At 39.8% G+C, this 112,878-nt stretch overlaps 1 protein-coding gene and 1 long non-coding RNA gene across 2 annotated transcripts; one reads left to right on the top strand and one right to left on the bottom strand.

The window, feature by feature from the left end:
• Nucleotides 1-25,800: 25,800 nt before the first annotated feature.
• On the bottom strand, nucleotides 25,801-82,379 carry si:dkey-106n21.1 (solute carrier family 23 member 2). The gene is made up of 12 exons (XM_031279916.2): nucleotides 82,115-82,379; nucleotides 70,638-70,790; nucleotides 60,883-61,040; nucleotides 59,357-59,522; nucleotides 56,681-56,862; nucleotides 53,554-53,671; nucleotides 50,871-51,027; nucleotides 38,824-39,077; nucleotides 33,787-33,951; nucleotides 30,290-30,398; nucleotides 26,626-26,721; nucleotides 25,801-26,524 (listed from the first exon to the last, which is right to left on the bottom strand). The coding sequence occupies exons 1-12, from the start codon at nucleotides 82,184-82,186 to the stop codon at nucleotides 26,343-26,345; spliced, it is 1,812 nt and encodes a 603-aa protein (XP_031135776.1). The 5' UTR covers nucleotides 82,187-82,379; the 3' UTR covers nucleotides 25,801-26,342.
• Nucleotides 82,380-90,201: 7,822 nt separating this feature from the next.
• LOC116036310 lies at nucleotides 90,202-103,697 on the top strand. The gene is made up of 3 exons (XR_004101566.2): nucleotides 90,202-90,212; nucleotides 102,827-102,841; nucleotides 103,482-103,697. It is a non-coding gene; the product is annotated as an uncharacterized LOC116036310 (long non-coding RNA).
• Nucleotides 103,698-112,878: the final 9,181 nt, after the last annotated feature.

Genomic DNA, 112,878 nt, shown 5'->3' with positions numbered 1-112,878 from the left:
CATTTGAGCCGGAACTGTGCCTGTCACATATAAAGCCATAAATCATGGGCTTCATCGAGTTTTTAGAAAACAGGCATATCCAACTTGCTTAACAGGATGGATCAGTACAAGGAAAAGGATTTTCAGTAACAGTTAACAATCTACTAAACATTGTGCTACATAGGAAACTTGAGAAGAAAATGGTGGAAGTGAACGTGACCTGATATTAATAATAGTTAGTTTTTGTTAAACATTCCTGAAACATTGAATACAAAATACAATGGCAGTCCATCTTGACCCCTTTCAAATAAGGCACACGGTTCATCCAGTGAACAAATTTAGTTACTAAATGATGATGTAATCCAGACTGTTTTACTAAAACGTACAAACTCATTATTTTTGAGGCGTCCTGATAACTATCACACACAAACCAAATTAACAAAAATACGGAACATATAGGACTAAAAAAACATTTCCTTCCGTTTTACCCCTTAATCTGGGTTCTGAGTAAAATACTGTAGAATTTAACAAAAAATAACTGATTTAACTTTTATTATAAATATTGATATGGTCAACCTTTAAGCTTCATTGAAATGTTGTTTTTATTGCCACTTGTTGGATGAAGTCCACAATAAGATGACAATCACATGCATATAATGATCTTATAAAGTTGGTATGGCACATGTTTGCAAACAATTGCCTCTTTATCTATCTAGCAGACATGGAGCAATGTTAAGATAATTTTGAGTAATTTTTCTGCAAACCTGATGAATCTAAGGCCAATATATTGACTCTCCTTATAGCTCTGTTTTCCTCTCCACCAACTCCTGAAAACCAATTGGACTCTTTAGCTGTTAAAGCCACAGAGAGTAGAATGCAAAAAATGCCAGAATTTGAGGTAGAGTGAATCCTCTTCCTGCAACTCTCCCTCTCCCTTCTTTGTCACATGGGCATTGAAAGCATAAGAACAGCCAATTGGAACGATTTCTCTCTCTCTCACCTGTAATTGACAAAAATCTCCCATGATGGCTAGATTTTCTGAATACAGAGCAAAGGGGAGGTGCAAATTCATGCCATTCCAATGGAATCGGCGCATACAGTGGATTTGCAAAGTAAATTTGCATGAACAAAATGCCAGGGGGAGGTAAACAGAAGAGTAGAGAGAAATTATTTAAAAGCTCTGGAAGCAACTGATTAGCAGCAGTAGCATAGTACTACTCATACAACTACGACTAATAATATTGTTATTATGATTTCTATTAATAATAGTGATCAATAACATTGGATAGACAAACGATTATGGCTTCTCACATTAGGCGATTCTGCTAACACAGTGAGAAATGTGAAAAGTTGTATTAAAAATAAATACAAACACTCCACAGATCACTCAACTGGTCCAAACAACAGAATAGATCACAGAGGAGGTGGTCAGTAATTTTAGTGTCCTTTGTGCCAGTAAGAAGCTGGTCATGACCGCTGTGCCACTGGTCGCGACCAGTGTCTTTAGCACACCTAGTGGTTGTGACCACTGGTCTAGGCCAGAGACCAGCTGGTCCTGACCACACGGATCTTCATAATCAGTAATAATAACAATAATAATCATAATATATCTGATATAGTGTATTTTATAGACAAAAGATTATGATCTATGACATTTATCCAGCTAACAGTGCTGCCAAAACGACAGGAAAGGGGAGAAAATACTAAAGCCGCTTCACAGACCATGGGGGCCACAGGGCAGACCACTGAGGAGCTGGTCGCGACCAGTGTCTCTAGCGCCCCTAGTGGCAGTAACCACTGGTCCCTGCCAGAGACCATGGTCCCGGGACAGACCACGGAATCAGCTACAACCCCTGCTGAGTCTCTGGCTCTTAACAATGTAGTTTTCTGGTTCTGGTCCAAATTCACACTGATATCAACTACATAACCATACTGTCAACAAAGATTTTTACATCACATGATAATGTGTTAGGAAGGTAATTTGGTGTGCGATGACATGTCTTATCCTTCATGATATCGTAATGACAAATCAGAATGGTACCACTTTACTTGAGGTCAAAATATTTATTAGTTACACTGTCATAATAGTGTCATGAAAGCAAGTCTTATCCATGACATCTTAATGACAAATAAAAATGGTACCACTTTACTTGAGGTCTAAGAATCTATCCATTACACGTCATAACAGTGTCATGACAGCCAGTTTTGTGAAATATCCTGTCACACATCTATCTGACCAAGTGCTGGAATTGGTCTCTAACCTTGCACATCTAATTATAATAATCATTATGTCAACATGTCATGAATACAAAAAGAGGTCGATTTTCTTTTATGTCAAGTTGTTATGACAAAGACATCCTCTGGTAATAACATCCTAGTTAACGAGCTCCCTGGTTACCAAACAGTCACAAGGATACACAGTACTGTTAGGCAGTAATAAAAAGCACTCATGCCACATAAATCAGGTGGCTTGCTGTATAACTACTTCACAATCATTTGGCCTTAGAACCATTATGTGATAGGTAAGAGGCCCAATGGGAACATGGCTTGCAAGGCCCTGATTTTTGGGGTTTTATGGGGGAGTTTTTTTTCATATCCGAATCAAGCGTCTAAGCACAGTGTGTTCCATGTGATTGTAGAGCGCCATGAGGCAAATTTGTGATTTGTAATATTGGGCTATATAAAATAAATTGAACTGACTTGACCTGACCTGACTTTTTGACATGCATAGACACCAATCAAAGTACAACACACACTGGACCCAACACAAATTTCAAGGGAGCTGGCAGTTCTAACATTGCTGCAAAAATAGACAATGGGTCTCTAAATTTAGGAGTGCTTCTTCTGATTAGTGCTGTAACTGGCTGTTCAAAGGTTCGCCTAACTAGGTTTTATACAAATTAATAAACGCACACGGAGCATCCAGTTAAACACCAGCCAAACACTTTTAAAATCCTCTACTGCCTCTTTCTCGCTTGTTTCTAAGGGCCCTCCCGGCCTTTCTACGGCAACCTGACAGATCAACAGGGACTAACATAAAATCTGTTTCACTGTGTTATTACAGAGCCTGGTTGAATAGCCTACTTGATACGGAGCATCCAGTTAAAAAATAGTGCTTGCCATCCATTGGTATTTTGCAAGGATTTCTGACCATTGATGATCTTGAGTAATAAAAAATGGTTTAATATTGCCCCAAACATATGTAACAGTTTGTAACATCAAGACCAGTCTTACTTTTACCATCAAATCTGAGAGTGATCTTTGGACCAAACATAGTGTCATGAATCCCGCTTCCTGAGTCTGTTTTCTGCCTGAGTTGCTTGTATTCTGTCCTGGAGTCTGTTTTCCTGAGTTTCTTCTGGTTGCCTGGTGACGAAGCAAGGCGGGAGATCTCTCAATTACCCACACCTGCATCTCATCAGCTATCTGCACACCTGGTCCTGATCATCACCTCTTCACTTCATAAGCTCTGACCTGACCTGTTAGCCATGAACAGTATGTTGTGCCTGTGTATCAGCCTCAATTTACTAAAAGTTAGTTTTGCTGTTCTGTTATTTTTGCTTGCTGTGAACTTACCTTCGTTTCCTCTGTCTGCAGTTACCCTCCCGGGATATTCACTCCACCTCTGCCTGGTCGTCTGTTGCATCAGAAACAACATTGGATCTGCTCAAGTCTCTAAATAAATACTCACCTTTAGGGGATCCAAGATGGCAGCGTAGAGGATAGACATAGTGAAACCAGCTCCCGTAAAGACTTCTGATTTTACCTTTATCCTGCACGAAATAAGCCAAGAATAAGACTCCAAGCTGAGTAAGTTAAGTGTTGCTAAACTGAAAATGCCTCAGAAAAAGAATGAAGCAGCCACGAAGGAAGATAGGAGCGGGAAAACTACCGCAAATCCCAGTGCTAACACGAGCACTAGCATTGTTAGCGCTAGCTTTCCAAGCACCGATGCGCCGCCACCATGGTTTCATAACGAAATGGACAAAGGTTTTGACCGTATACAGACATTACTGGATCAAAAGTTAAACTCACTGGCCGTCTTGGTGGAAGCACTTATTACTGCAAATCGCGTCCTGGGGCAGCGGGTCAAAGAGATTGAGAATAGGCAGTCGGGTCACACCGAAAGCCTCGACTTCTTGCATGAAGACATCAGAGAGCACAAAAAGAAGCTGGAAGCAGAAATCAGCGGTCTGAAAGACAAACTCGATGATCTGGAGAATCGAGCAAGAAGACAAAATCTGAGGTTGGTCGGTTTTCCAGAGGGAGTTGAGGGGAAAAACACCATAGCTTTCCTACAAGAGTGGCTCCCGAAAATACTGGGCCTGGAGACCGGGGAGTTGATCGAGATTGAGCGGGCTCACCACTCACTTCAGCGCCGACCTGATGAGGGCAGCCTCCCCCGGGCTCTGGTGGTCCGCTTTCTCCGCTTCACCGACGTGGTGAAAATCCTAGACGCGGCACGGAAGAAAAGATCACTGCAGTATGGCAACTCTACTATCAAGATCTTCAGGGATATGTCCACAACTCTCTACCGGAAAAGAAAAGCCTTCACGCTGCTCAAGAAGAAGCTGCACGAGAAAACCATCTCCTTTAGGCTGCTTCATCCAACCAACCTGGTCCTGGACCTCCCGGAGGGTAGACGTACCTTCACCTCCAAGGTGTCGGCTGAGCACTACCTGACCAAATTTCACCCGGATATGCTCACCTGAACTCAGCTCCCCGCCGTGACTTTTTTGAGTGGAATTAGGGTACGTTCACTTTTGCGCCATAGTTACAGTGTAAGTCAACCCACACGGTAGAGCAGATACTTGTTTTCTTTCCTCAAAAATACTTTAATCCTTTCCTTCACCCGACAGACCGCTTAATGACCGGTAATTAACCCCAGACCACTGTTTTGTTTGCTGCGGTAGCCGGTGTTTATGTAACCAAGGCTTGGCGTATATAAAGCCAGTTTATTTTTATTTATTTCTGTAATGCTTGAGACAGTGACTCTATATACTTGTGTACTTAAGGCTAAATGCCTCCTCCCTTTTTTCTCAGCTGTCCATGTTCCACTCCCCCCAATACCTCAATTTAAAAGTGATCTATGTATGGCTTTAATCATGAGCCCTTGACCATTTGAGTTTTAAAGGATTTAAGCCTAGACTTTAAAGGTGGGTACAAATAATCTCTTTAACCTAATGGAGGACATTTCAGAGGTGCATTTTATTGGTTTTGTTTCTACTCGTTTATTACACACTGCCTAGTTGCGGGTTGTCTGGTTTCGCTCGTTGGGAGTGGTGTATGTTACTACGTTTGCCAGCAAGAATAGGTAAATGGTTCTTCTTTTTGGGGGGTGGGGGGGGACTTCCAGTCAGGGCAGCAAATTTTTTGTATAACTTTCTTTACTGCAAAAGGTACCAAGTCTTTCTCATTCTAGTACAGAACATTATCCTGTATATCCTACTACCATATGATGTAAACCATGTCTATTACCATGTTGGTTTTGGACCCTGTTATGGACAGATCCTCTTCAACCTCTAAAGCTCTATCTTCCGCAGCTAAGGCTTTCAAAAACGAATTGGCTGACCTTAATTTAATAGATGTGTGGAGGGCGAGACACATATCACTGCGTGGATACTCTTTTTACTCACACGCACACAAAGTATACTCCCGTATTGACGTTTTCTATCTCCATGCAGGGAAGGAGCATCTGGTCAAATCTTGTGAATACCTGGCTAAACACACTCGGATCATGCCCCTCTTTTGCTCCACTTAGCCAAACAGGACCAAAACATAAAACCTAAACGATTTCCTGTCCACCTGGTTAATGACGAGGAATTTATCATGAAAGTTAACGAGCAAATTGATCTTTTTCTTATCACAAATGTAGGCTCCTTTTTGAAAAAATGTGCTAATAAGTTATTGGATTCTCTTATAGATATGTTCAACCATGCAATCAAGACCAACAGATTACCCCAAACTTTAGAACAGGCTCTAATTATAGTTCTGTTAAAACGAGGGAAGGACCCCAATTTTTGCGGCTCATACAGACCCATCTCCCTTTTGTCAAGCGAATATAAGGTGCTCACTAAAATCATAGCTATCCAGCTTGGTACAGTGGTCCCCACTCTGGTCCATCTGGACCAGACCGGATTTATTCAAAACCGTTCACTGATTGATAACATTAGGAGATTCCTCAACATAGCGCACTGCGCAAAATCCATCGATGATCCAGTATTGGCTATCTCACTGACGCGGAGAAGGCTTTTGATCGCCTTGAATGGCACTACCTCTTTGCAGTTCTGCGTAAAATGAATTTGGGCCCAAACCTGATACACATGATTGAACTATTGTACCTCCACCCCACAGCCATGGTCCAAACTAACTCGGACATCTCCACCCCTTTCCCCCTCTCACGTGGCACCCGTCAGGGATGCCCGCTCTCACCATTGCTCTTTGCGTTAGCAATTGAGCCCTTAGCTATTGCAATAAGATCCCACCTGTCCATCTCAGAGGTCAGGGTGGAGGATGTGGACCACACCATCTCGCTATATGCAGACAAAGTAATCCTGTTTTTAACACATTTGAACTCCTCCCTGCCAGCTGTTATCGACTTGCTCTCCACCTACAGCAGCATATCAGGATACAAAGTAATTCTGCAAAAAAAGCGTGGCTTTGCCTTTTAATCCTCCAGCGAGCAATTTCCACAAGTAAACTTTCCCTTTTAAATGGGACGCCCAGTGTATAACATACTTGGGTCTGATGATCCCCACTCAATTAGATAGAACCTTTTCGCTTAATTACTACCCCCTACTTTTAAAGGCGGAGAGGGATCTGGACAGATGGAGGCATCTACCTATATCTTTGATAGGCCGTGTTAACTGCATAAAGATGAATCTGCTACCTAGGTTCCTCTATCTGTTCCAAACTTTTCTTATACCGATCCCTAGTAAGTTCTTTAAAAAATCAGAAAGCATGATATCTATTTTTTTATGGAGGGGAAAACTGCCCAGAATTAAAATGAAAACTCTATACAACACTACCCAGCAAGCTGGTCTAAATCTCCCGAACTTTGAACTATTCTACTGGGCGGCCCAGCTAAGAGCCATTTGGATTTGGCAGACGGAATTGGATAACCCGCCTGCTTGGAAGCAGATTGAGCAGTTCCATGCAGTTGAGGTATCATTGGCTGGTATTCCCTTTATACGCTCATATTATGCTCTGAAAACTGGCACAAGTAATCCTTTTATAAACCACACCTCCAAATTGTTTTCCATTATACAATCCCGCCACAAAATGCTTAATGACCCTACATAGGAACACTTCATTCCATACCAATCCTGCTCTTCCACCGGCTCTTAGAGACGGGCTTAGAAGGATATGGTTTATGAACCGAGTCAAATCATTTGGCGACCTCAATGAAAACAACATACTTAAATCTTTCGAACAGCTAAAAAGTGCCTTTAACCTCCCCGGAACACACTTTTTAAAATACCTGCAGATCAGACACTTTATTAGTTCACAGAAGAATGAGCACTTAACGTCTTCTGCCTCTCCCCCAACTGACATCATCTTAAAAGACATCCAAAACCTAAGGGGCTTTGTGTCCCTAACCTACGGTAGAATGTTGGATCTTTTGGCAAATAATGTGTTAAAATCCCGGGTCACATGGGAACAGGATCTGGATCACACCTTTAGGGATAGTGACTGGGCGGCAATATGTGCAGAAGCCCAAAACTTCTCCTACAACAGCCGCCATAAGCTCTTACAGCTTAATCTTATCCATCGTATTTATTACACACCAGAAAGACTTCATAGAATGAACAGTGCTATCTAAGAAACCTGCCCTAGGTGCAAGACAGACACAGGCAACCTGATGCACATGTTTTGGAGCTGTACAAAACTAACAGACTATTGGGGCTCCATTTTGGATATACTTAAATAGGTCATAGGAGTCGAAATTCCTCATTCGCCAAGACTTGTTTTGTTAGGGGACACAACAGCTCTGCCAGCTGATAGGAGGAAAAATATACGCTTCATCAAACTAGCCTTGATCGCTGGAAACAAGTGCATTGCTATCATGTGGAAAAGCGAACTTCCCCCTCCTGTCTCCTTATGGTTGAAGGAGGTTACCTCTTATATGGCCTCAGAAAAAAATATGTTTAATCTCAAAAAGAAACCTCATCTATTTGTAAATTGCTGGAAGGACTTTAGGCAGTGCCTTAATAATACACTCCAGCCTGCTGGGCAGCCTCTTCCATTGGTGTTACAATAGGCAAGGAAGTAACTCACTTCACCCTGCTACTATTGGTGCCTTAGCTCCCTGACTTTGCTGTGCTCGACTGGAATTCCTAGGGGGTTTTTTTCCTCTCTCTTTTTTTTCCTCTCTTATTTTTATTTTTTTCTTTTGCCTTGTATCAGCATTATCATTGTTAGTAGTAATACTACTGTCATTACTTATAATTCTTACTATTTGTTTGGGTGTTGAGTTATAACTGTAATTGCCATTACTACTCTGTCTTTATTTCCTTTCCTGAGCAATGCAGGGTTGGGTTTGGGGGGTTAAAAAAATGTTAAAATGACATGGTCTTTTGTTACACCCCTATGTTATCACTTCTTTTATAAAAATGTCAATAAAGAAATTGTTAAATACAACTTGTCCTGGTCTGCTTTTGAGTTCCACTTTAGTGAATCGTGACAGATAGCGGCATACTTAACTAATCTCTGTAATCCAGTTATTGCATTATATCCTTTATACAGTGTTCTACCACATAAAACTTCTTGCAAGGCACTTTATCTAATCACTACTGGCTCCAGAGAACTGCATTTGAGTGTTTTACCTGCCAATTTCCTTTCACAATCACATGCTGATGTGTCTGGCAGACTGACTAGTAGACATCATAAATGGATCTGTTCCAGGACATATTTCTAAGGAATTATTTTGGATTCCTTGACAATCAGTCAGCATCTCGTCTCATTCTTTACTTACTGTCAGTGCATCTAACTGTTGTGATATCCACAAATAGCAAATTGGAAAACAGATATCGTAGCTCTTGAGTTTTGGTTTCTTAGTTTCCTTATATTTTGCTAAAAAAAAAAGTATGATTAAACTAGTTATTCTTTATGTTTTTATGGGACAGGACCATGTAATTTATTAACATGATAAAAAAAAATAATGATATAGTCAATAACCGTCAATGGCTATATATCTAGTGGTAAAAGACCGTGAAAATTAGTTGTAATGAATATAGTGTTTCAATGAATTACTAAACTTTAAATTAGTTTATGATCAAACTTGTATGTCAGAAAGCTTCTTACTGTACCTAGACTACAGTTTTAAATATTTTGAAAATGTCATATCAAATCCAATGACAATGATTCTGCTACAGCCATTACATAGATTTAAAATAATTTGTTTGAGTTCATTTTGTTTGAGATTTGTATCTCTTTATACAGTATGGTAGTCTGCATTGTCAGTGTCGAAGTCCACCACTTCCATGCTGGAGTCACATGGCATGCACATGCACAAGGAATTCACAGTAAATTTTCATTCATTAGACAAAATTCAGGAGACACGAGCTGGCGAAGGTGCACACTGCATATACAACGTTTTTGTCGTGGTGGTCAGCACGTTTTTTTTAAACTAATGTATTTCAATGGGAAGCATCTTTCATGATCACAGCACGACTACGGTAGTGAGTAGTATGAAATGCCGAATATCCGCGCAGGGAGGTTGGTTGGGGTGGTGGATGGGTCAAACAACACAGGATTTTCACCCCGGAGACCGGGGATCGTGTCGCGCATGTGACGTTTCATTTCCCCGTTGTTCTTTTCCTAAACCCAACCGTCCCGTTGTTGTCGCACGTCCCCCAGAGACCGCGGATTGTGGCCCGCGTGTGACGTTTCCTTTCCCCGTTCTTCTTTTCCTAAACACAACCGTCCCGTTGTTGTCCCGTGTCCCCCAGAGACCGCGGATTGTGTCCCGGCTTGTGACGTGTCTTTTCCCCGTTCTTCTTTTCCTAAACACAACCTCTGTATAGATGCTTCCCATTACGTGCTGACCACTACGGAAAAAATGACATAAACGTGTCCCTGTACACGAATCAATAGACTAAAAATAACGTGACCATTTAACGAACTGCCGTGAGACCGTGTTGGAATATAACATGTTACACGTTGACGCAAATGTCACTGTTGTCATTGTCACTCATCACCATCTTGTGAAACCAGGGGACACCCTGGACATCTATCCCATTCACAGCTGGTTCCAGGCGAGTTGCATTATTTATTTTTAAAGTTGATAGCTGATGGACAAAATACATGTAAACAGCTTTTACACATCTACAGGAAAGTAAAATCTCTGCTCTGAAGTGTGCCAAGAGTCTAATGAAATGACCTGAACTTCCTGCTTAGCTCCAGCCTTTAACTCCATTCAAACAAAGCTGTTTTATTTAGTTATCTTAACCTCCTTTCTTTAGTTTCATAAATGAATATTTCACTTTTTGTAATTTGCCAATTGAATCTCTGTCTCAGTTTTTAAAAAAGTCATGAGTTCAAAATGTTGCAGTTTGTCCTCTCATGATGTCTTTCATAATGTGTAACTGATATTATTACATGGTTCTCTTAGAAACTTAAAATGTAGGAAGTATTTATTAACACTGTTGAGCTCTCATGGCTGACATATTTTTTTATGTCATGTTGAGGTCGGGCCATTGCCTGTGGACAGGCAAACAAGGTTGGTGGTTCTTAACTTGAATCTACTAATTAGTGATAAAGTAAATAGTGACTTCACTGTATGCCCTGATCATATGAACAGAATGGTTATTGTATTTAAACAAAAACAGATTGAATGTGATGTGCAGACTGTGAAGCTTCAAGTTAGCCCCATAATAACTGAATTGCACTCTTGTCTTGACTTTTTTTTTTACACGCAACATATCAATCCTGTCATTATCAGCTGATAAAAAATCTTCGGGAGTGATAGGAGCACATTGTTTTTTCATGTGAAGTCGCAGAGTAACGCCAGTTTAGAAAAAAACCTGTGCAACTGTGTCCTCCATGGTGCCTTGCTCAGACAGATCATTCATTACCCCGCCCACAAAGCTCTGATTGGATCAATTGTTTTTCCTAAGTGGGAAAATAGCAATCAATAAGCACATCACCAGATGCTGATACATCAGATATTGCCAGTGTTTTAGAACCAGGCTGCAGCTTCGATGGACTTTAGTATTGCTTGACTTGCCCTCATCCACTGGAAGATGTTACAAATCCCTTATGAATTATCTGTTCATTTAACAGTTCAAACTTGGTTTCATCAGACCAGAAATTCTTGTTTCTCACAGAAAGAGTTGTTGCTTTTTTGAAAATCCAAGGAGACTTTCATGCGTCTTTCACTGAGGAGAGTCCCCAGAGGACGTTGTACTACACCGTTGAAAGCGTCGGAAGCGAGTAGAAAAAAAATATGGCGGAGAGGCTAGTGTCCAAACGTCCAATTCTCTAGGCTGAGAGGTATAAACAGAAAGGCTGTTGCGTGGAGAAAAGCTGCCCAGGATGTTGATAAGTCAGGTCGGTTAAATGTGATATAGCGGTATAATGTCAATAGTTTGATATCTGTTGCTAACCAATTTAGCCATAGCAGGTATCCTATGCATTGTTTCTGCACGGAATACTCATACTCCAAAATGAATCAATCTTTTACCCCTTTCTATAATTACACACTAATGTTTTTTTATTAAAAGTTAAGAATTCAGATTTGTTTATCAGTACCATAGCAATGCTAACTTCCGCTCGGATTGTCAGATAGGAATCGTCCGTTGCCTGTCGTACGAGTAAAAAATGTTATAACACATCAGGATGACCAACGGACCTGATTTTTTTTCGCACCGCACTCATTCGCATCGGTTCGGACCCATTCGCATGCGTTCTGCGAATCTCCATAGCAAAAGAATGACTTCCGGTCATTTCACAGCCGTATCTACTGTGCCAATGTGAAGGCGGCTTAAGAGAAATTTAGGTTTAACCATGTATCCAGAAAGTAGTACTGTAGGTGGCTATCTGTTGCACATTTTATGCAACTCAGCAAGACATGTTGGACCAGTAGTTAAAATAAGAGTTCTGTACGGTGGCCTTGAAGTGCAAATCACAAAAGCAAATAGAAAAATGCAACAGCAAATCATAAAACACAACGGCAAATAGGAAAACATTTCAACAAATCATAAAACAAAACGGCAAATAGGAAAACACGACAGCAAATATGAAAACACGACAGCAAATATGAAAACACGACAGCAAATATGAAAACACCTAATAAAGCACAACGGCATTACGTAACTTCTACCGGAAAAGGTAGGGCCTATCTAGCAGAGGACGGACCCTCCTGATTGGTCTGTCTGTTATTAGTAGGCGCTTTTCCGTGTTTTTCACCTCTCCTTCCTGTTAAAAGACAGACAGTCCGTCTGTCTAATGAGAAGGGTCTTCAGGGCCACCGCAGGTTCTGAGAGATTAAACAAAGGTCAGCCACACAATTTGTTTTTGTCAAAATAGCACCGCTGAATGGTTTGCACAGTTAATGTGACTATGCACTGACAATTGTTCAAATGTTTAGAAGTCATATGGGCTACATATTGTAATACTGTGGGGTGCCACTGTGCTTGTGATGGCCAGTAATGGTTTACTGAAAGACTATTGGTGAATACATGGGGACATTTTCTTAATACAGTTTTTCTCAATTGCTAAAACACAATTTATGAAACCTTTCTCCATTTTCTGAAAACATTAAACACAAAATCTCATCTTCAAGCACTATTTAAAAAACCTCTGACTCCTCTCCCAAAATGAAACTTTCGCCTCAAAACAGTTTTACCTGTGTTCAAAATCAAACACTGCTCTCAAATCATAAACAAAGTGATCAAAATGATATACACTATCAAGCAGTCAGTAAACAATACACTAAAAAATAGAAAACACATTGTTCAAAACATATAGTTCTCAGGGAGAAGTACATTTTTAATCTCAAAACAAATTTAACATTTTTCCGTCATTGTCTTTTGATGAACAAAAACATGTTCTATCATAGTAGCTCAAAATTGATCAGAAATTACTACTCTGCTTTGCTCTTTGCAATTTGTTTTGTTCTTACTCCTACTTATACCCCTATTTTTACAGTACTGTACCCTGCATCTCACAAACTTGTCCTTTGTTTCTGTGATAACTGTAATTCTTTTTCTTTGTTGATATGAACCTGCAACCAGTCAAAATCTATTGAGCAGTCAGTACTGTTACAGTAACAAATGGAAAACACAATGTTCAGGGCCATACAACTTGTTCATTGTACAGTATACAGCCTACAATGCGCTGTACTACAGTATATAATACTAAAAGGGACAAAAATCAAAGGAGTAAACATGTGATCAATGTGCTTCTTCTTGTCTTTGGACTGGGTTGTCCCTCCTGAGGCAACAGGGGAAGAAGCCTCTTGTGTGCTGTATCCAGCCCTGATATGATTCCTCACCTATATCACCACAGGCTATCCATTCTCAGACTTTCTCCTTCCCATCTTCAACATCCTGTTTGTTCTCTGAACTGTCTTATATTGGTTGTGTCACATCATTTGAAACAAGTGAAATCAATTTTGAGTGGTTGTGTTCAATCAATGACATGTGCTCTCTATTTGTATATAACTGTTGCCACTTGTGTTTACCAGTATGGTTGACATGTGCATTAGAGTGCAGAATGTGTTTTGAGAATGAGAATGTGTTTAGAGTTTTGCTGAAAAGCCTAAGTGAGATCTGCAAATTGTGTCTTACCATGTGAAATGGTTTAAGGTATTGACAACAGACTGCATAACTAGCTTTAGAACTTTGTTCAGCCAATGGGTTTTAGTGTTTTAGCAATTGAGAAAAACTGTAAAATATGAGAACACATTTCTCTTCAATATGCACCTTTCTATATCAGTTTTGGCTCATTTAATCTCTGTATGTGAATATCATGTATCATTTGACAAATATAACATATTTATGCAGTTTTGCCAAATACTACACATGAAAGGTAATACAAAGAAATAAGAATAAAATTAGACAATTAACAACTGACTATTAACATTAAAGTTAGCATCTGTTATGATGAAATATCAACTAACCACACAACCCGGCACACCTAGTCTGGCTATCAACCGGAGCCAAGCTCAATCTTTTAAGATTGAACATTAGTCTCTTAGCTCTGTATTTTCTCTGCACAAGAGGCATGATCAACGGGCATAGTTCAAATGACTCTGTACGCAATTGGATAGTCCTTCAACCAATCAGACCAACGATCCGGGTGACGTAGCAGTGACAGCGGCATCAGCGGATTGCTGCCATGGAGTGCTGTAACTCGTTGGCCGGCTTGTTGAATGTAAACAAAAAGCTGCTTGGTCGCTTCTCTATCATCATCGTGTTAAACCCGCCAATTGTGATTGGTTCCCGCAAATTTATAACAGAAGCAGGATAGATAAATGTACAGGTTTCCAGCCTGAGCTGCAGGGCGAAATCAAATCGCCGGCAGATCGGGCTGGGTTTACCCAGTCTATGGCATACCTAACATGACTGGAAACGCTATTGTGAAGTATTTTGATAATTTCGTTCAAAACCGAGCCAGGAACAGACGCATGTTTGTGTTTTCGTGCATCCACGGGAGGATGTTCATGGGATATGGGACCAGTAGCATCATCTGTAACTAAATTGTCATGCATCAACAACTTGCACAATATGTTGTGATCCATTTTCAAGGGAAAAGGAGTTTCCAGTAGGCAGGTTGATAGAACAAATAGTGAGCTTTAATAACAAAAAGCTGAATCCAAAAACAGGCAGGCAAAAAAAGAAAATCCAGAAACACTAGAAAGACAAAACACTGGAGGAAACTACAACCGGAAGATACACTGCGAGCCAGGAACAAACGTGATCTGACACTGAAACAAGAGACACCAGACTAATTAAAATACACAAAAGAAAATAAGAGTGGTAACGAGGAACAGGTGACATGAGGGCTGACGAGGAACAGGTGAAACACATCAGGGTGGGAAAAACAATCACAAAGGCGGGAAAACATGCAAGGCAAGTAAATATAAAAAGACCTGACATATGAGAAGAACCTAGAAAAAATAAAACAAAACCCAGGATAAAAAAAAAAACAACATGCGTTTTACTGGGCGGGATGCGTGGGATTTCCCCCTTTCTGGTCTACATGTCCCTACCTCTGCTGAATTGTTTTTTTATCCAAAATGTACCCCCCTCCCCCCCTTCAAAGTGATCAATGCTACTTATACTATACTTTTTTATTTAGTCAATTTATTGAATATTGTAGTGGCAATCTGACAACAAAAAATGCCACTGGAACGCTTGCGGGTGCAGATGATGAGTTCCGCCATCGTCTTGAGTTTAACACTTTATTTTATGAATGCATTTAAAGACACCTACAAAAAACTGACTGTGTCGACTGAAAGATTAAAAATGAGCAGACTAGATCTAAAATATCGCTCACACACAGCTAAGGTTGAAAAACTGTGCGGCTTCCCAGATCCCCCCTCACCTGTGATTCCCTTTGTAACATCTGATTGTGGTAATTAGCACACAAACACACAGGTCTGCAGTAGAACGTAGTGATCAAAACCATTCACACAAACCTACCACACACACACACACACACACTATACACACACACGCAGCACAAGTCTAAATTGGCTACAACAAACATGTAAAAAAAAAAAAAAAAAGAATACATACACAAAGTAAAACTTATGAAAAAAGAAAAATAAACGCGATCATCAGCAACAAATAAGCAACTCAAATAATTTTGTTCATGTTCAAAAGGGGTAGGAAGAAGTTGAGGACTTTTCTGGTCCTACCCCCTCTTAATTTATATTATTCATAATAGAAATTCAATTTGCATCCACCAGTGTCCACTTTTAACTCAGTCAGCTTAAACAAATCAACTCTTTTAGACAAGACACCCTAGACAGGCTCCAGTATGTCCAAAACTCCATATGGTCCTTATGGTCCTCATCCACACCAAGACCTGGCAGCACATCACCCCAACCCTCATCCACCTTCACTGGCTCCCAATTAAGTCCTGCATCACATATAAAATCCTCCTCCTCACCTACAAATCCCTCCATGCCCTGGCCCCACTGTACCTCTTCATGGTTAACTGCTCCTATTTGTCTAGACTATCTGTCCAATCTGAGTTTTCTGTTGCACGACTAAAACAACCTTTGAACGTACAAATATTCCACCAAAAAAAGATCCTTCCCGAGGCTATTTTGCAGAGGCACCATTGCTCCGTCTGGCGCCACCAGTGCTGCCGATGACGATTGTGATTGGTTTAAAGAAATGCCAATAAACTAGAGCACGTTTTCTTCCCCATGCAGTATCAGATTTGATGTGATGTAATAAAGTTATATATTTAAGTAAGCACAACCGAGTTCCTTTGTTGTTCCGGATGGTTCATCACCTGCAGTCTTTGGTAGAAATTAAAGTAACCTTTTAGAATATTACTTGAGTAAAAGTTATAAGGTATCTGATATTTCCTTTTATTAAGTATCACAAGTAATTTTGTGATATTAAATGTACGTAAGTATTAAAAGTAAAAGTAAAAAAAACTTTGATTATGAACTTTATTATGGCTTCCTTATATTAAATATAATATGCAGGGTTTCCACACCGTCTTAAACATCAATTTCAAAGTCTGACATTAACAAAGAGAAAAAAAGAATTATATTTGTTTTTATTGAGGAAGAATCTTTCACTCCAACGTACAAAACCATTTCGTGCAAACACGGCCACAGGTGTGTAACGTTATCTTCGTTCACCAGTGTCGTCAGGGGGGGTCATTGTCTGTTATGTTGGTAGCAGAGCCTGCAGCAGGTGTTTACGTGATGCTATCAGTTATTATGCTTTCTCCTCTTCTTCTTTAGTTTTGGCGCTTGGCAACAAACAAGCATTACATTACCAACTGGAATGGAGCGTGTATTAACTGGCAAAGTGAGGTAAAGTATAGATATGTGTGTCAATGCTATTCATGTGGATGCTTTATTTTATCATCCTGTTTGTGATGTATGTTTATGTTGTGTGTGATGTCTTTAAGCTACTGGGACCTTGAATTTCCACTTGGGGATCAATAAAGTATCTATCTATCTATCTATCTATCTATCTATATGTGAAAATTCTACATAATTCCAGTAACAAAGTATTTGATTCTTGTGTTACATTACAACAAAGATCTCCTGCCAGGTATTTTTTGAAAGTGCCTGCCTTTTTCCAAACAGTTTCCAATGATGGCTTCTCAGATGGTTCTGTGTTAACAAACCATCTGGCTGTCAGGTTAAATGACATGTATACAACAGACAAAAGCAAACTATACATATTATATATATACAGTATGTAACATACAGATACTCTTCTTTATATACAGTATCAAAAAGTACACGCAAGTAAAAAAAAAAATTATATTGAGGAAACTCCTAAATTATTCAAAGCCTGGTCATTTAAAATAACTGGTAATTTCAGACACACACACACACACACACACACACACACACACACACAGGTCAGAGCAGGGGTCAGAGAGTACATGTGAGTATCAGTGTTGGGGTTAAATGGATCGTTTCTCATGTGTTTGCGTTACTATTGAGTCTGTGTGTTAAAGATATGCAGTGAGATGATACGCTTAAACATGGACACACACACACACACACACACACACACACACGCACACACACACACACACACAGAGTAATATTTAAAGCCTGATGGTGCCCTGTCCATGGTGCTGAGTGTCAGTGTGCAGACAACAGTTCATTTTTAAACACTATAAAACTTAGTATGTTTAAATCTAGCACAACTGTAGATCGTATTTTATATACCCACTAAAAATAACTTTTACTTTGGTGGGAGAGAAGACAGTCAGCTCTAGAAGAATTGTAGTGAATCAGTGGAGCAAAGTGCATGAGAGCTGCAGGACAGTGAGCTTGAACACATTTCCAGTGTAAATCACATTTACCCCAAAGTTCTCCTAACCTTTCTGATAATAACCAATTTGGCGACTTTCCAGTATTATCATGTCCTTATCAAGACTAATAAATAGCAGCTTCCAGCCTTCTGGGCCCCATGGACTAATTCAATATGTTGTACCTTAGAGTAAAGCTGCATTAAGCTTATAGCACGAGTAAAAAACCCTGCACCATATTATGCTAGAATCCAAATTTCAAATTAATTTTTTTGTTGTTATTTTCACATATACAATAATACACAGAACAATGCGCAGTGAAGTGCCTTCCACTGCATTTGACCCATCCTAAATAATTAGGAGCAGTGGGCAGCCGTACTCCTGCAGCCGGGGACCAACTCCAGTTGTAATGTCAGTGCCTTTTTCACGGCAACGGCAGGAGTTACCTAGCATGCATGTCTTTATGGTGGGAGGAGCACCTGCAGGAAACCCACGCAAACGCGGGGAGAACATGCAAACTCCACACAGAAAAGCCCTGCCCCCTGTGTCTGTTGAACTGTGAACTGTTGTACGTTTCTAAATGTCTATGAGCAGATCCTTTATTTTTTTATTTTTTTTGTGAAGTTGGAGTTTTTGGGCACTATAACCAAATCAAAATCTATCTTTAGGTGAAAAAAAGTATGTACAGATGTACTTTTTATTCTATTTGGGGAGAATTTCTTAAATTGTTTTAAAAATATTTGGGTGTGGTTAGCATTAATACTATTGAATGGAAAAACAGAAACTCATTTTCTTCTTGATTAGATTCCAAGCGTATAGTTGGCAGGCTTAGTTTAGTATTTTCCACCTTTATCTTCTCCATCCAGGAATCCCAAACCTTCAGCTCAGAGGTGCCGCACATTCAAGACGGGTCCCGTTTTCCAGTAGATGATTGAACCCGGGGTAGGTAATGCCTTGAATACCTCAGTTCAGTACAGAACATTGTGGCTAATTTTGCCTCTTCACTTAATGAACACTCGCATCAGACGATACAACTCGATCCTGGTTAAGATTTAGTAATCCCGTTAGCTTTGTGCCAACAGAGTTGCAAGGTTTGACAAGCATCTTAAATGTATATCTGTGCAGTGGGCCTCCTCCTTGACCAGGTGATGGCCTTGGTAACAAACTTGGCTGTTGTCCCTACCACATGGCTTTCACATATGGCACTCACTGTATGTGACGAAAGCAACACGCACGAAAACTCACTGTGTGTGGAAAGCAACACACACAACACTTGCTTCGTCTCCTTTGCGGTGCAGAGAATTAATTCCCCCGAAGATCCATCTCAAAAAGAAAGGAAATTCCCGCCCACACTTTTCGATAAACCAAATGCAGAGGGTGAAAGGTGTGTGCAGGTATTTTCTTTCTTTTAACTCACTGTGTGTTACCCCATTTTTACCTGCTATGAAGCTGTTGGTAATGTGTAAAAAGTTGGTAAAGAGCCTTGATTCTTTGATTTACACATAAGGGAGCATAACCAGCTGGTGCACATGGTTGGCAGCAAACTTAATTATGTGTACTATAAAGCAACAAGTGACACTCCTTAACACAAGGACATTTTAAATTTTTGACTTTTCTTTTTGATGCAGCCTTTTTTAAAGTAATTGTGCATGTCTTACACTGCACTGTAACTTTTATTCTTTGTGTCAAAGCTGTCTTATTCTATTTTAGCTGTTTTTATATTCTCTTTAACAGATGCTTTTTTTTAAACTCATTTTTAACTGCTCTTTGCACACTTGAATTGTTGTTGCTGAAATGTGTTATACAAATAAAGCTGCCTGGCCTTGTCCTTGCCTTTCAACCACCCTGCCAGAACAAGCGCCACTAAGGGCGATTTAGTTTAAGGGGAATTCAAAAAGTTCAAATGGGAAAAGTATTAAGGGAAATGGCACAGTTTAAAGTGTTTTCACTGTTGATTTATTTAGCTGTTTCACTGTTTTTTAATTGGCGAGGAGAGGGTAGAGAGCCTGGATAACAGCTGGGCCAGCCTATAGCTCCTAAAGATAAAGGGTCTGGATATATCAATGTTTTGCATAGTTGTTCCTACCAAAGTGTGTCTTCATAATATAAAGGCACATGCAGATAGTCAGTAAATACCACAGGGGATTAAAACTGTGACCTCTGTTGTAAGATGATGTGCCTTATCAGAAGGCTAAAGACTGCAGAGATGTCTCTGTACTATATCAGTGAGGAATTAAGAGCAAGACAAAACATCAGTGAAACATGAACTTCAAAGCTTGTTTTTAAAAGACTAGAATTTGGAAATGCTAAAACATGTGGACACATACTTACTCATGCATTCATGTGCAAACCCACACATTTATAGGCACCAGGTTATAACCATTACTGTGAAGGTTTCTTAGCTGCATTACCTAAACCTCAATTCAATTAACCTTCACCACTAGCTAATCTTACCAAATGAACCTTCTCCTCAGCCATTATACGACCTGTAAATCAGAACAAGATGCTGTGCAGCAAGTAAGGGCTAATCGAAATATAACTTCTATGATGTGATACGGAGAACTCAACCACAGAACAATCCTCCAAAGTCTGTTTTCGATTAGAACATGATTTGCAATTATTGTTATTTAACATGCTAATACAAGTCCCCAGCGTTCACACAAGCAGCCCATAGGAGCCAAAGCAGATAATTGAGCAGACATAGCCTCAAGTATGTTTTGATATAATATCAACTTATAACAATCCACTTTTGATATAATTGATCCTAAATTGTACCAATTAAAAGCAACAAACCCCCAGACCTATTCACAGTAACTGATTCACATGATGCCTCCCACAGATAATATGCAAGTTGTTGGACTTCAGACAGTGACAATTTGGTACACCCTCAGGATAAAGTGCAATTACTTTGGTAATTTCCTAAATCTCCCCTTGTTTATGATTCAATATGAATGCCATTACTGTTAAAGGAACACGCCGACTTATTGGGACTTTAGCTTATTCACCGTAACCCCAGAGTTAGATAAGTCCATACATACCCTTCTCATCTCCGTGCGTGTTGTAACTCTGTCCGACGGTTCCACCGGTAGCTTAGCCTAGCACATATCCTGGAGGTAACTGGTTCCAACTAGCCTACTGCTCCGAATAAGTAAAAAAAAAAACATAACGCAAACATGTTCCTATTTATATGTTGTGATTTGTATAGTCAGTGTGTACAAATAACAAGGTCACATGAGACACAGCCATCTTCTAACCGTATAGAAACTGGGAACTATATTCTCAGAAAGGCAAAGGATTGCTGATCTGCTCAGGGCTTCTCAGGTGCTGCAAGCATATCACTCCGCCCAAGTAGCAGAAGTAGCACTGCTTCGCCTTTCTGAGAATATAGTTCCCAGTTTATATACGGTTAGAAGATGGCTGTGTCTCATGTGACCTTGTTATTTGTACACGCTGTGACTATACAAATCACAACATGTAAATAGGAACATATTGGCTTTATTTTGTCACTTATTCGGAGCAGTAGGCTAGTTAGAACGATTACCTTCAGGATCTGTGCTAGGCTAAGCTACCGGTGGAGCCGTCGGACGGAGTTACAACACGCACGGAGATGAGAAGGGTATGTATGGACTTATCTAACTCTGGGGGTTACGGTGAATAAGCTAAAGTCCCAATGAGTCTGTGTGTTCCTTAAAGAAAAAACTCAGGAGCAGCACAATTCATTTCACATACGTGAAGAAGTCAGGAGACCTTGATGAATTACACAAGCATTTAATGAACACACATTGAGGAGACAATTAAGCAGGCAGTACAGTACAACCACAATGTGTTATTGTGCAGTGCCGTCCTAACTCTCTGAAGTTCCTGTCCTCCTGAAGGTGTATTTATACTGGAGACGTTACGTTTAGATGAAACAAACAAAACTATTGCAGGCGCCGTTAACACATATACTAAATCGTGTGGCTGGCCCACCGACCTCCAAAAGGAGGCAGGCCTGAGACAAAATTGTCCCTTATCATGTAGCTGCCTACGTAGACTCTCTGAATTTGTAGATAGACAAACAGTTATACATGAAGAGGTTTGGTTGTTAGAGACTGGTCGAATATTCTCGTCCCCTGACTTGTGTCCTGATGTTGTCATGTAAGCTTTCCCTTAGTCTCATCATACCACAACATGGTGTTTCTGGAAATTCCACCAATCAGCCTCAGCTGTAGTTTGTCTTTAGTGCTAATTTAAGATAAGCCTTTATTGATCCCCAGAGGGGAAATAGGGTTTGGTGCAGCAGGATAGAAATAAGTATGAATAAATAGAGAAGTCGAAATAAAAAAAGAACATAAAAGGTAAGAACATAAGAGGTAAAAAAAAACAACTATACAAGCGCAATTAAAGACAAAGTTGTGAGATTGGGTGCCTTTGCGCACACTGTGGCGGTCACTTTGTCCCCTGGCCGGTGGGTTAATTTCCTATGCTAACCTTGGGTTTCATCAGTGCCTGTTTCTGTTCTGCTCTTTCTCTTTACCTCTTAATTTGCTTCCAGGATCCAGTTGGTGATGTGTGAGAAGTGTAGTGGGACAGTGCAGGTATTGTGGCGATGTCCTTGTGTTCACTATAGTTAACTGTTGCTGACTATTAAAGGTGCAATGTGTAATATCGACAGCTAGCATTTAAAATGGTTACTGCAGTCCAAATTCAAAATACTGGAGAGAGTCTTCTCCCCTGGTCCGAAGTTCACGGGGGTTGCCAGGTTGAGACCGCTGAACCCAATTTCCCACAATGTCAATGTTAGCTAGATGCTAGTCTCGCACTGCCAGACATTAATCTATTAATCTACAGCGTAGAGGAGTAGCTAGATGCTGGCTTTGTTGACAGTAATAAAAGCCTGTGCTCTCACTGTCATTGACATTTACTAAGCTTAAAATTACGGCAACAACCGCTCTAAACACTGCAACCTTGTGGTACCCAGGTCACAGTCAGTTTGTCGGCTACGGCCGCTGAACAGACTACACGGTTGTTTTGCCAAAGTTAAATTGCATGTTTCCATTGTGAGGAAATCAAACTTGCGATTTCTCTCATATGTCTGTCACCGTGGTTGTAAACAGCCGTGGCCCGTTAGCATGGCGTTAGCATGGCGGCAAGTGTTAGCATGGCGGCGTAAGCCAGCACCAGTTGGGATCACGTAAGCGGCTGTGTCAGAGTAGGGGTCAGGAAGTGTGAGTATCAGTGAGTGTTGGGGTTACATGGATTGTTCTCCATGGACCATGTGTTTGCATCACTATTGAGTGTGTGTTAGTGAGAAGACACTTAAACATGGACACACACGCAGAGAATCATATGGACACCTGTGAAAATAAATAACTTGCCAAAAACAAACCTTATCTAATACGTTTTAAAGTTGAAAACATGTTGAGAAACATGATGAAAGTCTATTTTCAGAATTTATTCAACGACAGTCACAGTTTAGTTTAGACTGATTGATGATGATATAAAACATAGTACAAACATTAGTAAAACTGCATTTATATTCTTAAATGTAAAAGCATCATATGTAAAAATTTAAAATGTCCTTTTAGACAGTGACAAAAAAAATTAATGTATAACGCAGTAAGCTTAATAATCAAATGTTAATAAAAAACAGACAATATTTTATAATAAAAATTAATGAAATTAATTCTGATTCTGTAAGTTACTGTTCTTGATGAGGTAGTAATGATCCTGCTAAAAACATATGGGTTACAACACATTTGTAACATGTGAACAGTGGCTTCTGTGCAGCATCAGGACGCTGAATTGGAACAGTGCATCAGTTTATTGAGCATATATCAATTTATTTAATATAATAGAGCCTTGATTCAGTGTACTTCGTTACATTTCATTGCAAATGCAAGGTTCCTCACTCATCATTGCATTCTTTATGATTTGGTGGGTTGGACATCATTGACCACTCACAGAAAGTGATACTAGGTACACTTCCAGCTTACCTCTGTACCCTTCTCTGTCTAAGTTCTGGTAGTTACCAGCTACGTTCCTTCCAGGTTGCTTTGTAATGTACCCCAGGTTTTGACAGATCTGGGATCAACTATAATATAAAGAATGGGGTGATGGAGACATGTGGTTGTTATTCTTGAGAGGCCACTGTGTAGCTGTTCTTCTGCTTCATTTGTGAATTTTTGTATATCATGTTGAATAATGTCGCTGTCGGGCAGAAACCTTGTATATCCGTATTTCGTCACTTACATTTTTTTTTTCATAAATCCATGCTATTTATCAACTTTTACGTCTGTCTGTGGGTTTTACAAATATTCAAACAGTTTAGAGCAGGGGTATTTAAAGTTTTTTAGGACAGGGACCCCTTAGCTGAATGAGAGACCGAGTAGGGACCCCCTACTGCATATACTGTATACAATTCAGTTGCATTTTAAACTGGGTCGAATGAATGAAAATAAACGGATGTTGTTTATACATCATGTTTAAACGTTAAACATCCATGTGGAAAGCACAGTAAATCCTTAAGCTTAACTGTATGGCTACCATAGTGGCTATCTTACCTATAGTAAGCCTATCTTCATGTGTACATTAAATGTTTTTTTTTTCCCACCAATAGGCAAATTTATCTTTGCTATTAACATGTTGGATTCATACTTTCAGACATATTTACATTTTTGAAAAAAATTAACTTTAAAAAGAATATTTTTTAAACATAATTTGGCGGCCCCCATGCACTAACTCTGAGGACCCCCTGTTGAAGATCTCTGGAGGCGATATCTTGTTTTTTTTTTTGTTTGTTTTTTATTATTTTTTTTAAATAGCCTTTCTTTCATTTCCTGAACAGCAACGGTTTTGGACATGCAAGGTTTTCAACCGACAGCAAGGATATGTTGTATTTTACTATGTTTTAAATAGTTTAGCACTCCTACCATGGCGAGAGGCCTGTACTACGAAGCAGGATTTGGCGTTAACGAGGTAACTTCAGGTTCAACCCAGGGTTTTCTGTATCACGACGGTGGATCACTTGTTACCGGGTTCAATCGCCGTGGTAACTTATGCTGAACACCTAACCTGCTCGGGAGCAGGTTATCAATATCATCAATACTCAATTGATAACGGCATCACCGTTCTTAGAAGATCAGGTGGAGCTCGGTGCGCAGAGAGAGAGAGAGAGAGAGAGAGAGAGAGAGAGAGAGACAGAGAGAGAGAGAGAGAGAGGGAGAGAGAACGAGAGAGACAGAGAGAGAGGAATTAGAGGGAATTACGTTGGTCTATAGGCTATTTGTCGGCTTCTTGAGCTGTGAGTTGCCAATGCCACACATTGGTTTGAATTTATATATTTTATTTGCTCCAACGATCACTTACCACTGCCAGGGTTGCAACTGATAATATAAAGCAATGACAGTTTATGGAAAACACAAGTGTAATCATGGTCAGATCTTGTGCCTGAGTGATGGGGAAGTGAAATTGATAAGTCTTGTAATTTACACATTTACAGTGTCGGCAATTTTTTTTTGCCAGCTTTTCTTCCTGTTTTAGGAAGCAGCGACTGTATTGCGTTTTGCCTGTAAAACCGTGTCTGTGTTCTTCATATTTATGTAGAATTATAGTTTGTTCTTCTTATATAAAATATGCGGCTCTGGTAGATGTTTGCATTTGGTCATGCTGTGCAAACACCGGCTCTTTTATGTGAACGCGTGCGCCGCTAGATTGGGAACCCCTGGGTTGATTGAACTAGTTGATAATCACCATCGTGACACAGGTTATGCGGGACCACGGTTGTTAGGGTTAGTGAAGCCGGGTAACTGAAAGAAATCCAGGACATGTTGATCTGGATTCGTAGTACAGGCCACTGGTCTCTTGTAAAAGAGATTTTTTTTTTTTTATGTCAATGAGACTTCCTGGTAAAATGAAGGTAAAATAAGGTAAGGTAAAAATTCTTAAGGTCATTTGTGTCTGTGTTTGAAACATGGGTAATGCAAAGATTTCGTGCATGCTAAAAGCCTCAAAAAGCTTTGCACACCCAAGAGACATTTTTCTTAAATAAACGAATGTTTCATCTTCAAAATGTGTCTAATTTATGTCTTTGCAAGCTCTTTGTGAGGACTGATGGTTCTTCCTAAGTGTATCATGCTGCTCTTTGCTTGTTCAGGCACTACAGATGTTTTATTAACCTGGACATGGAGGGGGTTTATTTTGTTGAATTCCAACTGTGAGGAGACACAGTACCTCAACTTTGTTGTCAAAATTCATTAAAACGTTTAAATCAATGTTTTACTCTATATAAGGACAAAAGTATTGAACTTGGAGTCCTTAAGAAGATATAATGTTTAGATAGAATGTATTTAATAAAACCTCAACTACTGATTGGCTATTAGTCCAGCAACAATGCTACCCTGCAAGTTAACACTTCATTACTAGGATGTCCCCTGTTGGGTGGTCTTGTAAGAAGGGAGGAAGGGCAGGTATTGGAAGCATCTAAACCGTTTCAAAACACCGTTGCAGAAAGGGATATCATAGCACGACTGGTCACAAAAGTTTCTGCCTTCCTGTTGCACCTTGTCCCTCCAGCTTTTGATGCCCCGCTCCTTGTCAGTGCCTGAAAAAGAAAAGACAAAGTTAGCTGATAGTGATGTTATGGTTTGTTTAACCATTTCTTATTATTAACACAAGTTTTTTTTTTTTTTTTTTTTGTCAAACCTGGAATGGTGTTGTCCAGTATAAACCCAAAGAATCCCCCGATGAACATGTGTGTGGTGAAGAGCACTACAATCACTTGGTCCAGCTCTTTTATTCCTTCACACAGAGAAGAGAGTAAAGAAATGACATTTGTTTACCAGTAATGAGTGTGTAACATGTTAAACAGCAATGTGACCACTATAAATCTCGCAGGCAGGTTCTCTTTGCTCTGACCTCTTTCACATGTCAGAGGTCAGGTTTAAGTTCAACCTACTAAAAGTGAAAGAAATAAAAGCACCTTCAAACCAACAGCAACTGGAGCCTGGCAGTAAATCCTGTAGGACTGGATAACAGCTAATCCACGCACAGTCCAGCTGGCTCTCATGTGTCAACTGCCTACTGCAGTTGTAAGAAATTCAATGAATTAAATCGAAAATTGCAAACTGCGCTGAGGTAGTTTGACCCTGAACAAACAAATACTTGTTCAAAGAACCCATCCAACACACACTGGCACACAAACACAGAAGGAGAGGAAGCAGTGAAAAGTTCAAAGGCACCCGCTAAGTTGGCCTTAAGTCCCACAGGCTGTGCATATAAAGGCATCTGGAAGTCTCACATAACGATATGAAAGGAAATTAAATGCGTTTATTATTATCATCAGGAGGTGAAACTGAGTGCCACCATACACAACGTTTAACTTTATTACAGACATACAGTAGATATATTGTATATAGCTAGTCATTGACATCAACAGTCAACGACAATGTTCATTATAACATTTCACTTTGGCATGTATTAATTAGTAATGCTTATCAAAATAAACAATGGATGTTTTGAGAGAACAAAGGGGATGTAATCACTATATCTGTAGTAACGTTATGTAGGCCTATATGTATAGTGTTACCGTTCTCTTAATACGCCCATGCTAGCTACCGCTGATGTTGCTACTATGATGCTACTAGCCGATAGCCCCGGCAGTTTGGGAAACGCTAATGACGTTACATCCACGTTACAGGCTTTACAGCATACATACATCCATACATTCCTCGGCTGTATCATAAGATAATACCATGGATGTATTAATAGAACACATGGTGAATTACAACCATTAGCTATATCCATTATTACAGCTACAGGACCTCAGGAGAACCGTCATATGAGCATGCGCAGTGCAGGGCGACATGGGCGGGAGCAGCAGTGTGTTTACAAAGAGTGTAGACAGGCTTCCTCTTGTGTGGCGCCTGGGGAAAAACTCAGAGGGAAAGACTTCTTTATCTGAGCTGTGACATGGGGGTTAGCCAAGAGGATTGGGAGGTAAGCAGCCTAGACCTGAGAGAACCAGACAAAGCCTCATGCCAAGTGTTGAACTCTGGATTACAGAGTTCAGAGGTATCTTTCTTGGGAGATGCTTGCATAACACGACTCATAGGATCAGGGTCTGATGTCTGCAGAGAAGGGTTGTTTAATCTTAAGGATTGCTCTTTTGATGGCGCTTCAGGGGAGGTGGCCACAAACACGCTCCCCAGCCGATCAATGTGTCATCAAAAGCAGGGGAATCATCCGCTGGTAGCCAGTGATTGATCTCTGATTGCTTCTAAGCTCTCTGATTGATCAGAATTGTATTTGTAAAAGCTCCATGTGGTCTTATTTCATCTGTTGAATTAATGTTTCATGGCTGGATAAAAGTAATTGGGTTATACCTGTTGCTTATATGTTTGTACGTGTGTGAGTGCATGTGCATATTATGTTTATTTAATGTAAAGTGATTTGGTTACTAAAGGACAATTCCGGCGCAAAATGAACCTAGGGGTTAATAACATGTGCACCGAGTCGAACGTTCTCTGTAATCTGTTTTCATGCTAATCGAATGTGTCTCTAGCTTGAAACAAGCTACCGCAAACCGGTGATTAGCTGCTAACGCTAGCTTTCGGGGCAGAGGCTTTAGCAAATCTAGTCATGACGGGAGACTTTGGCCAATCACCGCTCATTTCGGAGAAAGGGCGTTCCTATTAGCTGTTCTACAAAATGCAGATGTGTGTTCCGTTTTTCTCTCCATCTCTCAAACATTTTAAATGGCAGTATGAAAACAGAACGGTAATTCTCATAGAATTTTGCCACTATATAAGGGCATCGGGATCTCAATCACGATCGGGATAATTAAGCTGAATGACTAGTACTCGTACAGGTTAGGACAGAGAGAGGAGATCTGCAGGACGAGGGCTATTTTTAAATTAAATTTGTTTTGCCTTTTCAAAGTTCCTGTCTCCCCCAGCTCCATATGCGTTTGTCTTTTATTTAGATGACTTGATCTTGAAGAAGGCCTGAGGGCCGAAACTGAGGGCCAGTGTGCAACACAGTCTACTTCCAGTGATCAGCACTTCACTACGAGTCTTAGTGTACATTACATATCTGCATTATAACTTAAAGGTCCAATATGTAATATATTTACTTTACAGGTATTTTATGTCATTTCAACATTTGTATAGCTACTCACATTGAATTATATAGAGTACCCGAGTTGGTTACTCTCAAAAATAATTGAGACACAGCCAGTAAAGTGATCCCGACTAGTCCTGGCTAACGCTACCTAACTGCTAACGTTACAGGAGGACCAGGCAAGCGGGCTGTTTATAACGTGTAGCCTGTTCAGCGGCCGCAGCCGACAACGGTGAGTTATTTTAAGCCAAGAGAGGGAGGCTGTAAATTGGGAAGGGAGGACCGTGAGTTTGCAGTGTGTTTAGCCATGTTTGCCGTAATTCTAAGCCAATAAAGTGTGTTCAGTCAGGTGGCAAGGACGGCAAGGTAGCTAACGTTAGTGTTATTTTTAGCCGTTCTCACCGTAAATCTAAGCCGAGGAAGTGTGTCTGTTCGTCGGGTGGAGAGGACAGCGAGGTTGTTGTGTTTTTAGCGGTTCCTACAGTACAGTACAGTAATTCTAAGTGTGCCTGTCAGTTGGGTAATGTACAGAGTTCCGCGTGAGCATGGGCTTTTATGACTGTCATTATAGCCAGCATCTAATGTTAGCTACTCCAATGTGCTGTTAAGTAATGTCTGGCTATGTGAGAGAAGCGTATAGCAATATTGCACCTTCAAGCTACCCACCCAACTGGACCCATGTGGTTCGACTGTCTGACTAACTGAAATACAAACCGACAGACATTTCTATCCTTAAACTGCCTATTTAGGGTAAAAAAAAAACAAAAAAAAATGCGTGTGAGTTCAGGATCAGATTAGACAATCGTCTTTGCCACTACCATATGTAGGCTTAACAGTGAAGGTAACCAAGTGTTTGCCATCTGGGCCTGTGGGATTTGGGAACACCTTGCTTGACTTTATAAGCTTAGGCTGGCAGAACCGCTGCCATCTTTTCAAGGGTAATCTGTAAGTGGAGCAGTGGGAGCACACAGCCTCCCACTCATTGTCAGAGGACCATCGCTCCTCTGATAAGGATTTGCAGTTTGCATGTGTCTATTTCTGGCATTGTTTGCTGATTCAATCTTTGCTTTTTCCTGCACGAACAAGGCAGTGAGACCCAAGATGCATTTCTCAGCATCAAATAAAAAGGATTGTCACGAAATGTTTTGCACACAATAAAAAGCACACCATCACAAGGGCTGAGCCAGTAAGGATGTGTTTGTGTGTTTGTGTGTGTGTGTGTGTGTGTGTGTGTGTGCCTGAAAATCACCTGTGTCAATGATCCCGGGATTGGAGTGAAACCAGGTAGGTAAAACAAGGCCGCTGAAGGTAGAGAAGCCAAGGATGAGCAGGTTACGGGATGAGTTAAGATCCACATACTGGAGAAAGAGAGACACAGAGACAAAGTGAGCGAAAGGGAGAGAGAGGAAGAGAGAGAGGGAGACAGAGAGACTTTATTTTGCTGTCCAGCTTCAGCTGTTTGCTGTCTTTGTTTTGGAACTTCACTAAAATGTGATCCGAAATAATCTATACAAAACAGGCCTGATTTCTTTTCTCACATTTATGGTGGTTATGACAGGTCAACTCAGGACAGCCTAGGGGCAAATCCTGTCTATAAATGTGCTCTGACTGATTAATTCAAGTATAAAGAAGCAACATTTATCCACCCCCACTACACAAAATGACCGTAGTGCTGAGGGGGGTTGACACAGTTCTGAGTTAGCTTCTGTTCTACTAGCTTTCAGCTTGAATTTATTTTCCCAATGAAGAGTTCTTTCATTAGTCTTTCTAACTGAAATTTGAAACCAGGGTTTTCTGCCCTCACTCTAAGCTAAAACTGACCACCTTGTCGGTGCAAACGATTATTTTGTATATATTCTATACTGTAGCCCCCACGAGATGGTGACACCTATGACTAAGACTAAAGGGAGCTGTAGTTGTCCAATGCAGACAAAATAAGCATTTGAACTAGGACATAAAATCCTAGTATAAGGTTTCATCATTTTTCCAAAGTCTGATGGGAAAAAAAAAAACATTATGGGAAAAACACACTGTCTGGGTGGGACTTTGGCTCTCTATATTAATGATTCAGTGATAACATGGTTGAAAAGTACAACATAGTTCTGTATTTAGAGTTACAATTTCTGGTGAATACTCCCTCAAACACCCTGTATCAAGAGAACCCCTCCACCGAAATACTTACAAAAATGTCAACAAAATGGCCAACAGTTACATTCTGAAACCAGAAAACTCATAAAAGAGCTAAAATATTTTGTAGGATTGCATTGTAATATCTCTATTATGTTTTCTTCAAATGTTTCTGTCAGATTTCTGCTCCAAATACTTTGTGCGAGTAACGCAAGGCAAAAGTTTGCTTCACTCAACCTCCAGAGGGCCATTACCTGTCATGCTAAATATGCATGCAGAGAGAGCAATGTTATGGTATTTAATATCTGACATGTAACAGTAAATTATTTAATTCTTTTAAGAAACAGCTGAATAGTCACTCTTTTGATCGCAATTTTAACTAGTCAGTTTGATATTTATATTCCTGATTTTATATTAGCTTTAGTGATTTATAGTTCTGTTATGTTGGATTTTGATTTTTTTTTTGTCTGCAACCTGTTAATCTGTTTGGTTAGTTTTTAGCAATTTGAGCTACCCAAATAAAGTTTATTTTTATTAATTGACTCCCATAGAAATCTTCTTTTCTTGCTCAACACGTCCTCATACGTAAACAGACTTGGTCGTTGGCCAATGACTCACAACACGATATATATGACCATTGTATTCAACGTTGTGAAACAGTCACAGTTTTGAACGCATGATTAACACTTTAAAAATGGAACTACTTGGTTAAAGGGATATTCCACTGCTGGAAAGATGAATATATCTTTAAATTGGGTCACTTTTGTAGTAGAAATGTGAAAAAAAATTTCTTGGCCTAGCCATAAAATGTGTTTTTGGCTCATGTGGACGAAAGACACCAAATCCCAGAATACACTTGGTTCGCTTCACTACGAGGCCACCCCCAAGCCACGCCTACCACTTACAGAGAGGCAGTCAACTGAGTCAAGTCTATTGTGTTTTATTGTCATTGCAACCATATACACGAAACAACGTTTCACCGTGGCTCAAGTGGTGTTACACATTTAAAATATATAAATACGACATTATATAAAAACGACATATGAAACAGGCTACATTAAGTGCACACACATTATAGACTCCGTAAAGCTAACGCATTGTATTAGCGCTTGGTGTAAACACCGAGTATAAACACAGCCGTGAATTCGTGTGGAATGTAGCTAGAATGGTCGGCATTTAACAGTCACAAACTCCACCAGCGGTGAGCAGTTAGTTGGATACAAGCACCCCATTTCTGCACCAGTTCGTGTTAACACAGCCCTCCTCCACAAGTTTTATCCGGCGGCAGCATCTCTATCTGCTCGGAAGGCTAGCAGGCCTGGTAGCTGGATAGTCCGGTACACTATTGTTCAGCCATGTTTCCACAAAAAGAAAAACACAGCAGTCTCTGAACTCGCGTTGGGAGTTTCGTTGAAGTTGGATGTAGTCCAGTTTGTTGTCTAATGAGCGGACACTTGCAAGCAGGATGGATGGCACAGGTGGCCGGCTAGCGCTAGCTTTCCACCTAGCTGGAACTCTTGCCCTCGTCCCGCTTTTCCGCACACCGCTTTGAATGCCCCCTTACCCAGCTAGCGGCATCGAGCAACACCGCTGGCTGAGGTGCTGGTCTCCGTAGCAGGCAAAGCTCGCGTAGTGTGTCGAGTATTCCGTCTGTAATAAAGTGTCCTGCATATTCTCCAAGCTGTACCAATGTATCCCGGTGGTACACATGTGCGGTAGTTTGAATGCACATAATTGTTGTACAAGTTTTCTGCTGAAAAGACAGAGCCTGTTTAGCGAAGCTTCAAGATAGCTGACACTCAGCTCTGCTCGGCTAGCATCGGCCAGTGACAGTCCCACCCCCTATGGGCGGGTTGAAAACATGCAGAACTAGCTGGCTGTAGTTCATAGACTACATGACGATTTTTGCTTCATCAGAGGCTTTTTTCCAGACACACAATACAGAGCTTTATCGTCTCGGGGGACATGAGGGAGGGAAGCACGGTCATTCGAAAATACTACCGGGTTTCTACTGAAACAAAGCTTAATGCTAATCGGTGAAGTGTCCCTTTAAGTTTAGGCAACAGAACTACTGGTTTAGGTTTAGGAAATGATCATGGTTTGGGTAAAAATTTGTCTGCTAAGTCGGTGACATAGTTACGCTGCAATGTGTTTATGAGCAAACAAATTTAATATTGGTAAACTTAAAAAAAGTCAACTTTTCCCATGGGACAGCAGCAGTCTCCGGGGTGAAAGTCCTGTGTTTGTTCGCCGTTTTTTAGAATACTTTTTACTAAGCAACTCACTAAAATGATACTTCCTCTTTTTGCTCCCGCCATAATTACTACGGCCACTAGGGGTCGAAGCCTGACAACATGTAAATATTGGTCTTAATAAGCTGCTTGCACAATTGACCTATACAGCCGTTTTTTTTGGTGAGGACGGTCTGGTATTTCAGGTCACAGGGTCAGTGCCAGAGCAGCACCCCTGGAACCAGCTAGACTCAGTATCTTGTTCAAGGGCCCCTTAGCAGGGTGGAAGTTTTCTGTCTCTGGGTCATAATTTTCAAAGGAAGTGGGGCGAAATAAAATAAAATAATAACATACGATACAGACTGTTACAATATTGAAATGTGTTTACCTGAAGGTTGGATATCCCCACTGCTGCGATCATTCCAAACATAACGAGGAACATGCCTCCAATGACCGGGTCTGGGATGGTGATAAAAACTGCTCCAAATTTCCCAAAGATCCCCAGGACGATCATCAGAATGCCGGTCGTCTGGAGGACCAGTCTGCTGCCAACCTGGAATAAATTGAGCACAGGGACTTGTTATCCTGTGTTTACGAGAGGGGTTAATCCATCATTCTCACCATGCCAGCTTTATTTTTTGTACCAGGATGCTGTGTAGGGAAAACACCTTTGAGAAGCATGCAGAAGTCTAAACAAGGACGCTATCAATTTCATCTGCAATGATTTTAAGTTGGATGTAGACGTGAGAAAACAGAGAAAACGGCATCAGAAAAAGAGTTTCGGGTCAAGCCCACATAAGTCATAAAACATTCAGCTGTAGCAGGGGCTTTTATCTGTGCTATTTATCTGTGGCTCAGTGCTATATTTTTTTTTACATACCGTTCTAGTGAAATATGCCATAAAAAAATGAACTAAATACATGCCAAGTCTCTTACTTCAACATGAATGTCGTCAGTGTTTGCCAAGAGACTACAGGCATCTTTATGGATGTTCTTATCTGTGTGATGCTGATTGTTGCTCATGCAGTTTTATCCAAATGTAGTTTCTCACATTATTTAACATCATTGATTCTTCTGTACAGTTTTTCCTTCCCAATTTTGCCAGAATGTGAAGATGATTGTTTATTATTCAGCAATATATAATGGTAGTTTTGCAAATCATAACTCATTACAATCACAAACTGAACCAAATGTATTGGCATCCACATCAGCAACTCACTAAAATGGAACTTCATCTTCAGTCACATGCCAAAAAAAGGCACAAAAAAGCCCTGTAAAGAAGATGAAATTGAAGCAGTATCTCCTCCTCCAGTTACATTACCGTCATTTAAAGTGTCAGTCTGCTCAGCATCTCAGAAACTGAGACTCACAAACAACTGCAGTGTATAATCAATAAATCATCCCAAATAATAGGCTTCCCTATAATATCATACTCATAAGGTCAAGCTAAATCATATCTGACCCCTCTAACCCTGCTCACTATCTTTCCTCAGGAGGTGATACAGGCCCCTGTCCACCCAAAACACTGAGCTTTAAAGACCATTTCATTCATCCATGCTATACATGCAATTGTGCTAGTGTATATTTTCTTTATTTCTATTCATACTCTTATGACTTACAAATGCCTGGGTGATGCCGGCAGTGGATGTATTAAAGCTTTAGTACGTAATTAAGGAACAGGACTTTAAATTAGCTTTTTTGATCACCAGCCACTAGCCACGTTTGTTTTTTCCTAACTAACTTTAATTTCAGCTCCTCTGGTTTGTTTGGCGCCGCTCCGTTTGTCTTCTCTGTTTCAGCATAGCTGGTAATCGACGCGGACGCTAGGCACGTAACCAATGGTTGTACGACATGTCACGACATAAGTGTTCATAGGAAATGTAGGATTAGTACTACAAGCAGTGTTGCCAGGTAAAGATTATGTTTCCAAGCCAAACACACACAAAACCGCCCAAACGGTATCACGGAAGGTTTGTATCATGTGGATGCGCCAACAATTTAGTTGTCATTACTTACAATTCCTCGGGAGGGAGACAGAAACTACGCCATTACAGGAGAGTGCCACCTAGCTGGCAAAGCTCTCAGCCAGACAGACATTAATCACCTATAAATAAACATTATTTGTGAATTCAATAAGTCATTTAGTCTACCTTCCTTTACCTCCACAAGCTCTTGCAGTGTGAGTGTGGGTAAAGTCTGGTATTAACATGACAAACACAGTTGCCCACAAACAGGCCAAACAATTGAGAATAATTCATTCACTGCTATCAAAACCATTTACCTAAATTCAATAATTTGACCTTTCATTTTCCAAAGTGCAGAGGAACTGATAGAAGATCACAAAGCATTCTGAAGGGTTGAACTCACTAAAGTTCACTCAAGTTTTCATTGTAATGTACCGGAACTAAAGACAGCAGCGGGGATTCTTCCGAGGGAAAGGGCCGAGGGGCAGTTAACTATCACAACGCTCTGCGAGACTTAAAAGGCATGAAGTGACAAGCATTTGTATGTCAAGACACAGTAAATTGTTCCTGCTCTCAAAATAACCAAAAGCGGAATCCTACACTGGCAGCATTAGGCTTGGAGATATGTAAACAAGAGGCTTATAGCTGGTTTCCACTGTGTATATTAAAGTTACAGTGTGAAAATGTGCATGTGATTATACTAGCTTTGGAATTATTCTCATACCATAAGGTTTTGTTTGTAGAAACAATCTTTGTTTTGGTTTTAGTTCATTCATTTCAAATCTGTTTGCCACACAGTCAGTTTTATCTGCCAGCACCAGAGGGCTGTTTCACAAAACCAAGATAAGGGATTAAGCCGGGATTTCCCAGGTATCCTGGCTCAATTTAGCCTTGACTTGGTTTCACAAAAGCAAAGGGCACCTAAATTACCATGGAGATTTATTCTTTACAGCTAGCTTGCTCCTGACCAGGCTAACAGCCAGGATTTATTAATCCTGGAGCCTTTTCTGTTCACTCAGCAGTGGTTTTACCTTATTGTTATCAGCCTGCATTAAAATACAACATGTGCATATTGCTGTTCATTTAAGTACTGTTATTTAAAGTTGTGACCATTCTTTTTTTATAATTATTCATGTGACAGTCATCGTTACTGTTATATTGCTGTATGAAGACTGCTGTTCATATTGTTAGAAATTTGATGATTTTGGCAGTTGTTGAGATAATTAGAAAAGGCTGATAAAGATGCCAAATGTGTTTTAAATAATGTCAGTTCCTAAGGGCAATATATAAAGTGCTGTACATGTGTGTTTCTATAGTGGACCAATGCACCATAAATTATTTTAGTTGATACATTTTTTTGTATTCTTTAACAATAAAGGATTCAATAAATTGGCATTCTTAGCACACAATTTGTGTTGTCCTGTAAACTGGGACTATGATTTGGGAGGATTGTACAATTTTAAAAACCTATCCTAATTGTACAATCCTCCTTAATTATAGTCTTAGTTCACTGGACCAGTAACTATAAAGTGTACTACTGTACATTCATGTAACAACAGGGAGAGGACACCCCGATGGTTTCTGACCTTATATTTTGCCTGGGGGGAAATAACTGATAAATATACTCTGATACATTCATGTTTACAGTGCGCATTATATTTATCACTTAATTATTAGGGATGTTCAGATCCTATCACGTGATCGGAAATCGGGCCCGATCGCGTGGTTTCAGACTCGATCGGAATCGGACGTTACCTCCCGATCAGGACTCGGATATATATGTATATATTTTCTCATTATTTTTTAACACATCTATAGTTATGCGGTGGCACAGAGTTAGACCCTTTTGACTCCACACAGAAACAGCAACGCGTGCAGCATGACATCACTTTGTTGCAGAGACGCTATTGGTTAAATGCCGGCAAAGTAGAACACGGAAGCAGCTTGAAGCGGAAAGCGCGAGTATGTCTGCGGTCTGGAGGTATTATAAAATGATATATATTGGGACATCCCTATTAATTATCTTTATAGTTTCTAGATTTTAGAGTCCAATTTCTTCAGTGTCTTTCTTTTATATGTCCATATATATGAGGGAGCAAAGCATATAATATGTAAAGAAAAAAAACGTGAGAAAACGCGTGGCAGATAATAGCGCACCGACTGAATGATAGTCTAAAAATATACATTTACGAACTACTGCTCTTAACTGAAACCATTCAATGAGTTACTTGTCATTTGCAAAAACGGTTGTACACTTTGCAGTGGAAGTTAATATGACTTAGGACATTTATATTTTAGCCCATGAGAGAGAGGGAGAAACAGAGTGAAAGAAATATTTATGCATCATATTCTAGCGTAGTAGAAAATTGATCTTTATGGTGAATTTCCCGAGTAACCTTCTGCTTACTTTTAAGGCAAAGAGTACAACGGTTAATTTGTGCAAATGATCAGTAGCCTAATCCTTGAATGGTATGATTATGATGGTTTCAGTTCAGAGCAGTGGTCAGTTAATGTATATGTTTAGGCTACTTACGCATTCAGTCGGTCCGCGATCGTCTGCCACGCTTTCTCTCGCTGTTTCATTACAGCGCCCGTGTTTCTTTTTTACAAATAATGTGTTTCACATTATCACACTTCAACAAAAAGCTGCTGCTCACTCTGTATAAAGTATGAACAATGCATATTCTCCATTTTAGCATCAGTACATCTGTTATCGACCTCGCGGTCTGTCAAGTAAAGCCGTGAACGTGCATCTATCCAAATTACTTCAGCCTGGCTCGACCTAGTCGCTCCTCCTCAGCCTGGCTTGGCCTTTGTGAAACGCACCAAACCAGGATGCACAGATTAGACTAGGTCAAGCCTCGCTTTATCGGTTATCCTGGATTTATATATTCTGCTTTTGTGAAACAGCCCCCAGATGATGCAAACGTAAGGGATTTACAAATCCGACACAAAGTGATGTTTAAGCTGCACTTAATTAGATTTGTTTTTATGACTCAAATGACTGTGAGCAATGTAAAAAAGCTTCATTCAAAGGGACATGCCAATAGAGAATTATCACTAACTCTGCAGCTTTACAAAAATAAATAAATCTTTTAACCCATTATTTTGGATTTACATAACATTTGCTTAACGGTTCACACTCAGTGCTCTTCAGCCCCATTTCCAGCAGCAGCAGGAAGCTCTTTTAAGCAAACAAGATAAACCCAGTGTACTCTACTGTCCCAGCATCAGATTGTCCACAGACAAAGGAACTAACTGGTGATGAAAGTGGAATATTTAGAAATAGCTGGATATGTTCTTGGTGGAGACAAAAACAAAACTAAAAGGTCAACAGAAACATGACTTCAGATACATGCTTATGTAGCTTGTCTAGATGATATACAAATAATGCAATTGTTTGCTAAAATATTATATAGCAAGAGTCCTAAAACACTTCAGGAAACTATTACGTTGCGTACCTTGGTGATGCCCAGTGCAGCGATGTTCTGGCTGTAGGAGGTGGTTCCGTTTCCAGTTCCCCACAGTGCAGCCAGGATGCAGCCGATGCCCTCCACTGCAATACCTCGATTTATGGCATGAGTCGGTGGAGGAGGGGCGCCAGACAAGCGAGCACAAGCGTAGTAGTCACCGATGGATTCCATGGTTGATGCCAAGACACCTGCCATCATACCCAACACTGAAGACACACTCACTGTGGGCATACCCCATTGACCTGTGTGTTCACAATAGGCATACTTTAGTTTCCATACATACAGTTCCTAGGGCTGCTCATCATGGGAAAAAAATTATAATCACAATTATTTTGGTCAATATTTAAATCACGATTATTTACCCGATTACTCCATGGGGTACTTTCCATAAGATCATCTCTCAGTGCAAATCAAACCAGCTATTAGGCTAACTGAAATAAAACCATACCAATCTCTAGGTATGGTGAAGGGTATGTGATGATGTGGGGCTATTTTAATTCCAAAGGCCAAGGGAACTTTATCAGGATGCATAGTATCCTGGATCCATGAAATAACTGGCCTTTAAAAATAAAAATCTGCCTCTTTAACATAGGGGTGTACTTACTTATGCCCCCTGTATTTTAAGGAAGAACATTTATTTATTTACGATACATTGTTCATTCACAAACAAAATTGGTGTCCTTAAAGGTTGGATTTTTCCTCATTTTTCTAATTAAGGCATTAAGATCAATTTCCAAAAGATGATTTTTTTTATTCCTTTTTTTTTAGCATGGGTGTCCTAATTTTTTCACGACTGTAAGTGTTGTCTTTTCCTGGTTTTAAAGGCTGCATTACAGTAAAGTGATGTACTTTTCTGAACTTACCAGACTGTTCTAGCTGTTCTATTATTTGCCTTTTCCCCACTTAGACATTATGTCCACATTACTGATGATTATTTATCTAAAATCTAAGCGTGAAGATATTTTGTTAAAGCACCAAATGTCAACCCTAGAATATCACCGCAATATCGATATCGAGGTATTTGGTCAAGAATATCGTGATATCTGATTTTCTCCATATCGCCCAGCCCTGGTCCACTTTACTCAATCTGTTACATAAACATCTGGAGAAATCCAAATACCATGCAAAGATTTATTTTCGTACCATTTTGAAATTGAACCCATCCCAGCAAAAAACGTTCAGGATCATAGAATTCCGCACATAAATAACTCAACAGATGAATGTGAGCTACTGATCATTTGATCCATATGGATAATGCCCTCATAGGACCTTCAGCACAAACTCAAGAAATGCAAATTTTCAGTTTAGGAGACATTTTTTTATCTCCACATGCCATGGTTAACCTGTTGGGCTAGTTGAGGAGTCCAAATAGCTTTGCTTCTGGCTCAAATACAGTATATGGGTGGGATGCCAGTGAGGGGCCCTGTCCTTGTTGCTGCATGGGTGATTCCTGCTAGTGGTTTTAGGCATACAGTATGTCTTTTAGGTTATGGACCCCCCCACTGAAAAATGTACCCAACAAAGTTCATGCAATTTTTTTAGCCAGATTCCATTTCAAATGTTGACATAAAAGACATGACATGATTACATATTATTATATTTATTGAGCATCTGAGTTATTGAGTCATTTTGGCATTGAATTGTTAACTTTCCACTTAAAGATGCAGTAGGTAAGCCTTACAAAACTGTCATATTTGCTGAAACTGACCCTATGTTTGAGTAGTACTATATGAAGCAGGTCATTTAAAAAAAGAATCCGGCTCCTCTGGCACCACCTACAGCCTGTAGTGCGATTTGCAAAAATCCACCACTCCCTGTTCAGATGCACCAATCACGCCAGGGGAGTGCCATGGGGTGCAGTACCGCCTCTAACCTGAAAACACCACAAAAGGTGCAGGTACTATTACTACTCAGGACTTAGCCAAAAAATGTGAACATTGACAACTTCACAGTCCCTCCCCCCTTTCTGCTAAAGCCCCATACCGGTCTCCTAAGCCCCTCCCCCCAGAAGGGAGAGCTGTGCATGATAGAGCGTGAGTGAAGAGGGGGGAAGGGGAGGAAACCTATCTGCAGCTCATGCGGGTGGAGGGGAGGACGCTATGATATGCTTTGACGCTATGAGGCGTCAGTTTGGTTTGAAATGTGCTGGGGACAGCGACGCATTCGGAAGTACATTTCCAGAAGTGCTGGGTACAATGACACATTCATTTTTTTTTCTCTTTTGCGCAGGTCATGTTTTGAAAGACGCTGTCGTAGCTTACTAATAAATACAAACGTGGTTTAATGTACGTAAAAAATTATCAATGATTACCAAATTTCTCTCTCATATTGCTCCTCATAACCACTGAAAATTACGGTGGCCCTGAAGTGCAAAGCACAACAGCAATAAGAAAAACGCAACGGCAAATATGAAAACACGACAGCGAATATGAAAACACGACGGCAAATAGGAAAACACGACGGCAAATAGGAAAACACGACGGCAAATAGGAAAACACGACGGCAAATAGGAAAACACGACAGCAAATAGAAAAACACGACAGCAAATAGGAAAACACGACAGCAAATAGAAAAACACGACAGCAAATAGGAAAACACGACGGCAAATAGGAAAACACGACGGCAAATATGAAAACACGACGGCAAATAGGAAAACACGACGGCAAATATGAAAACACGACAGCAAATATGAAAACACGACAGCAAATAGAAAAACACGACAGCAAATAGAAAAACACGACAGCAAATATGAAAACACGACAGCAAATAGGAAAACATGACAGCAAATATGAAAACACGACAGCAAATATGAAAACACGACAGCAAATAGAAAAACACGACAGCAAATAGGAAAACACGACAGCAAATATGAAAACACGACAGCAAATATGAAAACACGACAGCAAATATGAAAACACGACAGCAAATATGAAAACACGACAGCAAATAGGAAAACACTTCAATAAATCACAAAACACAACGGCATTAACTTCTACTGGAAAAGGTAGGGCCTATCTAGCAGTGGACGGACCCTCCTGATTGGACAGACGCACTGTCTGTCTTTCGCGCTCCCAAATCACCCACAATCCTATGCGCGCGGCTTTGCCGGCTCGTTAAAAAAACAACAACAATGGCGGACCTAAGTGGGAGTTGGAGCGGCATCGCTGATGGCACAATTAACATTTAAATGTAAGTATATTTAGTGTTTGCCGTACATTTGTTATCACCGTTAATGTGTTACATCAATGTCAAGTGTTACGCATTAATGCTGGTACAAATTGCTATTATAATTAGGTAGATACACCCCGAGCTAACGTTAAGCTAACTGAACCTATCATTTAACATTAGGCTGTTAGCTAGCTAGCTGTGTTGCTGTCTTTTATGCCATTTGTGTTCGTAAAGTTTAATGTCCGGTGGCATTTTCATCTCTTTTTGTAAGCCGTTACTGTATATGCGTAATGTTAGCAGAGATTTAGAAATTGGTTTGTTTATCAGTTGTAGCTGCAGGATTGGAGGTAAAGCTGCACCTTGTTAACTTCACTAGCAACGTTAAATGAAAGCTAAAATGTATGAGTAGTTTCCCATGTAACAAGTATAACATTCCGTTACAGCATTTATAATGGTAAAGATCTTTTTCTTGTGTTTGCTGTCTTTTAACAGGGACTAAGGAACAAATGGAGGCTGCACTACAACGCTGAAGTTGGCATCCGATTCGCAGCTTCCGATTCGGCAGTTAAGGGGAAATTTAAGGGGAACTTAAAACTGTCCGATTCAGCAGGGAAACATAATTTACATTGCTAAGTGACTGATCCTCCGTTTTTTGAACCTCTTACTGTATTGAATGAGTGTTAGTCATTAAGGTAAATTATTAATTATGTCTAAAACACACTTTTAGATTTGTGAAAGCTTTATTGTCTTTATGAGAACACAATAAAGGGAGATTTCACCGTTTTTCTAAACTTGTCAAATCAGGACTAAATTATCCCAGAGAGTCTAAGGAGTCTTAAAAACACAGTTTGAGATTTGTGAAAGCTTTATTCTATTTGTGAAAATGCAATAAAGGGAGATTTTACTGTATTTTTCACATATAGACTACATTGGACCAGGTCCAGATCCAAAACCACAATACTTAAGACTTGTCAAATCAGGACTAAATTATCCCAGAGAGGCTAAATAAACTGTTTTATTTTATTGCCACAGCATGGCCTTTGCTAATTGACATTCAACGTACAAGTCCACGTCTCTCCATGTCATTTCTTATATCCATGAGCAGGTCTTCCTTCTCACTTCAAAAGAAAAGTAGAAAAAGTTATTTTTACCTTTTGGAAATCAATCCAAATATCGTCATAGATTTGCCAGTGGTTTAATTTACTCTTCAAATCCTTCTCCTTCAACATAAGTGTTGTTTTCTCACCTTTCCTCAGAAAAAGAAGCAGAGTATTTATTAAGATTTTTTTTAATTCATACTTCATAGGCCATTGTCTCAGGTGAGGAGCAACCCCACTTCTGGGGAACGCTGGGTCCCGAGCTTCTTTGATGATGAAACCCAGCTGGACAGGATTGTGAAATACCTGTCAAACTTCCTCGACAGCTGTGACACACTCTCTGATAAAGTGTGCACCATGGTGTCTTCTGACAGGATCAAATACATCCTAAATGTGTTGCTGTCAGAGATAGGTCCACAGCAGTTCCACATTATATTCATGAAGACATTTTTTTCTATGACTTAAAGTGGCTATATGTAACTTTCAGTTTGTGTTAATTCTAGCGGCCACTTTGGACAAAAGTGGTAGTATTTTCACCACACCTGCTGTCGTAAAGGTCTTTTCTTTATGGTGCTGTATTGCCCACTGTAGATTACCAAGTTTGCGTTACCGTGTTTACACAAGTACAGGGGAAGACCTGCTCATGGATATAATAAATGACATGGAGAGAGTGAGTTAATTCTTGTCCAGTTTTGACAAGTTTAGGTATTGTGGTTTTGGATGTGGACTTGGTCCAATGTGGTCTACATATGCAAAAAACAATAAAATCTCCCTTTATGGCATTTTCACAAATAGAATAAAGCTTTCACAAATCCCAAACTGTGTTTTTAAGACTCCTTAGCCTCTCTGGGATAATGTAGTCCAGATTTGACAAGTCTAGGTGGATCTAGACCTAGTCTAATGTGGTTTATATGTGAAAAAAAACTTAGTGTTCTCATAAAGACAATAAAGCTTTCACAAATCTAAAAGTGTGTTTTAGACATAATTATAAATTTACCTTAATGACTAACACTCATTCAATACAGTAAGAGGTTAAAAAAACAGTTTTAAGTTCCCCTTAACTGCCAAATCAGAAGCTGCGAATCGGATGCCAACTTCAGCGTCGTGGCTGCACTAGCGTCACCAGAAGGGAGAGATGAGGAGGAGAGGGAAAGCAAAAGACAAGCAGGGAGACAGAGGCCAAAAAGAGATGTTGAATAGATTTGCTATATTAGAGATTGCCATTCAAAAAATAAATGTGTGTAAATAATAACACATTTAACACAATAATAATAATAAATAAGTGTGTATATAATATAAACTGTTTTTCAATGTTTAATTTTTCCATCAAATTATGACCTGGACACAGGAAACTTCTGAGTAATTATATTCAGATGCTACCTGTTTTAATAACTAGTTAGGTATACAAGCTCTAAAAAGACATTAATGAAACGTGTATCTTTATTATAACATTTATTCAAACATTACTATATACTGTACACAAGTATATTCAACATGAAGCGGCGATCAGACTCAGCTCCCAATGATGGTGTTGCTTCAAGACTGCAGACAGAAGGAGAAAGATTAGGTTAGTCCAGTAGTTATCCAACCTGTCCTGGTAAGATTAGAATTGTATCACAAGTATATTTAAGCATACTGAAACATGAAGGTACTTCATGTAACTGTGTAGTGGTGTAGTTTCTTCATCATGGTCTTAACTGACAACTGTTGACCATTTAACACACTTACACCTACCTTTACTGTATTAGTGTGTGTTTATCAATGGAGGTATTATGACTTTTCATATGTTGGTTGTAGCCTTGTAGCTTGTGTGTTTACAGTACTATTTACCCTTTCTCACTTGCAGTTTAATGCATATCATACTGCCTGTGGTAGCTCATTAGCTGGTAGCGTTTACCTTGTAGTTGCTGATCATATTTTGCACTGCATTTGTCTGAAAGCTAGAAGCTACTGGGCAATGAGCTAATGTTGCATACATGCAGTAAACTACAAGCTAATGTAAACGGTTAGCTACTGCAATTCTCCTTACCGTAAGTGTTATGACTACTGTACAAACATGAACTCCCACGAGTTTTTAATTTATTGACATGGGATAAATAAGACAAAACGACTATTGCTTACATTAAAGCCTATCGGTGTCGGTAACGTTACCTACCTTTGCACGTTGCACGTTCCTGACAGAATATTCTCCTCCTGCAAGCAGACTGACGCCGATTCACCAACAGCACAGTTCATAGTTCCACATCCATTTCGTCCAGTGTTTTGAAATGAGAAACGGCTAGTCCGTCTGTTAAAAGCATAGACAGTGAGGCACTTTTATTTTTTCACCTCTCCTTCCTGTCAAAAGACAGACAGTGCGTCTGTCCAATCAGGAGGGTCCGTCCTCTACTAGATAGGCCCTACCTTTTCCGGTAGAAGTTAATGCCGTTGTGTTTTGTGATTTGTTGAAGTGTTTTCCTATTTGCCGTCGTGTTTTCCTATTTGCCGTCGTGTTTTCCTATTTGCCGTCGTGTTTTCATATTTGCCGTCGTGTTTTCCTATTTGCCGTCGTGTTTTCATATTTGCCGTCGTGTTTTCATATTTGCCGTCGTGTTTTCCTATTTGCCGTCGTGTTTTTCTATTTGCTGTCGTGTTTTCCTATTTGCTGTCGTGTTTTCCTATTTGCCGTCGTGTTTTCATATTTGCCGTCGTGTTTTCATATTCGCTGTCGTGTTTTCATATTTGCCGTTGCGTTTTTCTTATTGCTGTTGTGATTTGCACTTCAGGGCCACCGTAATTTTCAGTGGTTATGAGGAGCAATATGAGAGAGAAATTTGGTAATCATTGATCATTTTTGACGTACATTAAACCACGTTTGTATTTATTAGTAAGCTACGACAGCGTCTTTCAAAACATGACCTGCGCAAAAGAGAAATGAATGTGTCATTGCCGTCGTGTTTTCATATTTGCCGTCGTGTTTTCCTATTTGCCGTCGTGTTTTCCTATTTGCCGTCGTGTTTTCATATTTGCTGTCGTGTTTTCATATTTGCCGTCGTGTTTTCATATTTGCCGTCGTGTTTTCATATTTGCCGTCGTGTTTTCATATTTGCCGTCATGTTTTCATATTTGCCGTCGTGTTTTCCTATTTGCCGTCGTGTTTTCATATTTGCTGTCGTGTTTTCATATTTGCCGTTGTGTTTTCCTATTTGCTGTCGTGTTTTCATATTTGCTGTCGTGTTTTCCTATTTGCTGTCGTGTTTTCTTATTTGCTGTCGTGTTTTCCTATTTGCTGTCGTGTTTTCCTATTTGCTGTCGTGTTTTCTTATTTGCTGTCGTGTTTTCCTATTTGCTGTCGTGTTTTCCTATTTGCTGTCGTGTTTTCGTATTTGCTGTCGTGTTTTCTTATTTGCCGTTTTGTTTTCATATTTGCCGTCGTGTTTTCCTATTTGCCGTCGTGTTTTCCTATTTGCCGTCGTGTTTTCATATTCGCTGTCGTGTTTTCATATTTGCCGTTGCGTTTTTCTTATTGCTGTTGTGATTTGCACTTCAGGGCCACCGTAATTTTCAGTGGTTATGAGGAGCAATATGAGAGAGAAATTTGGTAATCATTGATAATTTTTTACGTACATTAAACCACGTTTGTATTTATTAGTAAGCTATGACAGCGTCTTTCAAAACATGACCTGCGCAAAAGAGAAAAAAAAATGAATGTGTCATTGCCGTCGTGTTTTCATATTTGCCGTCGTGTTTTCCTATTTGCCGTCGTGTTTTCCTATTTGCTGTCGTGTTTTCATATTTGCTGTCGTGTTTTCATATTTGCTGTCGTGTTTTCTTATTTGCTGTCGTGTTTTCATATTTGCTGTCGTGTTTTCATATTTGCCGTCGTGTTTTCATATTTGCCGTCGTGTTTTCATATTTGCCGTCGTGTTTTCATATTTGCTGTCGTGTTTTCCTATTTGCCGTCGTGTTTTCATATTTGCTGTCGTGTTTTCATATTTGCCGTTGTGTTTTCCTATTTGCCGTCGTGTTTTCATATTTGCCGTCGTGTTTTCCTATTTGCTGTCGTGTTTTCTTATTTGCTGTCGTGTTTTCCTATTTGCTGTCGTGTTTTCATATTTGCTGTCGTGTTTTCCTATTTGCTGTCGTGTTTTCCTATTTGCTGTCGTGTTTTCTTATTTGCTGTCGTGTTTTCATATTTGCTGTCGTGTTTTCATATTTGCTGTCGTGTTTTCCTATTTGCTGTCGTATTTTCATATTTGCTGTCGTGTTTTCGTATTTGCTGTCGTGTTTTCTTATTTGCCGTTTTGTTTTCATATTTGCTGTCGTGTTTTCATTTTTTCTGTTGCGTTTTCCTATTTGCCGTTGTGTTTTATGATTTGTTGTTGCGTTTCTCTAATTGCTGTGGTGATTTGCACTTCAGGGCCACCGTAGAAAATTGTCAAAAAATCAAACCCAAAGTCCTATTATTATGGACGTTATCTGACATTAAGCGTTTCTGCTTCACATTTTCAGCAGGGCAGCGGAGCGGCTGTGGGTTGACTCCCCACGGTTCTCATGGGGTTTATTAATCATAACGTGAAAAAGCTTAACGTGGTTTAATGTACCTAAACAACGATCAATCATCACCACGTCTCTGGTTCGATTTTTGACAATTTTCAGTGGTTATGAGTAGCAATATGAGAGAGAAATTTGGTAATCATTGATCATTGTTTAGGTACAAGCTTTTTCCTCGCCATAGGCGCCAATGAAGAAGACAATGCTAATGGGAGATAACTTATATAATTGTTGGATTTCGGTTTAGTTCTTTTGACAGGGTTACGTGTTCATTACAAGATATGGCCATGAGAAATTCGGTGATCATTGATCGTTGTTTGGGTACATTAAACCACGTTATGTTTTTTTCACGTTTAGCAGAACGTCCCGACAGGCAGTGTTGTGAACAGAGAAGCGTGCAGCAGAGCGGCTGTGTCTGTGTCTGCCCTGTGGGGATAGAGATTGTTTTGGATTTTTTGGCATCTGTCGCTCAAGAATTATATGTGTTATGGACTTTTTTTTTTTAAACTAAATTGAGCTCGAGGTTTTCAAAAAAAGTGATGGGTACAAAATGACTCATGACGAAATCTGGTAGATACGCGTACCCACTGTCCCCACCGAAATCGACGCCTATGCGTGTAGGCCTGTAACAATGAGTTGCAATATGACATGAATGCTTCATCTAAATTACGTTAAAAGAAGCAGGAGCAGCCACTGCAGGATCCCGTTGTATAAGATAAATATGTTTTCATCAGCAATTATTGCATCATGAAATAATACAATTTCCACCCATCATTTTCTATGTACAAGTTGAAATGCACAAATGGTTCAAAATGGTTCACTCCTTTACAATATATTTAATAGAAGTATTTTAGCACTCTGCATGCTGTTTGATCAACTGGACTATTTTTTCCCAGAAAGATTTTGATTATTTTGATTAGTGACGTTAACAAAATCTAGCAGAACTTTCTAAAGCAGGCGCTTTTCATATCCATTTCCTACAGGTTATTTTATCAAAACATATTTTTCAGGTCTTTACCTCCAAAATAAACTATTGTCTCAACTGTAATTACAGTCTGAAATGCTGAAATGTAAACCTAATGTGTACATGTAATGGAAAGTCCTTGAAAAACCCAGATGGCATGTCTTTTCTTCCGTGTTATTTTTTGTGCATGTCACTGCAGTCACCTAAAGGATTATTAGGAACACCATACTAATACCGTGTTTGACCCCCTTTCACCTTCAGAACTGCCTTAATTCTTTGTGGCATTGATTCAACAAGGTGCTGGAAGCATTCTTTGGAAATGTTGGCCCATATTGAGAGGATAGCATCCCCCACACCATTACACCACCAGCAGCCTGCACAGTGGTAACAAGGCATGACGGATCCATGTTCTAATTCTGTTTAATTCTATTCTGGGGTGTGGGAGGGGGGGTTTAATGGCTCCTAGGCCTCAAGACCTATTTCAAGTCCCTTTGGTTGCTCGGATCTGGGGATTGGCTAATAACAACTTATGACTGACGCCTGGATGAGTTGATTGCTCACATGTCTATAAGAGTGCCTGGGCAGTCACTCTCTCTGCCTCCCTCCTTAAGGTTGCTTGGACTTTGGTTGAGTTACTTTTGCTTTCTTACTGTACATCGCTAAAACTTCACAGATCCATACACTACACACATTACTGATAAACTATAGCGTGTTTAACTTTTTAAACATGCTTTTTTTAATTTAACTGAGCAAACACAAATATTTGGTGATTTAAAAATCCGATATTCCGATATATCGGCCAATATAAATATAAAAAAATAATAATCCAGAAACGCATAACAAAACATGCAACAACAATATAGCACACACTGAAGAATGTATTGCTTAAATTGACTACAATCAACACACTGATTGGACATCCAAATAAAAGGTGGCAAATTTTCCCTTTGATAACCACCATGCTAGAAGAGTAGAGGAGGTTGGGTTCATTTTTGGATAACAAAGTGAAACCAGCTGATTTTTATGTTTCTATTCTTCTGTTAATTAATTGATACCCGTTTATGCACACTGAATAATACAATGTCCTGCCAAAAACATTGCGTACAGACATTTTTCCATTTTGTTAACAGGGAATGTGCTGCTATCAAAAAAAAAAAAAAAAGTTTTGTTTATGTGTTTCATTGGCACAGTTGTTCCTGTTATCATTTTAGATTGTTTTCTGGCAATAATATGGATTACAGGACCTGAGTTAATGTACCGTCTGCAAACAGCAGGGGCCATGTGCAAATAATCAGAGTCATGAAACTGACTTTGCTGTTCATATTCATGAATAAAAAACTGACACCAAACTGACCCTGCAAGTGAGTGTTCCGATATCACAAATCTATATATTGTTTTTGACACACATATGCATTTAATATTTGGCAGAACAAAGAATATGTAGTGAGAAACAGTATATCTATGTCACTGTTATAAGATAAGAACCATGAACTGCTAAAATTATGATCATGAGTGGTTTTGAAAATCAGTCCAAAGGTTGTAGAATTTTATTATAGCAGCACATGTTCTTTGAAACTAAGGAACACATGCTCCACATGGAAATCCTGCACAGGTTGCTGCCAGTTCAACTTCAAGCCATAGCCAACTGACTGTCAGGAGGCTTCTTGTCCCACTGCAGTTATAAAAAAATCTCTGTAGATTTTGTAGATCATCACTTTCTAGATCATCATCATCACCTTAATCATCACCATGATCGTCATCATCATCATCCCATTTCAGATATTCAATTATCAGGAAATTAAGAAATTAAAGCAAACACTGATAATTTTAATCCACTCCAAGAGATTTAGCGACAGTTTGACGGATGATTAAAGAGCAGTTGTACAACCCTCAGCTAAGCTACAAAATGTCATATGTTTGCATTTGATTTGGATGTTTGTCAAAGATGAAATTATAAAGAGGCTGACAGGCAAGTTGACTAAATTAAAGGAACCACAGTACTCAGCAGTTTCAAACAACCGTTAACAGTTGGAACACTTTGGCATTTATTACAGCAATAATTGACAGATTGTTTGTTAGTGCCACAACTAATCGCTAAACAATTAAAAATGAGTTGGCAAATAACTCACCCTTCGTAGTTACCGTGTGTTGCTTCTACTACTCCTAAAATCACGCTCTGGGAAATATACCTTAAGGTGACCAGGTTTGACCAATTAAGTATACCGCATAAAACAATTAAAGTTACAGTTAAAGTATGATATTCCTTCACTTACCTGGGTAAGGCACATGGATCCAAGGGGAGTTTGCCACAGCATCCAGGCTGATGTCGGTCCTGGCTGAGAAGCCATACTCATCGGACTTTGAAGGAAAGACGTCAAAGATGGTCAATAAGAAGCAGACCAGCCAGGCGCCACACATCCCGAATAAAGCCTAGAATTTGTAATCAGATCCAGAATGTCACATTACATTTAAACTGAAGTTCAACCAACATATAAAACAGTACTGATTTTCGGCCTGACAAGGCAGTATTTACTATATGTTTTGAAGACTAAAAGCCTTAAAGCTATTAAGTAAAGTATTAAACTCAACTACATGCCTAGCCTCACATGGCCAAAATGACCTGCTTGTTGTTTGATTTGTATCACAAGCATTCAATTTGAGCCTGCATATGTCTTCATACAACACGCCTTGGGCACAGGTCTGCACTTCTGATTGCATTGGTACAGCAATAAAGTGGGAGCAAAGAGTAGAACAAAAGAATGCTTTTACCATTTGCAGGGCTTTCCTAGGAAAGTCAAATAGTAGCTTAAGGCATCGAAAAAATGTCTTCATATTTAATTTCTTTGATACTATCTTGACATCACCTATAAGATCCAAGAAGAAGATAAATTAAGTAAGATCCATAAGCTCCTCATATTTGAACTACTAATGATGATGAAGTGCCAGAGTATTGTATGCATTATATGACCACTTAATGATGAAAAGGACTGTGTAAGCTGTGGAATTGACTGTGTATACTATTGAGTGTTAGCTAACCTCAGAAAGTAGATGGGCTCTTTCCCTGCTGCTATATAATTACTGGATTTGTCCCTACATGCTTAAAAGCTTTGCATTGTATGATTTGGCTTCATTTGATGGACAAAACTACTAATGAATATCTATTAAAAAAAATTTAGTTTACTCTAAGATCAAGAGACCTTCAGGTCTTTTTGTTTCATAGGTGTTCACATGATGTGACTTACATCATGGGAAAACGTGTTCGCCCTCAGTGGCTTATTTAGATATAGGCTATTAAGTCACTCCAGATATGACTAGACATTATTTTGACCATGTGTGCAAGTATGAATATGGTGTGAGGATCTGTGTGTGTGTGTGTTTGTGTGTGTGGCTGGCTGTGTGTTGACGATTGTGTAAACACGGCCTGTTGGCTATTTGAAATATGTGAAGTGAGCTAATCAGAGTTTCATGGTGCTGTGGTTTCGACAACTTTAGTGTATGAAAAACATAAATCAATCTCTCTCTTTCTCTCTCTCTCTCTTTCTCTCTCTCTCTCTTTCTCTCCCTCTTGTTCACTCGTTCATTAGACTGCTCTGTCTGTGTGAAGTTTTGAAAACCTTAACCACACTTGGAACCACTTTATCAGCATTGCCGTGACTCACTGCGACTTGAACAAAAACTGCAGAGATAACGTAGTTTGCTCGAGTTTGCGCCGTCTGCACCTCTGCGCAGGCATGTGTGTTGGAGATCTCTGTCAACATGCAGGGAGGACAGATAAGCTTGCGCTTACGTGCTCTCAGGTACCGAAATTTGGCACCGTTTTATTTAACGTGAATCGGTCCTCGGTAGTACTGACATAATTCGGTGGTACCCAAAAAAAGTACAGAGTTCAGTACCCAACCCCAATTGATATCTTGTCTCTGTATGAATTATATTTGCACACAAAGCAGCAGATTGACAGGTCTGTATGTAACTGCATGAATGTGAAGCAGGGCGGATGGTAAAATCAACATTTGTGCATGACTGACAGCCATCCTTAAAAAACACAGGTGGCTCATAACCATAGGTGATCTCTACCTGCTAGCTTGTTACTGTAGTCCCAGGACAAACATATTTAAAGGGCTTAGAAATGTTGGCTCACATCATCCCACAAAAGACTTTGATTGGGGTTGTGTTTACTCAAACCCAAAAAAGTAAAAAAGAAAAGACACAAACCTGTAATTTCTTCATACATGTATTTATTTTTCTTAGTCCCATTGACTGCTATTTGAGTGTTAATGAAAAATAATAAGATAATTATTGTATAGTATCTATTATAGTACTTCTAAAACGTTGTTGGTATGCTGTTAGCTGTACAAACTGAATATTCCACATCAGTAGGATTTCCTGTTCCAGGCCTCCTTGACATTAGGATGTTACCTACTGTGAAGGACCAAGCACTCTAGCAAGCACTATTTTCTCTGACGAAGCTATTTGCTTTGATTCTATGGATCAAGTGGACTCAAGTGTGAGTTCCTGTACTCCTGTACTTCCTATTATTTTTATAGGCATATATACGATGAAAGCAGCAAAATCTGCACAGAGGCTCCTGGAATAGAGATGAGACCACCTATATTGTAAAAAAATAAATAAACAGATTTGTAAGCAAGTGGGATATACTTTATTTGTAAAAATCAAGTTGTGCTTGTTTTGAATATAGAAAGCACACTATTTGATTGATTTATCTTTGATTTGGTCCCCAGTCTTCACTCTAAAAGGTATTTTTGCATTCTGGATTGGCAGACTTTAGCTTGATACTAGCTATTTCTTTTGCAGTGTATTTTTTTTTAAATGTATTGCTTTGAAGCAAGCCATGGGTGTTTTATGGGCTATAGGTGTTTAAATTACATTTGTATGTTTTTTTTTTCACAATAGAAGATAACCCGAACGCATGAGACCTGGGTAATGTTGTCAACTTACAGAGAAGAGATTGAAGAGGGGATACTGGAAAACCTTCCACTTCTTATCCTTGTAAGCAATCATTGGAACATCGACTTTGCTGAGATACTGAGAAAACAGGAGGATCAGACAGACCGTGCTGTGGGAAAACAGAAGGCAGGACAAAATATGTCATTCAGTTGTTTCGCCCAAGGCCTTTCCCCCGCTCACAGTTATTAGTATAATTGTGCTAAAGCATGGCATGCTTCCACACCGTACAGTTAGTGGGAGGTCAGAGCAAGTGAGCACATGCCATTTTACCCAACAGGCATGCCTATGTGATCATTGTGTAAAGGACTAAGGGTAAGTAACAGTGCATGACAGGCCATTTGAACATTGTTATAATGTGTAATACTTTACTCAGTTTCCTGCTTTTGAATGGCATTTCATGCTGCGCGTGAAGCACTTCATGCTGTGCATGAAAACACTGCACACTGTGCATTAAACACTGTTCTGGACCAATGTGAGTGTCATGGTGCATGTTATTTCATTTTGAAAGTCTGCAGCCTGCTGAAATGTCTACCAGAGAAAGTAACTGTGGGAAATAAGAAAGACATATTCTATTTTGAAGAAGAAAGGGATGCTTCATACAATTAGCAAGTCACTCAAATCCGATCTAAACATTTACTTTGTACGTGATCCAGATTAAATTTATGACTGCAGCAGCAGCAAAACCAGTCTAAACATCTGGTTGAACATATAGAATAAAAAAATGTGTTTGAACTAAAAAAACAAAAAAAACAATACAATTCTGAGAAATCTTTTTTTTATATTATTTTTTGAGGCATTTTAGGCCTTTATTTTGATAGGACAGCTGAAGACATGAAAGAGGAGAGAGAGGGAGGAATGACATGCAGCAAAGGGCCGCAGGTCAGAGTCAAACCCGGGACCTCTGCGTCAAGGAGTAAACCTCTATATATGGGCACCCGCTCTACCAAGTGAGCTATCCGGTCACCTGAATTCTGAGAAATCTTAATCGACCCTGTATCAAAGACCAAGACAAAGCCAGGACGCCCGAGGAGGGAAAGATGCAGGAGACGGTGATGTGACGGTGATGCAATCGACAGGCTCATCGTCTGAGAATCTAGAGCTTCCAGACCTCGGAGGTCTCCTCCCTTATTTATACCGTGATATAAATGATATATACTACTTTAAAGTGCTCATATTATGCTCATTTTCAGGTTCATAATTGTATTTAGAGGTTAAATCAGAATATGTTTACATGGTTTAATTTTGTGCTATGCCCCTGGCTATATGGACTAGCCAGACCCTCCTCCGCACTGTGGAGGAGGATATGACAAAGCGACACTATCAGAAGGCTAATACTGAGTGAAGTGAAGAATGCAGACATCATCGGTATGGTGTGATGACATCATTGACGTGCATGATTATTAGGGGGTTAAGAAGGATATGACTGATGACCATCCATACCACCAGAAGCTGGATGTGCTGAACCTTTTAAAACCCACAAGGCTCACCCTGCGTAATGACTTTAGTCTGCATTACGTATCTGGAGATGGCGGTGGTAAATGAAGACAGATTTCATGGAGTTGGACAGGTCAGGAGCAAAGGTAAATGAAAGTAGGGTTAATGTAGCATATTGAGTTGCAGTAGTTACTTTAAAAAAATGAGCTAGAGGTAACATAAATGGAGAATAATAATATCCACATGAATCTTATTTTGTCAGTCAAGTGTTGCAATTTTATCATTACTCCTATCTATACTGTGAGAGACGTACAGTACATTATAGTAAATACAGCCTTAGACACAGACAGATGACAGAAAACAGACAGAAAGGATAAAGCTGAATAAATGAGATGACAAATCTAATACAGATGTTTCCAAAAAAGCTATTCAAGTTTCATAAACTGTATGATGAGAATGATGTGAATAATATGCTATGGGACCTGACAATCCCCAGATCTCAACCCAGTTGAACATGTGTGGGAGATTTGGGACTTGGGCAGGGGTCATCATAAAAACATAAAATGAGAAAATATCTTTTGGCGAAATGGTATTGATCCCGTCACTGAAATTCGGAGACAAATTGAAGCTCTGGAGGTTTGTGGTGAACAAGGCTAGGTTCACATCTCAAATTGGATTTATTGCACAGATCAGATTTTTTATTTTTTTATGTGGCCAATATCAAATTCTAGTGTGAACTGGTCACGGCCCTGAACTAACCCACATGCCCAAAAGAACAAGTATGGGAGTAAACATGGAGGCCACTGACACTGGAAGCCAGCAAATTCATGAGCAGATGATAACGAGGATGAGGAGAAAGAGAACAGCAATTTTAATTATGCCTTTTTTTGTGGAGCAACGGCTGCTTATTCTGTATGGAGGTGTGTGTGGATGCGGAGTCGGAGCCAGGAGCTAATGTTGATCTAAAGCAGGGGTGTCAAACTCAACTTCACTAAGGGCCACATTGTAAAATGAGAATCACATCAAGGGCCACACATCAAGGGCCACACATTGATTGATTTATTGACATGCTTTTATTTAATCGAAAAAGTTAAATATTTTTGACTGTATTGTTGCATGTTTTATTTAGTCTTCTCACATCCAATTTAGTCTGCACAAAGCCCGAAAAAAGAACCATAGAATGCCAAATTCTTCTTTGAGTTTTGCATAATTGTAGTTTAAAACTTTTTGGTTTGGAGCACAACTAGGTGGGCTCAAATTTATTGTGAACCTAAATTGATACGCGAGCCAGATCAAAATTTGTGAGGGGCCGGATTTGGCCCACGGGCCTTGAGTTTGACACATATGCTCTAGAGTGACATACAGTAAAAGTCGCATAAATTACGATGTTAGAAAAAAAATCAAATCTGTATCTGATTTAGGACCATGTACAAAAAGGGGCCCAAATCAGAAATAAAAAGATCAGATTCCATGTGATTTGTGCTGTTCACACTGCAAAAAATGGATCTGAGTCACACAGGAGCAAAACATTTAATCCACTTTTGCATGCAAAACAAAACACTTTGTTGTTTTTTTTTCCTTTATCTACCTATCTGTAGATTGAAGTACATATACACATAGCTTTGCTATACGAATATGTTCATATATTTTGTGCAATACACAGATATAAAACACATTCACTCACAGAGCAGCTATTCCCCAGTGACCTCCAGACTTCTTCCCAGCTTCAATGAACAGTGACAGGCCGATGAGGTTGATGGTGGGAGCGATAGCCAGCGGGCCAATGTATTTTAGCACAAGACCCACCAGCCCGGAAAATCCCAGGACGATCTGGAGCAGAGAAGACACAAGGATGGCCCCCTGGATCTGTGGAAGACACGGCAAGATGGACACAATTGAGATACATATACTGTACCAGTTCTTTGGTACTCGTGTGTGCATCATATAGCATACCAATGGTGTTCCTGGAGGCATCTTTAAACTTTAATAAACTTTAAAGTAGTCTCGCTTTGACAGACCAGGAGGGTCTGGCTAGTCCACATAGCATTCCGGGATGGGAGAAAAACATGCTCTGGTTTATTGGCATTTCTTTAAACCAATCACAATCGTCGGTGCTAAGCGGCAGACGAAGCAGCGGTACCGCTGCAAAATAGCCTCTTAATATAATAACTTTTTTTGGTGGAACATGTGTATGTTCAAAAGTTGGTTTAGTCATGACAACAGAAAACTGAGATTTACCCTGCAGAGATCTGAGGAACAGTTAACCATAGTCCTCATAAATCCACTGGAGATTAAAATGCCAACACAAAGAAAGCAGAAGGTAACAGACATCTGGCGGAATTTCCGGTGGCAAAGGAGCAATCCCGGAAGTGGATGGTACTGGATATAGACCAACTTTAAAGTAACTTTAATGCGTTCCAGTACTGTGAAAAGGTGAGTTCATATCACAGGATTTGCCATTTACGAGGTTAGTTCGTGCTCAACTCATTACTGAGGAACGTGTCTAACAGAAATTGAGCACTGCAGAATGTATGATACATGATCATGAGAGGTCTAAAATGTGAAATATTATAGGTAGCAGAAAATATTGCCTTTCTAGTCACAGGCTCTTTTGTGGACATTTAAATAAGCAATAACTGTGATAAGAGATTCAAAGATAACCGCAAGATCTTGATCTTGATTATTTGTTCATACTGTGAGAAACTTGAGTTATGTAAACATTTGTGTTATGTTTTGTACTGTAGATACATGTTTGTTGTCTGTTTCATGAAGTAGTAGTTGTGTTTTACTTATCATCCTCCTTATAGAGCCTAGATTCTAGATAATGGCATATTACTATTCCAACGGCTTCTAACCTATTAACTCCAGTGTATTTTGTGTACATTTTTATATTTCATATCTTCATATTTAGTCATTTATTTAGTCATTTCCTGACAATGCTGACTAACAACGGTGTTCACCAAATATTGCTAAAAAAACAACTTAATTTTGTTCTCAAAGTTTAAAAAAAGGTTCTTGCTAAAATGATAATATGACTTATGACTATAGTAGAATCTGCTTAAAAATATGTGTATCTACAAAAGTAAAAAAAAGTTTGGGAACTATTGTTCTAACCTTTTTTCAGAGCACATGGGAACATTCCCTGCTACAGACACTAGTAGAGCTGTAGCATTTCATCAATCTCTCCTACTGAAAGCTTAAACAGGAAAGGTGTAGTAACTGTATAATCCCCTTTAGAGGTTCCCCCTTTAGAAACATGCATCTGTAATGTGTTGCAACAGGGAAAAATGTTGTGCAAAACCCTGCTGACAAGGAGGAGATATGAGAGAACATATTTAACAAGCTATAAGCTGAAATTGATTTAGATGAAATTCCAGATATTGAGTCCTTCTGGAAGTTCACATTATCTCCGCTGTACCTGCTCGAACATGAGAAGAGCTCTATTATAGCAACATAACACCTTATATTACGGAAATAAAGTATATACTGTATTATTATTATAATGACAATTAGCATTAAAAACTAAGTGTTTTTAAACCAAAAATTGAGGGTTTTGGGGTTATCTGAAATACTGGGCTGTAATTGTTTTTCTTTTCAACACAGTTTGTTCGACCCAAATGTAACCCAAATGTTTACTCACACAAAATGTAAGCATTTGAACACAATGTTGGGGTATTATTTCACCCAATTCTGGATTTTTTTTGTTTACCCCAAATGCCCAGTTTTTGGGTCATGTTTTTGCCTTTTTTTTTTTACTTACACTACTAGGTGTTTGGGTAATACTTCACCTGTATTCCCAGTTGTCTTTATAATTTTTTTTCTTTTTGTGTATTTGTCTACTTTTCCATGTTTAAAAATAAATAAATATTTTAAGCAATTTGTTTCACCTTGGGGTATTTGTTTCACGCATTACTGCATTTAAACACACTTCACGGGTCCTGTCTTACCATTTTTTTCAGGTCTCTAGCTTTTTCAACAATTTCACATGATTTTTTTCTTTCAAAGAAAATAAATACACTATTTTGCAATAAAACATAAAGATTATTCTTATCTGCTCCCATAGTTTATGACAAAAACACTATATTGAACATTTACTGTAATCAAGTCTTAACTTTAGTACTTGCTAATGTTGGCATGCAAATCTCTTAAATGAGTACATTTTGTCAGAGTTTTCTGGATGCACACAGATGTAACCATTTAACGTTTATATTGTCACGCCAACATTAAGGTGTGACAAAATGATACAGGTCTTCGTTCCTCTTAAAACTGGTAGCGCTGCTAAGGTGAATGATTGGATTCCCTGCAGAAGCACTTAAGTTACTGAGAATCATCTTCTGCCTCAAGTGAATATTTTACATACCTCACGCATTCGTGACATCCACACCTCATCAGAATTTTCCATTTGCTGCGGGCTGGTGCTGTTCTGCAACTGCAGTTCTGGGGCTGGACACTGCCACTTCGGCAGAGCGAGAATGGCCAGGGTCGGAGTGATAAAACTGAATGTCCCTCCCTGGAGGATCGGTAACCTGCAAGTCAGTAAGGTGACGGGGTTGAGAGGTCATAGGTCGATGAAGCAAATTAGGCCAGGATAAACTGAAGAAAAAATCCCATGACAAATCTTGATTATTTAAAAAAAAATGATCTCAGCAAGAACTTCACAAACAGTGCTACATGAGGTACCTACGTTCAAACCAGCTCAAAATGTTCACATTATGTTACCCAATGGCAGAATTTCTTAATATAATAGTTTTAGAAACTTCTGAAAACTGAATCTGAGGTGGCTGTACATGTTCAACTTAAACTTTGCAAGAAGTTGTTTAAAACTAAATGGAAACCCATTTCCCATTTGAGTTTTTATCCTTATATTCCCTTGTTTCACAAAGCCATTCGTTCCACAGGTTTGAAAAATAAAAATGTACTTACTTATTATTCAATGTCAAAGTGTGGGATCCCACTTTTGTCCCTTTAACCCTTGTGTTGTCTTCCCTTCAACCTTGAAAAAAACACTTTTTTTCTGACATTTTTGACGTCTTTTTTTTCATAATTTGTTTTTGCTTTTTCCAACGTTTAAAATTTTTCTTCTACACATTTTCAGCGCTTATAATTACGTCCCATATTTTCTGATATAAAAAAAAAATGTGTAGGTGGAGAACTCAAACAAAAGCATTAGCTATTTGCTCAGGCTTACTGTTACACCAGTGGGGGCAGGAAAGTGTGTGTGGAGCCCTGTGCTCCAACTATGGAGATAATAAGGAAAACTTTAGAACTCATCCTGAAGGGTAAATCTCATTTCCACTGTTAGAGTCATGTAGAGCCTGGTGGTGGTGTGACTCACTGGTTAACTCCACATTAACCACCACAGGGGCCTCTACCTGAGCTGAGCTGAGCTTCAGGCTGTTGCAAATACAGCTCAGCGCCGCTTTGGCTGGGCATGAAGATTGTGAAACCATCACAGGACCACTGCAAGGAGGCAATGTATGTATGTAGGGAAAGTGTTAGAGGAAAGAGGCATACTGTCATGTAATCCTCAATAAATTAAGATTTAAATACTTCCTTGTCCTCATCAATAGAGGTGTAAAACATTCAGGGCAAATGTGTGTAAAAAGGTAAACATGCTGGAGTTTCCTTCATCTTGGGAACATTCTTAACCAGGGCATTCTCTCAGTTTGTAGCTGCCTGACTGACAGCACTACTTAAAATGTGTGCGCACGCACGCACGCACGCACGCACACACACACACACACACACACACACACACACACCAATAACTATCATCCCACAAAGGGTTACAATAACTTGTGTAACTTCTTAAGTACATGTCAATATCTCTGTGTGGCCTCGTACTTCACGGTTTACTGGTTCTGTGAGACAATAAGTGGGAGTTACCTGATACCGACAGTTGTCTGCAGCAGTGTACATAGTCCTGACACAAAGAATATGGTGGAGATCAGCTGGCTTTTGGCGATGTTGTTGTCCTTTATGCAGAGGGGCTCGGCCAGGATCAGCGGGACTGCTATGATGCCCCCGAATGCGAGGATGTAATGCTGCGGAGGAAGACAAAAGTTGATCAATTTGGTGACTCTTTGAAGGGGTACTTTTTTTTTTTAACTTTTTTTTTTTTTTACACACAATTAATCCTGTCTTTCTGGTTTCCTCTGAATTTAGCTGGCCTCCATTCTAAGTAGGAAATATTTATGTTCCTCTAAACCAAAACATTTATCTTTATTGCTTACTACATTGCAAGGAATGGTGAAAAAATAAGATGCTAAAAGCCCTTCATAATTGCTGATATATCTAGATAAATATTAGTAAGTTACAAATTGTGTAGTTTATTTGTTTATTTTATGAAATATAGAATAATACAAATTAAGACTCAGAACTGCAGTAAAAAGACCACGCAGCTGAAATTGTCAAAATGCCAAAATGCTAACCTTTGGCACAGTGTATTTTCAGTGGATATAGAAAACTGATTTGTAATGTAATTTGCAACAAAGTTGGGATGCTGCAATTACTTTAAATGCGTCTTAACCACTAAGCAGCCGCGTACCCCTATGTCAGTGTTGTTTTAGTTCAGATTAGGAGGAAAGAAGCCAACCTGTGTAGCTCAGCAGTAGCTTAGAAAGCTGTGGTAATACTGTACCTGGCACATCAGCTCAATGCCAGATCACATTGTGTGGGTGTTCTCCACCTTTAACAGCTGAACAAGTCGTTTATCATCACCTTCTAAAACAACAACTATTAGTGTGGTCTGATCCAGGGCCTTACTGTATGCCTGGCCCACACTAAAATATTTTTTAAATCTTAACAGATGTTGAAAATGTGAAAGACCCTACACATAACAACATGCAATGAAAGATTTTGTTCCTATAGTGTGTGGGGTGAGCAACGATTTGGCCAGAACAGCACAGCACACACAAACAGATTCCATTAATGTAACAAGCACCCAGAATTTCAAAATTTCAAAACTGACAGCAGTTTTGCTGAAGTCACAGTGAGTCACGGCAATGCCGATAAAGCGGTTTCAAGTGTGGTTACAGTTTTTCAAAACTTCATGCAGACAGTGTTTGCTGCAATATGATATTAATGGAGAGGCGAAAGCGGTCGCGGTGCTGTTGAGGTTACACTTCCTCTGAGACAAGCAGGCACAACAGTGGTTTCTATGCCCTGTTGACTGACTGACAGGCTGACGTTGTAAGGCAAGGCAACTTTATTTCTACAGCACCTTTCAGCAAAAAGGCAATTCAGTAACATTCCTTTGCACTTAAGTTAGTTCTCCATTAGTTGAATGTTGACAACAGGGCAGTCACCAAGTTTATTGTTAAAGGTTTGTGTCATTATGCAGTTTGCACTAAAAAGTCTTTATTGTTTCCATTCCTTTGCATTTTAGTTAGTTCTATATTAGCCTGTATGCAATGTAATTTGTTTATTTATTTATTATTTATAATATGTTGATGTTGTGGCAAAAAGGTTTCTCTTTTTCGGATTGATACCGAAAATCAATCCGAAAAAGAGAAACCGGGAAAGAGACCGGGAAACCGGGAAAGAGAAAATGATATCTGACTGGCGCACCCCTATCCAAAAGCACAACCAGTTTTATTAATGTTACTCTGAGTGAGCAGTGTTACCAGAATTTTTTTAATTTTGATAACTGTTTTGATTCACAAGTAAGGTGGAAAATAAAAGTTTTGTGTTTAATGTATTTTTGCTGATGATGAAATGGATTTTAAAACATACGGTATCGAAAAAAGTATCGTTAAGGTACCAGCATCGAAACTGAGGTATTGAAATTGGCACCGGATCGAAAGATTTTGAATGATGCCCAGCCCCACACACACATGTGAAATCATATTGAATCATATTAAATATAATATAATATAGTTCCTTCAATTTATGCAATAAAAACTACTACTAATACATATATATATATGTGTTGTATGTGTGTATGATGGGAGGAGGGGGGCAGTTGTAGTCAGTGCCCTTATTTCGGATCCTAGGAGCCTCACGGTGTGAAATTGTATAGATAAAGGTTAAAGGGTGGCCAGATGCTGGAAAGAACTACTCATATGCCTTCTCAAAGAATCAGGGTCTAAATAAAATGAAATGCAAGGAGGAGACAACCTGATAACCCCCGGTGATGTGCCCTTCAACATTCAGATGCAGTGGCTAGTGAATGGTCAAACAATCCTGCAGATTTGTATGCTATTTAATGATGTGATAAATACAAAGTCCAGGCTTTTCTGACTCTGAGGTGACCCCGATAACATGGACACATGTGGTCTTTTGACTTTGTTTTTAGTCACCCTGGGAATTTACAGCATGTCATCCACCTTTATAGCTCAACTACTCTTCCCCTTATGTTTATGTAAGAGAGTTTAAAATGGCCAATGAAAGAGCTCCATTCGGCACAAAGCTTTGTTTATAGACCCTAAACTGGTCATAGCTTTCATCTATCATAGTTTCAGTTGGGTGTTAATGTCATTTTTCTTCTTTTCCACAAAAATACAAATACCTATAACCAAGACAAGACTTCATACCAACAACAAAAACAAGAAAACTATTTGGCAAGGCCATGGAGATACTACAGTAAGTGCTCGCTAACTTGGCTTGTGGCTGTCCAAAAAGATGTATCAGCCCAAAAAAACCTTTCAGTTGAGCCTCATCACTAAACCTGCAAGGCAGCCCCAGTAATATACTTCTATAGGAGATACAGTGGCATCATGTTACTAAATGATTGGAGTCCATGAAGTCCAACAGTCTAAACACCAAAGAAGTTTACTGTCTTAGAAAACTAAGAAAACCAGCACATAATTACATTTGAGAAACCTGACCCAGAAGAGTTTTGGCATTTCTGCTTGCTCATCAATCATCAAATATAATACATATGTTTTGTAAAAACAAAAGAAAACACAAGACTTCATAGCTAGGTACATGGTCAGAAATGGATGTAGCTCATTATTGTTATGCTCAAAAGATGAAGTAAGATGCAATGGGTTCTAAAAATTGAAAAGCTGGAGAAAAGTAATGATCCTTGTTAAAAAAAAAAGAAGTTGTTGCAGCTGTAAAAGTAATCGGTCTAACTGGGGGAAAAAATACTTTCTTTCTTACTAAACTTCTCTTCTGGTTTTTTTTTTTTCTTCTTCCATTTTTGTGTTTTAAATCTGTTAGTCTTGAACTTGTACTGGAGCCCACCATTCCACACAATGCCAGGTATCATATCGCACGGCAAGCTACAAAACAACAAAACAAATCTTTGCCCTAAAACACGAGGTAACTGTTCACCGAAATGATGCCTTAATGAACAACAAGCAAAGGATGTATTAAATCACTGATAAATGTCTCCCTCAAGGGTATGAGGCTATAGTTTTTACCTTTGATGTGTTACAAATTGTGAGGTGACTTAATGTTTCCTTCAAACAAAAGCACATCAACAATAATAAAACATTGAAGAACACCAGACACTAAGCAGCCAATGGTTATAATTATCACAGCGGCCGGTCAACACACACGTCTTGTTTCATACTACCCGCTGGAAGTTTCCTTTGTGTGTGGTTTAGCCTTGTGACCATATCACCATAATACAGGGGGTGACGTGAGACTACAGCGGAGATGATATCATCACTGCTTTTTTTCTTTTGCTGCCGAAAGTTACAGGAGAACAGATGTTTTGTGATATGAAATATAATTAAAGCAATAATCATCGACTGTCTTCTATTCTATATTCAAGAGATTATGGAGGAAAAAAATGTAAATTGCTCGTCACTTCAGCTTTGCACAAGAGGATGGACAGTCCATTAAATAGGCTATATGGGAATTTCTTTTGTGTGTCAGATTATTATGAATAATTTCTACAGGTAACGTTAATATAACGTATAACGTACATAATATAATACATGGTAGGAAAGGCAATGATATTTCTCTGTTCTCAGTCAAGGTGGACACATTAACGTTAACGCTGCAGTGTTTACCATTGCATATTAGTCTAGCAGCTAGCGGAGTTTCCTTCTACTTATAGCTTAATCCCGACAAAAAACACAGTTTATATTAGTAGAGAGTACAACAAGTTACTGGCAATTTCCACTGGATGCGGAACGTCTGCGGAACGTCTCCGGAACGTCTGCGGAACGTCGACGGAGTCATTAGGTTTCCATTAAAGTCAATGTGTGTATTTCCACTGACTGCAGAACATCTGCGTCCCTACTCCGTCCCAGTTCCGTCAGTCCGCAGCCCTCCGGAGCAGATACGCAGAGCTTCTATTTTTGACGGACGACGGAGAGCTCCGCAGCAATTCAGCACAATTCAGATTGTGCGGGACAGGAAGTCGAGCACAGAAACAAAATAAAACATCCGGTTAGTAGTAGTTTCCCCTCTACTCCTCTGGATGGAAACAAACTGTTGTTGGTTTTGTGGTTCTGTTTATAGAAACTACATCCTGTCATATCGTGCGAACATACGTGAATTCGCGAGATCTCGTGGTCGGCTGGCCGCAGCCGTTACCCAACAAATCCAGACCTGGTGGGTATTGACGGACAGCGGAGCACGCAGCCGTTCCGTAGCGGAGCCGGTTCGCAGACGTTCTGCATCCTGTGGAAATCCACAGTTAGCGGACTGTCAAGTCGCCCTCTCTGCTCTCTGTCTGCTCAGCTGCTAGACCGCTGTGCTGCAAAGCGTCTGCTCCCGGCATTTTTTATTTTATTTTTTTTACTTTATTGACAATAGAGCCTTCTGAACTGTTTGTGGATTAGATCAACGGAGAGGAGAGAAAGCAGTGCGGCTGTAAATGATACCAAAACTCAGTAAAGACTCTCACATTGAGCTGAAATGGAAACACTGTGCTGCAATCTTTTTATACAGTTATGGCTGCAACATATGTTGTGTTTACATGTGAAACATATAAATTAGCCAGTTATCTTGACAAAGCTGGGAGAAGAGAAAAAAAGCTCTTTACCGAGAGATGATTTGTAGATGATGATTTGTTGTTTGTATATATATATATATATATATATATATATATATATTTTTGCATTCATGTATTTCTCCAAATGATTTGAATATGTGACTGGAAGATGTCTGTTAAAGAGGTGGTTCAGAATTTTGGACATAGGACCTCATGTCCAAGTTAGCCAGTGTGTTATTTATCAGTGGAGACAGTTTTCAACACTTTTCATCCAGTCCTTCCAGTTGCAGAGTTCACTGGTGCTAGGCTAGCTCAAGTCAACAGTATCTGCTAGCCTGCCACTAAAAACAGTCTCAACCACTCCACAGTACACCTGAGACAAATAAATTACAATGCCAGACTATTGATGTAAATGTCTGTGTTGATAGAATAATGTTAGAAATAAAACTACCCTTGCATCTCAATGATCGCATTACATTTTGAGGGACTAGTTTCTCAGCAGCGGCGGAATTTTACTTTGCTCCGGTTAGTAGTACTGCACCGAAAAGTAAACAGAGAAGCGCACTACAGTCGGGACACCTAGTAGTAGCCTAGTACATTGGTATTGAAGCATTGGATTGGAAACTAAGGACTAGGCAACATGGTGTTTCAGTGTGCATTTAGAAATTGTAAAAAATAAACCAAACAGATGGCCACCACAAAGTTTCCACAAATTTCCATTTGGAGATCCAGAGGAACCAACTGTGGCTTCTTGCTGCTGGCTTGGACATCAAGGTGGAGACTCTACTCAAGTGGCAAATGTGTAGTGATCATTTTAGATCAGACGACTTTGAAAAACCCCGCAATCTAAAGGACCACAAGTCACTGACAATGAATGCAGTTCCATCCGTCTTTCCAGATGCACCAACAGCTACTGATGAACAGGTAATAACTTTTGGTAGGCTACTCTAGCTAATAAAGCTAGCCCCTTTCATACGTTAGCCTAGCTGCTACTGATAGATGGAGACTGACAATGTTAGTGGAGATAACATTACAGTTCAATGCATTGTGGAGAGTGACAACGTTAGCTAACGGTATAGCTACACTCTTGGTAGATACCTGGCTGGGCTAACCTCTAACTTTAGGTAATTGCTGACAGAAAAGTCATGTAAGCTCGGAGAGTTTAAATACAAATTGAAGCAGCAGGTAAATAAACTTGTGTGATTGTCATGGAAACCGTCTTTCTCAGTACCCTAGGTAATATCACTCTGCCGCTGCTGTAGCCTATGCTACCAACTACAGGGAACAAAGTATTACTATTGCAATGCGATATAAGGGTAGTTTTATTTCTAACATTATTCTATCAACACAGACATTTACATCAATAGTCTGGCATTATAATTTATTTGCCTCAGGTGTACTGTGGAGTGGTTAAGACTTTTTAGTGGCAGGCTAGCAGATACTGTTGACTTGAGCTAGACTACCACAAGTGAACTCTGCATGGATGAAAAGTGTTGAAAACTGTCTCCACTGATAAATAACACACTGGCTAACTTGGAAATGAGGTCCTATGTCCAAAATTCTGAACCACCCCTTTAAATAGGTTTGTGGTGTCTTGTAATCCCATATGGGATGGGCCAAGTGTTTGGCATGACACAAAATTTAAATAAAACTAACTAACTAACTGTAAGGTTTTAGCCAATGTTTTTTTGGGGGTAACGCCATTCAGTTTACCGGCAGTACTGACAACAGATAAAGCCGAAGGAGAACAGAAGCTCAAACTTGTTGTTTTATTGTTCACTTTTACCTCACTTTACCCCATCTTTGCTATCTCTTTTTCCTCACAGCAGCACTCATACGCTACTCTCCGTTACCGCTTGCTCTCCTTGCGCAACCACATGGGCACTGACTCATGGCAGCCCGCCATTCTCGCTGTAATTTATGCTACTTTCGTAAGGGTGTTGCGGTTAATCGCCATACCGCGGTGATATGTTGCTTCTTCACCGCGGTAAGAAAAAAACTATACCGTCACGGAAAATATTACACTCAAGCTATTCTAGATTGCTGATTCATGACCAACTCTTCAACGTTTATCCATTTTGCAGGGCTTCCTTGTGACTAATTTTATTACATGATTCAAATGTCATGGCTGCTTAAACTCATCAAACTCATGACCTTCTGTTTTTTTTTTTTTTTATGTGGACTCAAGCAAGACTTTTTATCATGTTCATTTTGCCTGTACATTACCCTGTATATTATAAATATTTTCTAAATCTTTCATTTTTCTGTGGAAAATACCTTCCCTCATCTCTGATGTCTGTCTATAACAACTAAGAACTCTGAAACAAGTTTTGTCCTCCAACATGAGTTTCATGAGTCTAAATCATGGTCACATGTTGACAACTGGATCAGAGGATGTCATAATTAATGTCAAAATCTAATCCCTGTGGATTACGGACCTAATGTAAGTGACAGCTGTTTACAAAGGGGTGTGACATGTTCACATAAAAATGCTAAGTACTGTGAATTGTTTTAACTACTGTACTGTATAACAAGCAGTGTTTAAACATCCTAATACGATTGACCACATAACTTGACACTTCCTTACCACATTGTTGTGCTGAGAACAGGACTGAGTTACTCAAAATTTTATACTTGAGAGCCACTGAATTAGATCTGCTGGATTGCTTTTAGGGCCCGAAGCAGGAAGAGGGTGCTGTTCTTACAGGATGAACAAAGCTAAGTAATTAATAATTCCTTTTTTTCTTTTTTGTTTAAAGCAGATGGTGAAAAAAAATCCCATCCAACATCTTATCTTTGTCCAAAAAAGGACCAGCCTCTACATGCTGGGAAAAAAAGCTTGGTTGATGAAATAGGATTGGAAATTTGAAAAATGCCACAGGCATGGCTCCCAGTCTGATAATTACACTAACTTGACAATAATATATTGTTTCTTAACACATGGAACCATTTACCATAAGGTAGAAGAATAATTTATTTATATATATATTTATATTTATTATAAGTATTTATTTCAAATAGGTTTTTTTTTGGCTCAATATACTGTTCATGTACATCATATTCACAAATGATGTACATGTGACTCACAAATTAAGATAAACATACTTATTTTCAACCAAATGTAACTTTTTTTTCTTCTTCCATTTTTGTGTTTTAAATCTGTTAGTCTTGAACTTGTACTGGAGCCCACCATTCCACACAATGCCAGGTATCATATCGCACGGCAAGCTACAAAACAACAAAACAAATCTTTGCCCTAAAACACGAGGTAACTGTTCACAGAAATGATGCCTTAATGAACAACAAGCAAAGGATGTATTAAATCACTGATAAATGTCTCCCTCAAGGGTACGAGGCTATAGTTTTTACCTTTGATGTGTTACAAATTGTGAGGTGACTTAATGTTTCCTTCAAAGAAAAGCACATACACATCAATAATAACAAAACATTGGAGAAAACAATACACTAAGCAGCCAATGGTTATAATTATCACAGTGGTCGGTCAACACACGTGTCTTGTTTCATACTACCCGCTGGAAGGCAAAGACATGATCAATTTTACAAAAATTGTTAAAAAAGCACCACACACCCCAAGACACTGTGTTCTTGCGTTTCCTTTGCGTTTGGTTTAGCCTAGGGCTGCGACGATAACCATATCACTGCAATACCGGCGCTGACTTGAGACTACAGCAGAGATGATATCATCACTGCTTTTTTTCTTTTGCTGCCGAAAGTTACAACAGATGTTAGTTAACAGATGTCTTGTGATATGAAATATAATGAAAGCAATAATCAATGTGTAGTTATCCTCATTGACTGTCTTCTATCCTATATTCAAGAGATTATGGAGGAAAAAAAACCTACATTTCTCGTCACTTCAGCTTTGCACAAGAGGATGGACAGTCCATGAAATAGGCTATATGGGGAATTTCTTTTGTGTGTCAGATTATTATGAATAATTTCTACAGGTAACGTTTAATATAATACACGGTAGGAAAGGCAATGATATTTCTCCGTTCTCAGCCGAGATGGACACATTAAAGTTAATGCTGCAGTGTTTACCTACAAATGTAACGTTTGAGGTTCCACTAATTTTGGAACATTTACTGTATGGTCCAGTTGAGGGCTGCAACTAAAAATCATTTTTATTGTCAATTAATCTGTAGAATATTTTCTTAATTAATCGGTTTGTTATTGGTCTATAAATTGTGAAAAAAAATGATGAAACATGTCGATCAGTGTTTCCGAAAGCCTCAAATGTCTTGTTTTATCCACAATTCAAAGATAATCGGTTTACTGTTAAAGAGGTGTGAATAAACTAGAAAATATTCACATTTAAGAAGCTGGAATCAGAGATTTTTTTTTTTTTAAATTACTGAAACCGATTGATCAATTATCAAAATAGTTGGTAATTAATTTGATAGTTGACAAATAATTGATTGATCTTTGCAGCTCTAGTCCAGTCACGTTACTCTCATCAACCTCGTTTCCAGCAGCAGCAGCAGCAAGGTGTTTCAGCAAACAAGCCTTGATAAGCCCACTGTACACATGCCCAGTACTAAAAGGCAGGCAAAGTTAGCAACCAGCTTGTGTTTGTCAATTTGTTTTTGTATTCTTCTGTTAAAAATGAAATAATTCAGCTTTAAAGAAGGCTTTCTGCAGCAATATTCATTTTATGTAGGATAATAGGAGGGCTTAAACTAATACTATCAAACTGAACCAAAAACAAGCCATGGTATTAATCTACCTGGAAACCGAGCAGTATACAGAGGTACCACGGCGGCCTGTCATTGAGGGAGTAAACCAAATCTGCACGTTTGTCCACAGTCTCCCCCAGGGCCTCTGTGTGTGGCTCCCCAATGTCAACAGTCAGCTGTGGCTGTTCATCACTGTCTTTGTCCTTGAAGAGAAGCAAAGCAAAGGGAAACAAGTCATTAATTCAGCAATTTTATCTATCCATGTAACATCAAATAAAAAAAACAATATTTTCTTACGAATTCCACCCAAACTATTTGAACACCAAACATACCTTAAACGAATCACTGTTGTTGTGAGCATACCAGGGACTCTCACAGGGCCAAAGGTTTCATAATGTTTGTTTTTTTTCCTTTGTCTTTGAAACTAAGGGTAGTTCAGAGAAATTCTTTTGCCTTCACTGTAATTTGGAGCCGTTAGTTGAGCTCAGATGTGAAACATAAATAGTGACCATAAGCAATGGAGTTAATGTGAGCGATGACGTGCGAAACATCCATGTGGGCGATATTGGAGGACAGGTGGGGTGAACAACATACCAACCCAAATTCCATCAAGATGCTGATGATGAAGGTGCTTAAAACTAAAGTGCTTGGGCACTAAAGACAATTTTAATGTTTTTAAGAGAAACTTGAATGTGTTTTTTTTAAAAGAGGGAGTGAAGGGAAATAGTGCAACAATGTCATTAAATCAATGTCAACTTCAAAAATCCCAATATCCCTGTTATTGTGTTAAATTAAGATGTGTGGCTATGACGAGGAAGAACTGAGTTTGGTCCAACTTACTCAGAGTGGTTGGATTTGCATTCAAAGTGGTTAATAAAAACATAAAGAGAGGACGTTTTGAGATCATATAAAATGCAGTAGCCTATAGCTCCATGTGCTTCCATTTCTATTCATCGTTAAACTTAAATAGGAAAACTATTTGTAGCCACTGGGACTGCTGTAAGTGCTTACAGAGAAAAAGTGAGAGAAAGTAGATATTTCTGCATTGTATTAATTACACGGGTAGTTTGGTATGTGTGCGTGCAGGTATGTGTGTGACATATTGTTCTACAGGGGGAAAAAATGATAATAAAAAATGAATGTTACATATTTGCATTAACTTTAATCAATTCAATGTAATGCTTGTAAGGTAATTGTTTGCAGACGGTGTTCCATGTCACATATAAAAAACACATTAACTCTTAAAAGACACAGCTGCCAAGCATCTTGATTTAAACTTCTATTTTTATGTGGTTGTAGCATCTTTCACCGTATTTTGGTTCACATACACTTTTATTATAAAAATGTAAAACACCAGGGGAAACTGGCACAGTCTATATGTTGCTTAAACAAATTCTTCTGGCACAAAGGGGCAGGGCTGTAGTCAAGTCCACCATTGTCGAGTCCAAGACAAGTCCAAGACCAGGACTAGTCGAGACTGAGTAAAGACCAAGTCCAAAGAGGTTCAGGTCCAAAATAGTGTGAGTCCAAGTCAAGACCGAGTCCAAAATAGTTTGAGTATACAGTCAATACCGAGACAGAAAAAAAAGAATCCTCTTTAAGACCACTTACTGCAAAAAAATCGATTCATATTTGAATCGCGATTCAAGCTCTACTGATTCAAAACATTTTTTTAATTGTATGTCTACTGCAATCACATGGGAAAAGTAACTACATTTCCATACTGTGAATCGTTTTTGAATCGAGAATCATTTTTGAATCGAAATCGGTTTTGAATAGAATTGTGACATTTTCTGAATCGTGCACCCCTAGAAAAAAGGTAATGTATTTTTTAATAGACATACAGTATATAATGTCCATGTATATGTTTCCGTTTAAGGGCTCTAAACCTATTGTATAGTTTACCAGGAAAGACAGTGGCTGTATTCTATATCTAATATCTAATATATTCTATAATATCTAATATCTTCCTAAACCTTATGCAGCTGCTATCAGTAGTATGAAAAGTATGTTGAAGTGATGAGCGTGTGTACCCACTCAGTTGTATTTAGGTTTAACTGTCACCTGTATTTTGTCCCCTGAGGGAAATTGTTTTTACAGTAAGGAATTTTACAATACCTGAAAGAACATCGACAGACGGGGGAGGGGAATACAAGTGGGCTAGAAGTCCAACAACAGTAATGGTGTCCAACTTTCACATTTCCACAGTGTACAAAGCACAGCAACATAACATCTAACAAATAAAAAATAAATACTGAAGACTGGACCTCTGTGCCCTTATTTATGATGCCAAGAGCGCCAGAGGTTCTGTTCCCATAATTACAGCTTGAATTTTAAAACACCTTTCGAGGGACCCAAGGACGCTTTATATGTGTGCTGTGGGGATTTAAGGTATTTTACAGCCAAGTGTCGGCTAAATAAGATAAATTATGTGACATGTAACTCCCTCACCGTTCATGTTTTTAGAGGTAAAGTCATTATCCTTTGCTAGATTCACCTTTTATACTCTTACAAATACTGAAAGAACCTTGAAACCGGAGATCATATGCATTTCTTCACTACTTCTACTTAAAAGGATCTTTCTCCATTCAAATCATTTTGTTAAGATGAAGGACAAGACAAATCATATAAATGTGAGAAAAATGGATATCAAGTGTGGTCCTCTACTCTTCAGGTATTTACCACTGAAGGTTCTGTTTTTTTTCCCCACAATCCAAAGACAGATAGAGTAGGTCAGATGGTTAGTATGAAGGGAAATACGTCCCAATAAGAGTGACAAATGTTATACATAAATAAAAGAATGTTTTATAAATATATATGATTTATAAATACATTGTGGTTAAATGTACACACAGTGGTCAGGATAGCATAGCCTCTGCTTGATGAGACAGAAACAGTGCTGTCAGCCAACTGACACTGATCTATTCATACAGACATACTGTATACATTGTCTTTTGGGGAAAAAAAATGCCTTTCCCACATATAATCTTGCTGAAAGGTTGGTCAAGTTTTCTACCAGTCCCTGAACAAAACATTTTTTTTTGGGACCAAAGCCATAGACTGTATAATATTAATGGACAATGCATCCGGTTCGGCGAAGTGCTGCAAATGTGGAAGTGCCTCAAACCTGCATTCTATCTGAATTCCAGCAGGGGGCGACACGTGTGGTTGCAAAAGGAGTTCGGTTTCTGTAGAAGTCTATGAGAAAGTGACCCACTTCTCACATTTTCATAATGAGTTTATGGTCTCAATCGCTTTTTTTAAGTCTTCTGCAACACAGACTGATGTTCATTTTTTGAATTATGGTCTTGTTGATTTTAAAATGGACGATAAAGCAGGGGGTGTTTTAGGGTGTGGCTATGATGTGATTGCCAGTGAAAGTGTGTAACGTAAAGTAGAGTGTAAGCAGCTCCTCCCTCACTCCTCCCTCACTCCTCCCTCTCATCTAAAATTGTCACATCCGCAACCAGGATGGCTGCACCCATAACGGCAAACTCGACGACTCATAGCAGATCTCCACAAACCAATGGGTGACGTCACACATGCTCTGTCCACTAATTTTACAGTCTATGGACCAAAGACATTAAATGAGTCTCCAAACGCCACATTCAAATATAACAAAATCCACATGTAGCAGGTAACTCGTGCTCAAAGACTCAGCCAATGCAAAATGACAAACATAGACATTAATATGCAAAGGAGGGATATATTTGCCCCCCTCACTAATAGATTTTTTAAGCGAGTATTTTCCAAACTCATTCAGTTTGCATCATTATTTTTCATTACTTATTATTATCATTACTCTTTTAATAATGTTAAAAAAATAATAGTGTTGTGCTATGGGAAGATGTGTGGAAATGACTATCCTTATGGGACAATAAAGACTATCTAAATGTTTTCAGATACGTAGCACAAACTGAAAAAGGAATAAGACAAAGCAAAATAAGAAATAAAAACAAACAACCAACAAGCAAACAATACAAATTAAGAAATCATATGTTTTTGGGACTGCAACGTAATTCATTTCCTTTTGGCAGGGCATACAAAAGTTTATATAGAGTGTACTTGATGCCAAAATTCCATTTAGGTTCATTTTACTACATACATAGTATCGTACAGACATAAGCTTTTGTTTTCAAATAATCTAGGCTGCAAGTACGAAAAATATAACAACAAAATGGTTACAGCCTAAACCGCCTATATTACAATACGTTTTGAAATTATGAAAGATATCTACTGTATGTAATGGAGCAATTCTTTCGTCAAAAGCAGAGTACGCAGATTTCAGTCATACTGGGTTAAATGCATACAATACTTTGATGCCACTGAACTCGGGTATCATATAATTTTTTAGGTTTCAAATAAGGAACTAAATAATATCCCTACCATTGTCATATAAAGGAAATTAATTAATTTGATGTTTTTTTGTGCTGTAACGACCTTTTTTCCAGTCTGTTCCCATTCTCTCCTTACCTATTTTCACATCTGTAGCTACTTTTAAAACTTAGTTATTTCTCGGTCATTGGCAGGAAGTTGTCTACGTCCCTGTGATGTAAGCATCCTGTTCTGTCCAGGGTTTTATGGTATTTTCTTTGGCATCCTTTGGGAAAAAGTGATAGCTAATAATGGCAGATGTGAGCGTGACTTGTATTAACGACTACAAAGACGGAGTGATTCTGCCACCTGATACATGTGAGACCAGGGGCGGTCTTCAAAGACAAAGAGGTCAACTCCCTCTTAAAAAAGCCACATGGGAAAGATCAACTTCCTGTGGGATTTTACAAACACCATTGAGGATGTGATTGAAGTGTAAGTATGCCCGGTTTGCTCGTTACCATATAATTGGTACCATAAACCTTCTGACTTCAGAAACATATATTTTCTATGCAAAAACAGTAGGTTATGGGACGCCCAATGTGACCCATGAGCTGTATTTAAATGCAAAGAGGTCAGTCCCATTTTAACACAGTCCACATTAGACAGATCCGTTTCCAAAGGGTTTGTACATCCCAAATCATAATGAGGGGGAATTAATAATTTTACTTTTTTATTATTCATTCATAGAAGAAGATAAAGTGCATCATGGCTTTAATTTTGACCAACTTCTGATTTTCGAAAATAGCATGGGAACTACGGGAAAGGTTGAACTTCTCTCTGTTATGTGGACGACATAACTAAACCCCTCACCCCAAACTCAATTCGAACCCACAATGAAACAACATAAAGAAACTGATTGGTTACGTTTCTGTCCTGTGTATTATGTATTATTAATTATTAAGTCTACATGTTAACACCAAATATATTACATCAATATTTGAGTATGAAAGCTCAAAATAGTTTTTAAAACCCAGCACCAGTAACATAAAGGGTTAAAAACCCCATAAACTACTTAACAATGAAAACGATGTCGATATTCTCTATAATAACACCAGAAACCACAGGTAAAATTTCCCCCTATAATAGATGTTTTATATATTATATTCATTCTTCTCACTGTATCTCAAATATTACACTCTAGAGCCAGCACACAAGAGAAAATCCAGACACCAGTGAATCTAAGGATATATACACCAAGGTCCCAAGACAAGGAACAAAACCACATACTGCAGCAATCGCTCTGAAACCTGCGGTTTCTCAGAGGGTGAGTCCGACATTCAGTCAGCACTTCAAACAAGAGAAAACCACTTGTATTACGCAGCCCACCGTTGCATCTGTCTCCCACACATGACAGCGACAGACCATGCAAATGCGGATCCATCTGCACCACATTTCCTCTCCGTCTTTGATTTACTCTCAGGTCACAAAGTTCTCAGCAGGTAGTGTACACAGACACTTGCTTCAGTGATTACATGGCCATTTGCTTCCATCTAGTGGTTTTCCAACTGCATTCCAGTAACCACATTTGTCGCATGTCATCCCCCCTCTCTCTCTCTCTCTCTTTCCTCATGTCCTGTCATATCTCTACTGTGCTATATCAACTTAAAAAGGCAAAAATGCCCCAAAATACTTAAAATAAAGAACTATCTGCATGACAACATACCATTAGGGAGGGAAATGTGTTTTTGTGTGTCTGTGTATGTGTGTGTGTGTGTGTGTGTGTGTGTGTGTGTGTGTGTGTGTGTGTGTGTGTGAGAGAGAGAGAGAGAGAGAGAGAGAGAGAGAGAGAGAGAGAGAGAGAGAGAGAGAGAGAGAGAGAGAGAGAGAGAGAGAGAGAGATTAGCAGTAAAAATGTAAGGCAATATCAAAACTAAATTCTTTTTGTGAAGAACTAACAGTTTAAAAGGGTATTGTAATGGTCCAGATGGAGATCTGACTATTTCAATATACTTCTCAGTGGTTTATACTCTAGGTGGCTATGGTGGATGGTCAGTGTGAAGAGTGCAGGACTATGCCAGCAGGCACTGGGCTTCCCGTCCCGAGTCCCGTCGGTGGTTAGGTTTAGGTAACAACAGGACTTTTGCTTAAGGTCACAATTGACCTTTTTAATATAAAGCCAAGACCACAATAGACGTCAAGATTACAATAGCCCTAACCCTAACACACAATAACCCTAACCCCCAATCTTTCCCTAAACTTAATCTTGGTTCTGTGACTGCCTAAACATAATTATAAAATGTTAATAATGCTACAACCAGATATAAACATTATGATCAAAAAGCACAACAACAATCACAACACTATTTTCCTCTAAAATGAAGCAAAATTAAAGTCATCCAAAAAAGCCCTAAAGTGGAGTACTAGTACCTGAATAGATAGAAACTGATGGCGCTTAACATGAGGTTAATCATCACTGATGCTGGCCAGTGTGATTATTTAGTGCACAGCATCATGTGCCGAGATGTGTGCCTTCCACGTCACAGCTGTGACTAAATAAATTGAGTGTGGGAAGATTAGTTTGCTGGCTGCATGGGTGATTTTCAAGAGACCCTTTTAGTCAGTGACTGTAAAGCATACATAAGAATACTAAAGAACTGGTTCAATGACGCTGTGATGCAGCAGGAAGACAAGTGTTTTAGTTTACGGATGACTGATTGTCAGAGGCCAGAGGCCGTGGTTACACTTGTCTTTTCAATGTGACAGTGTGATCACCTATGCTGGTTGGAACTCAGCTGTGTCCGCATGTGTGTGTCACTTGAGGCAAGGAATATACAGTCCCTCCAGGATTTCGCGGCCTTTTTTTGAGATTGTTGCGGCCCACAATGCCTGATTTCGTGGGAGCTTTTGTAAAAAATTGCGATGTCTTTTGTATTTTTGTTGCAATGAAGTTGTGAGAGACAGTGAAAGTTGCAAAAAAAAGTTGTGATTTTTTTTTTGTATAGTTCTTTAAATATAAAAAGGAAACTTGTGTTGGGGAGAATAAAACTACTCTGGGCTGAGTTTTCCTAGTAACCTTATCAAAAAGGCTCAGGATGCTGCAAATGTTGGTATAATATGAAAATGGCTGGTGGATTTAAGACAAAAAATAATAATTGAATAAATCAAATTTGAACATATGTGTCAGTGGCTTGTTGATCTTTACATTGTTAGTTGATTTCCTATCCTGGCCTGGGACACACATTCATACGGTTTGATAAAGTACTTATTGGACTTTAACTTATCATTGCACTTACAATAACGAGCGTAGCTGTCCTCAATTTAGGTCATCCTGTACGTCTCATCTCCGGTTTTTCCTGCATCCACCGTGTGTGTGTGTGTGTGTGTGCGTGTTTGTGTGTGTGAGTGCGTCAGTCGCGGGGGGAACGGAGCAGCAGCCCCGCCCGCTGAAGAGAGCCAACAGGATTGAAACACCAGCAGCTTTCAGTGTCTTTAGAGTAAAAAATGTTACAGCGTACATTGATGTAAAAATGTATACAGGTTGGCAGGACGGTCTGAAATGTTTTGCACGGTAAAACAACTTTCGCTGTTGGTAAATGTGAGATGTTCAAGTCACATGTCTCGTCTTCACATCAGAAACAAGAAAATTAATTTGGTGACGTACGTATGTACGTCAACCCGTTCTCACTCCCGCTTGGTCAGTGGCTCTCAAGAGTCACATACTGATACAAAGTCTGGCACGTGGGACTGCTGGGATTGGTTGAAGTCGCGGGAAACTCTGGTTATTGGTCAAAGTTGCGGAAAAGTTGCAGTGATTGGTCAAAATTACCAGTCGCACGAAATTCATGGGAATTGGTTGACTTCGCGTGAATTGTTCATTGACATATATAAAATGGACCTACAGATCCCGTTGCTCTGGATGGAGACCAGTGAAGTCTATTAGAAGCACTTTTCCGGTGATGGCTGAGCGTTACTGCGCAGCCTCCAACTGAGCTCGAAGACATAGATGTGACGTGAGCAACCTGTCTGAAAGTTGTAATTCTTTACAACTTTCAGTTGTAAAAGCTGTTATTTCTGTGACCCTCTCTCTCTCTCTCTCTCTGTGCGACTGGCAGACAAGCAGGTGACTGAGTTTGTTTGATTTCCACACTCTATTACAAACATCCATGCAACAAACATACATACAGTACTTGCCATATTCAATAACACCAAGTACTATCCACTCTAACACATGTTCTTGCCTTGTTTTAAATACTGCTACTTGTTTGCACTTTGAGTTTTTTGGGGGTGACAACATTTTGTAAGCATAATGGCTAATGTTTACTTCCCTGTCCATAAATGCATCGCTTTCTTTTAATTAGTTTGCAACAAAATACTGTATACCACTACCACTACAGTTTTGTATAAACATGTAAAATGTTTGCCAGTTGTGTTACTTACATCCAGAATCATTTACAATGAGTAAAAACAATCGCCAGTGAGGAGATCATGGGTCAGAGTTACTGTACCGTGGCATTGTTCCAATATCCAGAGGCTACTAAAGTCCACTAAAAATGAATGAGAGATGTGAGTCACGCTGAGAGTTGGAAGCTTTGTTTCACGTGAAGCCAGCCTTTGTTTTTGGAGTTTAGCTTCTATCCTGTGTTGATACCTGAAACCCTAAATTGTCTTTCACTGAACTCAAAGCTGCACTGACAAACAAAAGCTCACTTGTACTAATGGCAAGAAAAATGCCTTAAACACATTTGCTTTCCCATTCCATTGCTTTGCACTGGTGAGTCCTAACTGTAGCCTTGGTAGAAAAGACATTCTGTAACAGGTGTACTGTGTATGAAAGTGTGTACAATCCAGAATTACAATCCAGGCATAATCAGTATATGACATTTCAGTGTTTCCCACACATAGACTAATGTGTGGTGGTGCGCCGCACTATCAACACCGGCCGCTGCATATTGCGTTTCGTTATTACATTTTTTTTAAAACGCTATTTAAAACACATTCAGCTGCATTTCCTTTCCCTGTTTTCCTTCGTCTCTCTGTCACCTGTGTCTCGCTCACTCACACACACACACACACACACACACACACACACACACACACACACACACACAAAAATAAAACACACACAGCTCCTCCCACTGTGCACACAGCGTCTGTCTCCATAAAGGAGAGAAGACGGCTGGCGAAATTTACAAGTTCACGAAAGGCTGGTATCTATCTCGTGAACACCTTTACACAATCACACATTAAAAAGTGCTATAAAAATATTTTATATTCTGAATACAATGTTGTCAGTGTATCGTGTATGTGTTGGAGTCCCGACCCGACCCTTAGCAAACAAGCGATTGTGCCTGCTTTAGAAAGTTAACTAGTTGCAAGTTTGCAGTAAAATGCAGTTGGGTTGTTGAGGTCACAACACTATATGTAGCAGCTGTGAATCAAATAAACATATTACAAATAATGTTATGTCATTTTTTTACTCTTACACTGAATGTTTGCTGCTTCAATCCAGATGAGTATTGAAAAGTATTTTCCGCGACTGAAAAAGGCACGTGTTGAGGATAAGGACCAGCCTGAACTGGAGGTATCGGTCTGAAACAGAGCTGAACAGTCGGACCAGTGCAATTAGTTATGTTATTAATTTGTTTACAATATTTTCAGGCTTCAACCAGTGCTGCGCAATCATAAAGACAGGGTCAGGGAGAGAAAGAGATAGATTCGGTAGGCATTGTAGTAGGAGAGGAGGACAAATGAGAACCTGTTCTCAACGGCCTACCTGGTTAATTAAAGGTTAAATAAAAATAAAAAAACAGCATCCAACAGCTTGTCCTCCTCAGTTTTTGATACTTGATTATTACGAAAATAAGTACCCCACCGTGATATGGGGCGAGACCCCCCCCCCGCCACAAATTGCTTTCTAATCTGTGGGAAACACTGCATTTCAGAAATCAGTTCATTAAAACCTTAAGTAATAACATTATCAAATGAAAGCATCCAATAAAAACATGACTATTGCATTTGCTGAAATTGTATCCTTATCTGCTTCCAGTTTATTATGGTTTGAATCAATTATCCACTATCATTATTTCTCACATGCTATATGTTTTTAGCTCTAAACAGAAATGCAGAAAATCTTAAAAAGCCACTAAATATGGTATTTAGCACATACACACTTTCTGTATCTAAGAGATATTAATATATGGCACTAGGGTTTCTATTCTATGAAACTCTCCCATGGGTGTCCTTTGTGGTTGTTTCCATGGTGCTGAACTGACCCGGAAGTACAGTGACTTTTTTCCCCCCTCAACCTGAAAAGGTTTGAAAAACTAGGGCCCAAAGTTCGAAAGAGGTCCTTGTGAAATATATCTACATGCTCAATGCCTAAAAAGTAATGAAAACTTAATCTGGATGCCAAAGTCAGCAAGCCCGATTGATTGATTTATTAAATTGATTTATTAAATGTATAAATCCTAGTTTAACATCTCTGAAATCATTGTATGGTAAAAGTCTCGTTGGGCTTTTGTATAATGTCAGGTAGTATACAATCAAGCATAATAATAATAAATGAGGCCTCGTTCCTTGCTTGTATTATTTTGCAGATGTTGACTACTGACGTGTTCACCCATCTGCAGTTGAAGCTGTGCTGTTTGTTTGGTGTTCCCATTTTTCTAAATTCTTCAGTAAATTGGGATTGGGAGAAAAAAAAGGAGAAACATCAATGCTGGGCTCAGCTGTGTACACTTGCACACCCCATGCAGCCCGACCTTGCAACCTCAAACAAACAAAACATTCCTGCTTCAATATGCGTTTCTGTTTCTTGGTTGACATTTAATTAAAGAGCATTTCTGGTTTAAACTCAGAGCTTTTTCATCCGTCTCAACTACACTCAAGACTGATATTTGCCACATTCTTTGAAACCATGCAATTGATTTCACTGCACAAGTATCCCGTCTTTTGTGGAACACATTCACACTTTGGTCATTTCACATTCCACAGTGGCTTACATTTAGCGCTTACTGCTGCAATGTGAGAAAATAGCACTGCACTTCTCCTTCTCTTGGTCTGTAAGTAAAACCTAAATAATAAATATGTGTGTTCATAAGAAAAAGATTAGTACGTGACTTGGTTTTATCTCAGACCCTCACTCTGTGTTTAATTTTGTGGCTGTCTCAAAACTAAACTGAAGAGAGAATTAATATGACACTACACTTACCCCAAATGCATGGTTGACTGTCCCCAGGTCCTTGAGTCCCAGCTCAATTTTCTCCTCTGTACTGAGACGCATTCTGATAAAATAAGGCAAGGAGGTGTATAGTTGTTTCTGGTCTGAAGTGGACTCCACACAGATCAACGAACACACACGGTGGAAGTAAAACTCTGACTGATCGCAGACCTAATAGGACAACATCAACGACCGCCTCATGTCACCAGGGAAACCGGGTATCACAGTGAGAAAGAGAGTGGCTCAGTTACTTTGTAATCTCTTCTACGGTGCTGAAACATTTCTGGTCTGCTGCTGAGCTAATATAGGCTTTATTGTAGTTACTCTGACTTACAGTCATGCGCCTGCTGCTGTGATGATGGATCCTATGAGAGGGGACAAGCACGTTTGTCACATGAATCTTTAGTTTGTCATACTCATTAAGAAGTTCTTTTATCAAAAGTTTGTAGTTCACACATTTTGTGACTTAAGAGTCATTGAGTTTCAGTAGATCAACCTCTGTTGTATGATTCGATACGTTCCTTTTTTCCCAGGTACTCAGTATCAAGCAACGCTTTATTAAACTGCCAGAATTTTGAACGGTGTTTGGCGGGTGACAAAGACGTTCACGTAATAATGTAAACAAGCCAAGTTAGCCCTCTGAGCTAATGCAGCACACAACTACTACTGTAGCCAAGGTTAATAAAATAAAAAGACGGGGGCTCTGTAATCTTAACCAGCGTGAACCAAGATGGCCAACACACTTGCACGGCAGCGCATAACGCTACAGCTTTACTTTTTCCGTTTTTACCCATCACAATTAAAGCCCAAGTTTTAATTCACTGAGAGCATTACACTATAAGACAAATCAATAAAATATCTTACGCTAACAACATATTTTGCGGACAATAGATACATTAAAAAAAAGCCAGAGACTATATTGCATAAGTTCCAGTGAGCTGTAAGTTCACCACTAATCAGAAGATAACGTCATCCCCGAGCCTGAGCGCTGACTGACAAAAACAAAAGGACTTCCTGACTTGAAGAATCGACTGAGGATTTGAATATTTGACTTTGAGGGGGCAGCCCTAGTAGGATCTTCTGTTGTATCTTCACTTACTACTAGTATTTTTGGTTATTTACTCAGTTATTTTTTTGTGTTTTTAAATGTCTTTAATTTGTTGTTGTGCTCTGTTCTCAAACTTGTCTCCTTGAAATTACGTTCATGTTCTACTAATTTGCAAAAGTAAGTTTTCCCGGAATGTAATGCTCCCTAATGTTTTTTTTATAAACATGATGAGGTAACGTTAATCAACATTTATGTGGATGAAATCAAATTTTCTGCGCCGCCTTTGGTTTCAGTAATCATATTGAAGGGCAGTAATTTACTCAATTGTCTTGTTGCAATTGTCGATGACCAAAAGAAAATTTCCTCTGGTATAAATAAACATCTAAAATGATCGGATTAAGCTGCAACCTGAGGATTTTGTTAAAAAGGTTAAGAAAGTTGGTTAGTTAGCTCTGTTTGCTTATCAATATTTAATCCTGATTTTCTGGAAATTCGCTTAAAATTATACAGTACGTTTGTATGGATACTTCACTAAAGAGTGCTTTACATGATCAGTCTGTCCCCATTCCTTTACTGTATGTAAGCATGAACAGGCAAAGGTTGAGAAGGTAGGGCTGGCTATCATATTTTTCATTATTTATTAACAATAAAAGGTACTTTGACTTGAATACAGGCTCATTCATTATACTTTGTTACTGTATTATTAAGAGTTAGACATCTCAATAAAGTATTAACTTTAAAGAAGTCCTATAAAAAGAAACATTTACTTAAAAAAAATTTATTATTTTATTTTATTATTATTATTTATTTTTAAACACTAAACTATTTTTTCATCACAAGTTAAAGTCCATTTTTTCAAGATATACCAATAATGAAAAACAAAACAATTGCATTAAAAGGGAATTAAATATCATATATACTCTGTCCCTCCGTATATTGAACAATTTAGAAGGGTATACTCTGATAAATGCCGTGATAAATAGAGTATATTTGCAAGGCCGTGCCTGATGAATTTCATAGTCGGGTTTGCGAGTTGAGACTACATGGTCACAGTGTGGAGCCTTGGGTCTTGTCACCTCACATTACCACTACTTTACCCTCTGGGGTCTTCAGACACACAAATAATTTTAGCATGCTCTGATATTGTTGTCAATTTGAACAAATGTCACCAGTATTTTCAGAGTACTATGACTTGTGTGTATTCAGCACAAGTTCAGCTGCAATAATATCTAAGTAGAATGTATTTCATGATAGTGATTTCTTTTTTAAACAATCCTAAAAAAGATTTTGAACGTTGGGTTTCTAAACCTTTATTTCAGTCTTTACAAGCTTTGAAATGTATCCATAATTGAAACCTCATCTGAACTCTAAGTTCCTTTTTTCAAGAATGCTGAGAAATTGGACACACTCTGGGTATGTGAAAGCAAACACTATACATGCACACTTCAAATACTATGTTTAGCATCACCGTCCCGCATGCCAAGTGGGAACCCGTTTACTTGCAAAAGGAACAAGAAATCAATTCACTCCTATGTCATGGCATATTTTGGGACGCTTGTCTTAAAAGGTGGCAGTCACTGAGAAAAGGTTCTGCTGGGCTAGGAGCAGCTGAGGGCTGATGCTTTTCTAAGCTTGGTAGTTGAAAAATGTACATTTGATGTAGGGAATCATAAGCTCACATGTCACCGATGTGAGGGATTTGAACAAACTTTGCACAGATTAAGTTGCACAGAAGCTGGGACCACGAATAAGTGAATAATTTTGAATTGAATGTACTAGTTATGGAAGACGTATGCACATATCATAAAAACAGAGGACAGTTTAAAAAAACAAACAGAAAAGTTTGGGTTCATTACAGAGTTGAATTAAGGTGACAAATCCATAGCTGTGAATTCCCTTTTTAAAGCATGTTTACAGAAAATGGCAGCTGAATAGTAGTAGTAATAGTAGTTTAGTTGTTAAATATGCAATAAAACTCATTTAAAACTAGAATTGTGCGGTTCTCAATGATCTAATAAACAAAAAAAAACATCAACTGTAAGCTCTTTGGCTAAACTGCCAATCTGTTACCGTCACAGTTTAATATTAAAACAGCAAACAAACACTTGTTGGTGTCCAGTTAATTTATGGAATCAAGAATGTTTCTAATATTCACTAATTCTCATTTCTAATTTGCTTAATATTACCATACTTTTAGCTCTGATAAGGGCAAAGGTGTCATATTGTGAAAGGTTTTATAGCCAGTTTGCGATACGTTTTTTTATTATTGTAGGTCACAGTAAGCATACAGTATGTATGTCTACATACTTACTTAGAAAGATAAATCACTCCATTGCAAAAGGAATAAAATACAAATGTGTACAACATTTTATACCACTCTTGTCCCTCCATCACTCTAAAGGTTATAAGGATATTTCAGACACAAATTCCTTTTCTTTTCTAGCTTTGCATGTTTACATTTATTTTTGTCTTGCACAGAGCAAAGAAAGTCTGTACTTGCTTGAGATGAAGAAACAGTGCAGCTGTTTGGATTGAAGCAAAACTGAATGAAGAAACTAAACAATTCTGTTCGGTGCACCCTTGAGACTTTTGTATATTGTGTGTCATTGCACCATGTAGAGCTGAGTCAAAAGAGATACAACAGTTTGTGATTGTTCGCTTTAGAAATGCTGCCTGGTGTGAGGCTGAATCTCTTAGCCAACTTGGCGAACATCAAAGCCGTTCAATGTTGCTGCCCTGAACAGCAACTCTTTGATTTACACGTACCTACAGTATCACCACAAAGAGGCCCTGTAAATAGCATTTCACGCTACATTGTTTCTGCTCACATGCAAAATTGTCATTCATGTCTGTTTTCAAAGGACACCTCAGAAACATCAACAGATATCTCCAGTCAGGTAATTTTTCTCCCTTGATTACTGGTTCCCATTTGCCTTAAGTGCAGCTTACAGACTTTTTTCCATAACGTTGCTGCTAAGAGTTTGTAAAGCAGGTGTCTGAAGGGATTTGACATGGTACTACTTGCACTGAAAAGATTCTTTGTACCTTCAGCTTCTCACAGTTCACAACAATGTCGTGGGGAGTCTTTCACGTGATGAAACCAAAGAGTTCGGAATACTTCCATCATAAGAAAGTTAGCCTTGGTTTCGTTTTGTAGCTTCATTAACTGAAAGCATGGTGAGAACAGACATGGTAGACAGTGACTAATAAAACATGTGAGTAGATGTCCATCGAAAATAAATCGATCAGAGCTTAATTTCCAGGCTTTGATGAACCGTGGACCCTTGTGACGGTGTGACGCTCCAGGCAAGAGGAGCAGCTCTTGACCCGTGCACAAGCAAGTGATCAGCATGAGTGTTACTGGCCTCGGCAGAAAGACAGCTTAAATCAACCTCTATTGGCATAGTAGGAAGTAACGTGATGTTATGATAGCGTAGCGAAAAGTCATAAGAAGGTCAGGGTGGGTGATGTGTGTACAAAGCAGCTGACTCTGACGCTGGAGACTGGGGTACGCGTCCCGTCTCCTCCTAACAGTTTCAATAAGGACAAATCTTTTCCCATAGGGGTTGTTATGGAATGTAGAGAATGTATGGAAAAGCTACCTGAACCTGACGTGCATTAAAGGACAATTTTGGCGCAAAACGAACCTAGGGGTTATTAACAGATGTGTACCCACTCTGTCGCTCTCTGGGACATGTTTTCATGCTAATCGAATGAGTTTGGAGCTTGAAAGACGCTAGTGCAGACCGCCGATTAGCTTACAACGCTAGTATTCAGGGCACAGGGAACGTAAAACAAATCGCTATTTATACCACTAAAAAGGCTCAAAATATCACCAAACTTCAACGGTAGCATAATGAGGGTCCCTAAATGTTAACCGAAGCATTGAGAACTTTGTAAGTGTACAGACAGTTTATTGAAAAGATAGATTATAAAGACACTCGCGTTCATGTTTACATGCTGCCGCCGTCTTGGAAACCAGTCATGACTTACAGCTGGCGATGCAAACTAAAATCAAAAGCAATTTGCTCAATATATCTGAAATAATCACACTCTGCATAACTTGTCTAGTGTACTTACTCAGTGGATAACTGTCCGTCTGGTCCCTCCGGTCCGGTTCGCCAAAAAAGTTTCAAATACAGCCCTGTTTATCAGAGAGGGGAAATCGTCAGACTGTACAAAACACTGCGTCTCTTGGGCATCGCGACGCAACAGGTCCCACTCCTTGCAACACAGACACTCCTGTTCAGTGGCCATAGCTTCACAATGTCCGCAGGTACACCACCAGTTTCCCGAAGTACAAGGCTGTGTTGCGGCATTGACTACAGGTAGCTCTCTCTCTCTCTCGTAGCCCTTTCACGGAGCTCCCGCAGCTCTTCGTTCAATAAACTGTCTGTATACTTACAAAGTTCTCAATGCTTCGGTTAACATGTTGGGACTCTCATTATGCTACCATTGAAGTTTGGTGATATTTTGAGCCTTTTTAGTGGTATAAATAGCGATTTTTTTTTGCGTTCCTTGTGCCCCGAATACTAGCGTTGTAAGCTAATCAGCGGCCCGCGCTAGCGTCTTTCAAGCTCCAAACTCATTCGATTAGCATGAAAACATGTCCCAGAGAGCGACAGAGTGGGTACACATCTGTTAATAACCCCTAGGTTCGTTTTGCGCAGGAATTGTCCTTTAATGAATTAAAAATAAAAAGAGAAAGAGAGCAGGAACCAAGGGGGTAAGCCTCCCTGCACAACGCGCACCTCCTATGGCGCCATTTTGATGCTAACAAGCACTCACCCGCCGTTAGAATTCCATTGACTGCCATTCATTTTGACGTCACTTTGACAGCTAATAACTTTACATCTGAAGCATTTAAAGACTTTATTTGTCCATTGTTTATTTCTAAAAAAAAAACGACAATGTATAAAAGGCTCCATTACCTTGTACCTCACGTTATGGCCCCGTAGCAGACGTTTTTGTAAAAATAGGCTAACGATTGTGTCATAACCACACGACTCGCATAGTAGAGGAATTACCGTATAGTACAGGAGAAGCTCGCAGGCAGTTTCAACTTACATTAGCTGTTTAAGTTTAATTACTAATGTTAACTAGCATTTTAGTTAGCAATAATTAGCCTGTGCCTATGTTATCTCCTTACATATACCTACGCTCTCCGTCTCTGCAAGATTGGGAATGATTGAGATTTCTCTTGGCACAGCTACCAGAAGACTTACAACTTTCAGACAGGTTGCTCACGTCACATCTACGTCTACGTCCGCAAGCTCAGTTGGAGGCTGCGCAGTAACACTCAGCCATCACCGGAAAAGTGCTTCTAATAGACTTCACTGGTCTCCGTCCAGAGCAACGGGATCTGTTGGTCCATTTCTTTTACCGTCTATGGTCAGAACCGGTCTGAAACAGAGCCCAGAATAAATCTAATCAATCCAAAATCACATAACAAGCAGCCACCATTGAAAAGAGTAGCAAAACGTAATTTCCACCTGCAATTTCCAGGTCACACACTCCCTTTTTTTCTCTTGTGATAAGTACAACGCAGCACATGATCTGAGCTAATCATATGACTGCTCGGATCCACTCGGATATTAGACATATTGGCACAGACCCACGCAACAGAATGGAAGACCCGATTAGACTGAATTGCGGAGAAGTACACAGAGCATTGCTAATCTATTAACACAGCTCATGACGTGTCGATCACGTGTAATTCATTTTAAGATAGTATTAGATAGTGTTATGTGGTATATTTGAAATGTAAGGACCTTTTAAGCACTTTGTTAAAAAAGAGGCCATTTTCAAGGTATTCCAGTACTTTTCCTCAAAATTCAAGCACCTTGTGTGAACTGTTATTTGACGCCGGTAGAAATCCACATGTATCAGACTAGGGGTGTGCAATTATTGTAAATAATAATAGCAATAGCGATTTTGGCTGCTAATGATCCCAAAAACAGAGTAATCAAGAAAAACAATTATTTTGCACATTACGTTTGGAAGTAAACTCTTATTTTGTCTTGTGTTCTGAATGAAAAAAAAAAGTTTTGTAAAGTTTTACAGTTGAAGGTGTTTTCACTGTTGTTTTAACTGTTAACTTTTTTAAATTCAATACTTGCAATATTTTTACAAAAGACAATGAATTGTGTTAAATAATCATGATTTCAACATCAAAATAATTGTGATGATGTTTTTTTCTATAATCGAGCAGCCCTGTATCATAAAGACAGAAGAACTAGTTAAGTTTGACAATTTGAGTAATGTGATTAACTCACTTTTTCTTTTCTTTAAAGCTTTAGTGCGTAACTTTTTATATTAATTATATTAATGAACATCTGTTACATTCAAGCCATTGCCAAATGAGTTGCTACAAAGCTAATTAAGATTATCAGCTCCACACAACTCTGTATTTCTCAGTATGGCTATGTTCAGAAGATTGTGTTGTCCGGTGACTTTCCCACGCAGAAATTCGAGTGAAGAACATTACCTCTTCTGAAGAGCCCGTCATTTTTTTTTAATCCTCCGTGTCCTCCTTGCATACTAGGGGTGCACGATTCAGAAAATGTCACGATTCGATATCGATTTTTAGGCTCAAGATTCGATTCAAAATCGATTTGATTCAAAAACGATTCTCGATTCTCTCGGGGCTCGGGTCGGGCTCGGTTACTGCTCTGTCGGGCGCGGGCCAGGTTAGGGTTAGGGTTAAAAGCGGCCCAATCCCCATTCTAGTGGACGTGCCAACAGTGTTGTCATTACTTAGAATTCCTCATGTGGGAGACAGAAACTACGCACTATAGCTTTAAGAGTTGACACTGGGAAATTGGTGTATTCTGATGCAATGATGTTTCAGTCATTCACCACCAATCTGCTTCTGTTCAGCAACCAGTGCAGATAAATCACCTCAAGATCCGGGTCAGACTTTGGTGTGCAACAGGGTCATTCGAGAATGAGCAATTGACCAGCTAACGTGATGTGCTCTCCATTGTTCAATTTTGAAGTTTTAAGCTACTGAGAACAAATGATTTTCAAACCCTGTTCTTAGTAGTAACATATCTTATAATATATAATATAACTTGACACAACCACACCTTTAGATTAGATTAGAGCAAAGGGGGAAAAATACTCATGAAAGACCATACCAGTAGGAGGTCTTCTATCTACTATTAAAATGAAAAACTCCTGGCTGTACAGATCAGAAAATCAAATATGCAAGTCCAATCAGCAGCATATGTTCTCAACGGATCATTTTGAACAAAGACATTTGTTCAGACTGAGTACAAAGACATGCTGCCCTACAATCCACAAAAATGATAAATCAAATTATATATCTTACAAAGGATTTCTGATACTTTAGAGAACTGCCTATTTCTGAAGAGCCTATCGTGGAACATCTTTTATAACCCCAATCAAACCTTTAATTTTAATAGTAGATAAAAACTCCTATTCTCTTCATGGGTGCATCAAACATGGCAGTGCTTCAATCAGGAATTAAAATAAAGTTAAATTGTAATATAATCAGGCAATTGAAGCCCAGTCTTTGTATTCACATTGTATCCAACCCCCAGTCTTCTCTCCATACTTAAATCCCTTTACTGTGCACTGTTAAATTAAATGGATTTACTGAATTAAACTGATTTTCTTTGAAATAGCTTTTTACAAAGAGAAAGCTGATAATACTTAGGCTGTAAACTTTTTTGTCCACAAGATGGTGGTATATCCTAAGATGGGATCTGACAATTCTCTGCTAAACTGACTGAACTGCTGAATAAACAGAGAAACAGGTTGGGAACTGGAGGGTTGCAGGTTCAAGTCCCCATACGGACCAAAGTATGGTGGTGGACTGGTAGCTGGAGAGGTGCCAGTTCACCTTCTGGGCACTGCCAATGTGCTCTTGAGCAAGGCATCAAACCCCCAACTGCTCGGGGCGCCTTTCCATGGGCAGCCCCCTCACTCTGACATCTCTCCATTAGTGCATGTATAGGTACTGAGCATGTGTGTGTGTGTGTAATTCAGGCCTGTGTGTAATGTGTGTAATAACGACAGAGTGAAAACATTGTAATTTCCTCTTGCGGGACTAATAAAGTATATATTATTATTATTATTATTATTATTATTATTATTATTATAGCCGATAAAGCTGTTAAAAGTGGAAACAACAAATCAAGGTCATAGAACACAGAGCTAGACACTGTCCTCGATACCATGCAGTGTTTCCCACAGGTTGAGAATTTACTTGTGGTGGAAGTTGGCGCAGGATGTGATGGCACTAGGTTTATGAACTATTTATTGAAAACAATAACTAGGCTACATAACATTAACAGATCATTTTGAAATAAATAACTACATATTAAACATATCATACTAAAAGATGATAAAGATACAGATGAAGTCAAATTAATAAAATCTCGGGTTTTATTCGGGCTCTAGTCCATAAATACAGTCAATGGATACAGGCACGGAGAACGAGAACTGAACAGTTAGCAACGATTAACTCCGTTAGCGGTTAGCTCCATTATAAAGATATGGAGTGGAGGACACTGCCGTGGATAAATGACGTTCAGGGAGCTTTCACAGCGGTGTGGCCGGGGCATTTCTACAGTTTGTTTATACAGTTAATCCCACCAGCAGCATTCTACTCTTTGCTACTACTAACGGCAATAGCCTCTGAGCCTGATGCTGCACGCGGCGCAAGACATCACGAGGGGCTGGAGGTCGCTGGTCTGTGTGCACTGTAAAAAAATACATTGTTGATTGGAAAAAAATTGAATTCGGATGTTATCTACCTGGGCGGGTCTCAATCTACCTGGGCGGTGCGCCCAAGTAGAACCTATGTATGGGAAACACTGCCATGTGTTTAGCTTTTTCTTGCCAGGTCTTTTGATATATCTTTTTATTTCAGACCTCCCTTCCCATCTTAGCTCCTCCTTGTCAAGGAGCAAAATCTGCAGCATTGCAGACTTGCTTAAATAAAGTGGGCAGAGAGGGTTTAAAATGTTTTGAACGGCTTTAAGCAATTGAGCATTTCACAGTTGTACAACTTTAAGCCTGCATGGTTTTAAACTGGGTTTGAACGGTTGTAAGACTACAGAGCTGGTTACGTGATGGTTAAAATTACAGTGAATTGAAACATAACACTACATATTAAATTTGGGTTTTATTACCTTGAATGATAGGCTTTGGCTGCTGTGAGTTATTTAAATTAGTTTGTTTTTCAGGCACTTGCATATAATTAGCCAAGCTAATACGGCACCGGTGCCTTAACGACCGGTATGTACCGGACCGAATAGCAACACTGATTTCGGTGCCTCATTTCGGAGGCAACAGTTAGAAGCAACATTAGCATCGCTGCATGTGACGCGAGTTAACATTACACTTGGCAGCTGGGAACGTTAGCCTACCGTTAGCTATCAGCTGGATTAAACACAGTTAAAATGCTTACAGCTAAACGGTGTAAAGGATGTAGGTGTAGAGGATTCCAACAGCGGGACGTCAAATAGTCTGCATCTGCCTTTGTCAGAAAAACAACACAGACAGTATGTCCTCGTGGTGCATTCAAAGTTATTGTAAAATACCTTTTTCCCTTCTAGTGGTTGTTTTTGTCGTTTACCAGCAATTTACTGGTGAAATAAGATGTTATAAGTTATTACATTATTAATAAATCATTTAATTTTGACCATATGGCCTTAGCAATAAACAAGCCATTCTTAAATGTTGCGGACTGTCGTTTTGTGCTCCTTTTATATATATATATATATAAATCTTTTTAAAAGTATCGGTTCAGGCACTGGCACTGTTTTAAAAGTATCATTTTAGTAGGGGATGGAAAAATAATCAATTCTTAGATGCATTCTCTCTAGAACGATTCGATAAGGTGACTTTCACAAGCATGTTTAAGGCTTAAGCATGGAATGACTACAAACAAAAACCTCAGTAGACAAAACATTTAATTAAAATTTGTGTGTGACAAATACTGTCTATGTCAAAATCTAAGCTTTGTCTAGCTGCTTTGTCTAGGAAGTGATTAGCAAACTGAGTAGCAAACTCAGATTGATATGTATATTTTTAAAAATCACGCATGGAAATGTACATAAAAAAATTGTTGCATCAAGATGCATCTATAAATCGGTTTAGAATCAAATCGTTGGCCTCTGAATCGGAATTGAATCGTGAGGTGCCAAGAGATTCCCACCCCTACATTTTAGCACAGGTATCGGAAAAAATCCTTAAGATACCCAACCCTAGCCAGGAGTCAGTAATCAAAGCTTTTAGAAAAAGTGTGTTTACAAGTCAGAAACGGATAGGCAACTTTGATATGACATGAACTCGACATCAGCATACAAAGAATGAATGTAATTTACGGCGCTTCTGTTTTTAAAGATCCTCTATCTCACCATCATCTGCAATTTAAATTAGAGCTGGACACATATATCGGGTGGCGGATAATATCAGCTGATATTGCCCTATTACAGACATAAGTATCTTGCGGTATCGCCATGTTTTTCGATATGCGCTGATATTAAAACCATATTTACAAAACACTATGCAGAAAACAATGCTAGCGGGGACAGAAATTGTGTCATATAGCTTTTTATTTTATTTTTATTTAATCTTTTTTTAAATGGTCAGCAACTGACTGATACTGAAGTTGATGTTTATTTGGCCATTTCATTTATTCTTTGTTCTCTCTGTGTTCATTTATAGAATTGGTTGACAATGTAACAATTGTACATATAATGTATAATATTGTTAAATATTCTTTAATAAATATATTTGTTTAGGAAATCAGCCTTCTGAGTACTTTTGCATACAGTAGTCATATCGATGCAAAATTGGTACACAATCTAAACATTTTCCTGCATAGCTCCTCTTAACCAACAAGAGCAAAGGTCTAATTAGTCAGAATAACTGTGGGTGTACAGGTCTTTTGTTCCCTACAAACACACTCCCCAAATGAAATCCATACTCAAGTCAGCGGAAATAATTACCTACTTTCTTCAGCAGTACTTAGAAAAGATTCAGTATTGCAGTGTACACAAAATCCCTGTTTGTGTAGGTCCCTTGTAATCCCTTTCATTGAGTACACACACCCCATGGATGCATAAGGTTAAGGTTTACAAAGGTAACATTCCCAGGGTGAATGTGGTAAATCATAATATGTAGCCATAACCCCCTGAGGTCATATTTTAAGATATTTAAGATGTAAACATTTGTTTAAGCAGTAGATGTTAACAGACAATAGATGGTGCACAACTTAAATTTTCCTTCTTAATCAGGTAAATGGAGGGACACAGCAATGAGATGCTGGTATTTAACATTTCAGGCAAGGCTAGTCCTCTAATGGCTCAGCATTTATGTAAATTCACAGGAAACGGGCAGAAGCCCTGAGTTAGGAGTGAGTGGCTAATTAGGGCCTTGCTGCTAACAGTGGTTGGCTAGCCATGTTAATGGAATTGTGTTTGTATGTCAGCACAGTGTTTAGTGCGCTTATGTGTGTGTGTGTGTGTGTGTGTGTGTGTGTGTGTGTGTGTGTGTGTGTGATTTTGTGTACACTGCAACAGAGAGAGAGAGGAAGCAAACTTACTGTAAGCATATATGGGTTGATGTGTGTTTCTTGTGTGTGCAAAAATGAGGGCATGTTTGTTTGTCTGTGCATGTGTTTGCACTTATGTGTTTGTGCGTGACTATTGGTATTGCGGATGTGCATCTATAGCTGCTTTCCGACCGGAGGGATTTTTGCAGTTCGTAGAACATAAAATTCCTAGAACCCTTTTTTTCTCGTGTTCCGACTGGACCAATTTGGGGATTTTTAAGTCCCTATGGCCGCAGTTCCTGTAACTCTTTCAGCTCCTACTTCAGGGCAGGGGCTTTTCTCTTTTCCCTTTTCAGCAAAGGAACCTAGGTCAACGAGGGTCGGGTTTCCGGTACAGACAGACCAACAACGGGACAATTTTAACAGATTTCGTCAACGTTTTAGGCGAGAAATTAAATTAAAATTAAACTGTTTAGATTTCGAACATAGGCAGTCTTGCGTAAATTGATGCCGAATTGACAATTTGCTTCAAAGTTTTCGGAGTTGAGAAGCTCCATCAAGTGAGGCGACAGCCAGCAAGCGCCAGCCTGGTCTCTGAGCATGACTGGCCTGCCGGCCAGTCATGCTCAGAGACCCCGCTGTAAGCTGGAGGTCTCTCAGACCGGTCTCGTAAATAAGAGGCTTTTATTTCGCCGTTGACGGTTCGTTTGTTTAAATATCACAACACATGTCCATCATAAGATTAACGGGAACCTGTGGTTAACTGTCTTTTCGGAGCTAAACTCCACAAGCGTATCCTGCAGCTGGCCGGCCGTCACACACACACACACACACACACACACACACACACACACACACACAGTCACACACACACACACACACACACGTCCACAGCGCAGCAGGCAGAGGCGGGGGAGAGAGAGATACCCGTTTCTCTTCGGGAGACTTGTTTAAATTATGACAAATATGCTATATACATTAGATTTAGTATTCAGTTCATACTTTTTTTGGTGTATTTGTTTTCTGATTTTAACGCTATAAAGAACGTTGCCGTGCTTGCATCACTCCCTTACCCCTCCTATAGTCCCTATGGCCACTTGGCCAGTGCGAATGCAATTGGAAAAAAACGGTTTTGGGGGGGAGTCGTTAGTAGATCTGTTTAGAAGTGGACTTTTCCTATAACTACGTTCCTGTAACTTGTACTTGATCGGAAAGCAGCTTATGTGTGTGTGTATTCCCCTTAATCTCTGGCTTTCCGTTAGTCCACTTATTATTCTCTTTCTCACACACACACACACACACACACACACACACACACACACACACACACAAACACTTAATTACACTGAGAATCTGTAGTTGTATTCTCAATGCTAATGGTAAGCCTGAAAACCATCAGAGGAAGGTGAACTCTCACAAAAACCCACACTCCCTCACTTAGTTAGTGCTTTCGACATGTTACCTCCATCTAGTAAATTAGGTAACTCTCTTTTCTGTTATCTGTCACGGTTTTGCAAATTCCTGGTGTTTCACGTTTAGGCACATCAAACTCTCAATCGCTGCATCTCTTTCTAACACAAACTCTATACTGATGCAAGCACATTGTCAAAATCCATTTAACCCCACCACTGACACACACACACGTACTTCCTGACTCCTGACCTATGGTTGTACTGTGTGTGTGTGTGTGTGTGTGTGTGTGTGTGCGTGTGCAAGCACTGGTCAACACAAATGGCCTCAGGCCTCAGTGAGTTTGACTGACCCAGTTTATATTGATGTTTTAGGCATTTAGCAAACATTAGTTCACTCTGGACTTGAATGGAGCAGTTTAGAGAATATTTAAATTCCTCGAACATCTACATTAGAAGCCATTGTATTAAAACAACCATGATAAGAAAAGATTGGACGAGGATGACTACTGTACTGCGCTGTGAGAAATAGTCAGCTATACAGTATTTAGTTAATTAAATATCTTTTTTAGTTTTCGTTTTCTTTGCTTGTAACATTGTTTTTACATCTCAAAATGAAAATTAAAGTCACATTTTCAAGTGGCAACAGGGATTGCGGTAAGTACCCGTACTTGTAATGATGATGGGCTATTGCTGGACATGAGTACGGTCTTTGTATTGCAAGCTGGATACGTTGTGGCAGTCATGTCTTTCTGGAAATATGTTCAGGTGGCCATCTGCGGTTAAAAACAATAAAAAAGCATTTCCCTGTGGACTGCCATCATAGACCTTGGGACCTCAGCGTCAGCCCTTGCAACACAGTACATCATAGTTTCATTTGATTTTCTTTTACCCATGATATCCACCAAGACTCTCGTCCAATGTCATATTCACAAACCTTAATCTGTGACCTCTAATGCTTCAAACATTCTAAGCCTTTGGGCCTTCCCTTGTGCCTGGACTAGATGTATGTATGTGGGAAATGGTATTTAAATGATGTTTTAAGGGCAGCTAAAAGCAGGATCCAAAATAAACTTTTTATTTAATCTTTATCTAGACATACAGAGTTAACCACACAACAAATTTGTTAAATTACGTTTTTTAACTTCTGGAGCAGAACCCAGAAGTTCCAATTTAACTTTGGCTCCCTACAAAAGAGATGCTTGCAAAACTGTTGCAGCTAATATTTCTATGTTCGATAAGCCAGACATATTTTCCATCTTACTCTGTTGCTGAGTCTTTGGGCCTGCCTAGGTTTCACTGCAGTTGGAACAGGACAATGTTGACCTCCATATCTTCTTTAATACCGTTTCCTGTCATGTCACTTCTTTCATAATGAGCTTGAGAGCAAAAACCTGACATCACACCCTGTCCCTTTCATCACTGCACATGTAGAGCTCTTTTCACCCTTCTCAGTTTTTGTTTTGCTCTTAAGTACACTGCACCGAGCAAGGCACATCGTCAATGCCTACCCTCTAACGTTTCATTGGCTTCTACACAACTATGCATAACTGATAAAAAATAATATTGAAAAAAAAAAGGAATATTGCTGTCTCAGGGTTCTTTAATTCATTCTGCACAGCACTGGAATTATTCTGTATAATGCATTGCTTCCTCTTCTGTACATTACTCCTTCTGCTCGTATCATTTTTAGCTGAAAATCCTTCCTTGTTCTTTATTCACTCTCAGTCTGTCTATCTTTTACCCTCCCTCCATTTCCATCCACTGCATTCAATAAACAGACTCCACTTTACTATTATGTAAAGCTAGTTGTTTATATAAACCCATCTTTATATTCCTCCCTTCTCCTCCCTTTCTCTTTTTCACTCTCTGTCGAAGCCAATTTTTCCTGAATGGGTATATTTCCTTCGATGACGGCATGCTACCCTTTCGCTCAGGCTCTCTAGTCTTTTCTCTCCTTCCCCCCTCTTTCATCCAGCTGCTATTTTCCTGAATGAGCAGTGAAACCATCCCATGACCTCACCATTGGTTCAGCTGTGCCCCTCCCCCCCAAATTTGAAAGATGGAGCAAGAATGATGATAATTGCTGTTGCCATGTTATAAGGCATCCAGAAACATCCGGTCCTCTGCAGACAATCATGCATGTTCACACACACGAACACTCACAGGCATGCGCTAAATCACTGCGCTTCAGGACTACAGCACTTAATCTGCATGGCAACAGCCCCCACGCTGCTGTAATGCTGAGCTGATGGGTGTAAGAAAAGAAATGAAAGAAAAGCATGAGAGGAAGAAAAAAAGGAAATGTCAGAAGAGAGAGCGCAAGACAGAAAAGCTAAAAAATGACAAACGGAGACACAGATCACAGAGCGAGAAAGAGACCCAGAGATAGTGGTTGTGAAGGCAGCGGGGAGAAAGAGACAAGATTTAGAATGGCTGCTTATTCATTCATAAATGCCTGAATGAATTCCTCTTCATTCAGATCGCCTGTCAGCCCAGTGGACAGCCATGATCACCCTATTATGTAAGAAAGAGAGGGGGAGGGGCAACAGGAGGTGAGGTCAGGTGAGGTGGGGTGGAGATGAAGGAAAAATGGAGAAAGAAAACGATACAAGCAGCAACACAGCAGGCTGCACTAATCCCATATTTTTACTGCTGAACTGATCACCTTAGCATCACTATCAAGATGTGATTCTTGTAGTTTGATGATGATGATGATGGTAATTTGTGATGTCACAATGGTTACAACGCTGCAGAGGGAAAGTAGTGCATACAGCATAGATGCTGTTGTTGTAATGGTTGGGCACTATGTTTCTAAAACAAAAAGGAGAAAAATAACCATGACTTCATCCATTGGATTAGCTGAAACAAAGAGGATGTGTCCTGTCCTGTATGTATTATTATTCATTTGACTAACGGTATTTTCCCGGGACAAAAAGCACAAAGGAATGGGGAGAGGCATTACGATGTCTTTCATGAATTTATCACGAATGTGATGGCCGATGACATCATCTATAGGACCAACCCTATAATAGGGATTCAGAATGCTGATTCAAACGTGAAAGATGTTTGAATACTAGCCTCAGCTAGCCTGATAATCAGGCTTTGTCAGATAATAACTCTGCTGTTTTCAGTCAACAGACTTTGTCTAGACAGCATAACAGGCTGACCTGGCTATTGTTTGCAAGATAGTTAACTTCTTAGCATAGATACTGCTGTCCTATTCACATCTAGAGTTGGCTATTTTCTGATCTCTTTTCTTAAAATAAACTGGCATTGAACTCACGATCTGTTGCAAAAACTTAAGAAAAGATAAGTAGTTTGGGGCAGGAAAAGGAATGCAATAACACGTAAAGACCCTGACACACCAACCCGATTATCGGCCATCGGACAGTCTGGCGAGGTCAGTGACTCGAGTCTGTTCGGTGTGTTCCGTGCCTTCGTCAGTCGGAGGAGCCGTCGGCCTTTATTTGGGCCGATTTGACATGTTGAATCGGAAGGCGGGCAATCAGACTCAATGGCCAATCTGATTGGTGGAGCGCTAACCCCGAAATGACGAGCGGGATGAGCCTGACTAACGCCTCTCAAAATCTGACGAAAATCTTTTAAACTGACCTTTGTCGATCTGAAATGAAGACAGATTCAGCAACTGTATGGCCTATTTCTCGCTTAAAATATTTTCAGAAACACGTTTCGGTGAACTATTTTCGTAAAATACGAGATTGCATTCCGAGCCGCCATTATGAAATTTGGGAGAAGCCAGACCCACGTGACGTGTTCATCCAATCAGCTGCCGGTTTAAATTTTTTGGACGACAATACAGATTAGCGCCGCCTGCTGTTATGGAGACGTATTACATCTCGCGCCGGCGAGTCGGCGTCGATTCGGTGTGTTCCAAGGCACTTTTTTGACCAACTCAGGGAGGCAGTCAGTCCGACTGCCATTTCTGCCGAAGGTCGGCCGTCAGGTTGGTGTGTCAGAGCCTTTAGATAGCTAGCAAAGGTTAGCAAGCAAGCAGGGCCAGGCTGTCTTCATCAAACTGTCTGCTAACACTTATGATTAACTCCTGTCTTAAAGCTATGGTGCGTAGTTTCTGTCTCCCCCATGAGGAATTCTAAGTAATGACAACAAAATTGCCGGCGCGTCCACATGATACAAGCCTTCCGTGATCACGCACCACCCCCCACCCCTCCTTCACTCAGTTGCTAGTAGCCAAGGAGGACAAGAAGAGGTGATTATCTTTACTTGAGGTCCTGCGCAGGAAAGTCAATGGACGACACAACCTTCTGAACATAGCCATACTGAGAAATACAGAGAGAGTCATAATTAACTTTGTAACAACTCATTTGGCAATGGCTTGAATGTAACGGACGTTCATTAATATCAAATATTAAACTAAACTAATCAAGCAAATTTTAGAGGTGGCCCAGTTGCATGCAAAGACATGGAAAGACATGAGATGATGTAAGATGTGTGCGAACATGCGTCTGTCTGCAAAACCTAACCCTGAGGCTGTTTGACTCTAAAATATGAATGTATCAAATAATAAAGCACAATAAACTGGAAAACTGTACAGTTAATGGTACATAGGCTTAAAAACTATCCAGTTGTCACTTTTGTGCAAATACAAATGCAGCCAGGGAAAAAACCTAACCCTTAGACCTTAAAACCCTTAAAACAATTGACTCATGTACATGTTGAATTTGTAATTAAAAGCACTGATTATACTGTTGACATAGCTAACGCATCGTCTGAATTCGACGCACGTTGATAATGTCACCAATTTTAGTTAGTCCCACCCACAAAGGCTTGGATTGGCTCAGTTTCTGCAGCCAGGGGAAAAAAGGCCATTCATGGAGATGGTGATTCAGAGGTCTGGTACCAGGCAACTGGCAGCTACAAAAGCATAGCAACAGAGAAGGAAATGTGCAAGAGGAAAAAACTAACAGTGTATTTTTAAATGTACATTTTCAGTGTCAGCAGGGCTTGACATTAACTTTTTGAGGCACTTGTTGTTGGACAAGATTTCCCCTTCAACAAGAAAAAAGGATCTCCAGACTCCATAATACAAAGTAATACTCTGTGCAGTGTATCACCAGAGGTAGTGGTGACTGTTTATCAGTGTTTTTTGCACCCAACGGCTCCTTCCAGGCAGCCTCTGAAGCTGGACTTTTTTCTACAATATCACTTTCTACCCGGCAGAGGCTGATTCGCCAAGGGATCCTTTAAAAGGTGTAGCTACTTTACAGTTGAATATTAGCTGATATTTAACTACGTATATTTAACCGATAATGTTGGGTTGCCCCCAGCAGACACCGCAGAATATTACTCCTTCTTCATAACGCACCCAGTCGAATTCATCTCTCCAGCTGTTCACAAATTTTCTTTCCCTTTTAAACTCGTATGATGCTGGTGTTGTAATGTTAATTGTTCTTGGTGCTTTCCCTGGCACTTGGCCGGGCTGCGGAGCCTGAAGAAACATCACTCTCCACTCCAGCCTCCACCACTGTTTTTCTGAGGGAGGTAAAAATGTATGTTTAAACTGCGGAGGATACCACAGCGACTGCCTTCACCATAGGTAACGTTAGCTTCAAATACTCCAGTCTGTCTCCAAACACTGGACTATTTCTCCTTGCTAGCACAAGTTGGTTTGGCTACTCCAAGCAAACTAACTCTGCTGCAGCACGGTCACCTCACCGCCCTCATCAGCTTATTCTAGCTAACCCGACAGGCTAGCCTCTCCGACCGGGGCCCCGTTCTCGCTGCCCATGCACCCGAGCCCGATCTCGGTGTGGCTGTTGAGAACAACCCTGAGCACGAAACGGAGATTCAACACTGGGGCTCCACCTTGGACATACTAAACCCGCTAGCCGACGAACCCCTCTTGTTGGACTACGACAAGGTGGATGAGTTGGTTGGCAAGAAGTTTCTGGTGTCGGACAAGTATTCCTCTTTCGTTTCCTCTGCCCAACCGGTCGGCTCTCCATGTTTTTTTCACCGAGGGTGAGGCTGCCCAGTCGCAGCCTAGCGTTGACATGCACGACGTGTGTAAACACGCGGTGGAGAGGCGGAAAATCCAGTGGCCGGTGGTCGCAGCAGAGGCTCCACTACCTCTACGATGGGAAGAAATTGCTTCAGGCGAAGCGAGCCGCGAGACAACTTCTCCTGGTGTTCTCTGAGCTTCTAGAGGTAGTCAGAGGCGTTTGGAGCGGACATCTCCAACACGCACACATCAACTACCTGGAGCTGCTAGCGATGTCTGACGCTGAATCATTTTCTGCCGTTTCTCCACAGGCACCATGTGCTGGGAGAGAACGGACAAAACAACTGCAGTGGCTCATATCAACCATCAGGGAGGTCTCCGTTCCCGACAGTTACACACACTAGCGTGCAAACTGATACTGTGGAGCGATGTTCATCTCCTTCAGTGAGAGCGACACACATCCCAGAGGTTAAGAATTTAACGCACATTGTACTTCTTCTCCCTGCACGATCAGAGCGTGCCGCTAGGAGTGGACGCGCTGGCGCACGAGTGGACGCGTGTCCTTCTGTATTTATTTCTTCCGCTGGCCATAATTATTCCGATGCTGTTCAGGGTGCGGGGGACCGTCTCTCCCTGCTCACCTAGCTGCTAGCAGTGCTAACCTAGGTAATGTGCAACTCCCAACAAAGATAGCTAAAAACAGAGAGCTCAACACACAGGGTGAAAAGAGGAGCTGCAGCAATGTACAGTACAACAAAAATATGGTGTTTTTTGAAAATTAAACCATGTAAACCTATTCTGGTACAACCTCTAAATACAATTATGAACCTGAAAATGAGCATAATAAAAGCACTAGGTGTTCGGACTGGTAAGTTAATGTACCTAAAATAAAATGTATCAGCTGATATATAGACGTGTCTTTCGCATTGTAAAGTCTACGGGGAAAGTCTTTCTGGGCCAGAGGGTTGCTAGTTGTTGCAATTCCACCGTTGGCTGCTAAGCTCATGGTTGCTTCAAAGCCTGGCAGTGTTCCTGGGGGCTTAAACGTCTGGTATACTCGCCGTTCCCGAACTGTCGCGCAACAGTGTGACGTCATGGGAGCGCCTATTTGGGAGCGTAACTATTTATACTCGCACGTGGTGGTCGTGACACTAGCTGCAGTCTTCTCCTGAACAGAGGTGGCGCTAATGAGGAAAGGCTACCGACTTTGCTATTTCTATGGACTAGAAGAAGAAAAAGGTAAAGGTAAACAATGGCAGAACTGGCAGCAGCATTGACGAAGAGAAGCACTTTGAATACTTCAGAATCTCTGCACGATGATTGGATGACCTACTTCGTCGGATCAAGCCTTTCATTCGCCATAAAATAACTCATCTTAACCCAGTAAGTTTACAAGAGAGACTTGCAGTCACTCTGAGAGTCCTGGCATGCGGTTGCCCTCGAACTCGTCCACGCTTCCTGTTTCCACTTTGTTGCACACCGCTGAAAAAAATAGAGTGGTGCACGACCTCTGGTCGAGCACTTTAAATCCTGGCGCACCAGCGAGATCTACGTTATTTTGACATCACATTGTCGCGCGACAGGTCGGGAACTGCGACTGTAAAGAGGCCCTTTGTCATGACGAGGATGGAAAAATTCATTTGTCAAATGTGAAACTATTCCTTTAAAATAAATACTTTGCATACAAGTTGTATTCAGTTTCTTAATGCCCTTTAATTAAAATAAGTTTTTATAATGCATTTCACACAAGTTAAAATGCTTCACAAAGAAACCAAATCGAGTAAATGGACACTACAGAGGAAGTGTTTGTGTGCAACAGACCACATCCCTGAGTTCTGAGAGTTCAGTCCCTGTCCCACATGAGCAGAAAGCACGGTGTAAAGACCAATTTAGAAATGGGCCATCACACGGTAACACATGACTGTGGGGGAGTGTTATCTATTGGGAATGAGGCCTGTAAATAAATGTAGAAATGTGTGTGCGTGTATGTCCGTGCATATACAGTATTAAGTATGTAGAAAGAAGTCATTGTTTTTGGAAATGATGGACAGCAATATTTTTCAAACTATTATATTATCTCTGCAGGCTAATACAATAAAAATAAATGACATAAACATGTAAATAACTAAATAAAATAAATAGGAAGAAGTTGGCCCTTTTTGGGCTAGAAACGGCCCTGCTGCTAGACAAGATGCAGCTGTCACAGGGAGATGCGCAGCATGTTGCCAAGGAATAAAAGCGATGGAGAGATGTCTTATCCCCAATAGGGGATGAAGAGGAGTAAGTAAGTAACGTTAAGTGGTAACGTCAGTGACATGATTGAGCTGTTGCGGAGTTTTGACTCGTACGAACATAACGCTTAGTCAGCTCGCTCACTGTAAATGCAAACGTCGGCTTCTGGCTCGTTAACTGTTAATTGTAATGTTACAGTTTACATTAAACAGGCTAATGGTAGCTAACTGGTAACGTTAACAAGCTAACAAACACTTCACAACAACGTTAACAAATAATAATGTCGCTAGCAAGCTTACCAACTTGGGTTTTCTGTGTTTTCCTGGTGTTTGCTAATGTAACTTTATGTAACGTTAAAAAAATGCAGCAGTAAGTTATCCCATATATATATATATATATATATATATATATATATATATATATATATATATATATATATATATATATATGCTACTCTTAACTTGCAGTCAGTTAACACTCGGTGTAGCGGAGCCTTTTTGATTAATTAACCGTGACATTATAAAGCTCGGTTAATAGTGAAATTGTTTAACCGCTGCATCCCTACTTGTAACAGTATCATAGTATCAAGTTTAAAAGCCTTATTCCTAAATCAAAAAAAAAAGTAAAAAACAATTTGTAATATAATCTCTGCACTCAAGGTCTGCAAAAAACTAAGATGAGACTTAAATTTCATAGTCAACCCTGACTTGATAGTTTAGTAAACTGAAAACTGATAATGAGCATAATATGGGACCTTTAAATGTCACCTAGATCCATATGACTTAACTATCAGTCATGTTTTCCATATCTGGTGGAATATCGGGGTGACTTTCATCAGAATGAGTGAGCCACCTTATTCGGATCTCTCATCTAATGTTTAATGCTTCTAATAAATTCATGGTTGTGATGCTCAGAGAGAAATGGCTCTCTCAGAAATAAAGTAGCTTTGATCAGTTTAGATGATGAATTTTTCTGTTAAGGGAACTGCCATTAATTCGGTCTGAATCTGCTGTTGGCCACAACTGATGAACCAGAGTAGCACTGTGTCACACTAGTCTGCATGGTAAACATGGCAGCCAGCTGTAATGTGTGTGTACCCATGTGTGTGTACCCACACACATTATGCAGCCCCTGGCCCAGACTGGTGCTGTTTACCAGCATTAGGAAGCTGAGCTGGCTGCAGATTGCTTTTGATGTGGTATGTCTCTGGCTTGGTAGTGTTCTGAAGGGATGAGGGCTGTGCTGCTGGCACAGGCAGGAGGTTTTCCTGTAAATCTAAAGGAAATATTTGCAGTGTATTCCTCTACTCATCTGATCGACTCCCTTATTCAAGCTAGTACATACTCTTGCTGTCCACTTAAATTGAAATTTTTTTACTCTTGCCTGCAGTGTAAGCTATTGAAAAAACACATGCAACTTAAAGGTCCCATGGCATGAAAATTTCACTTTGAGGTTTTTTTAACATTAATATAATTCCCCCAGCCTGCCTACGGTCCCCCAGTGGCTAGAAATGGCGACAGGTGTAAACCGAGCCCTGGGTATCCTCCTCTGCCTTTGAGAAATCCCCCTTATGACCTCATAAGGGGCAAGGTTACCTCCCCTTTCTCTGCTTTGCCCACCCAGAGAATCTGGCCCGCCCATGAGAAAGAGAGAGACATCATGGCCTGAAAACAAGTGAAGTAGCAGTTGGTCAAGGCCACACCCCCACCCTCCACCTTGTCCCCCCCCCTCCTCCTCAATAGCATTTAAAGCTACAGACACAGAAATGGCACATCCTAAGTAAAGCTCAGTGTGGGACTGGCTCTAGTGACTGTAATTCTGCACCAAGGCTGAATTTCGGGAAAGAGACTTCAGATACAGTATTAGGGGACCACTAAGGTCTATATAAAAGAGACTTCAGATACAGTATTAGGGGACCACTAAGGTCTATATAAAAGAGACTTCAGATACAGTATTAGGGGACCACTAAGGCCTATATAAAAGAGACTTCAGATACAGTATTAGGGGACCACTAAGGTCTATATAAAAGAGACTTCAGATACAGTATTAGGGGACCACTAAGGTCTATATAAAAGAGACTTCAGATACAGTATTAGGGACCACTAAGGTCTATATAAAAGAGACTTCAGATACAGTATTAGGGGACCACTAAGGCCTATATAAAAGAGACTTCAGATACAGTATTAGGGGACCACTAAGGTCTATATAAAAGAGACTTCAGATACAGTATTAGGGGACCACTAAGGTCTATATAAAAGAGACTTCAGATACAGTATTAGGGGACCACTAAGGCCTATAGAAAAGCATCCAAAAAGCAGCATGTCATAGGACCTTTAAAAATGAACTAACCCGATTGTCAATCAAAACTAAGCCACTCACCACATTTAAAGTGCCCATCTTATGAAAAAATCACTTTTTTCTGGGATTTGGGGTGTTATGTTGTGTCTCTGGTGCTTCCACACACATACAAACTTTGAAAAAAATCCACCCATGCTGTTTATAGTGAGGTGTGAAAGGTGAAAAGAGGATCTGCAGCAGTGAGAGAGAGCACTGCAGTACAACACAAATATGGTGTTTTTTGAAAATTAAACCATGTAAACCTATTCTGGTACAACCTTAAAATACAATTATGAACCTGAAAATGAGCATAATATGGCTGCTTTAAGTATTTCCAAATGCAAAACAAAAACAATCTTTAACAGCTCGGCTCAGTTCATAATAAAGTTTACTTTCCATCAGTACATTCCCATCTTTCAGAGTTGCACTTGCCTTGACAGACCCAGGGTCTAATTTGTGGTATATGGTTGACCACAGTAATACACACGCTCTTACCGCCTACTCAATTTCATGACCTTTCACTACATATCACATATACGGGTGAAGTGACAGGCGGGGTGAGAGGGCGAGAGGAATTCATTTCTTTCCCACACACATGCAGTACACTAAGCATGTTGGACTGATATCTGCCTCTCTCATTCGAGCATACAGACTTTTGAATGAATGAATAATTTAAAAAAACATTTGCGTTTCAGTTATACTACTTCTTTTTGACTTTTCTTACAGGCAACACAGCGTTTACTTCTTTTGTTACCTGTACCCAAGTCATGTCCTTTTTTTCCCCAATGTCTTGTCGAAGAAACAAAAACTGTGGTACTTTATTCATCAGGAATTAGTGAAGGTTTTTCTTAAACTTTTTTCCTTGTTCCATGTTGGCAGCAACAAGTAAGCCACCAGGGCTTTAAAAAGGAAGGCTGTGTAGTGTGTGGGAGTTATCATTGCTGATGGCACACAGCTGGGCATACGCGTTGCATATGTACTAGAGGTATGACAAGACTTCTCGTCAGGGTAAAAATTGTCTCGTGATATCGGTCACAGGTGCAGAGCAGCAGCTAGTCTGACCTGGTTGGCCTTATAACACATCTGGCTTTGAAGAGGAGTCTGGCTTGGACCTCTAAATTAGCACAGAAGATCCCCTGACTCCAAGTTGACTCTGAGTTCACTTTTGCAGAGCGGTAGTGGAGTTGCAATTTTAAAAAGCTGCCTGTAAAACCCAGCGTTAGAACTCTATCTCTCTCTCTCTCTCTCTCTCTCTCTCACTTGCGCCTGACACACACACACAGACACACACACACACGGACTGCAGCGTGCAATTCAGTGTGCCGGTGACTCGCGAGGTCGCTCTCTTTCGGTCTTTTTTTTTTAAAGAGTCAGAAGCAGAAAGCAAAACTGTACTTTTAATGATGAAGTGAAAAAAATTCCTGAGCCTGAAACTTTTTTTTGAGGGGGGGGGGGATGTAACAGTGTAATATTTCTATATGCACTCATTACAGTTAATGTGACTGGGAAAACAGTTAAAGTCATTCTTACATTACACAATAATAAAAGTCATAATTTTTAAGAAGTAAAAAGTTTTGGATCAATTTCTACTTCTTCCAACCATATGTTAAATTAAGAATCAATGTAGATTTACATATTGCAATAATATCATAATCCTACAATGAATCTTTGTGAAAACAACTTTCTAGATGTTGTCTTGTTACTTTGGCCAGGTCTTCATCAAAAAAGAGAATTAATACATTCATGATTTTCTCCATGTTGACATTAGTTGCTTCATGTACATTGTTTGCTTCAACATACATTATTAAAAATGTCGTATTGTTTAGCTTTTCATATAGCTAGACGTCTAAACTCTGGGACAAGGCCGTTATGTTTAAATACCTGCCATGCTGATTCCAAACAGACAGCTTTGTCTAGGCAGTTTGGGCTTCAGATCGCTTTTACACAGTCGCTTTGACAAATCGTGTTCCGCTATGAACGTGCACACACGCGTTGTTTGTATCACGGTCGGTCAGTGAAGGAGCAGTCGCAGTGGTAGCTGTCGTTGCCGGTAAACTTACTCATATTACAGAGTGCACGGACCGAAGCTTTGTGACTAGCAAGCACTGTCAAGTCAAACTGGAGAAAAACGGTTTAAATCCCAAGCGGCTGTTTGAAGCGGATGATTGGTAAAGTGGGCGGAAGTTTTGCCGCGATTGCAGATGATGGTTCATACTGCAAACCTGCATTTATGTGTAAAAATCAAAGCTGCAAGGATGAGAAGACTCCTGAGCATCATTTTTATCTGTGCCCCAATTATGAGAGGAGGAAAAGCAGTGTGGATCAGAGAAGAAGTAAATTTGGTCCAGAGGAAGATGAAAGCAGCAAGAAATATACAGTGGAGCAGGAGGAGTTTTTCAACAGACTTCCACCAGAGTTGGCCAAATAGTGCCGAAATGTGTTCTCCAACACTGCAAAAGATCAGCCGAGCCTCCTGAAGCAAGATGGATTGCAAGAGCACCCAGTGATAATGATGCTTTTGGAGGTTATAGCAAATGCTGGACAGAAAGTTGGAAAATTAATTGACTTGGCTTCAGATACTAACTACATAACTCAGAGTTGCAAATAGGCTGAACCTCAGGAGTGAAGACATCACTCTCATTGTCCATGGAGTTGGAGGGATGAAGGTCCATGTAGAGACAAGGTGCTACCTTCTAAAAATCCGAGTAAAGACTCCCAAGGGCACACTCAAGTCACACCAGTTGGTTTGTTATGGATTGGACAGCATTGTGGATGTCCACAAGCATGTGACACCACAGCAACTGAAAAAATTCTTTCCAGACATCCCACTTGAGGACCTTGTGAGACCAAAATAAATACATTTGCTCATAAGCCACAGGGAAGGTCAGCTAGCACCACAGAGGAAGAGAGCTGTTGAGAGACTCGTGTGGAACAGCAGCCAAAAGTGCAATGGTGTCAGTTTGAATGATCTGCTAATGAAAGGTCCAGACGTCCTCAACCAAATTCGCTCCGTCCTCCTCAGATTTAGAAGTGGAGTCCATGCTGCTCTGGGAGATATAAAGAAGATGTATAACTCAGTCTGGCTGGAGGACTGCAAAGTACACTTACACAGGTTCCTCTGGCGAGACTCCGACGATGAGGAGCTGGGAGAGTATGCTGTTACAAGAGTGAATATCGGTGACAAGCCTGCTGGTTGTATTGCACAGGTAGCGATGTGTGAGACTGCTAATCTTCCTCCCTTCATCCACCTCAAGGAAGAGCAGCGGGTACTCCAGGAGGACAGCTATGTTGATGACATTCTCACATCCCACAACAGCCTCGAACAGCTGGAAATCATCACCGCAAATGTGAAACGGATCCTGAAAGCTGGTGGGTTTGAACTTAAGCCTTGGGTCCTGTCGGGTCAAAGTGGGAGGAAGGTGAACAGTGGTGAAGGAGAGGAGAGTAGGATAAAGACAATGATCCAACCAAACCAAATGCATGATGATGATAACAAGGCACTTGGTCTGGGCTATATTGTTGAAGAAAACAAGCTCCACATCATGGTGGGAATCAATTTCTCCAAAAGGAAGAAAAAAATGCGGCTTGGTCAAGACCTTCTACAAGAGCAAATCAGAACCCAGACACCAAATCCCCTAACAAGAAGAGAGCTTCTCAGCCAAGTATCAGGGCTGTATGATCCAATCGGCCTGGTGGCTCCTGTAAAGCAAAAGGGAGTGATTCTGGTACGCAGAGCTTTCCAAGAAGCAAAAGAAGGAAGCTGTTCGGCCAGAGACACATGGGACACAGCACTCTCAGATGGACTCAGGAGGATGGAATTAAGCTCTTTGAAGAGTATGAACAACTGGGCAAAGTCAAGTTTACAAGGGCACTGACTCCATCATGCTCCACAACGAAACCTTTGGCAGTCACCTTTTCTGACGGAAGTGAGCATACCTATGGGGCAGTGATGTACCTAAGGTGGGAGTCAGACAGCGGCCCAATTTTAAGACTTGTGGAGTCTAAGGCCAAATTAACTCCGTTGGACCACAGAGAGCAGAAATGTATGGAGCAGTATTTGCCTCACGCTTGAGGAAGTATTTCGAGCTACACAGTCGAATCCAAGTGGAGAAGTGGTATCACCTCGTGGACCATCCTTGGTGCAACACAGAAGCAAAGCTTGGATCATAAAAGGAAGGAGGATTGCTCAAAAAGTCGTTGATCACTGCATAATCTGCAGGAAAGCAAAAGCAAAGAAATGTCAACAAGTAATGAGTGATCTTCCACCTGAGAGAACTGAACCTGCTGCTCCTTTCAAGTTAACAGTAGACCTCTTTGGACCCTATTACGTTAAAGATGAAGTCAAGAAGAGGGTAACACTCAAAGTCTGGGGAGTCGTCTTCTGCTGTATGGCCAGCAGAGCTATCCACACAGAGTTGGTCAACACCTTATCAAGTGAAGGGTTCCTGATGGCTTATCAAAGGTTCACAGCAATCCGTGGGCACCCCAGGAAGATCTGGTCTGATCCAGGCACCAATTTTATTGGTACAAAACCAGCCTTAGAGGAGCTCTATAGATTTCTGGACAGTATGGACAGGGAAGTTCTGGAGGAGAACACAGCTAAAAATGGGACAGATTGGATGTGGAAAATCCATCCAGCTGATTCTCCACACAGGAATGGCGGTGCGGAAGCTGCTGTGCGTGTTGTAAAGAGAGCGCTCCAAAACCTTGGAAAGAATCTTCACTTAGTTATAGTGAGTTTCAGACAGCTCTTTCCTCGGCGGCCAACCTGTCAAATGAACGTCCAGTTGACGCCAGAATACAAAGCCGTGAAGACTGCATCCAGTACATCACACCAAATACTCTTCTGCATCTCAGTGTGGAGATATCAAGACTTTCGACTTTTCCAGCTACCCCTACAAAAGACTTAGAGTGATGCAGTCAGAGGTAAACAAGTTCTGAAGGTCCTGGAGCCAACTTGCTGGTCCTAACTTGTTTGTAAGGAGCAAGTGGCACACTACTCAGAGGAACGTCGCTGTAGGAGACATTGTCTGGGTGAGTGACCAAAATGCTTTGAGGGGGCAGTTCAAGCTGGGCAGAGTCATCAGAACTAATCCAGACTACAAAGGCATTGTGAGAGGCGTCAATGTGCGGATCTTTCCAAGGTACTCCATCCCTTTTACAACAGGATTGAAAGGAAAGACAAAGAATTCCAATCAGGATAAGGAGAGAATCCAAGCAACCATTGTTCACAGGGATATTAGGCGGCTGGTTGTCTTACTTCCAGTGGAAGAACAGATGGTGAGTCAGGACAGAAATGCGTCAGGAGGACCAAATTCGATACTCAAAGTTTGACTGTAAAGCGGCGATCTCCCAAGTGATTCCATTGGGAGGTCGAATGAGAGGTGTCAAGTCAAACTGGAGAAAAACGGTTTAAATCCCAAGCAGCCGTTTCAAGCGGACGATTGGTAAAGTGGGCGGAACCAATGTGCTCGGCCGAGTTTCGCCCGGGGCTTTAAAAAGGAGACAACATCGGAAGTAAAGGGAAACACAAGTTGACGAGCGGCAAACAGCGAGAATTGGAAAGAGAGACTGTCCAAAAAGCTGCCGCGATTGCCAGCTAAAGCAAGCAGAACTGATGATCTACAACACCCGAATGGCAGCCGGTAAGAGACGGAGCTCTGAATGAACTGAGACTGCTGAAAACCGCTTCTGCTGTTATAGACGTTAGCTTAGCTGTAGCCACACGGTCGGCAGCGATACAGAGACTCTAGCGTCACTTGACCCTTTAATGCCTGAGAGACTTGTCTGCTTACCATATTGATTTCAAACGTGTTTCAACTGTTGTAAATATTTGTTGACTAATGGGGAGGTAGTGTTTGGTAACTGTTAAAAGTGCATACTGCTTCGGGGTTTGTAGCAAACAAGGTGAGATAAAGGGCTAATATGAGCTTATTTAAAATGTATGGTGTTGGTTTAAATAATTGCACTTTAAATATGTTAAATAAGTATGATAACATGTATAATTACTACTTTTATATATGGGTAAAAAGTACTATAAAAATGTTAAAATGGGTTTAAAAAATGGTTAAAAAATATGATAAAAATGTGTATTTTCTTTTCTTTGTGTTAAAGGTTTTTCACCTGCTACTGGTAGAAAAGACAAAACTGTTAAGCAGCCTAAGGACCTACAAAGAATCCAAAATGCCTTCTTTGGCTGAAGCAATAACTCAAATT

Source organism: Sander lucioperca, chromosome 7 (assembly GCF_008315115.2).
Source record: "Sander lucioperca isolate FBNREF2018 chromosome 7, SLUC_FBN_1.2, whole genome shotgun sequence".
Lineage (NCBI taxonomy): Eukaryota > Metazoa > Chordata > Actinopteri > Perciformes > Percidae > Sander > Sander lucioperca.
The sequence above is the reverse complement of the archived record's forward strand: the minus strand, read 5'-3'. Positions and strand labels throughout refer to the sequence as shown.

What these genes read in the sequence shown, in the direction of transcription:
- si:dkey-106n21.1 (XM_031279916.2), bottom strand. Translation starts at nt 82,186, where the DNA reads ATGCGTCTCAGTACAGAGGAGAAAATTGAGCTGGGACTCAAGGACCTG. An exon ending in CAGACAACTGTCGGTATCAG is followed by an intron (nt 59,523 to 60,882) that starts GTAACTCCCACT and finishes ACTGACTTGCAG; the next exon opens with GTTACCGATCCTCCAGGGAG. An exon ending in CCCTCTTCAATCTCTTCTCT is followed by an intron (nt 51,028 to 53,553) that starts GTAAGTTGACAA and finishes TACAAATTCTAG; the next exon opens with GCTTTATTCGGGATGTGTGG.